The 144179-nt window shown below is 43.4% G+C and overlaps 4 protein-coding genes across 6 annotated transcripts; 1 reads left to right on the top strand and 3 right to left on the bottom strand.

Moving 5' to 3' along the window:
• Window positions 1-11242: 11242 nt before the first annotated feature.
• Window positions 11243-49231, bottom strand: LOC110494522 (MAP kinase-activated protein kinase 3). The gene is made up of 10 exons (XM_021569658.2): window positions 48401-49231; window positions 30357-30496; window positions 27787-27851; window positions 21444-21523; window positions 21183-21306; window positions 20954-21029; window positions 19039-19163; window positions 16151-16236; window positions 15971-16051; window positions 11243-13198 (listed from the first exon to the last, which is right to left on the bottom strand). The coding sequence occupies exons 1-10, from the start codon at window positions 48695-48697 to the stop codon at window positions 13043-13045; spliced, it is 1230 nt and encodes a 409-aa protein (XP_021425333.1). The 5' UTR covers window positions 48698-49231; the 3' UTR covers window positions 11243-13042.
• A 2123-nt stretch (window positions 49232-51354) lies between these two features.
• Window positions 51355-114222, bottom strand: dnah1 (dynein, axonemal, heavy chain 1). The gene is made up of 77 exons (XM_021569659.2): window positions 114143-114222; window positions 113481-113708; window positions 113277-113349; window positions 112952-113126; window positions 112710-112866; window positions 112466-112598; window positions 112121-112279; window positions 111763-112018; window positions 111385-111542; window positions 109399-109610; window positions 108953-109251; window positions 103888-104038; window positions 103573-103766; window positions 103271-103496; window positions 102994-103113; window positions 102805-102887; window positions 102311-102452; window positions 102076-102231; window positions 101744-101942; window positions 100827-101080; window positions 100481-100693; window positions 100096-100260; window positions 99845-99966; window positions 99578-99683; window positions 99303-99482; window positions 97143-97283; window positions 95103-95266; window positions 94840-94953; window positions 92699-92887; window positions 90773-90878; window positions 90517-90630; window positions 90251-90400; window positions 88283-88369; window positions 88007-88193; window positions 87751-87842; window positions 87480-87634; window positions 87103-87280; window positions 86805-86999; window positions 86540-86659; window positions 86135-86398; window positions 85911-86051; window positions 85614-85774; window positions 85343-85500; window positions 85079-85252; window positions 83155-83333; window positions 82830-83060; window positions 82137-82333; window positions 81915-82050; window positions 81626-81834; window positions 74424-74595; window positions 74155-74346; window positions 73879-73989; window positions 73577-73762; window positions 73255-73446; window positions 72978-73145; window positions 72660-72851; window positions 63143-63274; window positions 62851-62976; window positions 62601-62720; window positions 62149-62298; window positions 61894-62054; window positions 61559-61784; window positions 61167-61362; window positions 60782-60933; window positions 60493-60689; window positions 59753-59897; window positions 59283-59441; window positions 58771-58902; window positions 58479-58649; window positions 58184-58363; window positions 57539-57715; window positions 57268-57438; window positions 55238-55368; window positions 54894-55038; window positions 52630-52836; window positions 52172-52406; window positions 51355-51801 (listed from the first exon to the last, which is right to left on the bottom strand). Exons 2-77 carry the CDS (start codon window positions 113682-113684, stop codon window positions 51680-51682), a joined length of 12627 nt encoding a protein of 4208 aa, XP_021425334.2. The 5' UTR covers window positions 113685-113708; window positions 114143-114222; the 3' UTR covers window positions 51355-51679.
• An 11866-nt stretch (window positions 114223-126088) lies between these two features.
• LOC110494525 (netrin-4) lies at window positions 126089-131701 on the top strand. Of its 3 annotated transcripts, none has more exons than XM_021569660.2 (10): window positions 126089-126674; window positions 127136-127605; window positions 127715-128053; window positions 128193-128319; window positions 128612-128800; window positions 128999-129215; window positions 129337-129464; window positions 129580-129648; window positions 129754-129924; window positions 130093-131701. In XM_021569660.2, exons 1-10 carry the CDS (start codon window positions 126590-126592, stop codon window positions 130260-130262), a joined length of 1965 nt encoding a protein of 654 aa, XP_021425335.2. In that variant the 5' UTR covers window positions 126089-126589; the 3' UTR covers window positions 130263-131701. The 3 variants fall into 3 exon arrangements, with proteins under 3 accessions (XP_021425335.2, XP_021425337.2, XP_021425336.2); XM_021569662.2 differs by having other exon boundaries at window positions 127922-128053; XM_021569661.2 differs by having other exon boundaries at window positions 130055-130234.
• A 1226-nt stretch (window positions 131702-132927) lies between these two features.
• Window positions 132928-134887, bottom strand: chchd4a (coiled-coil-helix-coiled-coil-helix domain containing 4a). The gene is made up of 3 exons (XM_021569663.2): window positions 134718-134887; window positions 134001-134099; window positions 132928-133831 (listed from the first exon to the last, which is right to left on the bottom strand). Exons 1-3 carry the CDS (start codon window positions 134737-134739, stop codon window positions 133446-133448), a joined length of 507 nt encoding a protein of 168 aa, XP_021425338.1. The 5' UTR covers window positions 134740-134887; the 3' UTR covers window positions 132928-133445.
• Between the last annotated feature and the right edge of the window lie 9292 nt (window positions 134888-144179).

Here is a 144179-nt window from a genome sequence, read left to right on the forward strand (position 1 = left end):
CACTGGAACTAAGAGGCCAAGCCCGAAAAACAGCCCCATTAATCCTTCTCCACCAAACATTACAGTTGGCACTATGCATTGGGGCAGGTAGCGTTCTCCTCGTATCTGCCAAACCAAGATTTGTCCACCGAACTGCCAGATGGTGAAACATGATTCATCACTCCAGAGAACGCGTTTCCACTGCTCCAGAGTCCAATGGTTGCGAGCTATACACCACTCCAACCGACGCTTGGCATTGCGCATAGGGATCTTAGGCGATGAACAGTTCTTGTGCTGACGTTGTTTCCAGAGGCAGTTTGGAACTTGGTAGTGAGGGTTGCAACCGAGGACAGAGGAATTTTACCCACTTCAGCACTCGATGGTTCCGTTTTGTGAGCTTGTGTGGCCTACCACTTCGTGGCTAAGCCGTTATTGCTACTAGATGTTTCCACTTCACAATAACAGCACTTACAGTAGACTGGGCTACGTTAAAAGTCACTGAGCGCTTCAATAAGGTCATTCTACTTTTGCCTATGGAGATGGCATGGATGTGTGCTCGATTTATATACCTGTCAGTAACCGGTGTGGCTGAAATAGCCGAATCCACTATTTTGAAGGTGTGTCCACATACATTTGTATATATAGTGTAAATCTGCTTGTAAATCAGAGACAATGTTTGAATATTGCTGTCCATTAATGACTCCCAGCCAAATTTACTGAGCTTGAGCAATTTTTACAATGGATATGCAGGTAACTGCCAAAATAAATGAATCACCAACATAAAGCATCTTAATAGAGCATTGGGCAACCACGAGCCGCCAGAACAGCTTCAACGCGTCTTAGTAGTGTCTTAGTATCTGGAACTCTATTAGAGGGATGTGACACCATTCTTCAACAATAAATAATGATAATACATTTTTGACTTAATGTAATATCTTATGTTGTTCTTGTCTATAACTGTTCTGTACTTTGCCATGTACTTGTATGTCTTATGTGGATCCCAGGAAGAGTAGCTGCTGCATGTGCAGAAGCTAATGGGATCCTAATAAACTAAACTCTCAGGTGAGACCATGTCCAGTATATTACTTACCTCCTCTCTCAGGTGAGACCATGCACAATATATTGCCTACCTCCTCTCTCAGGTGAGACCATGTCCAGTATATTACCTATCTCCTCGCTCTCACCTGAGACCATGTCCAGTATATTACCTACCTCCTCTCTCAGGTGAGACCATGTCCAGTATATTACCTACCTCCTCTCTCTCAGGTGAGACCATGGCCAGTATATTACCTACCTCCTCTCTCAGGTGAGACCATGTCCAGTATATTACCTACCTCCTCTCTCTCAGGTGAGACCATGGCCAGTATATTACCTACCTCCTCTCTCAGGTGAGACCATGTCCAGTATATTACCTACCTCCTCTCTCAGGTGAGACCATGTCCAGTATATTACCTACCTCCTCTCTCTCAGGTGAGACCATGGCCAGTATATTACCTACCTCCTCTCTCAGGTGAGACCATGTCCAGTATATTACCTACCTCCTCTCTCTCAGGTGAGACCATGGCCAGTATATTACCTACCTCCTCTCTCAGGTGAGACCATGTCCAGTATATTACCTATCTCCTCTCTCAGGTGAGACCATGTCCAGTATATTACCTACCTCCTCTCTCAGGTGAGACCATGTCCAGTATATTACCTACCTCCTCTCTCTCAGGTGAGACCATGGCCAGTATATTACCTACCTCCTCTCTCAGGTGAGACCATGTCCGGTATATTACCTATCTCCTCTCTCTCAGGTGAGACCATGGCCAGTATATTACCTATCTCCTCTCTCTCAGGTGAGACCATGGCCAGTATATTACCTACCTCCTCTCTCAGGTGAGACCATGTCCGGTATATTACCTATCTCCTCTCTCTCAGGTGAGACCATGGCCAGTATATTACCTACCTCCTCTCTCAGGTGAGACCATGTCCAGTATATTACCTATCTCCTCTCTCTCAGGTGAGACCATGTCCAGTATATTACCTACCTCCTCTCTCTCAGGTGAGACCATGGCCAGTATATTACCTACCTCCTCTCTCAGGTGAGACCATGTCCGGTATATTACCTACCTCCTCTCTCAGGTGAGACCATGGCCAGTATATTACCTACCTACTCTCTCAGGTGAGACCATGTCCAGTATATTACCTACCTCCTCTCTCTCACCTGAGACCATGTCCAGTATATTGCCTACCTCCTCTCTCAGGTGAGACCATGTCCAGTATATTACCTATCTCCTCTCTCAGGTGAGACCATGTCCAGTATATTACTTACCTCCTCTCTCAGGTGAGACCATGTCCAGTATATTACCTATCTCCTCTCTCTCAGGTGAGACCATGGACAGTATATTACCTACCTCCTCTCTCAGGTGAGACCATGCACAATATATTGCCTACCTCCTCTCTCAGGTGAGACCATGTCCAGTATATTACCTACCTCCTCTCTCTCACCTGAGACCATGTCCAGTATATTACCTACCGCCTCTCTCAGGTGAGACCATGTCCAGTATATTACCTACCTCCTCTCTCAGGTGAGACCATGGCCAGTATATTACCTACCTCCTCTCTCAGGTGAGACCATGTCCAGTATATTACTTACCTCCTCTCTCAGGTGAGACCATGCACAATATATTGCCTACCTCATCTCTCAGGTGAGACCATGTCCAGTATATTACCTATCTCCTCGCTCTCACCTGAGACCATGTCCAGTATATTACCTACCTCCTCTCTCAGGTGAGACCATGGTCAGTATATTACCTACCTCCTCTCTCAGGTGAGACCATGGACAGTATATTACCTACCTCCTCTCTCAGGTGAGACCATGTCCAGTATATTACCTATCTCCTCTCTCTCAGGTGAGACCATGGACAGTATATTACCTACCTCCTCTCTCAGGTGAGACCATGCACAATATATTACCTACCTCCTCTCTCAGGTGAGACCATGGCCAGTATATTACCTATCTCCTCTCTCTCACCTGAGACCATGTCCAGTATATTGCCTACCTCCTCTCTCAGGTGAGACCATGTCCAGTATATTACCTACCTCCTCTCTCAGGTGAGACCATGGCCAGTATATTACCTATCTCCTCTCTCAGTTGAGACCATGTCCAGTATATTACCTATCTCCTCTCTCTCACCTGAGACCATGTCCAGTATATTACCTACCTCCTCTCTCAGGTGAGACCATGGCCAGTATATTACCTATCTCCTCTCTCTCACCTGAGACCATGTCCAGTATATTACCTACCTCCTCTCTCAGGTGAGACCATGTCCAGTATATTACCTATCTCCTCTCTCAGGTGAGACCATGGCCAGTATATCACCTACCTCCTCTCTCTCAGGTGAGACCATGCCCAGTATTGTTACCAACCATCAATTCATTGATGGTGAAGTGATGGTTAAATTCATAAATGATGGGTAAGTTCTCACTATAATTCTCTCATACTCCATCAAAATTATATGATCAAATCAACATCAATGTTTATTTGGCATATGCACAGGATACAGTGGGGTGTATACAGGAATATATCATTGCATTGTACCGTGCACTTTTAAAGTAACAATTAGTTTTATGTTTTACCACACAGTGCCAACAAGCCGCACAGACTCTCTCATCCCTCCTGTCCCACTACCAACCAAGCAAGAGTTTCTCCAGGAACATCAGTGCAAAGGTTTGGTAGGAAACTTTTATTCATACAGAACGGCAGACATTATGCTTGTTACAAGTATATGACCCTTTCCTGATTAAACTTCAACAATTAGTATACAATTACATTGAGTTACAATCAATGAAAACTTGGTTTGGAAAGGCCATTGATACTAATAGGTGATTTCAATACATTTCAGTGATATTATTCTTTAATTGGTTGAATGAATGTTGAAGAAACATGGACAACTGCAGAGTTTATAAAAGAGAGAGACAAATAAGCAGTGGCGACCCGTCATTCAGCCTGTTTTGCATGATATCCTGGCATTAATATGTGTCACATATCAGTTCCTAAACAATGTAAATCCATTTTTTATTGAGTTAATAGAGTTGCATACCAACCTGGTCTCTTTTTTGCTTTCTTGTTAAAGGCAGCTCCAAAATGCAGGTGTTTCAGCCTAGCTCAGTGCTTTCTGTGGTGGAGGGACAGCCAGCGGAAAATACAGAGCGTAGGAGTTAGTAATCGTCTCTAGTTGCGCCGTGATTGGCTCAGTGTTGGGGACACTACGTCACCGCAAAATCTACAGGGGGATCTAGAAATTTCAAACCCGCTTGGGTGCTGCCATAGATTTACATTATAAATGCCCATTGAAGAAGGCTCAAGGTCATTGGCCACAGATAAAATTATGTTTAATCACGTTATATCTACAGTAGCTTTGATTGGACTGATCATGTCAACGTCATACTTTCAAAATCTTAGCTAGCAAGCTAGACAACCAGTCATCATCATGAATCACGTCGACAATCTACTGGCAAATCCTTTTCTATCCTTGTCATATGAAGAGAAATTATAGATAAACGTATCGGTTCTCATCGGCCATTGGACATAAACATTACACAACAAGTTAGAAATTGCAAATTCAACAATGAGTGGTTTGAAAGGATTCAGTGGCTACCTGCAAGCGTTGCAAAGTAATCACTATTTTTCATCCCCTGCCTGCTATTCGGTGGAGAGGGTGTGTGGTCCAAGTCTGTGCTTAAGGGTCTCTTTTCGAAGCTTAAAAGGATAAACATTTCCATGCAACACCATGGGCCAGAATATATTGGCCATGCTGTCAATGAAAACAACTGGAAACTCGGAAATGGGAAATTTCAGACTTCAGTGAGTTCAAGACAACTGGACACTCGGAAAAAAACATCCCCCGACTGGAAAATAAGATTTGAACGGTCACCCAACTCAGAATTCCAAGTCGGGAACTCGGGCCTCTTTCTGGATCTCCGACTTGAAGGTCACTGACATCATGATCCAACCTAGTTTTTTTTTCTGAGTATCCAGTGGTCTTGAAAGCACCATAAATCCGGTGAATGCCAGACTTTCATGACAAAGTTTCATGACAAACTTTGCCCACAAGAAGAATCACAGCGCCACCTTCCTGTTCAAGTGAGCACAGCACAACATCGGTTCCACGAGTCCAAAAATGTCTTGTATGCTGCTGCATATATTATGTAATATGCCAGGGAGATATTTATACTGTAGCTAAGAAAGTAATACTAAGTGTATGTTGTGTAGTAAGCTGTTAGTAACCCATGTGCCTCACCCTAATAATTTGGTCCCTTTCTCCCTCATAACTTAACCTACTGTTCTAACTTGATGGTGCACATGCAGCCTATAGCCTGTTTTAAAGCAATGGCATCAACTAATATTGTAAGAGCTTTCATTGTCTTCTCATATGCCCCCTTGATTTACCCTATTGTTCTGACTTGGTCTACAGGGAGAATACTGTAAGAACGGCCCATGTTCTGAATTCTGTCCCTGTACATTTCAAAAGTGCTGAACAAATAGCTATATTGACTACATCCGTCTTATCTTGCTCATTAATGTCTTAATCAAAATTACGGATTGCCTCTTATCCGCTCATCGTTCACTTATGCCATAGTTTGTACATCTCAATTGTCAGTAGCAACCATATTTGTTTAAGCAAGTCAGCCATATCAGCTATTTTTTCTTAAAAGACAGCAAATGAGGCTGACTTAAATGTTTCGCTGTCATACAAGGCTCTGGTGATAGCCAGGTGGTAAGGATTCACTCCATGGTGCTGAAAAGAAAGCTCTGCTGTTGGGATTGATTTATGTAGGACCTATCAGTTTGTGGGCACCGTTTGTCACCGTTCTAGTGCAATTAATGTATTGTTTAGAGTTGTGCAGTGGTTTTGCTGGTGTGCATCTGTGCATTCTGGGAAAATCAGTATGAATATGCAAATTAGATCAGGTTTTTGGTTACTGTGTGTTAACAACATTGAAATGTATCTACAGTCGTGGCCAAAAGTTTTGAGAATGACACAAATATTAATTTCCACAAAGTCTGCTGCCTCAGTTTGTATGATTTGCATATACTCCAGAATGTTATGAAGTGTGATCAGATGATCGGGGGGGGGGGGGGGGGGGTCAAAGACTTTTATTGACAATTACATGAAGTTGATGCAAAGAGTCAATATTTGCAATATTTGCAGTGTTTTCAAGACCAAATCTGCCCTGGAATGCTGTCAATTATCTTAAGGGCCACATCCTGACTGATGGCTACCCATTCTTGCATAATCAATGCTTGGAATGTGTCAGATTTTGTGGGGTTTTGTTTGTAATTATACTTCAGTATTCTATAGTAACATCTGACAAAAATATCTAAAGACACTGAAACAGAAAATTATTATTTGTGTCATTCTCAAAACTTTTGGTCACGACTGTAGGGGAAGGGGAAAAGGGATACCTAGTCAGTTGCACAACTGAAAGCATTCAACAGAAATGTGTCTTCCGCATTTAACCCAACCTCTCTGAATCAGAGACACTCATGGTTCATCCATCCATTGATATATTCATTCACAGGAACACTTCTCACACGACACACAAGAGCAGATCCTTCTCCACTATTATTCAGTGGAAAAAAGACATGCTTGCAACAGTCTTACTGCGGGGGATTATGTTCCTGGCAGCTCATACACTGTGGTCTGTGAGAAAATGTACAGTACTGTGCTAAAGTTTTAGGCAGGTGTGAAAAAATGCTGTAATGTAAAAATGATTTCAAAAAATAGACATGTTAATAGATTATATTTATCAATTAACAAAATGCAAAGTGTGTGAACAAAAGAAAAATCTACATCAACATTTTTTTTTGTGACCACCATTTGCCTTGAAAACAGCATAAATTCTTATAGGTAACAAACCAGAGCCATACAGGATGTTATTTATCCTGTGTGGCTATGCAGGAACCTTGATAGCACACAGGGCTGCAGGGTGGAAGGTTGAGGGTTCGCAAACTCACCGTGGACAAGAGTAGGGGTGGAAAGGAGTGGCCCGTGGGTCAGCTGCTTGTTCACCTTCACCATAAATGCTAATAACCCATCTGTAACCACCCGACTAAATGTGATAAGGTCTGAGGCCCCGCACCTAACACTGAATCACAAATATAGAAAACGTGCTACGTCCAAACACAGCAGACATTTCTTTTGACAAGGGGTGCAGGATTTTTTTTGTTGTTGCCCGATTTAGATGTGTCTGATTATAATTTCCGACAATTTGGTAGGCTATTTGTTAGTTAACTTGTCTATATTTATAGACACATGTAGCTTCTCTTCTGTTAATATATGATGCCCTAGAAGACTAAATAAACACTTGCTCAACATAATAATATAATAGATAGATAGAATGAATTAATGCTTCAATCTAGTTGACATATGTAAAGTTTTTTCTGTCATCTTTCGCGAAGGAAAGACATTTAGGGACTGGGGAGAAAAGACAATAAAGCAAAAAAGAAACACAGATTTTCTGTGCAAAATCTCCAAATGTCATCAATTTAACCGGTTGGAAGGAAAAATAAAGCTGTGAAAACGACCCAACATGTTTCTGATAAGATTTCAGATCGGCTTTGATGCATATTTTACATGGTTGAAATTGGCACCTCTGCAGATGGTATCTAATTGCGTTCTCACAAGATGCAGAAATACATAAAACATATTTCTCCACTCCTGTTCCCAAATCAAAACGTTGCCAACCATTTTACTGCAAGAAATGCTTAATTCTGCAAGAGTTATTATTAAGGCTATATGAGAGGTTATAGACCTACATACAGTGTCTTACGGATTGCGGAGTGCCTCTTATCAGCTTGTCGTCCCCTTATGCTATAGTTTGTAAATCTCAAATGTCAGTAGAATCCACATTTGTTTAAGCAAGTCAGCCATATCAGCTATGTTTTTTAAGGCAGTAAATGAGGCTGAATGAACTGTTTCGTTGCCAGACTAGGCTCCGCTGTTAGCCAGGTGTAACAGTGCTAAGGTGTTGGGACTGCTATTGGGACATGCTAAAATCGCCACTGCCACTGCTATAGAAGGTTGTAGCTTAGCCTCGGAAGGTCATAGAAACGATAATGAAATGATATCCCTATATGCATCGGAGTCATGTCTTTCCCAACTATTTTAAAGCTTGTTTCTAGCATAAAGCATAGTGGACCAAAGCACTGTTAATGATCACTTTATATAATCTGATCCGTTTCATTTTCTTCAAAATCTTAGGCCTGTGCTTTTTGTAATTTTCTTTCATAAAAGTAGGCCGATAGCGTACCTTCTCATATACAGTTGATGTCGGGAAGTTTACATGCACTTAGGTTGGAATCATTAAAACTCGTTTTTCAACCACTCCACAAATTTCTTGTTAACAAACTATAGTTTTGGCAAGTGTGAGAGCAAATTTGCAAGATTATGTTCTAATAATTTTATTGCATCAAATGGTTGTTTATGCAACAGATTAGAGTATTTTCTTAACTATTGTGTGTGTGTTCTACTGAGGATGGGCCTCTGGGAGATAACACTGACAGGAGATTTACGATGTCTTTTGGGTGATAAAACCTAAAGAGCATTCCAGAGCTTGAGTTAATGTTTCTGTTCTACACCGTAGCAGGGAGAGATGGTTCCACTTTGGAGTTGGAGGGCCAGACACTGGTCTCTATACAATGAATACTGTTGACACAGTCCTATAGAAAATGTGTGGGCCGAACTGAAAAAGAGTGTGCGAGCAAAGAGGCCTACAAATCCGACTTAGTTACACCAGCTCTGTCAGGAGGAAACTTATTGTGGGAAGCTTGTGGAAGGCTACCCGAAATGTTTGACCCAAGTTAAACAATTTAAAGGCAATGCTACCAAATACACTCAATTAGTATGTAAACCTCTGACCCACTGGGAATGTGATGAAAGAAATAAAAGCTGAAATAAATCATTCTGTCTACTATCATTCTGACATTTCATATTCTTAAAATAAAGTGGTGATCCTAACTGACCTAGACAGGGAATTTTTACTCAGATTAAATGTCAGGAATTGTGAAAAACTGGGTTTAAATATATTTGGCTAAGGTGTATGTAAACTTGCGACTTCAACTGTACCCTCAATTCGAGCCTTTGTCACATCTGCTCCTGCAACGCCCTCTACTGCTCATCCTGTGTCTCCTTGAGCTGCCGCCACTCCCCCAGTACACTCTCCCTCTCCCTCTGTGTGTGTGATTGTGTGGGCGGAGACATGTGTGCTGGAGTCAGAGCAGATCCCCACCAGCTGCAACTTGTTCCATAATCAAGACCTCTACAAATACTCAGCCCTGCCACTTCCACACGGCCAGATTGTAATCTCTGCTCAGCCAGTCAACGGCTCTAGCCGTTTGTTACTATTCAGATCCTGTTGGGCCAGTTTTCCTTGCCTGACGCTGGTTTCCTCTCCGCTACAGTTCTCTCCGCTCAAGACTCTGGTCACTGTCTCCAGTCCCACGTCTCATCATCCTGCTACTCTGTCCTGGATTCCCCACTCTACTACTCCCTTGGATTCCCCTCCGGACCTGCTTACCCTGTCTCAAACCTTACCACTCCAGGCTCAGCCTTCGCATCTGGTGTCCAGTAACTTGTCCAAGCTTCCCCTGACCTGCACTCCATCTTCCCCCTGTGTTTCAATAAATACCTTGGTTACTTCATCCCAGTCTCCTCATCTGAGTCTTCTCTTGGGTTCCCCTGTTCCACTCCGTGTAACAGTCTTGGTTTTAACTTAACAGCCCTTCACTGGCAAGGAGGTTGGCTATTTAAAGAGTGCATGGTGGGTGGAGGAATTGACTGTTAAATCTATGGATATATTAGCCTAATTTCTTCCATCAAACAGTTAGGCCAAACTCTTCTTCAATAGGAATAAATAGGCTCCAACACAAAGACCTCTTGATGTTAGTAAAGTCTAATTAAAATGAAGACTTTTGAAATGAATTATGCCTATTTGAATTTGCCTACTTTCAGCAACAAGAGCTGTCCATTTCCGATTGTACTACTGCTGCTCCTTCAAGTTTCAGCACCACAATGTAAATTACTTCAATCTAGCTATTTGTGCGGTCAATAACTCTGATAAATAGGCCAACATCATGGGCAAGAAACGTATTGTTTTTAATAAAATCAATTATAGTGGTATTACACTATCAAAGTTGACCTCCGGTCCTCATCTACACGCTCTCCTTCTCAAAATGAACAGTACATAAGCTGTAGGCTAGTCCACCCGTTAAACAGGGCATTTAGACTAGGCCTAATCCAAAAAAATATTGGAAGAAGCCTTTGACTCTCCTCCTGAACTGCCACTGTAGGCCTACACAGCACAGCCATTGGTTAGGCAGCACACAAAAACGTTTAATGAGGTTAGGTTAGAATATCCATTGCATTGTGTCATTCAGTTTACGTAGTTTAATTTACACCATCCCAGACAGTGGCGGTCAGTGCCTTTTAAGATGTGGGAGGACGTTAAATTTTTCTAGGTGCATGGCCTTACTTCTATTACAGAATATTGGATGACTGTCATTCATATTCCATTCACCCAGCTCAATGTAACATCGATAGGTTTAGGCTACTACATGATACTCTAATTTTCCCTATAACCTTCATGAGGTTGGGTACATTACCCATTATACCCATCATGAGGTTGGGTACAATTGGGTAAATTACAGGCCTCTCTCATCTTTTTAAGTGGGAGAACTGTCACAATTGGTGGCTGACTAAATACTTTTTTGCCCCACTGTACATTTAAGACCCTCTCCTGGACTAGATTTAAAAAATAGTAAACCCTCCCTTTGACTGAAATTGAAAAACCAATGACCGTCCCCCATTTTCCTCCAGGTACCCATTCTGTACTGTACATTTTGATCCATCTCTAAGGCTGCCCTGATCTCACAACCATGACAGTGACTGCTGTGCTACAGTACCTATCAGGGTTTTATTACCCAGAGACTACCCTGGACTGCATGAAGGACCTTATTAAAAACAGTTTGTTATTGTAGTGTGTACAAGCAAGCCTACAAAGGTACCTGTTTTAAGCCTGTTTTAGACTATAATTACCAGCCAGCATCTAACTTTTAAGTAATGACATCCAGTTAGTTGTGAAGAAGACCCTTTTGAGGAAACTTGTCAGATGATGTGAGTTGCCTGTGTTGGCTTTGATGCCTGTGAGCCAATTCTGTGTGTGAGTGAGACTGCCATGACTCTATTTTAGGCCATAAGCAACTGACAGGACAAAAATGTTCCAAAGTTTGTTTTAATCGCTGAAAAAAGGACCAAAAAACAGACATCGTAACAAAACAGCACAGATAATCTAGACTAGAGTGTGATGGTCAATGGTTGGTCTGTCTCGTTACCTCATCGTCATTTCCACCATGCACCCATGTTTTCAGGTGTATGATCTGTGATGATCTATTGTGCATTGGAAAGAGAAAGAACCTGAAATGGATAGGCAATCCAGCACAGCTCATCATCATTAGGGGAGACCGGGATTGGTCGTCACACCTTTTACTCGTGTGTATTTCTCAGCACCAGTAGATCTTATAAACTCTTTTCAATATTAGGAGAAAGACCAAGGTATTGGCTTCAAGTGGAGACTGTTTTCTATCCACATGAATTATTTCAACATGGAGTTATAATCCATCAAACACACTCGTGGGATTGGATGTCACACCCCACTGGGCACAGACATCAATTCAGAGTCTATTCAACATTTCATTGAATGGATTTTGTTTTATTTTACCTTTATTTAACTAGGCAAGTCAGTTAAGAACAAATTCTTATTTTCAATGACAGCCTAGTGGCTCCTTGTTCAGGAGCAGAACGACAACTTTTTACCTTGTCAGCTCAGGGATTTGATCCAGCAACCTTTCGGTTACAGGCCCTGAATGATGTGGAAACAATGTTGATTCAACCAGTGTGTGCCCAGTGGGACAGTGCCTGTTTGCTGGTAGCTTATGGCTTTTGTAACAGGAAATTAAGCAATATAGTATTGTCTTAGAAATAGCCTTTTTTTTGATCAAACGATATTCTGAATAAAATTCAGCATTTTATGCCGTGAGAATCAAATATGGCATTTTGAGTAAATTTGTGTGTTTGAAAAAAATGTGTGTGTGAGGGAGAGGAAACTACATGAGCTCTTTATAGCACAAGCACAAAAGAGCTTGGGATTTATTATAATGGAGTTGATAGTGACAACCAACCCCACATTCCAAGTAACAACCATCCCCAACCAGCTCCCCAAAGCTAACTAAGAAGCTGGCTACCACATGGCTTGACCTTGGAACTCAAGAAATATGTTTGAAATATAGTTCTCCCTTTCCTCTTTTCAACAAACATAATTGTTCATGGATACTCCCACAAACATTTACAAAGAAAATACCAATATATATATATATATATATATATATATATTTTACTTCCACCTATGAAAAACATAAATTCCCCTCATCTCAATGTTTTGTCATGCTGACATGTATTGATCAGCTGGATGAATTCCTTCAAATAATTCACACATTTTTACCTTACAAATTACACATTGCCATTTAGATTGGGAGTAATTAGCACTGTGACAACCAACCCGTGAGACAACCAACCCCGTTCTCCCTTACCAACACACACAAAAAAGATACATGAACTTATATAGAGCAGATCCTGAACAACCTTTCAAATTAACACGCACATACACAAAAACACAATCAAGTTAAAATTATGGAAGGCCTACAGTAAGAAGGCCTGCTGATAAGAGATGCAGACTTTGTCATCACTTCATGTGTCCTTCAGTTCAACTGATTGCTGAGAAGCTTCAAATCACATTTCCCTGCTGTTCCCTAGCAGTACCCCCTCCCTCCTCTAGGCATGACCCTTCCCCCTCTGCTGTATGAACACACTCTGCATGCTAAGTCTCTTCTACACATTCCTGCCCAGACCTCCCACAACCTTTTCCCTCTCAGCTGTTCCAGTTGTATCTACCCTCCTTCCTCTGGGCTTCCCTTCCACTTTTTCTGCTGTTCCGGGTGTGTTTTCCCTCCCATGTCAGTCTCTCACTGGCTGTTGCAGACGGTGCCTCCCAATTTGCCCCCGGCAGCGGCCTTCTTGCGCCTCTTGTTGAGCAGAGGGTTGCTGGAAGTGTCCAGGTCTTTGATCTTCACCTGGTCGTAATCCACACGCATGGTGGCCAGAGCACTGGTCATCTCATCCTATAGTACACAGAGCGTAAGGAGTTAGGAGAGAGGGAAATGGAGAAGAAAGAGAAATAGCAAGATTCAGAGTGAGGGAGGTTGAATTTCATGATAGATAAATAGGAGATGGTAGATAGACAGAAGATAAAGCTCTGCTCTGAATATACAGCATAATAAAGAGGAGGGAATAAGCCCTGTGTTAATAAACATGTTCTCAAACGAGACTGTGATGTCTGCCTCCACTTGTGGAAGGTCAACCACTCCAGGGTCAACTCCAAAGTTTGGGAGCAATTCCATTTCACATGAATTCCACAAAAGGAATGAAATTCCACTCATATTTTGAGATATCTACATGGGAAAACCATGTGTAATGTTCATAATATCAACCGTATTTCAAATGTTGTCTGGATGTAAACTCAATGGCGCCGGAGGGGATGGCTGCCATTTTATGGGCTCCTAACCAACTGTGCTATTTTGTGTTTTTTCGCATTGTTTGTAACTTCTTTTGTACTTAATGTTGCCTCTACCGTCTCTTATGACCAAAGAGAGCTTCTGGATATCAGAACAGTGATTACTCACCTCGAACTGGACTAATATTTTTTTCTTTAATGAGTCTGACGCAAAGGATATACTGCTTCTCTGAGACTAGGTCCAATCCCCGCCATTCATGTGAAGAAAAGACAGAAATACAGGGGGTGGCAATCGGGGTGCCTTGAGAGAATTAGTCTGCGAGTGGGTAACCCGCCTCTACCATTCGTTCTACAGCCAATCACTGGAGAGTAAACTGGATGATCTCCGTTTTGAGACTATCGTACCAACAGGACATTAAAAACTGTAATATCTTGTGTTTCACAGATTCTTGGCTGAACGACGACATAGATAATATACAGCTGGCTGGGTTTTCTGTGCATCGGCAGGACAGAACAGCTACGTCTGGTAAGGTGAGGGGTGGGGGTGTGTGTCTATTTGTCAATACCCATGAACCTTTTGTGACTAGGGGGCAGTATTTTCATTTTTGGATAAAAAACGTTCCCGTTTTAAACGGGATATTTTGTCACGACAAGATGCTCGACTATGCATATAATTGACAGCTTTGGATAGAGAACACTCTGACGTTTCCAAAAAAGGAAAAATATTGTCTGTGAGTGCAACAGAACTGATGTTACAGGCGAAACCCAGATAAAAATCCAATCAGGAAGTGCCGCATTTTTTGAAAGCACTTCATGCCAATGACTCCTTATATGGCTGTGAATGGGCTACGAATGAGCTTACGCTTTCTACGTATTCCCCAAGGTGTCTACAGCATTGTGGCGTCTTTTTACGCATTTATGTTGAAGAATAGCCGTAAGGGACCACATTGAGCAAGTGGTCACATGATGGCTCCCGCAAAAAAATCTTGCGTAAAGTACTGAGGTAGCCATTATTCCAATCGCTTCTAATGAGAAACCAATTGTCCCGACGGATATATTATCGAATAGATATGTGAAAAACACCTTGAGGATTGATTCTAAACAACGTTTGCCATGTTTCTGTCGATATTATGGAGTTCATTTGGAAAAAAGTTTGGCGTTGTAGTGACCGTTTTCCGGTCGATTTCTCAGCCAAACGTGAAGAACAAAAGGGAGCTATTTCGCCTACAAAAATAATATTTTTGGAAAAAAGGAACATTTGCTATCTAACTGGGAGTCTCCTGAGTGAAAACATCCAAAATTCTTCAAAGGTAAATTATTTCATTTGATTGCTTTTCTTATTTTTGTGAAAATGTTGCCTGCTGCTAGCAGAGGCTAGCATAGCATTATGCCATGATAAACTTACACAAATGCTTGTCTAGCATTGGGTGTAAAGCATATTATGAAAATCTGAGATGACAGGGTGATTAACAAAAGGCTAAGCTGTGTCAATATATTTCATTTGTGATTTTCATGAATAGGAAGATTTTATGTCCGCTGCGTTATGCTAATTAGTTTGAGGCGATGATTACGCTCCCGGATCCGGGTTTGAGAGTCGCAAGTCATGATAAGCTGTAGACAACACTATCTACCGAGAGTTTTCATTTATACTTTTCGTAGCAGTCTATTTACCACCACAAACCGATACTGGCACTAAGACCGCACTCAATGAGCTGTATAAGGCCATAAGCAAACAAGAAAATGTGTCGATGCAACAACCTCTACCTCAACGTGAACAAGACAAAGGACCTGATTGTGGACTATAGAAAAGGAGGGCCGAACACGCCTCCATTCACATTGACGGGGCTTTAGTGTCGTGGCACCACAGCCATGACACTACAGACTCCAGTCACCCAACTCTCTGCTAACGCACGGCAAGCAGTACCGGAGCACCAAGTCTAGGTCCAAAAGGTTCCTTAACAGCTTCTACCCCAAGACATAAGACTCCGGCCACCCGGACTATTTACATTGACACCCCCCCCCCTTTTGTTTTTACACTGCTGCTACTCGCTGTTTATTATCTATGCATAGTCACTTTACCCCCACTTTACCCCTACCTACACATTGACTAGGTACCAGAAGCCCTGTATATAGCCTCGTTATTGTTATTTTATTTTTAACATTTTATTTTTTACTTTAGTTTAGTAAATATTTTCTTAACTCTATTTCTTGAACTGCATAGCTGGTTAACGGCTTGTAAGCATTTCACGGTAAGGCCCTACACCTGTTGTTATTTCGGCACGTGACAAATACAATTGGATTTGATTTGATTCTGCTGATCCTGGGAAGAGATGAAAGTCCCTGGATGGCCAGAAGGTGTCAGTGCTGGTCTGATTCTGACCTTCACGTCATCCCACATCTCTCTGTCCTCAGTCAGGACCCGTGTGGTGTGGAGCGGTGTGGAGGGAACAACCATGGACTGCTGCAATGACAGAACACAGACACACCATCAGGCATGATGTTACAGACTGACATACATGAACTGATGCACGCTTTCACACACAAGCGTGCACACACTCACATTGATCCAGGGGTGGTTCGTAAACTGTGTGATGGTCATTCTCTCGTTGGGGTCTGTCTTCAGCAGCTGATTGATCAACTGTTTGGCTGAAAGAGGAAAAGCAATAAGAGGAAAGGGGTCAACATTCAATGAAAGACACATTTGTGCATGCTTACCTATGCGTCAACAATCAACTCCTTTGTTTTGCTGACATTGTGGGAGAGGCTGTGGTCCTGGCACCACAATGCCAGTTCATTTACCTTATCCCTATAGGCTGACTAGTCGTTGTTGGTTATCAGGCAAACAACCGTGGTGTCGTCAGCAAACCTGTTGATGGAGTTGGTGTCATGCAAAGCCACGCAGTCATGGCTGAACAGGCAGTACAGCAGAGAGCTGAGGACACACCCCTGGGGGGGCCCTGCGTTAACAGTCAGTGTGGAGGAGGTGTTGTTGTCAATCCTCACAGCCTGTGGTCTGCTCGTCAGGAAGTGCAGGATCCAGTTGCAGAGGGCGGTGTCCAGACCCAGGGCTCTGAGTTTGGAAGGAACAATAGTGTTGAATGCTTAACTGTAGTCAATGAACAGCGTTCCCACATAGGTGTTTGTCTTGTCCAGATGTGTTACGGATGTGTCAATAGCGATGGAAATGGCATCTTCTGTGGATCTATTGGAGCGTTAGGCAAATTGGACTGAGTCCAGTGTTTCTGGCATGCTGGCCTTGATGTGGGCCATGACCAGCCTCTCAAAGCCCTTCATGATGACCGGGGTGAGTGCGATGGGGCGATAGTCATTTGGTCATGTCACCTTGTTTGGGGACTACAGCTTGGGACAGGGACAGGTTGAAAATGTCAGAGAAGATGCCTGCCAGCTGGTCAGCACACACTCTGAGGCCAGGGATCGCATATGGCCTGGCGGATTTGTGAGTATTCACTCTTTTGAGAGTTCTCATGTCAGCCTCGTAGAGCGAAAGCACCTGGTCTTCCAGAGCAGTAAGAGTCTTCCTGGGCAGCTCTGGATTGTCTGCTCGAAGCGAGCATAGAATGTGTTAAGCTCATCTGGGAGGGTGGGCACCACACAGTTGGATTTGCCTTTGTAGTTCGTGATTGTCATCAATTTAAGTTCGAGTCTGTATTGTCTTTTGCATCCCTAATGGATTCGCGGAGCTCGTACCTGCTTGCCTTGTAAGCGTCGCGCGCCACCGAGTCATTGAGGTTCATCCAGGGTTTTTGGTTGTGGTATGTCCGGATTGCTATTATGGGTACAACATCATCAACACATTTTCTAATGAAGTCTGTGACTGACAATGTATATTCCTCAGTGTGGACGGATGAGTCCTGGGTGGATGAATATACATATAGTATCAGTATTCTCAAAACAGTCCTGCAGCATTGAGTCTGCCTCCTCGAGTGGTCGGTACTAGTTATCACAGCCACAAAGTCAGAAGACCCGCCTACTTGACCAATCAGATGAGGGAGTGTGATAACATTTATACACACCATATACACACACTCACACAATACATTTACACTCCCACACAAAAACCACACACATTCACATACATTACATGTGTACACACGCAAGCACGCACACACCCATACACACTTTTACACAAATAATTTCCTGCTGCTTCTCTGTTCCTTATTTTACTCTTATTATTGTCTATCCTGATGCCTAGATACTTTACCCTGCCTTCATGTACATATCTACCTAAAATTCCTCGTATCTCTGTACATTGATATGGTACTGGTACTCCCTGTATATAGCGCCACATTGATCTGGTACTGGTATTCCCTGTATATAGCTCCACATTGATATGGTACTGGTACTCCCTGTATATAGCTCCACATTGATCTGGTACTGGTAAACCCTGTATATAGCTCCACATTGATATGGTACTGGTACTCCCTGTATATAGCTCCACATTGATCTGGTACTGGTACTCCCTGTAATAGCTCCACATTGATCTGGTACTGGTACTCCCTGTATATAGCTCCACATTGATCTGGTACTGGTACTCCCTGTATATAGCTCCACATTGATCTGGTACTGGTACTCCCTGTATATAGCTCCACATTGATCTGGTACTAGTAGAACCTGTATATAGCTCCACATTGATCTGGTACTGGTACAACCTGTATATAGCTCCACATTGATCTGGTACTGGTACTGTATATAGCTCCACACTGATCTGGTACTGGTACTCCCTGTATATAGCTCCACACTGATCTGGTACTCCCTGTAGATAGCTCCACACTGATCTGGTACTGGTACTCCCTGTATATAGCTCCACATTGATCTGGTACAATCTGTATATAGCTCCACATTGATCTGGTACCAAACATAACGATGGCCAAACATTATGGCCAAACAGTTCTATTTTTGTTTCATCAGACCAGAGGACATTTCTCCAAAAAGTACGATCTTTGTCCCCTTGTGCAGTTGCAAACCGTAGTCCTTGCTGAGCGGCCTTTCAGGTTATGTCGATATAGGACTCATTTTAGTGTGGATATAGATACTTTTGTACCTGTTTCCTCTAGCATCTTCACAAGGTCCTTTGCTGTTGTTCTGGGATTGATTTGCACTTCTCGCACCAAAGTATGTTCATCTCTAGGAGACAGAACGCGTCATACCTGAGCGGTTTGACGCGAGTAGGATGCCCTACCAGTGTGACTTCTGAGATTCAGTCAAATTATTCCTGGAATTTAAGAGCTGCTATTCTGTGTTTTTGTGCCTTGTGTATGTCTGTGTGTGCTTTTGCATGAGTGTTGTGCTGTGAAACTGACTTTATTTAGTTTATTTAGAAGTTTGCTTATGTTTTCTAGAGTAAAAGGTCCCTGGGACTGAAGTCATTGGAGGAATGCAAAGCTATACTAACTAAACAAAAGCCAGGGTAACCCGACCCAGTCTCACCTTCCTCTGACACTTCAGCCCACTCAGGTTTTGGGAACTCGTACTGGCCCAGCCTGATTCTCCGCTTCATCCCTGGAGAGATGGCTTGGCCTGTGTTAGAATAGAATGGAGGGAACCCACACAGCCTGCAGAGGAGACAATTGCGTAGAGGTTGATAGTTATTAAGTTGCACTGACTTAACCCTAACCCTTGATTATATACTATGTACAGTGGGGAGAACAAGTATTTGATACACTGCTGATTTTGCAGGTTTTCCTACTTACAAAGCATGTAGAGGTCTGTCATTTTTATCATAGGTACACTTCAACTGTGAGAGACGGAATCTAAAACCAAAATCCAGAAAATCACATTGTATGATTAAGTAATTCATTTGCATTTTATTGCATGACATAAGTATTTGATCACCTACCAACCAGTAAGAATTCCGGCTCTCACAGACCTGTTAGTTTTTCTTTAAGAAGCCCTCCTGTTCTCCACTCATTACCTGTATTAACTGCACTTGTTTGAACTCGTGGAAGAAGTGGAAGAAGTTCAAGATGACGGTCAATCACCCTAGGTCTGGGGCTCCATGCAAGATCTCACCTCGTGGGGCATCAATGATCATGGGGAAGGTGAGGGATCAGCCCAGAACTACACGGCAGGACCTGGTCAATGACTTGAAGAGAGCTGGGACCACAGTCTCAAAGAAAACCATTAGTAACACACTACGTCGTCATGGATTAAAATCCTGCAGCGCACGCAAGGTCCCCCTGCTCAAGCCAGTGCATGTCCAGGCCTGTCTGAAGTTTGCCAATGACCATCTGGATGATCCAGAGGAGGAATGGGAGAAGGTCATGTGGTCTGATGAGACAAAAATAGAGCTTTTTGGTCTAAACTCCACTCGCCGTGTTTGGAGGAAGAAGAAGGATGAGTACAACCCCAAGAACACCATCCCAACCGTGAAGCATGGAGGTGGAAACATCATTCTTTGGGGATGCCTTTCTGCAAAGGGGACAGGACGACTGCACCGTATTGAGGGGAGGATGGATGGGGCCATGTATCGCGAGATCTTGGCCAACAATCCCTTCCCTCAGTAAGAGCATTGAAGATGGGTTGTGGCTGGGTCTTCCAGCATGACAACGACCCGAAACACACAGCCAGGGCAACTAAGGAGTGGCTCCGTAAGAAGCATCTCAAGGTCCTGGAGTGGCCTAGCCAGTCTCCAGACCTGAACCCAATAGAAAATCTTTGGAGGGAGCTGAAAGTCCGTATTGCCCAGCGACAGCCCCAAAACCTGAAGGATCTGGAGAAGGTCTGTATGGGGGAGTGGGCCAAAATCCCTGCTGCAGTGTGTGCAAACCTGGTCAAGAACTACAGAAAATCTCTGTAATTGCAAACAAAGGTTTCTGTACCAAGTATTAAGTTCTGCTTTTCTGATGTATCAAATACTTATGTCATGCAATAAAATGCTAATTAATTACTTAAATATCATACAATGTGATTATCTGGATTTTGGTTTTAGATTCCATCTCTCACAGTTGAAGTGTACCTATGACCTCTACATGCTTTGTAAGTAGGAAAACCTGCAAAATCGGCAGTGTACCAAATACTTGTTCTCCCCACTGTATGCACTGTATATGCACACACAGGAAATCTAACACACACAAGTTATGCTCTTCTATCATCGTAGGGACCTAACCCTACCCTTACCCCAACCTTAACCCAAACCTTAAACCTAAATCCTAACCCCTTACCCTAATTGTAACCCTAACCCTAACCCCTAAGCTTAAAATAGCCTTTGTCCTCATGTGGACGTGGGAAATGTCCCCACGAGGGAGAATTTTCCTTGTTTTACTATTCGTGTGGGGACTTTAGGTCCCCACCAGGATGAAGAACCAACCAACCAACCACACACACACACGCACACAGTACTCACAGGATGTACATGATGACACCCAGAGACCACATGTCACACGACTTGTCATATTTCTCCGGGCCCAAAACCTCAGGGGCTTATCAACATGGAAACACACACAAATTGAGACAGACAGACAGAAAATACAATTACATGATGGAAACCACTTAAGTCCAAAGTATGCATAATATAGTGTAATAAATCTGATTGTCACACATATTCCTATTCCTACAGTAGTATAGTAACTTACCCACGTAGTAAGGGGTGTAGCAGGGGGTCTGCAGGAGGTTGTGCGTGGTCTCCTTAGCGAAGCCAAAGTCTGTCAGTTTGAGAGTACCATTGCGCTCCTGATGGGTGTACAGCAGGTTCTCAGGCTAAGCGAGAGGAAGTGAAATGTATCCATCATTAAACATGTCACTGTTTTTTACATAGTATTAATAAATGCATGCCAACTCTGTTTGTCACTATCTGTTGCTCTTATCTTGATCTGTGTGTGAGTGACATTGCTCACCTTGATGTCTCTGTGTGCGATGTTCATGTTGTGGAGGAACTCGATGGCCGTGCCAATATCCCGCATGATCTCTGAGCCCTCTAGAAGAGGAGAGCAGAGAGACACAGTCTCAGGACAACACTGTATGTAACATTAAACATACAGTGTGTAACCCCCTGTAAAGACTGTTCAGTTTATTATGTGTGCCATGCTCACGTCCGTACTTTGGACCTGCCTGTGCCCACGTACAGAACTGTCTGCGTCCACGTACGGTGTGGCCGGGTACACGCAGATTGGGCTGAGGCAGGTCCAAAGTATATTGGCCGGGTACACGCAGATTGGGCTGAGGTGATCTTGGGAAACAATGACAGAGTTCGCTAAGAGTGTTGAGACACCAACGTTTATTGTTCAATTAACTTTTTGTTTAATAGTCTGGAACAATATGAGTGTAGCCAGCTACTTTTCACTCGCTATTCTCTTAACATTTTGTGGTTCATCAGATTCGCCATCATGCTCGAGGGACAGACAAACGAACTGCTGGATAGCCAAGCTAGTCAATACAGCAAAGATTTTTATAACCAACCCAAGATAGACCACAGCCTGTCATTTCCAATGGGTGAAAATCATAGTTGGCAAAACAAGCAAGGAGGTGGGCAGAGCCAAGCACCAGCAAGATCCTATTGGCCCGTTCTAGCATGTATTTGTACATTTCCGTTAGGGAACGCCTACTCTGTGAAGTGCGCTTGCGCAGTAACTCAATTTGCCCTTGCACTCCTTAACGCAATTTTTTGAAACCTTGGCAAAGGGTAAAGTCTACAAAACTTAGTCCACTCTTTACGTGACAGATTCTAGTTTTGGGAACAGAAAACTTTATTGAGATCAAGTGTTTAATCGATGACAAATTTAGCAGAATGTCGGCCAAAATTAATCTTCCTTCTTCCAATGCTGGTCACTGGGTTTCCTCTCATCATCTTATTTGGTGGTGAGTGGAAATGCCAACCGGATGAACAGATTATTTCAAAATCGCACACAGAAGAAGTTATAAGGAAAATGTATTTGCTAATGGCAGCCTTCAGTACCCCGGTCTGCCTTTAACTTGAGTTACTCAATGAGCGGGGGCAACACCGAGCCGACCTGCAATGTCACTTCCTGGAGTAGCACAAACTGTTCATGTTATGTCTCCATAAGATACCATCTTAACCGACTTAAATTTTGCTTCAATGCGCTATTGAATCTTCACATAGGAATGAATGGTGTCACGTGATCGATGGCTTTAGTCATTGGGATGGTAACATTTGTGTTTTAACGCCTCCGTGTCCAAGGACAAGGACCAAACTTTTTAATATTATTTTCGGGGCGTCCCAAGCTTTTTATTGTTTGTAAAACTCTAGCTTAGAGCTCTCAAGTGTTTTAACTTTACTATCTGCTGGCTATTAGGTACAGTATCTATACAGGTACCAGTTTCAAACTAGCTTCAGCTTTCTAGGGTTCAAGGTTGGGAAAGTAGTTAGCTACTGTACGTTTCCCCCGGCTTTACTTGTCTACAGGGTTTGATTCATATTTGATATACGGATGTACAATTGCAATACTGTAGATTTTTTATTATTCGAATCCTTTTCTCATTTTGAGGTTTTAATATTATTCCTGTTTAAAATTAGTATCAGGGTTTTATAGGTCCAGTATTAGTCTGTGGTCATCTGGTAGTTCATTGTGTCCTTTGTGGTAATTTCTATGTCCTTACATTTGTACCTTTTTACATTCTAATCCATTTTTGACAAATATCTTTAGATTTAATCAATTCTACTAACGTCATTGTGTTGCCATTGTGTGGGTGTATCATATACACTACCGGTCAAAAGTTGTGGAACACCTACTCGACGAGACAGCCTATAGTGTCAGTGTCTCCTGACCCCTCCTGTCTCAGCCTCCAGTATTTATGCTGCAGTAGTTTGTGTCGGGGGGCTAGGGTCAGTTTGTTATATCTGGAGTACTTCTCCTGTCTTATTTGGTGTCCTGTGTGAATCTAAGTGTGCGTTCTCTAATTTTCTCTCTTTCTTTCTCTCTCTCGGAGGACCTGAGCCCTAGGACCATGCCCCAGGACTACCTGACATGATGACTCCTTGCTGTCCCCAGTCCACCTGGCCGTGCTGCTGCTCCAGTTTCAACTGACCTGAGCCCTAGGACCATGCCCCAGGACTACCTGACATGATGACTCCTTGCTGTCCCCAGTCCACCTGACCGTGCTGCTGCTCCAGTTTCAACTGTTATGCCTTATTATTATTCGACCATGCTGGTCATTTATGAACATTTGAACATCTTGGCCATGTTCTGTTATAATCTCCACCCGGCACAGCCAGAAGAGGACTGGTCACCCCACATAGCCTGGTTCCTCTCTAAGTTTCTTCCTAGGTTTTGGCCTTTCTAGGGAGTTTTTCCTAGCCACCATGCTTCTACACCTGCATTGCTTGCTGTTTGGGGTTTTAGGCTGGGTTTCTGTACAGCACTTTGAGATATCAGCTGATGTACGAAGGGCTATATAAATAAATTTGATTTGATTTGATATAGGGAGGAGGTCAGAGACCTGGCCCGGGTGGTGCCACAATAACAACCTATCCCTCAACATAACCAAGACTAAGGAGATGAATGTGGTCTACAGAAAAAGGAGGACCGAGCACGTCCCCAATCTCATCGACGGGGCTGTAGTGGAGCAGGTTGAGAGCTTCAAGTTCCTTGGTGTCCACATTAACAACAAACTAGAATGGTTCAAACACACCAAGACAGTCATGAAGAGGGCACGACAAAGCCTATTCCCCCTCAGGAAACGAAAAAGATTTGGCATGGGTCCTGAGATCCTCAAAAGGTTCTACAGCTGCAACATCGAGAGCACTGCCTGGTACGGCAATTGCTCGGCCTCTGACCGCAAGGCACTATATAGGGTAGTGCGTACGGCCCAGTACTTCACTGGGGCTAAGCTTCCTGCCATCCAGGACCTCTACACCAGGCGGTGTCAGAGGAAGGCCCTAAAAATTGTCAAAGACCCCAGTCACCCCTGTCACCCCTCTTTTACGCTGCTTAAGAAGACACACCTGTTGATTGAAATGCATTCCAGGTGACTACCTCATGAAGCTGGTTGAGAGAATGCCAAGAGTGTGCAAAGCTGTCATCAAGGCAAAGGGTGGCTATTTAAAGAATCTCAAATATAAAATATATTTTGATTTGTTTAACACTTTTTTGGTTACTACATGATTCCATATGTGTTATTTCAAAGTTTTGAAAGTTTTCCAACATTTGTTTACAGACAGATTATTTCACTTATAATTCACTGTACCACAAATCCAGTGGGTCAGAAGTTTACATAAACTAAGTTGACTGTGCCTTTAAATAGCTTGGAAAATTCCAGAAAATGATGTCATGGCTTTACAAGCTTTTGGAATGCTAATTGGCATCATTTGAGTCAATTGGAGGTGTACCTGTGGTTGTATTTCAAGGCCTACCTTCAAATTCAGTGCCTCATGGGAAAATCAAAATAAATCAGCCAAGACCTCAGAAAAAAATTGTACACCTCCACAAGTCTGATTCATCCTTGGGAGCAATTTCCAAAACGCCTGAAGGTACCACGTTCATCTGTACAAACAATAGTACGCAAGTATAAACACCGTGGGACCACGCAGCCGTCATACCGCTCAGGAAGGAGATGCGTTCTGTCTCCTAGAGATGAACGTACTTTGGTGCGAAAAGTGCAAATCAATCCCAAAACAACAGCAACGGACCTTGTGAAGATGCCGGAGGAAACAGTTACAAAAGTATCTATTTCCACAGTAAAACAAGTCCTATATCGACATAACCTGAAAGGCCACTCAGCAAGGTAGAAGCCACTGCTCCAAAACCGCCATAAAAAATCTACGGTTTGCAACTGCACATGTGGACAAAGTTCGTACTTTTTGGAGAAATGTCCTCTGGTCTGATGAAACAAATGTAGAACTGTTTGGCCATAATGACCATCGTTATGTTTGGAGGAAAAAGGGGGAAGCTTGCAAGTTGAAGAACACCCTCCCAACCGTGAAGCACGAGGGTGGCAACATCATGCTGTGGGAGTTCTTTGCTGCAGGAGGGACTGGTGCACTTCACAAAATAGATGGCATCATGAGGAAAGAAAATTATGTGGATATATTGAAGCAACATCTCAAGACATCAGTCAGGAAGTCAAAGCTTGGTCGCAAATGGGTCTTCCAAATGGACAATGACCCCAAGCATACTTCCAAAGTCACAAACCCCTGACCTCGATCCTATAGAACATTTGTGGGCAGAACTGAAAAAGCGTGTGCGAGCAAGGAGATCTACAAACCAGACTCAGTTACACCAGCTCTGTCAGGCGGAATGGGCCAAAATTCACCCAACTTATTGTGGGAAGCTTGTGGAAGGCTACCTGAAACGTTTGACCCAAGTTAAACTATTTAAAGGCAATGCTACCAAATACTAATTGAGTGTATGTAAACTTCTGACCCACTGGGAATGTGATGAAATAAAAGCTGAAATAAATCATTCTCTACTATTATTCTGACATTTCACATCCTTAAAATTGTGAAAAACTGAATTTAAATGTATTTGGCTAAGGTGTATGTAAACTTCCGACTTCAACTGTGTGTGTGTGTGTGTGTGTGTGTGTGTGTGTGTGTGTGTGTGTGTCAGAACAAAGCTGCCTGAAGAAAGAGGGGTCACACATACAGTATATACAGTAGCTTGCAAAAGTATTCATCCAATTGGCATTTTTCCTATTTTGTTGCTTTACAACCTGGAATTAAAATAGATTTTTGGGGGGGTTGTATCATTTGATTTACACAACATTCCTACCACGTTGAAGAAACAAACAAGAAATAAGACAACAAAAAAACTGAAAACTTGAACGTGCATAACTACTCACCCCCCAAAGTCAATACTTTGTAGAGTCACCTTTTGCAGCAATTACAGCTGCAAGTATCTTGGGTTATGTAGGCTTGGCTCATCTAGCCACTGGGATTTTTGCCCATTCTTCAAGGTAAAACTGCCCCTAGCTCCTTCAAGTTGGATGGGTTCCGCTGGTGTACAGCAACCTTTAAGTCATACCACAGATACTCAATTGGTTGAGGTCTGGGCTTTGACTAGGCTATTCCAAGACATTTAAATGTTTCCCCTTAAACCACTCGAGTGTTGCTTTAGCAGTATGCTTAGGGCCATTGTCCTGCTAGAAAGTGAACCTCCATCCCAGTCTCAAATCTCTGGAAGACTGAAACAGGTTTCCCTCAAGAATTTCCCTGTATTTAGCGTCATCCATCATTCCTTCCATTCTGACCAATTTCTAAGTCCCTGCCGATGAATAACATCCCCACAGCATGATGTTACCCCACCATGCTTCACTGTGGGGATGTTGTTCTCGGGGTGATCAGAGGTGATGGGTTTGCGCCATACATAGCATTTCCTTGATGGCCAAAAAGCTCAATTTTAGTCTCATCTGACCAGAGTACTTTCTTCCACATGTTTGGGGAGTCTCCCACAACGTGTTTGCTTATTTTTTCTTTAAGCAATGGCTTTTTCTGACCACTCTTCTCCCAGCTCTGTGGAATATACAGCTTAATGTAGTCCTACGGACAGATACTCCAATCTCCACTGTGGAGCTTTGCAGCTCCTTCAGGTTTATCTTTGGTCTCTTTGTTGCCTCGCTGATTAATGCCCTCCTTGCCTGGTCCGTGAGTTTTGGTGGGCGGCCCTCTCTTGGCAGATTTGTTATGGTGCCATATTCTTTCCATTTTTTAATAATGGATTTAATGGTGCTCCGTGGGATGTTCAAAGTTTCTGATATTTTTTATAACCCAACACTGATCTGTACTTCTCCACAACTTTGTCCCTGAGCTGTTTGGAGAGCTCCTTGGTCTTCATGGTGCTGTTTGCTTAGTGGTGTTACAGACTCTGGGGCCTTTCAGAACAGGTGTATATATCATGAGACAGATCATGTGACACTTAGATTACACACAGGTGGACTTTATTTAACTAATTATGTGACTTCTGAAGGTAATTGGTTGCACCAGATCTTATTTGGGGTCTTCATAGCAAAGGGGGTGAATACATATGTACGCACCACTTTCCTGTTTTTTATGTTTTGAAACAAGTAATTTTTTAAATTTCACTTCACCAATTTGGACTATTTTGTGTATGTCCATTATATGAAATCCAAATAAAAATCTATTTAAATTACAGGTTGTAATGCAACAAAATGGGGAAAAACGCCAAGGGGCATGAATACTTTTGGAAGGCACTGTAGTACATCCATTCCCAGAAACTTGTAGCCCAGTCCTCCTTCCCTGGCTCCCTCCCTTCTGAGCCCCCTCACCTCTCTCCGTGAAAGCCTGGTCCCCTCTGGCCTGGATCCGGCTGAACAGTTCTCCACCTTGCATACTGGAACCAGAGAAACACACACATTGAGATAATATTGAGATGCTGTCATGTAGTTCTAAAAACAACACTGCTTATCACTCTCCCACATTATAAATGTTTCTACAAGATAATCTCTGCTACGTCAATAAAAGGCCCTAAAATATTACATTGAATAGGGGAACCATTTACAGTGCCTTGCGAAAGTATTTGGCCCCCTTGAACTTTGCGACCTTTTGCCACATTTCAGGCTTCAAACATAAAGATATAAAACTGTATTTTTTTGTGAAGAATCAACAACAAGTGGGACACAATCATGAAATGCAACGACATTTATTGGATATTTCAAACTTTTTTTTAAAATCAAAAACTGAAAAATTGGGCGTGCAAAATTATTCAGCCCCTTTACTTTCAGTGCAGCAAACTCTCTCCAGAAGTTCAGTGAGGATCTCTGAATGATCCAATGTTGACCTAAATGACTAATGATGATAAATACAATCCACCTGTGTGTAATCAAGTCTCCGTATAAATGCACCTGCACTGTGATAGTCTCAGAGGTCCGTTAAAAGCGCAGAGAGCATCATGAAGAACAAGGAACACACCAGGCAGGTCCGAGATACTGTTGTGAAGAAGTTTAAAGCCGGATTTGGATACAAAAATATTTCCCAAGCTTTAAACATCCCAAGGAGTACTGTGCAAGCGATAATATTGAAATGGAAGGAGTATCAGACCACTGCAAATCTACCAAGACCTGGTCGTCCCTCTAAACTTTCAGCTCATACAAGGAGAAGACTGATCAGAGATGCAGCCAAGAGGCCCATGATCACTCTGGATGAACTGCAGAGATCTACAGCTGAGGTGGGAGACTCTGTCCATAGGACAACAATCAGTCGTATATTGCACAAATCTGGCCTTTATGGAAGAGTGGCAAGAAGAAAGCCATTTCTTAAAGATATCCATAAAAAGTGTTGTTTAAAGTTTGCCACAAGCCACCTGGGAGACACACCAAACATGTAGAAGAAGGTGCTCTGGTCAGATGAAACCAAAATTGAACTTTTTGGCAACAATGCAAAACGTTATGTTTGGCGTAAAAGCAACACAGCTGAACACACCATCCCCACTGTCAAACATGGTGGTGGCAGCATCATGGTTTGGGCCTGCTTTTCTTCAGCAGGGACAGGGAAGATGGTTAAAATTGATGGGAAGATGGATGGAGCCAAATACAGGACCATTCTGGAAGAAAACCTGATGGAGTCTGCAAAAGACCTGAGACTGGGACGGAGATTTGTCTTCCAACAAGACAATGATCCAAAACATAAAGCAAAATCTACAATGGAATGGTTCAAAAATAAACATATCCAGGTGTTAGAATGGCCAAGTCAAAGTCCAGACCTGAATCCAATCGAGAATCTGTGGAAAGAACTGAAAACTGCTGTTCACAAATGCTCTCCATCCAACCTCACTGAGCTCGAGCTGTTTTGCAAGGAGGAATGGGAAAAAATGTCAGTCTCTCGATGTGCAAAACTGATAGAGACATACCCCAAGCGACTTACAGCTGTAATCGCAGCAAAAGGTGGCGCTACAAAGTATTAACTTAAGGGGGCTGAATAATTTTGCACGCCCAATTTTTCAGTTTTTGATTTGTTAAAAAAGTTTGAAATATCCAATAAATGTTGTTCCACTTCATGATTGTGTCTCACTTGTTGTTGATTCTTCACAAAAAAATACAGTTTTATATCTTTATGTTTGAAGCCTGAAATGTGGCAAAAGGTCGCAAAGTTCAAGGGGGCCGAATACTTCCGCAAGGCACTGTAGAAGCAGTCTTGATGAGCACGATGTTAGTGGGACAACGTTTGACTGGGAACAGAACAATATGCAATGCACTTCATCTCCCCCTCTGTCTTCCCATTTTGTCATTATACACAAACACACACTGACATTCAAAATTCCATATACAGTGTAACTCCTCTACTGTCCTCTGACCCTCTCTGAGACAGGAAAGAGCTGACCACAAAGAGAAATGACTTTACAGAGAACACACCCGTAACTCAGCACTGAACCGTCAGGCTCCCTGTCTACGACTGGTCAGTGCACTATACTCCCATGTCTCTGAAAATGCACCTCAAGGGAAATAATTGTCAGCATCTAAACATGAGGTTTATGTTGCTTATGTCATGTTTAAACTTCCACATACCATATGTACTTTATTTCCTTGGCACTTGACTGGTTTATTGACCAGAGGATGAGAGAATACTACAGTATATCAAGAGAGTCGGGTGTAATTTTTTTGTGAGGCACAGGTGGAGCCCCAGCCATGGCCCAGGCCTGCCACATACTTGGCCTGCATAGGCACACCAAGGCCAAGTGAGTGAGCTTTCAATCAAGCCTAATGGTGTCAAAGAGAAGCTATGAGGGATTGGCACTATGTCAATAGTTTATGGCTAGTGGCTGAGAACAGAGCAATACAACTTGTATTCCCACAGAGAACAGAGGATTCTGGGTAAAAGAGCTGACAGTGCAGGATCCTACCATTCCATGATGATGAGCAGGCACTTCTTCCCATGATGCATGTTCTCGTACAGACTGAGAATGCGAACGATGTATGGCCCCCCCGACACCCGCCAGTGTAGCTCAACCTCCCGCCTCGCCTTGGGACTGTCATAGAGGATCTGAGAGAGAGAAACAGGAAGAGGTGGGGTAGGAATTGTATTTTTCCCTCTTTCAGTTCCCTACCATACATGTTAGGGGGCCTGTGTGTGCAATGACTTAAACACAAACCTTGACTTGAAATAGACATAACACATGCACAGACACACACATACGCACAAATACGCATGCACACACACACAGCAGGCCTTGACATAGCACCTGTCTTCCATCAGAGGATATTTTTGGGTGCTGACAGTGACAGAGTGGGCTCCAGCTGGATACAAGACTAGCCAGCTGAGAACAGAACACAACACAGCCAGTCTGGCTACCACTCATCCTATACCACAACCTTACACAATCTCTAACACACTTTTTACAGATTCAATGATATGATAACGTGGATGGTGAGAAATGTGGAAGCTACTGTACGGATGCGGATGGAGACGGAGTTTCATCTAAGCTGTGGTTTTAGAATGACTGGCTATAAACGGACTTAAAGGAGTCATTCGATAACAGAAGTCATAATCGGCAACCTGTCTCCCTCAATGAACAACTAATGCATTTTTTTTAACACAGGTAAAGTGGACAAAAGTTAGGATTTGGTCCTAAGAGACAAGGTCAGATCAGATAATAAAATAGACTGTTAAAACTTCAACCAAAACAGTCATCAACCCTTTTTGAAGATGTACAATGTTACTAGAGGAAGCAGGAACTAGGTTTTTATATACATTTCACACAAAATAATAAAAATGATCCTTCGTTTTAGGGTAGATGCATATTTATATTGTGAATTAGTGTGTTTTTATGTGTGTGTTTAGAGCAGAAGTACTCAACTACTATTTGAAAAGGTCCAGTGACACAAAAGTGGTTGCATAATTGTCTATGCAAAAAGTGCACTGTGAACCATTGGGCCTTGAATAAAAACGAATGTATTTATTTAAAATAAAGTGCACGTTTTCTGGAGAACAAAGGATAATTCAACAAAAAGAATCATCTGAATGCACAGAAGGTCACTGTGGACCATGCAATGTTCATGTATAAGTCACTCTGGGCCTTGCCCTGCATTAATGAGAGAAATTACACTTTCTGTCTCCTGCCAATGCTTTGAACTTTGGCACAAAAGTGTGAGAGCAACTCTGAGACACTGGAGCAGGTGTTCATTGGTGAGCCTGGTGCGGTATTTGTTTGTAATCAAGTTAATTGTGGAGAAGGCTGATTCCCAGCTGTATGTGGAGCCAAACATGGTCAGGATGTATAGTGCCAGTTTCTTGAGAACAGGGACATCACCTGCAGGCACCATCTTTCCCCAGAAAGTTACAGGGTCACAATCACCAGCCTGCTCTTTCAAAGACACATTTTCTTGCAGCTCAATCAACTCCATCTGCAGTGATGCAACATCTACCCATCTGAAGATCTGTTTTGCTTCTTCTGACAACTTTGCCACAAATGTGACCATGAAGGGGTTCTGGATGAGCACCAGCAGTTCTCTTCCAACAGTGAAGTCATCAAAGTGAGCCTTGAAGTTATCCATCAGCTTCTGGATGGAAACAAAATGGCTGGGAACACCTTTGTCTCCCTGCATTTGCACCAGAAGATTGGGGAAGTGGACAAGTTCTCCCTGGGGATCATTCTTGAAAAGCTCCAAATTCTTCTGGAAAGCCCGGACTGCTGTTATCATATCACACACTGTGTTGAACCGTCCCTGCAGATTAACATTCAGTTGATTAAGGTGTGATGTAATGTCTGTCAAAAATGCTACTGTTTCCATCTTCTCCTCATCTTCCAAAAACAGAGAAAACTGAGTTGTCTTGTCACTCTTTTGCTGTGATAAGAAGGCTTTGATTTCCTCCTGAATGGCCCAAAAGCATTCCCAAACCCTGCCTTTGCTGAGCCATCTGACATTGTCGTGCAGTAGGGGAGAGAGCTGGCATTGGCCTCTGTCAGGATGCCCCGTAGCAGGCGGTGTTGTAGGGATGATGTGGCACTCAAAACGTTCATCAGTTTCATCAATGTTGTCATGACCTCAGAGTACTATTTTCACAGACTAGCACACAGGACAGATTGATGGATGATGCCGTGATATGATGTCACGTTCACTGTCTTCAAACTCCCTGTCATGGATGAGTCAAGGCGCAGCGTGCATGTAATTCCACATTTCTTTTAATCGTAGTGAAACTTTCACAAAAATAACAGGTAAACAGAAACAAACGTGATGCAACCGTGGCGCACACAAACACACACAGAAAATACATAATTACCCACAACATTAGGTGGGAAAAAGGCTGCCTAAGTATGATTCCCAATCAGAGACAACGATAGACAGCTGCCTCTGATTGGGAACCACACGCGGCCAAAAACAAAGAAATAGAAAACATAGAATGCCCACCCAAATCACACCCTGACCTAACCAAATAGAGAAATAAAACGGCTCTCTAAGTTCAGAGCTTGACAGTGGTCCTCTTTCAAATGTGCAACCAGTCCCCTCCCTCTTCCTATCATGGCAGGAGCTCCATCTGTGCTGATGGAGACCTCTGACTTCAGATCTATCCCCCTTTTTGTCAGCATCCCTTTGATGGCCTCATGGATATCCTCTCCCCGTGTGTGTGCTTCTGTATTGTAATATTTTTTTCCCACCTTTGTTTAACCAGGTATGCCAGTTGAGAACAAGTTCTCATTTACAACTGCGACCTGGCCAAGATAAAGCAAAGCAGTGCGACACAAACAACAACACAGAGTTACACATGGAATAAACAAAAAAATAACACAATAGGAAAGAAAATCTATATACAGTGTGTGCAAATGAGGTAAGATTAGAGAGGTAAGGCAATAAATAGGCCGTAGTGGCAAAGTAATTACAATTTAGCAATTAAACACTGGAGAAGATGTGCAGAATATGAATGTGCAAGTAGAGATACTGGGGTGCAAAGGAGCAAAAAAATTAAATAATAACAATATGGGGATGAGGTAGTTGGATGGATTATGACAGATGGGCTATGTACAGGTGCAGTGATCTGTGAGCTGCTCTGACAGCTGGTGCTTAAAGTTAGTGAGGGAGATATGAGTCTCCAGCTTCAGTGATTTTTGGAATTCGTTCCAGTCATTGGCAGCAGCCCAACAGCTTCTTTGTTTCGTTATAAAATCTGCCGAACGCCAGAAGCTAGGCATTATCAGTGTTATCTGTTGATTCATCCACAGATAATGAAATGCATGCTGCATTCTGAATGGCCTCATCAAGTAGTGGAGTTAAATCTTCACCTAATATTTCAGTTCTCCTCATTGCTGTGGAATCTGACCGTGGGATCTGTTTGAGATTTTCCCTGAGCTCATCTTTTTGTTTACCTTCAAGCAAGGTGTCAGCAACTTCAAACATGCATCCTTTCATCATCTCAGCGTCTGAAAAAGTATTTTTGTGTTTTCACAAAACCTAAGCTATCCAACATTGCATGTTGTTGGGCTGTAAGGAAATAGACAAGGACTTTGGTGGACCTTTCATATTGGGATTTGAGTTGGGCTAGAATTTCTAAGCAAACAGCTGGAGGCAGGGCTTTCTCCTATAGAGCTCAATTTTTATGGAATGGTCTGCCTACCCATGTAAGAGACGCAAACTCGGTCTCAACCTTTAAGTCTTTACTGAAGACTCATCTCTTCAGTGGGTCATATGATTGAGTGTAGTCTGGCCCAGGAGTGGGAAGGTGAACGGAAAGGCTCTGGAGCAACAAACCGCCCTTGCTGTCTCTGCCTGGCCGGTTCCCCTCTTTCCATTGGGATTCTCTGCCTCTAACCCTACTACAGGGGCTGAGTCACTGGCTTACTGGTGCTCTTTCATGCCGTCCCTAGTAGGGGTGCGTCACTTGAGTGGGTTGAGTCACTGATGTGATCTTCCTGTCTGGGTTGGCGCCCCCCCTTGGGTTGTGCCGTGGCGGAGATCTTTGTGGGCTATACTCGGCCTTGTCTCAGGATGGTAAGTTGGTGGTTGAAGATATCCCTCTAGTGGTGTGGGGGCTGTGCTTTGGCAAAGTGGGTGGGGTTATTTCCTTCCTATTTGGCCCTGTCCGGGGGTGTCCTCGGATGGGGCCACAGTGTCCGCTGACCCCTCCTGTCTCAGCATCCAGTATTTATGCTGCAGTAGTTTGTGTGTCGTGGGGCTAGGGTAAGTTTGTTATATCTGGAGTACTTCTCCTGTCCTATTCGGTGTCCTGTGTGAATTTAAGTGTGCTCTCTCTAATTCTCTCTTTCTTTCTCTCTCTCGGAGGACCTGAGCCCTAGGACCATGCCTCAGGACTACCTGACATGATGACTCCTTGCTGTCCCCAGTCCACCTGGCCGTGCTGCTGCTCCAGTTTCAACTGTTCTGCCTTATTATTATTGGACCATGCTGGTCATTTATGAACATTTGAACATCTTGGCCATGTTCTGTTATAATCTCCACCCGGCACAGCCAGAAGAGGACTGGCCACCCCTCATAGACTGGTTCCTCTCTAGGTTTCTTCCTAGGTTTTGGCCTTTCTAGGTAGTTTTTCCTAGCCACCGTGCTTCTACACCTGCATTGCTTGCTGTTTGGGGTTTTAGGCTGGGTTTCTGTACAGCACTTTGAGATATCAGCTGATGTACGAAGGGCTATATAAATACATTTGATTTGAAACTTGTTTGTTCTCATCTCTGTGTTTAGGGGATACGTCTGATCGAATTTACTATGCCTGGTGTCATAATAGTGCTTAACATTGGCACACTTCACGAGAGCCACGGACTCACTGCATATCAGGCACATTGGTTTTGTGCAAAAAACATTTTTACAAGCCATATTAGCAAAGATACTCGTGACTAAGCTCCTTCTAGCTGTGATATTTACAGTTGAACCGCTGTCTTAATCTTTCTGTTTCATTCTGCCTGCTTGTCCCAAGGTTCCGCAGAGGATATTTGGATGAATGTGATTGGGTAAGACGTGGCCCTTTTGTATTTGCATATAACCATGGGATTGGATTAGACGGGGCACTAGTATAGGCGGGTGTTGCTTTGAGAGAGACAGTGATAAAGAGGTCGCTGCGCCCGGTTGATTTTAAAGCTTTCTAAAAATAATGTATTGACTTTTATATAACATAATGAAATGATGTCCGGTCTGGATTGATCCTTCTCTGGGTCCAGACCCGGACCACAATCCGGCAGTTGAGTTTGGCTAGTTTAGAGTATACATGTGCTTAGGCGTGTCTTCTTTATCATTAATGAGTGTGTAAGTGTATTTTTATACCCATGCCTATAGTGATAGTCTCCATAAAGAGGAAGTCCTTCCCTTTTTGTTGCAGGGTATGTTGAAAGTGGAAGCGAAGGACTTCCGTTGGCCTCTTTAACTGATGTCTGTTATTCTTCACAACCCACAGTATCTCTAAAAGAGTGGTCCGTACTCCTGTTCAGTATCTGGAGAGCATGTGAGAGTGAATCTTGAATACCTTATTGCTAGGTCAAAAATACACAGGTTAGGACAAGAGGATTCTGATATCCCATAAGTCTTTGCATAAATGCGGAAGAATTCTAAACAATGGGACTAGCAATATGAGGAAAAATGACAAGAAGTGAATGTTAGCAGTACACAAAGTTTGCCATAAAAACTTGGAAAATAAACACAAACGTAGTGAAATTCAGCTAACTACTCAGCAAACACATAGCATAACTATTTTACTGTTATTGTTTTAATTTAAATGTTTTTCATTATCTATATCTACAGGCACTCTACTACCTGATCTCTGGTCACGTTTTCAATGCTATCCTGTAGAATAAAATCAGCAATGGCGCTGGTGTTACACCCTGACCTTAGAGATCCCTGTTTATTCTCTATATTTTGGTTAGGTCAGGGTGTGACTAGGGTGGGTACTCTAGTTTTTGTATATCTATGTTTTCTTTTGCTTTGTTGGCCTAGTATGGTTCCCAATCAGAGGCAGCTGTCTATCGTTGTCTCTGATTGGGGATCATATTTAGGCAGCCTGTCTTTGTTTGGTTGCATGTATTTTGGCACAATGAAGCTTTTCGTTCGTTGTATTGTTTATTTTGCTGGTTCACATTTTAATAAAATATGATGAACTCAAATCACGCTGCGCCTTGGTCTACCCTTAACGACAACCGTTGTTTATTTTCGAACGCTGCCACATGAAATTATTACATTACCCTAACCTGTACATTTTCGACCTCGCCTTATTGTGTTCTATGGGTCCTCATGCCCTTAACTTCCTGTATAGTGAAGAAATTCCCTGTGACTAATTCCTAATTTGAGTAAATGTAAGTCGCTCTGGATAAGTGTCTGCTAAATGACTAAAATATAAATGTAATGTAGGCAAGACTGGCAAAGTTGGAAAACTTTAGTACATTTTCAACCTCTCCTTGACCCAGTCTGTAATACATAATCCCTGTGGGCACAGTCCCTGTGCCCAAGAATGCCAAGGTAACCTGTCTAAATTACTATCGCCCTGTAGCACTCACATCTGTAGTCATGAAACGCTTTGAAAGGCTGGTCATGGCTCACATCAACACCATCATCCCACACCCGGGACCCACTCCAATTTGCAAACCGTCACAACAGATCCACAGATGACACAATCTTTATTGCACTCCAGACGTATCAGTGACATCATCAAACAGGTGTGTTGCCTGGTAAAATATGCCAGTAGGCCTAAAACTAGTGTTATTAAGCTAACTGGTAAGTGTATTTTGTTTGGGAGCAAACGTGGAGCTAGTGTTAAACTCTATAGGTGATTTGTTTGCATCTTTTTTATTTTTATTTTTTAGGTGTGCTGTTTGGTCCTTAGTTTTGGTTGCTGTTTGTTTGGTAAACTTGCCACTGCGGTGGATAGTTGGTTGTGTGCTGCGTTGGAGAGAGTAACATGAGTTATTTTCCAGGCCCTTTCCCAGGCTGGAAACTCTTGCTCTACTTGCTGTTGGGACATCGGTCCGAGGAGGTGAGTACAATCTGCTGTTTACCTCAGTGGGAGATTTGGGTAGGTTAGTAGGTTAGTGCTATTTGCTACCCGGCGCTATAGCCTTTATTTTCCCCTGTTAGGCGTAGCGACATGTTCTACTTTGGAATACGTTGGGCATGGTTATTTTGTTTTGTTATTTTTGTGTGGTGTCATTGGATTGAGCAGTTGTCTCGGGGGCACATCCGTGGCTTGGGGGAATCTGCCAGCGTGCTGGGGGGGTTTTCCATGGCAGCGGGATACAATGCGTAATTACCGAGGGTAGTGGTGGTTTCCTCACTCACTGACAAATTCTCGCAAGGCACCCAGACCTCTACCCCCTGTATTTCTGTCTTTTCTTCATGCGAATGACGGGATGAGGGCCTGGTCTCCGGGAAGCAGTATATCCTTCATGTCAGACTCATTAAAGATAATCTTCGTCCAGTTCGAGGTGATTAATCGCTGTTCTGATGTCCAGAAGCTCTTTTCGGTCATAAGAGATGGTAGCAACGACATTAGATACAAAATGAGTTAAAAAAATATAAAAAAAATAGCAAAGTTGGTTAGGGGCCATTGAAACGGCAGCCATCCTCTCCGGAGCCATTATGTCATATTGTACCAGTCAAGTTTTGTGAGTTGATGTTGACAACTTCCCACAATGATGTTGCTGGACATCTGATCCTCCAGGAAAACCTACAATTGCATACTGAAACATTTATTTTGGCCTAGTTTAAAGAGGGATGTTTCTGTGTTCCTCAAAACCTGTAATTTAAAATCAAATAAAATGTTATTTGTCACATGTCAATGCGAGTGTAGCAAAATGCTTGTGCTTCTAGTTCCGACAGTGCAGTAATATCTAACATGTAATCTAAAAATTCCCCAACAACTACCTAATACACACAAATCTGAAGGGGTGAATGAGAATATGTACATATAAATATATGGATGAGCGATGGCCGAGCGGCATAGGCAAGGTGCAATAGTCGGTATAAAATACAGTATATACATGTGATATGAGTAATGTAAGATATGTAAACATTATTAAAGTGGCATTATTTAGAGTGATCCATTTATTAAAGTGGCCATTGATTGGGTCTCAATGTAGGCAACAGCCTCTCTGAGTTAGTGATTGCTATTTAGCAGCCTGATGGCCTTGAGATAGAAGCTGTTTTTCAGTCTCTCAGTCCCAGCTTTGATGCACCTGTACTGACCTCGCCTTCTGGATGGTAGCGGTCTGAACAGGCAGTGGCTCGGGTGGTTGTTGTCCTTGATGATCTTTTTGGCCTTGGTGTCATGGAGGGCAGGTAGTTTGCCCCCAGTGTTGCGTTGTGCAGACCGGTTGTTGCAGTAATACAGCCTGACAGGATGCTTTCGATTGTGCATCTGTAAAAGTTTGTCAGGGTTTTGGGTGACAAGCCAAACTTCTTCAGCCTCCTGAGGTTGAAGAGGCACTGTTGAGTGGATCATTTCAGCTTGTCTGTGATGTGTACACCGAGGAACTTAAAACTTTACACCTCCTCCACTGCTGTCCCTTTGATGTGGATAGAGGGGGTGCTTCATCTGCTGTTTCCTGAAGTCCACAATCATCTACTTTGTTTTGTTGGCGTTGAGTGAGAGGTTGTTTTCCTGACAACACACACCCTCACCTTCTCCCTGTAGGCCGTCTCGTCATTGTTGGTAATCGAGCCCACTACTGTTGTCGTCTGCAAACTTGATAATTGAGTTGGAGGCGTGCATGGCCACGCATTCGTGGGTGAACAGGGAGTACAGGAGAGGCTGAGCACGCACCCTTGTGGGGCCCCAGTGTTGAGGGTCAGCGAAATGGAGATGTTGTTTCCTACCTTCACCACCTGGGGGCGGCCTGTCAGAAAGTCCAGGACCCAGTTGCACAGGGAGGGGTTAAGACCCAGGGCCTCCAGCTTGATGATGAGCTTGGAGGGTACTATGGTGTTGAATACTGAGCTGTAGTCAATGAACAGCATTCTTACATAGGTATTCCTTTTGTCCAGATGGGATAGGGCAGTGTGGAGTATGATGGCGATTGCGTCATCTGTGGACCTGCTGGGGCGGTATGCAAATTTAAGTGGGTCTAGGTTGGCCGGTAAGGTGGAGGTGATATGATCCTTGACTAGTCTCTCAAAGCACTCCATGATGACAGAAGTGGGTGCTACGAGGTGGTAGTCATTTAGTTCATCTTTGCCTTCTTGGGTACAGGAACAATGGTAGCTATCTTAAAGCATGTGGGAATAACAGACTGGGATAGGGAGAGATTGAATATGTCCGTAAACACACTAGCCAGCTGGTCTGCACATGCTTTGAGGATCCCAGCTAGGGATGCTGTCTGGGCCAATAGCCTTGCGAGGGTTAACACGTTTACGTCAGCCACGGAGAAGGAGAGAGAGGGCGGCGCAGTCCTTGTTAGCGGGCCAAGACGGTGGCACTGTATTATCCTCGAAGCGGGCAAAGAAGGTGTTTAGTTTGTCTGGAAGCGTGATGTCGGTGTCCGTGACGTGGCTGGATTTCTTTTTGTAGTCCGTGATTTTCTGTAGACCCTGCCACATACGTCTCGTGTCTGAGCCGTTGAATTGCGACTCAACCTTGTCCATGTACTGGCATTTCGCTTGTTTGATTGCCTTGCGGAGGGAATAGCTACACTGTTTATATGGTTTCCATGGTTAAATGCGGTGGATCGCGCTTTCAGTTTTGCGCGAATTCTGCCACACATCCACAGTTTCTGGATAGGGTAGGTTTTAATAGTCACAGTGGGTACAACATCTCCAATGCACTTCTTTATAAACGCACTCACCAAATCAAGCTATTAAGCCGGTACCACTATTTCCTATTCCCGTACTCAGCCAGCCTTTTGACTGTCTGACTATTGACTGTTGGCCCTCTGTCTTGATCTAAGAATGGTAGTAGTTACCTGTTCACTGTGATGTGTCAGACCACTAAGTTTCCTGCTGCCTATCCTCTCTGGTCTATCACAACTAAGTCTGTGCTAAAAGCTTTGACTCAGTTTCTCGCTGTTTGAAATCGCTAAGGTTATTCAGTGACCAAGGTTCTAATTTCACCTCTCATCTGTTTGGTCAGGTTCTCCAACAGTTCCATATTAAATACAATTTGGCGAGCAACTATCACTTGCCGAGTCAAGGAGCGCTGGAACGTTTCCATCAAACACTTAAGTCTTTGCTGAGAGCTTATTGTACGGAGATGGAGGTGTTGCCATGGTTACTGGTAGACGTCAGGGAGGTTTCACAGGAGAGCACAGGTTTCAGTCCAAATTACTTAGTGTTCGGACATAATGTGCGCGGGATTCTAGCGGTGCTCTTGTGATTACCGGTGACGCCTGTATGCCGCTGGTGAGATGGCTAAAGAGAAGCTATCATCTTCACAGGTGAGGATGAAATGAATATTTGATCTGCGAGCTGAGCCGTGTCACTTTAGTCCAGGTGACCAGGTTATTGCTCTGCTGCCAATTGTTGCTTCACCTTTTCAAGGCAAGTTCCAAGGTTCATATACGGTTGTGCACCAGTGCACTGAGCAAAACGATCTAGTTGCCACTCCGGAAGGAAGGAAAGCGCACCAACTGTGCCACATAAATCTGCTAAAACCCTATTACGCACGTTCCTCTGGGGCCTAACAGTGGGAGTCTGCAGAGGACGGTAACCTGTTATCTTGGCCGGTACCGTTACATCGTCAGGGAATTTTGGATGAAAAGCATGCCCAAATTAAACTACCTGCTACTCGGGTATGCATATAACTGGTAGATTTGGATAAAAAACACTCTAAAGTTTCCAAAACTGTTAAAATAGTGTCTGTGAGTATAACAGAACTGATTTGGCAGGCGAAACCCTGAGAAAAATCCATTCAGGAAGTCGTTTTTTTTGTTTTTTGTTGTAGTTTTCTATTCAATGCCATTACAGTATCCATTGACTTAGGACTCAAATTGCAGTTCTTATGCCTTCCACTAGATGTCAACAGTCTTTAGAAATTGTTTTCTGTTATTGTCCGGTTGAAATATTATCGATTATTTAGGCTAAAAACAACTTGTGGATTGAATATAAACATCGTTTGACATGTTTCTATGAACTTTACGGACACAATTTGGATTTTTTTGTCTGCCTGTTTTGACTGCGTTTGAGCCTGTGGATTACTGAAGAAAACACGCAAACAAAACTGAGGTTTTTTGATATAAAGACACTTTATCGAACAAAAGGAACATTTATTGAGTAAATTCATGTCTTCTGAGTGCAAACATATGAAGATCATCAAAGGTAAGGGATTCATTTTATCACTATTTCTGACTTGTGTAACTCTTCTACTTGGCTGGTTACTGTTTGTAATGATTTGTCTGCTGGGCTATGTTCTCAAATAATCGTAAGGTATGTTTTCGCCGTAAAGCATTTTTCAAATCTGACACCGTGGTTGGATTCACATGAAGTTAATCTTTAAACCTATGTAAAATGTGCTTTGTTTTCTGAATTTTTATAATTAGTATTTCTGTATTTGAATTTGGCGCTCTGCAATCTCACTGGATGTTGGCCAGGTGGGACGCTAGCATCCCACATACCCTAGAGAGGTTAATAGGATGTCGGTGGGCGGAGCAGGGAGCGTTGTCAGCAAAATTGGACACGCCTATGCTCGGGTGTGTCCCGGGGATACATACACCTTTCTCCCATAGATTGAGGAGACTCTCTCCATGCAGACACACTTGAATTTTGGTTGTGGCATCTTTTTGTTAGTTTTGGCACCTCTCAAAACCCCTCATTATTAACATCTATTCACACATCCACTTACTCACACTACTGACTACACACACCATTGTTACATGGATATAGTTTATTTAATAAATATGCTTGTTTAATCTCCGCATTGTCTTCCTCTTTGTTATGGGCTACGAGCCGGTTCATAACAATAGCCTTTGTCACACCCTGATCTGGTTCACCTGTTCTTGTGATTTTCTCCACCCACTCCAGGTGTTGCATGTTATCCCCAATGTATATATCCTTGTGTTTCCTGTCTCTCTGTGCGAGTTCGTCTTGTTTGCCAAGTCAACCAGCGAATTTCCTTGCTCCTATTTTTCCTAGTCTCTGTTTGTTTCTAGTCCTCCTGGTTTCGACCCTTGCCTGTCCTGACTCCGAACCCGCCTGCCTGTAATGGTTTTCTTCCGTCGAAGGAGAGGAGGACCAAAATGCAGCGTGGTTAGAGTTCATGGTTTTTAATAAGAGAAACTAAACATGAACACAATTACAAAAACAACAAACGTGGAAAAACCCGAAACAGTCCTATCTGGTGCAGAGAACACAAAGACAGGAAACAACCACCCACAAACCCCAACACAAAACAAGCTACCTAAATCTACCATATCAGGCCATACATAGAAACGGACAAACTAGACACACAACATAGAATGCCCACCCAGCTCACGTCCTGACCAACACTAAAACAAGGAAAACACAAAATAACTATGGTCAGAACGTGACACTGCCTGACCACTCTGCCTGTTCTGACTACCAGCCTGCCTATCCCCTTGTACTGTTGTGGACTTGGATCTGGTTTCTGACCCCTGCCTGGCCTGACCTCGAGACTGCCTATCTTCTGGTACTGTTTGGACTTTGACCTGTTTTATGAACTCTCGCCTGTCCCCGACCTGCCTTTGCCTACTCCCTTTGTTATAATAAATATCGGAGCTCTACCATCTGCCTCCTGTGTCTACATTTGTGTCTCGTCTTGTGCCCTTAGCCTTGTTATTGTTATTTTATTGTGTTGCCATTTCCTTTTTTTCCAGCAAATTGTTCATACTTTTTTATCTCTGCATTGTTGGGAAAGGGCTCATAAGTAAGCATTTCACTGTAAAGTCTAAACCTGATGTAATGAATTTGATTTAAGACACACAAAGTTGAGTGAGTTAATCCTCAAATGGACTCATTTCTAATGTGAGGTGACATCATCTGGGCCCTATGCAGACACTATGGGCCCTAAGAGCACACCTGTCCCTGATTCCCCTCTCAACCAATCAGCCCCTTCTCTGCTGAGGCCCCGGCAGTGAGACAGGCTTAATCTGGTTTAATCTACCCAGCCCCTTCCTAACAGAGCATTGTGTCCTGATATCCATTTAAGAATCTCATATTTTCAATTCATAGACCTTTTCACACACACTGGTACAACATCAAAGCTTTACACGTTGATGTAAATGATGAAGTTTAGAAACTGTTCAAGGTTGAGGGCAGTCTGGATATCGATCTGTGTATCTCAGTAACAGTTTGTCTAACATACCTTTCGCTTTATAAGTGCTCTATTCAAGACAGCGTGATAAATGTAAAGTTAATTTCTGACATATGCAGCGTTTACCGTGAATACAGTCTCCACAAACGCGGGAACATTGCCTTTACATGGATATCACTCTGTAACATTGAACTACCACAGTATGGATTGAATAGAGCCCTAAGTCTCTATTCAACCAATAAAGTGAAGAAAATAGAGTAAACGAGTAAGTAGCTAGGGAGTGTAAAGAACCACTAACTCCAAGAATTTAAAAACGAATAACCTAACACGTACACTAAGTGTACAAAACATTAGGAACACCTTCCTACTGTTGCGTTGCACCCCCTTTCCCCCTCAGAACATCCTCAATTCATTCAATAGACTTTACAATGTGTTGAAAGCATTCTACAGGGATGTGGGCCCATATTGACTCCAATTGTTCCCACAGTTGTTTCAAGTTGGCTGGATGTCCATTGGGTGGGGGACCATTCTTGATACACACAGAACACTGTTGAGCGTGAAACCCAGCAGTGTTGCAGTTCTTGACACACTCAAACCAGTGCGCCTGGCACCTACTACCATACCCCGTTCAAAAACACTTAAATCTTTTGTCTTGCCCATTCACCCTCTGAATGGCACACATACATAATCCATGTCTCAATTGTCTCAAGGCTTACAAATCCTTCTTCAACCTGTCTCCTCACCTTCCTCTACACTGACTGAAGTGGATTTAACAACTGACAATAGGGGATCATAGCTTTTACTTGGATTCACCTGGTCAGTCTGTCATGGAATGAGTAGTGTTCCTAATGTTTTGTACACTCAGTGTATACTGAAGGCCTTATGAATGTTAAAATGAAGAGATACTGCTGATATTAGATTAGTAACATATGATACTGACGAGAAAATAAGATCCCACTTGGAACAAAATGTAGCTAAATCTTTGCAAATATATTGTAATAACATATATTGTAGGCTACACAGGTAGACATTGTTACATTGTACTAATATATTACTTCATAGTAATACCTCTGAGGTATGTAGTCAGATATAATCCTGAAATATACATTCACATGAACAGTGCGTTTAATCTATAATACATATCATCCCGCCATCCCTCTCTGACTGATTAACTGTTTTTATTGGCATGGACGACTTTCCTGGGGCTGGGGGCACTGTTCCGGTTAGTAGGTTCACTCTGCTACTACACACTACAGATTCTCAGATCACTTTCATGTGAACCGAAAGCATAGTAATTTAAGTGGGACACAGATGGACCACAACCCTGCTAACCCTGCCAAGAAGGAAAAGCCCTGCCAATGGCTTATAATATAAGAAGAACAACCACAAAGATGAACAGAAGCTGAAGAAACTGAACAGTGAGCTAAAACCAGATAGATGCAAAACATTACAATGAAATGAATCTAAAAACTATTTGAAAGAAGAAGAGCTTGGCTATGAAGAGAGTGCAGTAAAAGTTTGGTTGGAAGAAATGGGAGTTCCAGAATGGAACATTCACCTGCCAAATAGAGGTTCTAATGGAACATACAGCAAATTGAATCTCAGGAGTTCCTTCATGGAACAACACAGGGTATTTTCATGCTAGACACTGATTCTTAGAGCTGGCAGCCAGGCAAGTCCAAGACGAGAGAACCCTGATCGCTTTAATTGAATTAGATTAAAAGGATGGCTTCACTCCAGGTCTAGTAGAGTGGATTAAATCCATCCATTACACTTAGCACTCAGGAGTGGACTTAATTCAAAAGTGACTGAGCTTGACAGCCCTTCACCCCCATGCCTCGTTCTCTCAATGCCTGTTTGTCATGTATTAAAAACAAAGGGGAAATCGAGTTGTAAATTACCAGCAGTGTCAATGTGATTCTTTATGCACAAGGTTCACCCAGGCAACTGAAGGTTTAATAACTACTGTATAAACAGAGGCTGGTTTCTGTACAATCACAAACACCACCACACACCTGCCAGAATATTTTCCAATCCACGTCACACTTTGTGTTTTATTTGGCATACAGTGGGTGGTGGTGTTCCTGCTATCAATATTTTAATTATTTCAATTCCTCTCGCTCTCCAGCCTTAAACAAGCTTGTAAATGAGGTCTGAGTGAGGGCCCATGTAGGGCAGCTTTTCCCTGTGACTCCATGGGTAGTTCCTGGTTACTGTGACCTGGTCGTCACTAGTTACCACAAAGTCACAAAGCCACAAAGTCATAAACTCTGCCTATTTCTACAATTTATCATCTTAAAATCTGATTTTAAACCTAAACCTAACCATATCCCTAACCTTAACTACACTGCTGTGATCAGGCACCTGGTCAGACACCCAGCTGTGACTGTAATGAAACGGCTAAACAACACTAGACTGGATGATGCGACTCACATGGTACACAGCAGAGGGGGAGCAGTGACACACTGGTCTGGACAGGAGTCCGTTGTGAATGCAGTATTCACACAGAAATGGGCTGAGTTTGGATTCGTTCTCTATAAAAATAAATCATCCTGGGAGGTTAATACTTTATGTTGTTTGGATTTGAAAATCCAACCGTTGTATTGGAAGGGGACGGGGCTTAGGGGGCTGTGTGTGCTTGTCCATGTGGGTGTGAGTGAGAGACACAGAAAAAAACAATCAGTAAAAGGGACATCCCATTAATTATCAACACATCGTGCCGACAACATCACAATAGCCTTTCCAGACTCTGAAGTCAGGAGGACTTTGAGTTAGGTGTCAGCCAGACTATAACAACACAACTTCTTACCTGCAGTAGGCAACTATAGCAGACAATGTTAGGCAGTAGGCCAATATAAAGTAATCCAATTTAACATGCTCAGTACTAATTATCCACAGCATCCACTTGACAAATGGTGTTTTCCCAACTAATTGTACTCTGCAGTATTTTGTCTCAAACTCTGAAAACTCTAAAAACTGAATGTGATTGACAAGATTGACTTGAATTCAGGACAATTTCAGACACATAAGACTCTGCTCCCCTGTAAAATGACTTTCTCTCTTCTGTTCTCCTCTCTCTCTCTGTTCTCTGATTCTGTACTCTATCCAATCATTTTGTCCTGACCCGCCCCCCTCTTGTCCTGTGTGTGTGTGACTCTGTGTCCCTGGTTTGGGGATTCTGATCCGGCTGAACCGCTGTAGACAGTACATCGTTCCCTCTGAAGCCCTGTACTGGCGGTGACAGCTTTCCATTGCTTGACCAGAACAACGTCTGTGTGTGTCACGTGTGTATGTGTTCCTAATATTCCTAGGACTCTACATTGCATTTTCAGTACACTGTTTATAAACACCACATATTTATTTATATAGCTCACGCTACCTACCACAGTACATATCATTCTTAGTATATCTTGTGTAAATTCATGTGGTGTATCTACGTATAGATTCAGTAGTGGAAAAATTGTCATACGTGAGTAAAAGTAAAGATACCTTAATAGAAAATGACTCAAGTAAAAGTGAAAGTCATCCAGTAAAATCCTACTTAATTAAGTAAAAGTCTAAAAGTATTTGGTTTTAAATATACTTAAGTATCAAAAGTAAATGTAATTGCTAAAATATACTTAAGTTTCAAAAGCATTTAGCAAACTAGGCACCATTGTATTTTTATTTATGGATAGCCAGGGGCATGCTCCAACCCTCATACTCAGTCTGCCAGATCAGAGGCTGTAGGGATGACCAGGGATGTTCTCTTGATAAGTGTGTGAATTTGACACATTTCTTGTCCTTCTAAGCATTTAAAATGGAACAAGTACTTTTGCGTGTCAGAAAAAGTATATTATTTTCTTTAGGAATGTAGTAAAGTATAAAGATGTAAAAAATATTGTAAGTTCAAGTATTGTTACTTAAGTACTTTACATCACTGTATAGATTGTATTTGAATTACTGCTACAGTGCTACTTGGCTTGTTAATTGAATTAGTTTAATTTTTTTGTTTTTTATATTATTTGTGTACTTTACTGCATTGTTAGGAGCTAGTAAGATAAGCTTTCCATTGCACCCGCTATAACATCTGCTAAACTGTGTACATGACCAATAAACTTTGATTTGAGGTATGAGATGAGAAAACTTTAATTCCACCAGCTCTGGGGCAAAACCTAGGCGTTTAGCTCAGCAGGATAACAGTATCTTGCATCATGCCAATGATGTTGGTTCTATTTGGTCAGATCACAAGTTTGTTGCCTCTCAACCAGAATAGTGTATGTAACAATGTAACATGCAAAGCACACATGTGCAAATCAAAACCAGAGTACCACATTTGTTCTGAGCCTCAGCACATTGCATTTTCCCCCATGCCCATCTTCCAGGTGCATAGTCAGCACCGGAACGGATACCCTACGCAAGGGTCATATGCCATTGCCAGCACACGCACACCGTAAAAAAATATAGATATGTAGAAGATGCATTACACGCACATATGGATACTGGTACACCACACTCAAACACACGTTAATTGCTGTGCTATTACACCATCATGGCCTTTCCTTGCTTTTCCTCAATAGAAGATGTATGTAGAATGTCATTAGTTTGAAGAGGCAGAGAGAAATCTGATAAAAATATACTCAAAAGGTCAAAGTTCTTAGTTTTTCTAGATGATTTGATCAAGACTAGGGATATATTATGCAAGATCCCAATATCACCAAATGGCATCAGGACTCAAACTCTGAGCAACAGGCTATTTCCACAGGTAGGTGGTATTACCTTCAGTGCGCACTTCTCCCCAGTCTTCTTATTGGTGCATTCCAGAACCTTCCCATTGATCCCCAACCCAAGGACCTGACTGGAGATCTTATACTCGTCTGTCACCGCGTTACGCTTTATCTCCAATTTTGGGTAAACGGGCATAGGGAATTGCGTGGAATTGGTGTCTTCCTGTGCAGCCGGCGCCGCGTTGTCAGTGGAGTCTGGTTCGGTTTGAGGTTCTGATGTGGTGTCAAGTTTTGGCTCAGCCTTCGGCGATACAGAAGGTTGCTCCTTACCGTTACCATTTTGTAGCATGGTCACACAGATGTGTCTGTGAGTGGTCACCTAGGATTTTTTTTAAACTGACCTCAAAAAGCTAATATGACTTTGAAAGTGAAATGACGCGAATGTCCCGTAATTTACCCTAAGCAGAAATGACTCCTTGACACCGCTAAGGGCGCGCATTCGGTGTTCACTTTCTCCTGGCCAGTTCCTGTGTGCCTCGGGATGTTTAAAACATTGAAAAGACAATAGCCTACGAGTTAATAGTCCCACGATTAAAAAGGTTTTGTACTAAAACTTTTCTAAAATAAAATGGAAAATACTTTACGGTATATACACAACAGCAGCCTATTGATCTTCTTCAACCAATTATTAAATTCAAGTTCAATACAATAATCCTGCATATCCGCAGGGTAAAAAAACAAACAATAAACATGTCCACATTTGAATAGGCTAGAGTAGAAAATTTGTAATTCTGGTCAGATGCCTTCGGTTTAACTGGCCTCGTAACTTTCCAACGTCCTTTTGTCACATGGGCTAATGACTGAGGGGAGTTTGCGTAAGCATTACCCTCTACTCAAGTCATTTCTCAACAGGCTTCCTCTTAAAGGAGCAGTACATTTTGTCGGCAAATAACTAGTAGTCTGTAATAGGACAGCTAGGCCCGACAGGGTAGAATTGAATGGAATTAAATAAAAAATATATATACCCTAGACTAACTGCAATCTGTCAGAGTAGATGGTAATTTGTGTTTTTAAATGTATCTGCTTTTAAACAAACTCTCCTTCAAGCATGCACAAGTGTGTCAACATTTTGTAGGACATCCCAGGTGAGTGATTTGAATACAAAGTGCTTAATATAACCCAGGCTTAAACCCTCCCCAAATGCAACAATTAATGAGTGGCAAGGAAAAAACTGATGATCAAGAGAGAGGGAGAGAGAAACAGATATATAGAGAGAAGGGTTGGGGTAAAGAAATAGGGGTGGACATCCTTGAAAACTGAAGCAGGCCACATCACCTGCTTAGCTAAACTGTCATTCATTCTGGCAGTAATTTTAAACACGTAATCCAACATAAATAGTATGACGGTATAGCTTAATCTGACATCGTGAGAGTATATCATTTATTGCAGAGACTAAATATAGACTGAACTAAACTTTGCATACAGTCTTAAAGTGCATTGAATAAACGGTGTGCCTTACTGGTTCATCAGTTTAAATATTATCGGATTATAATGGAGGAAACTGCTTTATTGCTCTCCTCTTCCAAAATAGCACAACTAAAATAAACTTCACTGCGGTTGGCAATGTACAATGCCTTCAGAAAGTATTCACACCTGCTGACTTTTTCCACATTTGTGTTACAGCCTGAATTTCAAATTAATTCAATGTAGATTTTTTTGTGTCATTGGCTTACACAAAATAACCCATAATGTCATAGTGTAATTATGTTTTTTGACATATTTACTAATTCATTTAAAATGAAAAGCTTAAATGTCTTGAGTCAATAAATATTCAACCAGTTTGTTATGGTAAGCCTAAATTAATTCAGGAATAAAAAGGTGCTTAAAAAGTCACATAATAAGTTGCATGGACTCACTCTGTGTGCAATAATAGTGTTTAAAATGATTTATGAATGACTACCTCATCTCTGAACCCCACACATACAATTATCTGTAAGGTCCTTAAGTCGAGCAGTGAATTTAAAACACAGATTCAACCACAAAGACCAGGGAGGTTTTCCAATGCCTCGCGAAGAAGGGCACCTATTGATAGATGGGTAAAAAAAAAATGCAGCCATTGAATATCCCTTTGAGCCTAGTAAAGTTATGAATTACACTTTGGAAGGCGTATCAATACACCCAGTCACTACAAAGATACAGGCTTCCTTCCTTACTCAGTTGCTAGAGAGGAAGGAAACCGCTCAGGGATTTCACCATGAGGCCAATGGTGCCTTTAAAACAGTTACAGAGTTTAATGGCTGTGAAAGGAGAAAACTGAGGATGGATCAACAACATTGTAGGTCCTCCACAATACTAACCTAATTGAAAGAGAGCAAAGAAGGAAGCCTGTACAGAATAAAAATATTCCAAAACATGCATCCGGTTTGCAACAAGGCATTAATAATGCAAAAAATGTGTCAAAGCAATTAACTTTGGGGAAAATCCAATACAACACATTATTGAGTAACACTATATTTTCAAGCATAATGGTAGCTGCATCATGTTAAGGGTATGCTTGTAATCATTAAGGACTGGGGAGTTTTACAGGATAAAAAAGAAATGGAATGGCTAAGCACAGGCAAAATCCTAGAGGAAAACCAGCCTCAGTCTGCTTTCCACCAGACAATGGGAGATTAATTCACCATTCAGCAGATCAATAACCTAAAACACAAGGACAAATCTACACTAGAGTTGCTTACTCAGAAGACAGTGAATGTTCCTGAGTGGCTGACTTAGTTTTGATTTAAATCTACTTCAAAATCTATGAAAAGACCTGAAAATGGTTGTTTAGCAATGATCAACAACAATTTGACAGAGCTTGAAGAAAATTGAAAAAAATAATGGGCAAATGTTGCACTATCCCAGTGTGAAAGGCTCTTAAGAGACTTACCCAGAAAGACTCATAGCTGTAATCGCTGCCAAAAATGCTTCTACAAAGTATTGACTCAGGGGTGTGAATACTTATGTAACTGAGATATCTGTATTTATTTTTCAATACATTTTCAAAAATGTCTAAAAACATGTTTTCACTTTGTCGTTATGGGGTATTGTGTGTAGATGGGTGAGACAAAATGTAAATTTAATACATTTTGAATTCAGGCAGTAACACAACAAAATGTGGAATAAGTCAAGGAGTATGAATACTTTCTGAAGGCACTGTAGAAACATACAAACATTCCCCCTCAGTAAAAATGTGCATCCTGCCAGGAAAGTCCAGTTTGTTTGATTTTGATGTTTTTGTTGTGTATGTAGTAAGCGAAAGGGAAACTGTGTGTGTGTGTGTTGATTGTGTTTAGTAGTCCAGTGCACAGATGAGGGCCACTCCCTGTTTGATCCAGTATCTCTGGGTGGTGTGTGTGGGCAGCTCCACAGCGATCACGTAGTTAGTAGAGTGACCTGTCGTAGACAGAGTTCCTATAGAGAAAACACGGAGCTGCAGTCAGGACCAGACTCAAACTACTGTACTCCCTTTTATGCTGATTAAGGTAAATCATGGTGATCTCATCTGTCAACAATCTGTAATAGTCCCTGGAAGCTGACGATGGAAAATACATAGCTACAGTATGAAGCATTTCGTTATTAGACACCGGGTCTATTTTGGGCATGTAATAAACCACCTAAAAGAAGCACACGGGCTAATACACTATTACACAGACAGACACACTAATATAAGGATATGCAATCAAACACCAGCACACACACAAACACTGTTGGAGCCAGATCCTTGTACATGAGTGTATATAGTAGGTGCAGTATTGGCCTGTTGTATTGCTCAGGCACTGACCGGCACGTGTGAGGGTCTTGTAGATGGGGCAGATGTAAACTCCTGAAGTGGGTGGTTTGCGGTTGGGCTCAGGAACCATCCAGATGACAGCCATCTCAGTGTAGAGCTCTTTGGGCCGGGACTCAGTGAGCAGGCCTACCTTGGCGTCCCAGCGCGCCCCCTCCAGGAACAAGCCGTGGATGTAGCAACCCATCTCAGGCCTCTCCTTCAGCGCAGAGGCAGACTCCCTCATCACCTGGGATGGGGGATAAAGGAGAAGGCACAGATGTCATTAAGTTCAAGGATGTCATCAAAAACTTCCAACGTAGAAATCAGCCAAGTAATACCCAATCAAAACAAGTAATCCATATTCCAACAGGGTTAATTGCTCACTATAAATGTAACCTCCAATATGAAATACATTCACATTTGGGGAGGAGGGAAGAGAGGAAGGGAATGAGAGTGTGCTGCTATCTCACCCTGAAGTCAAAGCCAATGGTATCTATGGAGACCACGGAGCGGCGGGCAAAGTTCTGCAGTGTTCCTGTGAGGAAAGCCTGGGGGAAGAAGAAGCCACTGATCCAGAAAACAGGTGGGACACCGTCAGAGATCCAGCCATGTAAGAACTTGATCCTCTGGAGCAGGTCAGACACCCAGGAGGCCAGGGGTTTCAAAGAGGGGTAGGCCTGGTGGAAGACAGGGAGAGACAGAGGGAATACTTAATGAGTGGTCCCGTGGGGGTTTTCACAAAAGGAAAAGTGTAGAGTGATTTCAGTGTGTTTCATAGATGCGGTAAAGAGGTCAATCGAACTTGACCAAAACAATGGAATTACCATGGAAAGGGCTGGAGGAAACAGCCATGGGGGAAAGATTCTGAATCTCCTCAGAGTACCACAGTATGAGTCATAATACCCATTAAATCTAGCGGTCAAACAAGGAAATGGTTCCAATCATTTTTCCACCATAAGTTTTTCCCATAGGGTTTTTTAGAAACACTTAAAATAAGGGCTGTGTTTCATGTAGGCTTACCCTGGCATGACATTTTGATAACCATGTAAGCCTTTCTAGGACAAGGTGACTTTTATCAATATATTCGCTTGTATTTACCCCTTAAAAATGAAATGCTAATTAGCTACTAATGTGGCTATCAAAGAACTACAAATGTCACGATGATCTGGACAAGACTGCAAAATCGAGGCAAAGGTAAGAATCTCTGGATGAACTACCTAATGTTAGCTACATTTAGGAATGAATAAATTGCCTACATTTCTTTAAATTGATAATTCTGTGAACTGTCTTGTGCAAGTTTTAAATTGACACAATAACTGTTAGCAAAGGTGTCTGCTAGATATGATGTGCAGGAGCTTGCAGGGATTTGTAGTCTTGCATGATGTCTACTTTGATGCTAATTAGCATTTTTGAATCTGAGAGTTAATAGAGCTGAATATATTTATAAAAGTCACCTTGTCCGAGAGATTTACATGGTTATTAAAAAACGTCACGCCAGGGAAGGTGTACACGAAACACAGCCCTTATTTTAAGTGTTTATAAAATTCCCTATGGGAAAACTGAATGGTGGAAAAAGGATTGTAACCATTTCCTTATTTGACTGCTAGGTTTTATGGGTATTATGACACCTGCACTGTGGGGCTCTATTGCCCCCCAGCAAAGTTTGTCTATATTTAGGCTATTGTTTATATGTGTATTTCACACTATGTTGAGGTAAAAATCTGAGTATAATGCTTGTATAGATGCCATCCCTAACACATGTTCATGTCATGGTTACCAATCAACTGCATTACAGTTAAACACGACTTTGACTACCATCAACGATTTCTGTAAGATAGATATGCTAACCAGCTTATACAATCGGGAGTTAGCATTTACCAGTCACTACTTTTAAATCTGAAAAGGGACAACTTCTACATGTCATACAGCGAAAACAGCCAAATCGGACTTGAGTAAGCACATTGTAGGCCTGTTACAATACATAAATCATGATGGATTTGACGATTATTCACTTTTTTAGATCAGATTTGTGGAATGTGCGCCAATCTTCCATTGACTCCTTGATCGCATCTATTTGGGATAGCCACAGGTCCGTTGACTAGTGGTTTCCATTTGCGCGCTGTGCCTCGGTCTCGCGCCAGTAAAGACTAGAAAGATTTGTGAGTCTATTTGTGACTTTGCATTTTTTCATGTTTCTTTTATTGTTTTGAAGGGGATCCCCATTTAAAGTATCTATGAGCGCTCTGAGGTGTTAAACTAAACCCTGGTACCAGGTCTGTGCTAATTAGATGAGTGTGTATATACAGTAGCTGTGATTGATTTAATGATTCAAAAGGGGTTGATAACTGTTGGTGAATACCATGTTTTCAACTTGCGTTGTTTATTGAAACTGAATTGACATGTTTTCCTTTTAATAATAATTCATAACCATCGGTTGTTTGTGATTATTCTTTTGCATAGTTCAAGGGATATCTAATTGTTGTGTATTTCAATACTGTGTGTGCATATTATATTTCCTAGTGGGTAAACTATATATTCTTTAGGGATATATTACCTACTAGGTTAGGCCCAACCCAGTCCACACACTAATTTTCACATGCTGCCTGCTTACATAGTTTATTATTGCCACATACCTAGATACTAGGTTCAAACTTATATTAACTCAGGTCCCTCAGCATAGAGGACTACAATAATGTAACTCTAAATATGTTCATGTATATGTTCCTGTAAATACCTTGGCCTGCCACATGTCAGGGACTTTGTTGATGAATAGGCTGTTGGCCATAAGCTCCAGTTCTGATGACATCACCACTAAGCCCTTCAGAGCCTTCACAATATCACTGAGGCTCTGGGATATGACCACTAACAACCGGTTATACCTGAGAGAGAAGGGTGGGTGGAGAGGGATAGGAGAAAGAAAGAGATACTCAGGAGAATGTTGACTATAGAAGAGCTCTCTGAAATGGAATATTGTGATGGTAACTGGAACGGTCTTGAAGTTAATGGTGGGAGAAACAGATATGGCACTAGATAGAATGTTAGGGACTTCAGCAGTGGTTTTTGACAGGACTAGGTTACCTGATGACCTCCTGGATCAGGACTGTGTTCATGGACTCCTCATACTGGACTGGGTACTTAGTCATCACCTCCTGAACACTGATAGGCAGGGGGACCTTCTCAACAATGCCTGCCACTATCTCCTCTACGATCTACAGGGAAAAAAACAAGATCCATTACCAGCCCAGCCTGAATTCCTTCAAACATACAACACACAATCACTCAACAACCCCACCACACTTTCTGAAGGTACAGGTTCATACCCCTTGACTTATTCCACATTTTGTTGCGTTAAAGCCTGAATTCAAAATGGATGAAATGTATTGTTTTTCCTCACCCATCTACACACAATACCCCATAATGACAAAGTGAAAACAAGTTTTTATACATTTTTGCAAATGTATTGAAAATAAAGTACAGACAAATTGCATTTACATACAGTATTCACACCCTGGGTCAATACATTTTAGAATCACCTTTGGCAGCAATTTCTGGGTAAGTCTCTATGGGCTTTGCACACCTAGATTGTACAATATTTGTATATTATTATTATTATTGAAAAAATTCTTCAAGCTCTCTTAAGTTGGTTGTTGATCATTGCTAGACAGCCATTTTCAAGTCTTGCCATAGATTTTCAAGACAATTTAAGTCAAAACTGTAACTAGGACACTCAGGAACATTCAATGTCATCTTGGTAAGCAACTTCAGTGTATAGTTGTGTTTTAGGTTACTGTCCTGCTGAAAGGTGAATTTGTCTCCCTGTGTCCGTTGGAAAGCAGACTGGACCAGGTTTCCCTCTAGGATTTTGCCGGTGCTTAGCTCTATTCAGTTTATTTTTAAAAAAATAAATAATTCCCTAGTCCTTGCCGATGGGACAAGCATACCCGTAACATGATGCAGCCACCACCATGCTTGAAAATATGAAAACTGGTACTGTGATGTGTTGTGTTGGATTTGCCCCATACAAAACGCTTTGTATTCAGGACATAAAGTTTATTTCTTTGCCATTTGTTTTGCAGTTTTAATTTACTGCCTTATTGCAAACAGAATGATGTTTTGGAATATTTGTATTATGTACAGGCTTACTTCTTTTCACTCTGTCATTTAGGTTAGTATTGTGGAATAACTCAAATGTTGTTGATCCATCCTCAGTTTTCTCCTATCACAACCATTAAACGCTGTAACTGCTTTAACGTCATCATTGGCCTTATGGTGAAATCCCTGAGCGGTTTCCTTCCTCTCCGACAACTGAGTTAGGAAGGAAGCCTGCATCTTTGTAGTGACTGGGTGTATTGATACCCCATCCAAAGTATAATTAATAACTTCACCATGCTCAAAGGGATATTTAATGTCTGTTGTTTTTTTAACCAATCTACCAATAGGTGCCCTTCTTTGCGAGGCATTGGAAAACTTACCTGGTCATTGTGGTTGAATCTGTGTTTTAAATTCACAGCTCGACTAAGGGACCTTACAGATAAATTGTATGTGTGGGTAACAGAGATCAGGGAATCATTCAAACATGCTAAACACTAATATTGCACACAGAGTGAGTTCATGTAACTTATTATGTGACTTGTTAAGCACATTTTTACTCCTGAAGTTATTTAGGCTTGCCATAAAAAGGGGGTTGAATACTTATCGACTCAAGACATTTCAGATGTATTTTTTTATACATGTCTAAAAACATAATTCCAGCTTGACATTATGGGTGTGTAGAACAGTGACACAACATCTCAATGTAATCTATTTTAAGCTCAGGCTGTAACACAACAACATTTGGAAAAAGTCAAGGGGTGTGAATACTTTCTGAAGGCATTGTATGTTAGCATGTCAACAGAATGGTACCCTGAGTATTACCTATGAGCTTTCCTTAACAAGTCTAACAGCCAAGGAGGCTAGAGTAAGAGTTGTATAAGCAACAAATATAAGTAAGACTAGCTGCTGACATGACCCCAGATAGGACAAAACAAAAGTTCAAAACCTGTTTCTTGCTGGGGTAGAGTTTCAGCAAGAGTAGACACAGGAGAGGACACACACAGTACACACAGTACCTCTTCTCTGGCCTTGCCCCCGCTGGCTGCTGCTTTAGGCTGGAGCTGCACCACGGCTCCCAGCAGGGCAAACGCCTCGTTCTGGGCAAAGCTGATGTTAGCATTGTCATGGAGACCAAAGATCTCAGGTGTGTCATTGATGGGCAGGCCACGAATGTACGCCAGGTAGCCCTGAGAGAAAAGCAAAACGGATATTAGTGGTTGATGGTTGGTAATTAACCAGTGTTTATTAATGCTTAATCAGACCAAACTAACCGTCTCCTTCTCTGACCTTGATGTCGAGCTCAGTGTCGATCTGCCTGTAGACTCCGGAGGCGGAGTAGGCGTAGTCGGCACCGAGCACAGCAGGACAGTAGAAGTCCTCCAACACGTTGAGGATGCAGCGGCGGTCCCAGTCATCGGTCACACGACCACCATAGTTGATCTCCCCCGCAGTGTACTTCAGAACCTGGACAGATCGATCGAGTAGAGAACAACGGCATAATCAATCACTTACAGAACGCAGGCACATACACGCACCAGAAAAAAAGGACACATGAAACATAAAAAATGCATAATCTTGCTAGAAGCATTTGTTTCAGCTGATAGTTAAAATATCTGTAACAAGAATTACATTTCAATGACAATAGAAATCAATTTGGAATATTTGCAGTGCGTCAGACAGTGGACAAGGACGTGTGAAGCTTTACAGGGAGAGAAGAGAGATACGTTTTAGGACTGTAGACAGGAATAGTGGACAATGGAGAATAGCTAAAAGAATGGGACCAGAGATAAAAGGGTAAGAAATGAGAGGAGATAAAAGATAAAGGAGAGGGGAGATGAAACGAGAAATACTAAAGGAAAAGCTAGAAGAGAAGGAAGCTAGGAGAGAGAGAGAGAGAAAGAGAGAGAGAGAGAGAGAGAGAGTCTTCCCCACCTTGTAGGGGATGTCCTGGTACTCATCCAGGAACATCTTGAGCTGGCTGATACAGATGCGGAGGTCACCGTCAGTGAACTCATATGGGATGTTGAACCCCAGTGGGCCAAACTTTCTGCGCTCAATGGCATTACCGTGGAACAGACACAGAGACAGGAGCAGGGACTTAAGCTCTGCAGCCTGGAGGAGAGGAGGAACAGGGGACAACGTTAGACGAGGGGTCTGGGTATGTAGTTTTCCAGTTGAATTACACAATACAGTACACAGTATAGTATGGGAGTGAGAGAAGCCAGACCCTGGTGCAGGTAGTGATGAAGTCATCATTCAGGCTTAGGTAGGTCTTCAACAGGTTGGCCTTGATGCCTCTGGGAGGCTCGATGGTCATCTTAGAGCCATTCTGCAGAATAGACACGGGGAACTTGTTGCTGGGCAGGCTGGTGAGCCACAGACGGAAATCCCGGTGTACCTAAAGAGGAGTGAATAGGGTGTTGGCAGGTTTAAGAGTGACAAAGGTTTCTACATCTCGCTTTACTGTATAGCTTAAGTTGTGTGTTTGTGTGGATATGTATTCTTCTAGGTGAGCCCACCTTATCTGGGTCAATGTTCTCAATGAGTCTCTCCATGGAGGGCATCCAGCTGGGTGCCAGGTGACAATTCTGGAAGAAGACCCACTTGCCCCTCTCCATGGCACTGTGCATCATTGCCTCAGCCCAGGGACCCTGACACACAACCACAACACACAGGACCAGTTGCACAGAGGTCTCAAGATGATACCAATACTGTAGATATCACAAGGCTTAGGTTCAAACATCATGACTTTGAGCCTGGGCTTAATTCTGTTTGTCTCAGTTATTTCTCAGACTGCCTTGCACTCATGGTGATGGTGAATGTAGCACGTCTTTAGAAGGGGATACATACAGGACACAGAGTCCTAGTCCTCTGGATAGAAATAGACTGGTAATTATCACTGAGGTGGGGAGACTAAGCTTTTCTTAGCATGACAAATGAGAGTGACCTCATTGGGAGGACTAATTTCCAGTGGGATGTCCCGTGGGTGGGAGGAGTGAGTTTTCCCAGGCATTCCCCAGGCCCTACTGACCTGCCCCTGGCCCAGGGAGATGGCACTCATCTTCTTGGAGAACTTCATGACATCAGCAAACTTGTAGAGGTCAGCGGCAGGGTCGGTTCCGGGAGATAGGACGAAGATGAGCGGCGTGGAGGGGGACGACTCCTTAAATACAACAGACAGATCTGATGCCTGGGGGAGAAATGGAAGGAAGGATGGAGGGATGGAAGGGGGAGGTAGGGTGGAAGGAGAGAGAGATACAGTACAGAACAAGGTATGAGAAACATAAAATAAACAATGAGGTGACCTACATTGGGAAAAACTCTGAGTTTATATTGTAAATATTTAAGCCAAATGGCTTTAGAATAAACCTGGTGGTAAAGAGTTTATACTGAGTTGGATACAAGGCAAAACAACATATACCAAAGATGGCATTGACAGTGGCACTGAGGTAAATGCAACTTAGGATGTCTTCACTACCCAGAAAGGCAAAAGTGCAGCACCTGTGGCTCTATAAAGCGCTGGCCCAGATGAGCAGCAACAAAGTCCTGCAGGCCGTGAGTCATGCGGTCAGCTCTCAGGCAGCGCAATATCAACAGCTTCTGGAAAGAGTCCAGTTGGGTATTCCATTCCCCTGGGACTGGCTCCCTAGACACACACGCACACATCCACAGACACCAGTCAGCAGTCAGAGTAGGCGTAATTTGCAGTATCTATTGACACACTGCAAACTAGCATGTGTTGTGTCTACAAGGTGCTATCTAGAACCTAAAAGTGTTCTTAAGCTGCCCCCATAGGATGACCCTTTGAAGAACCCTTTATGGTTCCAGGTAGAACCCTTTTGGGTTCAATCTAGAACTCCTTTCAAAAGATGGTTCTACATGGAACCAAAAAGGGTTCTCCTATGGGGACAGCCAAACGAAGAACCCTTTTGGAACCCTTTTTCTAAGAGTGAAGAGTTGGCAGGCACAATATCAGTGGCACGATAATCAGAAGTATCATGGCAAGTGAACAAAACATGAAGCGGACTACATTTCTTGGCTATAGTACACAATAGTTTACATAGGACGATAAAGTTCAGTCTGCTTGATGTTTTCTTTTTTGACATGGAAAATTAAGAATTGTGGTATTGCGATACGGGTATCAGGACAACCCTAGCTGTGCTTATAAAAAATGTATCTTCTGTGTTTGTGTGTGTATACAGCACCTCTCTGTGAATCTGGAAGAAAGTATTTGTGAAGACCTGTTTGGCTCGCTGCTGTCAAATATCCTCTTGAAGGCCTTCATGTGTTTGGGGAAGCTGTCTGCCAGGCTGTTGAAGGTGGGCAAAGCGCTGAGGCCCAAGATGTCCTGCCAGGCACGCTCAGACAGCCACCTCACTGCAGGGTTGGACAGCTGCTGCTGGGGCATGCCCCCCGCCAGCAGGTACCGCCACTCGGACTGGCAGGTGGAACACAAACAGAGTATGAGCACAGATACACTTTAAAAACAACAATACAGACCAAACACTAAACACCACCAGTTCCTCCTACCATATCGATCTTGTTCTCATTCATCATGATGCGAGCGCACAGCAGGAAGGCAAACATGAGCTTGTGCTTCTCAAACAGAGAGCGGCACACGTTGCTGTACAGGCTGAAGGTGAAGAACTCATTGATGCTGATGATCCTCTGTTCCACCGTGTCTGGGAGGGACACACAGGGACAACACAATGGGAAAAGAGTTTGTTAAGGGGGTTGCATATATTCATGCTACCTTTGGTGCTTAATGATACATGCTACAGAAAAGTGTTTAGCCACGATTTTTACATTGCTGTGATAGCAGTTAAGCATTCAGTTGTGAAAGGGTTGTCCTAAAATGCGTACAAATACAGTATGTGTGTGTCTACATTTATGTGGGTGTGTGAGTTCTCTTTACCTGCCCTCTCGGAGTTGGCAATGCCCGACATGAAGATGCTCAAAAACCACTCCAGGGAGTACTGGTACATGGGGTCCACGTTGGAAAGGTCCGATACGCAGAAGAAGAGGATCTGAGTACGCACAGCCACAGGGACATACTCCAGACGAGTGGCATCAATGTCCCGCTCTGTCTCCTCAGCCACCATCACTTTGGCCTGACAATGACATCAGCTTTTGTATGGTCATAGTGGCACATCAACGACTCAACAGTTGATTGAACAGTAACAGTATGTTCTTCGCAAAGTGGCAGAGTTAAAAATACACTTGGAAATAACATGTAAAAGCCTTATTTTGGGAAATCCAAAGGGGTCAAGTTGAAGTGTGGTGGTTACACTGCTCCCCATGTCTGACCTGGATCTCTCCGGCCTTGATCTTGGAGGCTCCCAGCACCCGTATGAGTTCCTCATCGTCCACAGGGTTTCCCTCTGAGGAGCTGAGGCGGAAAAGGATCTGGTCTTCTATCTCCTTCAGCTCCTGCTTCATACGAGCGTTACTCACTATCAGCTGGTTCTTAGCCTCCTCCAGGTCAGGCCTCTCTTCAGCCACCACCCGACCCAGCAGCTGGTCCTCCAGACCACTACACACACACACACACACACACACACACACACACACACACAGGGTCAGAGGTCAACCGGCCAGGGAGTAGGGGCCAGTGTCTAAGTGAAGGTGGGTGAGCACAATACCTGGGGGACAGGGTGAAGTTGATGAGGGTAACCTTCGTGGAGATCTCAGGGGAGTAGTGTGGGTTGGGTAGCTTGGTGGTGATATACATTTTGAAGTCATCGTGGTAGGGAATGACAGCGTCTCCCAGCTTCAGAACTGTGCTGCCCTGCTGCTTGAACGTCTGAGGGCGACAACAAGCAACAACTGCAATGAGTTTACTTTATTGTGTGTTGACTGAGTGTCGTATCGACGTGCTATGTGCCCTAGGTAAGGACCTGTCGCAGTAGGACGGGTTCTAGAGCAGGGTCTAGTTCCTCTCCGATGTTCTCCAGTAAGCAAGGCTTCCCAAAGCGAATGGCATTTTCCAGACTACGCAGGAAGTCCCGGTCACTCAGCTTCATCACGTCCAATCCATTGTCACGCTCCTGAGAGGAAGAAGGAAGTAGGGTTCAACCATCATGTCTAACCAACAACTTCTGCATATACATAGGAAATATGACCATATCCCCTATTAAATACAGGTGTCTCATTACATACAGATGCCGAAAAAAAAACCATTTACTTACACAATGTAAAGCAGGACATTTTGGTTCTCTCGATTTTCTAAAGATGCTATCTAAAGCTGTGCAGTAATGGTTGTGGATAATGAGATTATTAGCTCTATGGCTCCCTCTGTGGACTATGTTTGGAATCAGACCAGTACACAGGAATCAGTGAACATTCTCACCATGTTTTTGACCCACTTGTTGGCCTGTCCCTGTGGGTCAATGAAAAGAGCCCAGCGCTGAGAGTACTGTGTTATCACACCATTTTCCACCGACAGGGTATCCTTAGGCAGCCCTGTGATCTATACACACACACGCACACAATGGGATATTGGGATTATTTTACATTGCTATATTATTTGATACTCCAGGTCAGTCTGATATAGGATATTATGTTGTATCTGTGCTAGTAGTGTTGTGAGGGATTCTGACCTGCCAGGAGCGGATCTTGACCTTGTCCCCTAGAGTGCTGATGAGGTTGGGCTCCTCTGTGTGGGGCACCCCCTGCTCTTTAAATCCATGCAGCCACTCATCTGCCATGGAGGCCCGGTACTCTCCCTGGCAAGGTCATATACAGACAGCACACCAAATCAACACAATGGTCATCCATGGGTCATTCTCTCCACAAAATACCTAAAAGCACTACTTACTGTACAAAACTCTCACTAATACGTCAGCATAACACATACATGTAACAATAGCACAACAACAGAGCAGCACCCACAGTAAAGGGTCCCAGGTAGGCCACATATCCTGCTGCTAGCAGCACGTCTCCAGACACGTTATTAACCATGTACTCCAGGTGCTGCACGGTCTCCCTCCAACGCACCTTCTCATCCGCTAGTCCTCCAATCAGCTGGAGAGACACACACAACACACTCATATCATCAGCACCCACAGACACAGCAGACAACACTGAGTTATATCTGATGTAAATAAATAGGGCATTGCAGAAATTACATTGGAAGGGGGAAAAAAACGTGTGTAAAATGAAAAGAACAAAGTGACAGTGTAACAATCAACAGTAGGGTTGCAAAGTGGGGAATATTACTGGTAAACTTTTTTTACTTCCAAGGATTTTAGGTCATTTTAATAACATATAAATATATAAAATATGAGATTTTTAATGTGGAAAATATAATCACAAAGCTGTGAAACATTATACTACAAATTTTATTTGACCTTTATTTAACTAAGAACAAATTCTTATTTTCAATGACGGCCTAGGAACAGTGGGTTAACTGCCTGTTCAGGGGTAGAACGACAGATTTGTACCTTGTCAGCTCAGGGATTTGAACTTGCAACCTTCCGGTTACTAGTCCAACACTCTAACCACTAGGCTACGCTGCCACCCAATTGAATACGTTGCTGTTTCTACATGGAATATCCTTCATATTTTTACAAATTATTATTTTACTTAAAGAGTGACTTCCCCTAAAAAAACAACTTCTCGTTTTGAAAATGGCCTATGTGGCATCGCTATGAGTCAGAAACATTTACTACAAAGTGTAAATAAGAAAATTCAGTCTCGTCCAAAATGGAGATTTGCAAAATGATAGGAAAATAATTGTATGTCACGGAATGAAGGGTACCGTAACAGTATTCCATGGGTTGGGTTTATTTTAATGGCCATGGTCAATTTGGTTTGACATTCGATATTCCTATGGGGCAAGTTATGGACCATTAGTAAATTACACAATGTACATTGTACAATATTTTAAAAATGTCAATAGCTCCAAATTTCAATGAATTAAAAACCCTAATCAACTTAAATTGTAGAAATGAATATACAAATATTGAAAGCATTTAATGAGACACCTACAAGATGTGCAATAGGACTATATTGTTCAATTTACATTGTGTAATTTATTGACGGTTCCTAACTATCCCCAGAGATAGGCTATCCAAAGTCAAACCAATTTTGCCACAGTCGCACACCAGCCGAATGAATCTAATTGGCAAAAATAATTTAGCTAACTCTTCCCACCTGCGAACACACACAACAGACACCCACATCAAACCACACCTCGAAACCAACTCACGTTTGAATTCAGTCATGGCTGCTAGCATTTCTTAACAAACCAAACGAGGCCAAATCAGGAAGTGGAGTCGCCCATGGAGTACTGTTTGTCAACATATCTTTGTTGCAAATGTTGCAGGGCCAAACTGGCGGCAGTTGTGAAATAAGTCAATAGTTGGAAGAGTTAATTGCAATTACATTAGAAGTAATTTAATGTTTTTTCATTAATTAGGCTATTTTGCAGTGCTTTGAGCCGGATCATGTCAGAAAAGGAACAGTCAACTCTCCGTTTTGGACTGTTTCGTTACGTAACCTATATGCCCGGATCCAGTACTTTTCGAGGCATGAACAAAAAAATTCACTGTTTGAAATGTAAAGATTCAATTAAATGTGGTCAGAGTTCATTTGAGATGGCTCCTCTGTAATTCTGCTGCCCCCTAAAAAAAAGTACATGTGAAAATGTTTTTTTTTAGCCCGTGCCTGATATTGTAGAATTTATTCTAGTTTGGCCGGCCCGGGTTTATGGTTTGCGCAACATTGTAACCTAGAGATCAATAGGTTATTTTTCTTTAAATAGCCTAGCTGTGGATTGTGTGTAGCCCAATCACAAGGCATCGCCTTCAGTCGGTAAAGTGTGGCAAATCTGTCAGTGAACAGCATACAGCCAAAACAGGCCTTTCGCAATATTTCAAATACAATCGCGGAAAAACACAGGTTTTTAATGCAAATGGCTCCTGCTGAAAAGAGAAGGATCTAATGTGTCGGTAGGCTACCAACATATTATATCAACTTCCAAATTGGCCTATTGCATAAACAGTATTTTTTATAAAAGTAAACCGAGCGAGATAGGCTTTTGGCACGAGCGCATCGCCGGTGAGTGAGCTTGTGCATCATTGGGTGAGTCAGTGAAAGTGGAAAGCTTTTTTAGGACTATAATTTCCTCATATTGTACACACCTAGGCCTAGGATATTCATGGATTCAAGACAAGGTTGTTTTTAATTGATCTCATATTCTCAGTTAGTCCATGTAAAAGGCATCTGTCATTTCAATCATTTTTGCACTATTAAAAAAAGATTCTGCTTAAGTCGGCAGCCATGTAAAATGGCATAGAATTGCATGAAATGTGTTTATAATAGGCCAATTTTTTCCCATGTATGCAACCTCTGCAAGTGCCTCTACCTACTATACTGCTCTATGCCACTACACAAATATGATGATATGCATGCAATGTTTTATTATAAAGGCTATTCTTTTAATGTGTTCCGGTACCTCAGAGCTCCTCAGGTCACCCTCCTCTTGTGCTAACTTTTTGTTTCCGGCACCTCCCAATTTACAAATTAAGTACTGCTACTTTCTCTTGAACCATATGTTCTATTTACAAGAAAATCATGAACACAGATATAAAGGGGAAAATATATATATATACAGTTGAAGTCGGAAGTTTAGATACACTTAGGTTGGAGTCATTAAAACTAGTTTTTCAACCACTCCACAAGTTTATTGTTAAACTATAGTTTGGCAAGTCGGCTAGGAGATCTACTTTGTGCATGACACAAGTCATTTTTCCAACAATTGTTTAAAAACAGATTATTTCACATATAATTCACTGTATCACAATTCCAGTGGGTCAGAAGTTAACATACACTAAGTTGAATTCCAGAAAATGATGTCATGGCTTTAGAATAGAGGTCGACCGATTATGATTTTTCAACGCCGATACCAATATCGATTATTGGGGGACCAAAAAAGCTGATACCGATTAATCGCCCGATATTTATTTATTTATTTGTAATAATGACAATAACAACAATACTGAATGAACACTTATTTTAACTTAATATAATAAATCAATAAAATCAATGTAGCCTCAAATAAATAATGAAACCTTTTCAATTTGGTTTAAATAATGCAAAAACAAAGTGTTGGAGGAGAAAGTAAAAGTGCAATATGTGCTATGTAAGAAAGCTAACGTTTCAGTTCCTTGCTCAGAACATGAGAACATATGAAAGCTGGTGGTTCCTTTTAACATGAGTCTTCAATATTCCCAGGTAAGAAGTTTTAGGTTGTAGTTATTATAGGAATTATAGGACTATTTCCCTCTATACCATTTGTATTTCATTAACCTTTGACTATTAGATGTTCTTATAGGCACTTTAGTATTGCCAGTATAACAGTATAGCTTCCGTCCCTCTTCTCGCTCCTCCCTGGGCTCGAACCAACAACACAGCGACAACAGCCACCATCGAAGCAGCGTTACCCATGCAGAGCAAGGGGAACAACTACTAGAAGGCTCAGAGCGAGTGACGTTTGAAATGCTATTAGAGCGCGCTAACTAGCTAGCCATTTCACTTCGGTTACACCAGCCTCATCTCGGGAGTTGATAGGCTTGAAGTCATATACAGCGCAATGCTTGACGCACAACAAAGAGCTGCTGGCAAAACGCACAATAGTGCTGTTTGAATGAATGTTTACGCGCCTGCTTCTGCCTACCACCGCTCAGTCAGATACTTAGATACTTGTATGCTCAGTCAGATTATATGCAACGCAGGACACGCTAGATAATATCTAGTAATATCATCAACCATGTGTAGTTAACTAGTGATTATGATTGATTGTTTTTTATAAGATAAGTTTAATGCTAGCTAGCAACTTACCTTGGCTTACTGCATTCGCGTAACAGGCAGTCAGTCTCCTTGTGGAGTGCAACGAGACAGAGGCAGGTCGTTATTGCGTTGGACTAGTTAACTGTAAGGTTGCAAAATTGGATTCCCCGAGCTGACAAGGTGAAAATCTGTCGTCCTCCCCCTGAACGAGGCAGTTAACCCACCGTTCCTAGGCCGTCATTGAAAATAAGAATGTGTTCTTAACTGACTTGCCTAGTTAAATAAAGGTATATAAAAAAATAATTTGCAAATAAATTCATAAAAAATCCTACAATTGTGATTTTCTGGATTTTTTTTCTCATTTTGTCTGTCATAGTTGAAGTGAACCTAAGATGAAAATTACAGGCCTCTCTCATCTTTTTAAGTGGGAGAACTTGCACAATTGGTGGCTGACTAAATAGTTTTTGCCCCACTGTATATATATAAAAAAATCATCAAATCGGCGCCCAAAAATACTTGAAATCGGCCCTAATTAATCGGCCATTCCCGATTAATCGGTCGACCTCTACTTTAGAAGCTTCGGAAAGGCTTATTGACATCATTTGAGTCAATTGGAGGTGTAACTGTGGATGTATTTCAAGGCCTACCTTCAAGCTCAGTGCCTCTTAGCTTGACATCATGGGAAAATCTAAATAAATTGTAGACCTCCACAAGTCTGATTCATCCTTGGGAGCAATTTCAAACACCTGATGGTACCATGTTCATCTGTACAAACAATGGTACGCAAGTATAAACACCATGGGACCACGCAGTCGTCATACCGCTCAGGAAGGAGACGCGTTCTGTCTCCTAGAGATGAACGAAAAGTGCAAATCAATCCCAGAACAACAGCAAAAGACCTTGTGAAGATGCTGGAGGAAACAGGTACAAAAGTATCTATATCCACAATAAAACGAGTCCTATATCGACATAACCTGAAAGGCCACTCAGCAAGGAAGAGGCCACTGCTGAAAAACAGCCATAAAAAAGCCAGACTACGGTTTGCAACTGCACATGGCGACAAAGATCTACTTTTTGGAGAAATGTCCTCTGGTCTGATGAAACAAATGTAGAACTGTTTGGCCATCCTCACTCAATACCTAGGTTTACTTCCACTGTATTCACATCCTACCATACCTTTGTCTGTACATTATACCTTAAAACTATTTTATCGCCCCCAGAAACCTCCTTTTACTCTCTGTTCCAGACGTTCTAGACGACCAATTCTCATAGCTTTTAGCCGTACCCTTATCCTACTCCTCCCCTGTTCCTCTGGTGATGTAGAGGTGAATCCAGGCCCTGCAGTGCCTAGCTCCACTCCTATTCCCCAGGCACTCTCTTTTGATGACTTCTGTAACCGTAATAGCCTTGGTTTCATGCATGTTAACATTAGAAGCCTCCTCCCTAAGTTTGTTTTATTCACTGGTTTAGCACAATCTGCCAACCCGGATGTTCTATCCGTGTCTGGATCCCGGCTTAGGAAGACCACCAAAAATTCGGAAATTTTCATCCCTAACTACAACATTTTCAGACAAGATAGAACAGCCAAAGGGGGAGGTGTTGCAATGTACTGCAAAGATAGCCTGCAGAGTTCTGTCCTACTATCCAGGTCTGTACCCAAACAATTTGAACTTCTACTTTTAAAAATCCACCTCTCTAAAAACAAGTCTCTCACCGTTGCCGCCTGCTATAGACCACCCTCTGCCCCCAGTTGTGCTCTGGACACCATATGTGAACTGATTGCCCCCCCATCTATCTTTAGAGCTCGTGCTGCTAGGCGACCTAAACTGGAACATGCTTAACACCCCAGCCATCCTACAATCTAAACTTGATGCCCTCAATCTCACACAAATTATCAATGAACCTACCAGGTACCACCCAAAAGCCATAAACACGGGCACCCTCATAGATATCATCCTAACCAACTTGCCCTCTAAATACACCTCTGCTGTTTTCAACCAAGATCTCAGCGATCACTGCCTCATTGCCTGCATCCGTAATGGGTCAGCGGTCAAACGACCTCCACTCATCACTGTCAAACGCTCCCTGAAACACCTCAGCGAGCAGTCCTTTCTAATCGACCTGGCCGGGGTATCCTGGAAGGATATTGATCTCATCCCGTCAGTAGAGGATGCCTGGTTATTTTTAATTTTTTTAAATAAGCATGCCCCATTCAAGAAATTTAGAACCAGGAACAGATATAGCCCTTGGTTCTCTCCAGACCTGACTGCCCTTAACCAACACAAAAACATGGCGTTCTGCATTAGCATCGAACAGCCCCCGTGATATGTAACTTTTCAGGGAAGCAAGAAACCAATATACACAGGCAGTTAGAAAAGCCAAGGCTAGCTTTTTCAAGCAGAAATTTGCTTCCTGCAACACAAACTCAAAAAAGTTCTGGGACACTGTAAAGTCCATGGAGAATAAGAACACCTCCTCCCAGCTGCCCACTGCACTGAAGATAGGAAACACTTTCACCACCGATAAATCCACTATAATTGAGAATTTCAATAAGCATTTTTCTACGGCTGGCCATGCTTTCCACCCGGCTACCCCTACCCCGGTCAACAGCACTGCAGTCAGCTGATGTTCTGAAAGAGCTGCAAAATCTGGACCCCTACAAATCAGCCGGGCTAGACAATCTGGACCCTTTCTTTCTAAAATTATCTGCCGAAATTGTTGCCACCCCTATTACTAGCCTGTTCAACCTCTCTTTCGTGTCGTCTGAGATCCCCAAAGATTGGAAAGCAGCTACGGTCATCCCCCTCTTCAAAGGGGGGGGGGGACACTCTTGACCCAAACTGCTACAGACCTATATCTATCCTACCCTGCCTTTTCTACGGTCTTCGAAAGCCAAGTCAACAAACAGTTTACCGACCATTTCGAATCCCACCATACCTTCTCCGCTATACAATCTGGTTTCAGAGCTGGTCATGGGTGCACCTCAGCCACGCTCAAGGTCCTAAACGATATCTTAACCGCCATCGATAAGAAACAATACTAAGCAGCTGTATTCATTGACCTGGCCAAGGCTTTCGACTCTGTCAATCACCACATCCTCATCGGCAGACTCGACAGCCTTGGTTTCTCAAATGATTGCCTCGCCTGGTTCACTAACTACTTCTCTGATAGAGTTCAGTGTGTCAAATCGGAGGGTCTGCTGTCCGGGCCTCTGGCAGTCTCTATGGTGGTAAATTCTTGGACCGACTCTCTTCTCTGTATACATCCATGATGTCGCTCTTGCTGCTGGTGAGTCTCTGATCCACCTCTACGCAGACGACACCATTCTGTATACTTCTGGCCCTTCTTTGGACACTGTGTTAACAACTCTCCAGGTGAGCTTCAATGCCATACAACTCTCATTCCGTGGCCTCCAATTGCTCTTAAATACAAGTAAAACTAAATGCATGCTCTTCAACCGATCACTGCCTGCACCTGCCTGCCTGTCCAACATCACTAATGCATCACTAATCACTACAAATACATAGGTGTCTGGTTAGACTGTAAACTCTCCTTCCAGACTCACATCAAACATCTCCAATCCAAAGTTAAATCTAGAATTGGCTTCCTATTTCGCAACAAAGCATCCTTCACTCATGCTGCCAAACATACCTTTGTAAAACTGACCATCCTACCAATCCTTGACTTCGGCAATGTTATTTACAAAATAGCCTCCAATACCCTACTCAATAAATTGGATGCAGTCTATTACAGTGCCATCCGTTTTGTCACCAAAGCCCCATATACTACCCACCACTGCGACCTGTACGTTCTCGTTGGCTGGCCCTCGCTTCATACTTCACGCCAAACCTACCGGCTCCAGGTCATCTACAAGACTCTGCGAGGTAAAGTCCCCCCTTATCTCATCTCACTGGTCACCATAGCAGCACCCACCTGTAGCACGCGCTCCAGCAGGTATATCTCTCTGGTCACCCCCAAAACCAATTCTTCCTTTGACCGCCTCTCCTTCCAGTTCTCTGCTGCCAATGACTGGAACGAACTACAAAAATCTCTGAAACTGGAAACACTTATCTCCCTCACTAGCTTTAAGCACCAGCTGTCAGAGCAGCTCACAGATTACTGCACCTGTACATAGCCCATCTATAATTTAGCCCAAACAACTACCTCTTTCCCTACTGTATTTATTTATTTTGCTCCTTTGCACCCCATTATTTCTATGTCTACTTTTCACATTCTTCCACTGCAAATCAACCATTCCAGTGTTTTACTTGCTACATTGTATTTACTTCAATACCATAGCCTTTTTTTGCCTTTACCTCCCTTATCTCACCTTACTTGCTCACATTGTATATAGACGTATTTTTCTACTGTATTATTGACTGTATGTTTGTTTTACTCCATGTGTAACTTTGTGTTGTTGTATGTGTCGAACTGCTTTGCTTTATCTTGGCCAGGTCGCAATTGTAAATGAGAACTTGTTCTCAACTTGCCTAACTGGTGAAATAAATAAATACAAATAATGACCTGTTATGTTTGGAGGAAAAAGGGGGAAGCTTGCAAGTCGAAGAACACCATCCCAACCGTGAAGAACGGGAGTGGCAGCATCATGTTGTGGGAGTGCTTTGCTGCAGGAGGGACTGGTGCACTTCACAAAATAGATGGCATCATGAGGTAGGAAAATTATGTGGACATATTGAAGCAACATCTCAAGACATCAGCCAGGAAGTTAAAGCTTGGTTGCAAATGAGTCTTCCAAATGGACAATGACCCCAAGCACGCTTCCAAAGTTGTGGCAAAATGGCTTAAGGACAACAAAGTCAAGGTATTGGAGTGGCCATCACAAAGCCCTGACCTCAATCCTATAGAAAATGTGTGGGCAGAACTGAAAAAGCGTGTGCGAGCAAGCAGACCTACAAACATGACTCAGTTACACCAGCTCTGTCAGGAGGAATGGGCCAAAATTCACCCAATTTATTGTGGGAAACTTGTGGAAGGCTACCTGAAATGTTTGACCCAAGTTAAACAATTTAAAGGCAATGCTACCAAATACTATTTGAGTGTATGTAAACTTCTGACCCACTGGGAATGTGATGAAAGAAATAAAAGCTGAAATAAATTATTCTCTCTACTATTATTCTGACATTTCACATTCTTAAAATAAAGTGGTGAACCTAACTGACCTAAAACAGGGAATTTTTACTCGGATTAAATGTCAGGAATTGTGAAAAACTGAGTTTAGATGTATTTGGCTAAGATGTATGTAAACTTCCAACTTCAACTGTATATTAATCAAGTTTAAATTACCCAAACTTACACAGATTACCAAAATGACCCGTTAATAACCCAGATTTTTTTTAAATCTGGTAATTTTTATAAATTCTTTGCAACCCTGTGTATGGTCTGGCCTCTATATCCTTTTAGATTTGTCCTGCACCTACCAAGCCAGCACAAATATGTGTGTTGTTATCAGGGAGCTTTCAATCAATCAATCAATTAAATGTATTTATAAAACCGTTTTTACATCAGCAGATGTCACAAAGTGCTATACAGAAACCCAGTCTAAAACCGCAAACAGCAAGCCATGCAGAAGTTTTGTCCCCATCGCTCTCTCTCTGACCTTGTCTGCGCGGACCAGGCGGTTCTCACACAGCTGGCACTTGTTGTCCAGCTCGTCTCTCTTGGCCAGACAGTCATGGTACTTGGCCTGCAGCGTTGCGATGCCCTCTTCCACCTGTGCCAGCTTCTCATTGGCATCGTCCAGGATGAGCTGGGTCACAGCCAGGTCCTCCTGGGCCTCCTGCAGAGCTTTCTGCATGAGCACGCACACACAGGAATGAAAGATACACACATCAACACTCACACAAATAGTGCATATGCAGATGCAATAGTCTTGTTGTACAAGAGAGGGGAGCATTTAAAGCAAATATATTCATACTCTTTTAGGCTCCACACCCTTGGCCACAAAGTGGTACACGTGCATGGCTCGCACCCACTGGCAGATGGAGGTGCAGGCCTTGGACACCTTGGCAATGTTGGCTGGCTGGAACTCTTCATTATCAATGTAGGGTTGTACTAATTTGATCACGGAGTCTGGGATATTTTCCTACAGAGGAGATCGGTGCCAAAATGATTCCAGTCAAAAAGCTCCTTTTAAACTGAAAGAAAGTAAAAAGCTTTGTTTGGGATAACGTGTCCTCAGGACATTGACATACTTTGTCAAATTTGAAGAGGCCCTCTAGGAACTTCCCGGGGTCCTGCAGAAGGCTCTTGCCAGGCTCCCAGTAGTCGTCCACCTTGGTGCCTGGCTTCTCTCCGGCCACCTTCTTAGGCTTGATGGACCTCATGATGCAAACAGCCTCTATCACCAGTTTCACCCCATGGGGCGGGCGCTGCATGGCCCTCACCTGGAGAGACCCAGCCCCAGTCATACAGTACAACAGCCCTCATACAGTACAGAGCAATCTAGGAAAACAACAAGCCAAAAGTATAAGTACAACCATAAACCAACCACCATACAGGGCAAAATAATGTCACCTCAACAACGTCGTTCTTGTTGAGAGACTTGAGGCTGGTGAGGGCGGCATCTAGAGCTGGCAGCGCTTCATCCAGGTCTTTCTGGGCGTCTTCAGCGATGGCACCGGCCACACATGCTTTCTGTGAGGCTTTGGCTTCCTCTGCCTGCACCGCCGTACGGGTCTCCTCTGCAACCACAGTGTCTACCTGTCAACACACACACACACACACAAAGATTAACATGCATAACACATGTGCTATATAAAGGATACAGCATATACAGGCATTTAAAGAGCCTGATGAGGCTCCCTGGTCTAATTTACCTTGATCTTCTCCATGGTGATCACTGTGTCCTTGGCAGCTTCCTCCAGCAGAGGCCTCATCATCTCCAGCTCCTCCTGCATCTTACTCACATCCTCTGCTGTCCTCAATAGCTATAGACACACACAGGCACACAGTAAAATCACACGGTTAAACGCAGACCCATATGAACACAGACACACATTTAAAGCATACAAAATACATTTGAAGCAAAAGACACAGAAGAGAAGATGACCTCTTAGATACAAAATTGTGGCATTGAGGGTCCCTCCTCTCACCTTGTCCAGGCCAGTCTTCATGCGCTGCCGGGCACTGTGCAGCTCCTGTTTCTTGCGGCCGATGAGAGAGGAGAAGATTGCGAGTAGCTCCAGATAGCTCTTGGGCGTGACATAGTTATATCTGGACAGCTCAGCCAGGTACTGCGCACATTTCCTGGCTACCATCTGGTGGATCTCCACACACATCATAATCTAGACAGGGACACAACAGTGGTGAGGGGAGGCTGGCAGGAGACAAGAACACAAACAAACACTCTGTTTCTCCTCACCAGGCCTTTCATTGCGGTGGGGCTGGCTTCCAGCTCTGGCAGCTCGTAGAGGAAGGAGGCAGCCACAGACTGGAGGGCCTCCTCTGGCCAGGCACTGAACCAGTCTATAGTGCAGCAGGTCACCAGAGACGGGAACTGTCTAAGCCGCGCACGGAACACCTCCCCTATAGGACTAGACATGGGGAGAGGAGGAAAAGAGGCAGGGAGGAGGGGCGTGGTGAGGAACGGAGAGGTGGAGAGAAGATAGGTGAGGACAGGAGAGTGAGGGAAGAGATGGAGGTGAGGTAAAAAAAAAAAGAAGGTGGAGAGAGGTAAAGAGAAATTAGTAGAGGTTCAAGTCATTAGCTGATCTCTTTACTGTACCTTTCAGATGCTGTGAGTGAGCAGTTCAGTTCAAGTTTTATTGTCACATGCACAAGAACAGTGAAATGCTTACCTTGCAAGCTCTTCCCAACAGTGCAGTAGTATAACTAATACAAATATAACTATAAATAATAAAGAAAACATGACAAATATCAAATAAGAGAGGAAGCTATTGTCACGACTTCCACCGAAGGTGGCTCCCCTGTCTGTTCGGGCGGCGCTACTAGCTGCCACAGATCCCCTTTTCATTTTCTGTTTGTTATGTCTTATTGGTTGCACCTGTTTCTTGTTTGAGTTTTGGTTCAGAACTATTTAAGCCTGTTAGGCCCGCCTGCTTTTGTGCGGGCTTGTTCTCTGTTAGTCTAGGTTGGTTGCGTGTTATGTTCACTGACTGTTTGGTGCCCAAGTTCGGTTTCCCCCATTATCCTCTGCTCTCGACTCCGCACCCACCACTCCTGGCTGTGTGACAGAAGCCCGCAACATATCCATGGAGTCAGCAGGAGCAGCTGCACCCCTTCTCCCATCCATGGAGGAGCGTGTCCTCCGTCATACGGCCATTCTCCACCGAATCGAGTCAGCAATCAAATGATGGAGAGACTGGACCAATTGGAGAGGAGTGGTCTCCCTACCTCACCCCCAGCCCCTCCTCCACCTACTCCTCCGGCGGTGTCCGGATCCAGTGCTCTTCGTCTGGCGCTCCCCAGGGAGTACGATGGAGCGGCGGCTCCACTCACCCAGAGCTCCCTGTTGGTCACATTTCTTTCTCTGAGTTTTCTCCCTCTCTCCAGCATAAGGCGATAGTCGATTCAGGCGCAGCTGGGAACTTTATGGATCGTGGACTCGCGTTGAGGCTAGGGATTCCGCTGGTGCCGCTAGATCAACCCTTCCCCGTGCACTCCTTAGATAGCCGGCCATTTGGGTCAGGGCTGGTCAGGGAGGCCATGGTTCCACTGGACATGGTAACGCAGGGGGATCATAAGGAGCGGATTAGTCTCTTCCTTATTGATTCACCTGCGTTTCCAGTGGTGCTGGGGATTCCCTGGCTGGCTAATCTCAATCCTGAGATTTCATGGAAACAGGGGGCTCTCCAAGGGTGGTCAGAGGAGTGTTCTAGTAGGTGCAGAGGAGTTTCCATCGGTGCGACGACGGTGGAGAGTCCAGACCAGGTTTCCATTGTGCGCATTCCCTCTGAATATGCCGATTTGGCTATCATTTTCTGTAAAAAGAATTACCACCTCATCAACGAGTGGATTGCGCGATAAACCTCCTGGTAAACGCTGCACTTCCCAGGAGTCACGTGTACCCGTTGTCCCAGGAGGAGACAGTGGCTATGGAGACATATGTCACTGAATCTCTGGGACAGGGGTACATTCGGCCCTTCATGTCACCTGTCTCCTCAAGTTACTTTTTTGTGAAGAAAAAGGAGGGAGGTTTGCGTCCGTGCATTGATTATAGATGTCTAAATTCCATCACAGTGGAGTTTAGTTACCCGCTACCTCTCATCGCCACGGCGGTGGAATCATTTCAAGGAGCGCGTTTTTTCACAAAACTGGACCTTAGGAGTGCGTATAATTAGGTTCGTATCCGGGAGGGAGATGAGTGGAAAACTGCATTTAGTACCACATCTGGCCATTATGTGTACCTCTTCACGATGTATGGGTTGAAAAAATGCTCCAGCCTTCTTTCAATCTTTCGTAGACGAGATTCTCAGAGACCTGCACGGGCAGGGTGTGGTGGTGTATATCGATGATATACTAATCTATTCTGCCACACGCGCCGCGCATGTGTCTCTGGTGCGTAAAGTACTTGGGCGACTGCTGGAGCATGACCTGTACGTCAAGGCTGAGAAATGTGTGTTCTCCAAACAAGTCGTTTCCTTCCTGGGTTATCACATTTCCATCTCTGGAGTGGTGATGGAGTGTGACCGCGTTGCAGCCGTGCGTAATTGGCTGACTCCGACCACAGTAAAGGAGGTGCAGCTGTTTTTAGGGTTTGCCAATTACTACTGGAGGTTTATCCGGGGTTTTGGTCAGGTGGCTGCTCCCATTACCTCACTGCTGAAGGGGGGGGCCGGCGCGTTTGCGGTGGACAGCGGAGTCGGACAGAGCCTTCAGTCGTCTGAAGGAGCTGTTCACCGACGCTCCCGTGCTAGCTCATCCGGACCCCTCTTTGGCGTTCATAGTGGAGGTGGACGCGTCCGAGGCTGGGGTTAGAGCCGTGCTGTCCCAGCGCTAGGGCACGCCACCGAAGCATGACGTGGGGGACCGGGAGTTGTTAGCTGTGGTAAAAGCTCTGAAGGTGTGGAGACATTGGCTTGAGGGGGCCAAGCACCCTTTCCTCATCTGGACTGACCATCGTAATCTGGAGTATATCCGGGCAGCGAGGAGATTGAATCCGCGTCAAGCAAGGTAGCCAATGTTTTTTTTTATACCAGATTTCGGTTCACGATCTCCTATAGGCCAGGCTCCCTTAATACTAAGGCCGACGCACTGTCCCGTCTCTATGACACCGAGGAGCGGACCATCGATCGTACTCCCATCCTTCCAGATTCATGTCTGGTAGCACCGGTGGTATGGGAGGTGGACGCGGAAATCGAGCGGGCGTTACGGTTGGAACCTGCAACTCCTCAGTGTCCAGCGGGTGTTCAGAATGTGCCGCTTGGTGTTCGTAATCGTTTGATTCGATGGGCCCATACGCTACCCTCTTCGGGTCATCCTGGTATTGAGAGGACAGTGCGGGGTCTTAGGGGGAGGTACTGGTGGCCCACTTTAGCCAAGGACATTTTATGTCTCCTCCTGCTCGGTGTGCGCTCAGAGCAAGGCTCCTAGACACCTACAGCCCCTCCCCGTTCCACAACGGCCGTGGTCGCATTTGTCGGTGGATTTTCTCACCGACCTTCCCCCGTCTCAGGGGAACACCACAATCCTGGTTGTTGTGGATCGGTTTTCTAAGTCCTGCCGTCTCATCCCGTTGCCCGGTCTCCATACGGCCCTACAGACTGTTTACCCACGTCTTCCGTGGGGTCTCCTGGGGGTCTCGATCAGCCTGACCTCGGGTTTTCACCCCGAGAGTAATGGGCAGGTGGAGAGAGTGAACCAGGATGTGGGTAGGTTTCTGTGGTCGTATTGCCAGGACCGGCCAGGTGAATGGGCGAGGTACGTCCCATGGGTGGAGGTGGCTCAGAATTCACTCCGCACTCCTCCACTAACATGTCACCTTTCCAGTGCATGTTGGGCTACCAACCGGTCCTGGCACCATGGCATCAGAGCCAGAACGAAGCTCCTGCGGTGGAGGAGTGAGTGCAGCGCTCGAAGGAGACTTGGAGAGCAGTCCAGGAATCACTTAAACAAGCTGGTGGACGGCAGAAGAGGAGCGCTGACATTTACCGCAGTGAAGGTGAGGTGCCGGAGGTCCCTCCGCCCCCTCTGGACATCGAGGGGTCCCCGGCGTACACTGTACGTTCCATAATGGACTCTAGACTCTTCAAAGTAGCCACCCTTTGCCTTGATGACAGCTTTGCACTCTCTTGGCAGTCTCTCAACCAGCCTCACCTGGAATTATTTTTCAACAGTCTTGAAGGAGTTCCCACATATGCTGCTTGTTGGCTGCTTTTCCTTCACTCTGCGGTCCAACTCATCCCAAACCATTTCAATTGGTTTGATGTTGGGTGATTGTTGGGTGACTGTAGAGGCCAGGTCATCTGATGCAGCACTCCGTCACTCTTCTTCTTGGTCAAATATCCCTTACACAGCCTGGAGGTGTGTTGGGTCATTGTCCTGTTGAAAAACAAATGATAGTCCCACTAAGCTCAAACCAGCTGGAATGGCGTATCGCTGCAGAATGCTGTGGTAGCCATGCTGATTAAGTGTGCCTTGAATTGCCTCCCGGGTGGCGCAGTGGTTAAGGGCGCTGTACTGCAGCGCCAGCTGTGCCATCAGAGACTCTGGGTTCGCGCCCAGGCTCTGTTGTAACCAAGCCGCGACCGGGAGGTCCATGGGGTGACGCACAATTGGCCTAGCGTCGTCCAGTTTAGGGAGGGCTTGGTCGGTAGGGATGTCCTTGTCTCATCGCGCACCAGTGACTCCTGTGGCGGGCCGGGGCGCAGTGCGTGCTAACCACGGTTGCCAGGTGCACAGTGTTTCCTCCAACACATTGGTGCGGCTGGCTCCCGGGTTGGATGTGTTAAGAAGCAGGTTGGGTTGTGTATCGGAGGACGCATGACACACCATCACACCTCCTCCTCCATGCTTCACGGTGGGAACCACACATGCAGAGATTATGCGTTCACCTACCAAAAATCTCAAATTTAGACTCATCAGACCAAAGGACAGATTTCCACCGGTCTAATGTCCATTGCTTGTCCATTGGCCAATAAAGTGTTGTGTTCTTATTGGTGTCCTTTAGTAGTGGTTTCTTTGCAGCAATTCGACCATGAAGGCCTGTTTCACACAGTCTCCTCTGAACTTGATGCTGAGATGTGTCTGTTACTTAAACTCTGTGAAGCATTTATTTGGGCTACAATTTCTGAGGCTGGTAACTCTAATGAACTTATCCTTTGCAGCAGAGGTAACTCTGGGTCTTTATTTCATGTGTCGGTCCTCATGAGAGCTAGTTTCATAATTTTATGGCTGCACTTGAAGAAACTTTCAAAGTTCTTGGAATTTTCCGTATTGACTGACCTTCATGTCTTAAAGTAATAATGGACTGTCGTTTCTCTTTGCATATTTGAGCAGTTCTTGTGTACCACCCTTACCCTGTCACAACACAACTGATTGGCTCAAACGCATAAAGTGACTACCTCATGAACCTGGTTGAGAGAATGCCAAGAGTGTGCAAAGCTTTCATCAAGGTAAAGGGTGGCTACTTTGAAGAATCTCAAATATAAAATATATTTTTATTTGTTTAACACTTTTTTGGTTACTACATGATTCCATATGTGTTATTTCATAGTTTTTAATGTCTTCACTAATACTGTACAAAGTAGAAAAGACTAAAAATAAAGAAAAACCCTGGACTGAGTAGGTGTGTCCAAACTTTTGACTGGTACTGTGCATGAAGGCAGGGATTAGGAGAAAGTGACCGGTAGAAGGATTAATAATAGTAAACAGTATGGCAGCAGCAAAAGCAGTGGGTGGGTGTGTGCATGGTGGTGTGTGTGACGGAGTGTGTGTGCAACAGTGACAGTGTAGGCGTGATAGGCAGATATACAGTGCATTCGGAAAGTATTCAGACCCTTTGACTTTTTCCACATTTTGTTACGTTACAGCCTTATTCTAAAATTGATAAAATAAAATACAATTCCACATCAATCTACACACAATACCCCATAATGACAAAGCATAAACAGGTTTTTAGACATTTTTGCAAATGTTTTAAAAATAAAAAACGTAAATACCTTATTTACATAAATATTTAGACCCTTTGCTATGAGACTCAAAATTGAGCTCAGGTGCATCCTGTTTCCATTAATCATTCTTGAGATGTTTCTACAACTTAATTGGAGTCCACCTGTGGTAAATTCAATTGATTGGACATGATTTGGAAAGGCACATACTTGTCTATATAAGGTCCCACAGTTGACAGAGCATGTCAGAGCAAAAACCAAGCCATGAGGTTGAAGGAATTGTCAGTAGAACTCCGAGACAGGATTGTGTCGAGGAACAGATCTGGGGAAGGGTACCAAAGCATTACTGCAGCATTGATGGTCCCCAAGAACACAGTGGTCTCCATCATTCTTAAACGGAAGAAGTTTGGAACCACCAAGACTGAGCAATCGGTGGAGAAGGGCCTTGGTCAGGGAGGTGACCAAGAACCCGATGGTCACTCTGACAGAGCTCCAGAGTTCCTCTGTGGAGATGGGATAACCTTCCAGAAAGATAACCATCTCTGCAGCACTCCATCAATCAGGCCTCATGGTAAAGTGGCCAGATGGATGCCACTCCTCAGTAGTAGGCACGACAGCCCGCTTGCAGTTTGCCAAGAGACACCTAAAGGACGCTGACCATGCGAAACAATATTCTCTGATCTGATGAAACCAAGATGGAAATCTTTGGCCTGAATGCCAAACGTCACGTCTGGAAGAAACCTGGCCACATCCGTACGGTGAAGCACGGTGGTGGCAACATCATGCTGTGGGGATGTTTTTCAGCGGCAGGGACTGGGAGACTGGTCAGGATCAAGGGAAAGATGAACGAAGCAAAGAACAGAGAGATCCTCGATAGAAATCTGCTCCAGAGCGCACAGGACCTCAGACTGGGGCAAAGGTTCACCTTCCCACAGGACAATAACCCTAAGCACACAGCCACGACAACGCAGGAGTAGCTTCAGGACAAGTCTATGAATGTCCTCGAGTGGCCAGTGTCCGTACTTGAACCCAATCGAACATCTCTGGAGAAACATGAAAATAGCTGTGCAGCGGCACTCCCCATCCAACCTGACAGAGCTTGAGAGGATCTGCAGACAAGAATGGGAAAAACTCCCCAAATACAGGTGTGCCTAGCTTGTAGCGTTATTCCTAAGAAGACTCCTAAGACTCCTTCCTAAGAAGGCTGTAATCGCTGCCAAAGGTGCTTCAACAATGTACTGAGTAAAGGGTTTGAATACTTATGTAAATGTGATATTTTGTTTTTCTATTTGTAAGAAATGAGAAAAATGTCAATTTTTGGGGGGGGGGGGGGGTTTGTCATTACATGGTATTGTGTGTAGATTGATGAGGAAAAAATGAAATCTAATTCATTTTAGAATAAGGCTGTAATGTAACAAAATGTGGAAAAAATCAACGGCTCTGAACACTTTCCGAATGCACTGTACATGTATGGATACAGTGCCATGAGTCTGACCTCATGCAGAGCACGGTGTGGATGTTACTGCGGACTCTTTTTATGTAGGCAGTCATGAGGTTGGCTTTGGTGGGCTGCTGGCCTAGGTCCTGCACCACAGGCTTCATAGCGGTCAGGATGCGCTCCTGCTCGTCCACCGCATAGAGGTTGGGCACGTCACCAGAGTTCAGGATGTTATTCACATCCTCCAAGAACGACTCGCTCTTGATCTGAGGTAAAACACACAGGGTTAGAGGGCATGTCGATAAGTGGGTATGTGTAAGTGCTGACACTGTGAAAAAGTACTCACCTGTGTGTCTACAAACAGAAAGGTGATCTGTACATTCTGCAGGCCAGCCTTCAGCATGATGCTCTTGAGGTCTTCCCTCCACTCTGTGTGGCCGTAGTTCTTAGCGAGCTCAATCTGGAAACACTCATAGTCTGACCTGAGGTATAAATCAACATATTAACACCATATTATCACAGTAACATTCTTTCAGATGTTTAATAAAATAGAAGGTATGAGCCTCACATGTGCGTGGCCAGCTTGGTGAGTGACTGGCGCCCGCTGCCCCCGACCCCCAGGAGGAGGGCGTTTCCCAGGGGCTGGCGCAGGATGCGGCTGATGCGGCACACATGCTGGATGGCATCCATGAAGAGAACCAGCTTCATCTTGGTGGTGCTGATCTGGTTGTAGTCATCCATGTACTCCTCCATGACTCTGGCCAGCTGTGGGAGTCACAATACAGTATTGGGATGAAAAACACCCATAAATCTCATCACTACCCTAGTAGTGTCACCAAACGTTTTTATGGAAGTCTTTTAAAGGGTAATACCGCCACTTTTCAACCTCATATTCATCATCTCCCATACCAAACCAGTGTCTACATATGTGAAAACAGCGTGATTCTATGATCTGTGGTTAAAAAGATAAGAAAGGTCCTAAAAAAAAGTGATTTTCAAAAAGTGCAACGAGTTTCTAGTCCAAGGGAGGGTATTTTCTTGCTCCCCACGTCACAGCAAATCTCATAGTGTTGACAAACACTGTTTTTAAAATTCTTTAACTTTTGATGAAGCCATCGGGTAGAACTTTGTAACTTTATATTTTTGTAGAAATGTGCTGTTTTCACATACTGTATGTTTGCACTGGCATTGTTCTGAAGATGATGAAAACAAGGTTGAAAAGTGGTGGAGTTGCCCTTTAAGTTTAGCAGTGAAGTCTCACCTTCTCCCTGTCCTCAATGAGCTGGTAGGCTTTGTTGTCAGCTCCGGGGATCATGAAGTCTCCAAACAGGACCGGCTGGCAGGGCACAGCATCCTCAAAGCTGCAGCCAAACTCCTCAATGCGGGCCTGTAGGAGCTTATCAAACCAGTCCCGGTCCTCTGCACTCACCAGCCGGTCCTGGAACACCCGGCAGCTTTCATGGTACCACAACTGCAGCAAGTGCATCTTGTCCTGAGAATCAAAACAAGCAGCACATCCTCCGTTTGAAGAGCCTTTCAGGGTTTCTATACTGTATGATCTCCTGTTTGAGCCGTCAGTCATTTACCTCTATCTTGGTAGCCTCTGCCATCAGGATGCCCTGGAAGACCTTGGAAAGGTCCCTAAGGTTGAATGTGTAGTGGGATTTGGCTGGTGTGGGAAGGAGCTGGGAAGTGATGGTGGCGTAGACACGGATAGTGGCGTCCACCAGAGGCCCGTTCAGAGGCTGGATCTCTGGAACAGGTCCTGAGGGAAAAGAGGGGTAAGGGAGACGGGTTGGATATAAAATTAGCAAAGACATATGGAGAACTTTACCTTTGTGTGAGTAAAAGACCAGTAACAATTTAATAGTTTAGAATTTCATCAACATCTACTCGTATTAATAATCTACATAAATTACTAAACTCAGCAAAAAAAGAAACGTCCTCTCACTGTCAACTGAGTTTATTTCCAGTAAACTTAACGTGTAAATATTTGTATGAACATAACATGATTCATCAACTGAGACATAAACTGAAACAGTTCCACAGACTAGTGACTAACAGAAATTGAATAATGTGTCCATGAGCACCTGCAAGTTCCCGGACATATCTGGAGGGAATGGCCCTAGCCCTCACCCTCGATTCTAACAGGTCTCAGACGTGATCAATGGGATTGAGAGCCGGGCTCTTTGCTGGCCATGGCAGAACACTGACATTCCTGTCTTGCAGGAAATCACGCACAGAACGAGCAGTATGGCTGGTGGCATTGTCATGCTGGAGGATCATGTCAGGATGAGCCTGCAGGAAGGGTACCACATGAGGGAGTAGGATGTCTTTCCTGTAACGCACAACATTGAGATTGCCTGCAATGACAACATGCTCAGTCCGATGATGCTGTGATACACCGCCCCAGACCATGACGGACCCTCCACCTCCAAATCGACCCCGCTCCAGAGTACAGGCCTCGGTGTAAAGCTCATTCCTACGACAATAAAGGCGAATCCAACCATCACCCCTGGTGAGACAAAACTGCGACTCGTCAGTGAAGAGCACTTTTTGCCAGTCCTGTCTGGTCCAGAGACGGTGGGTTTGTGCCCATAGGCGACGTTTACCGCCTATTGCGGACAGTCTGAGCACTGATGGAGGGATTGTGCGTTCCTGGTGTAACTCGGGCAATTGTCATCCTGTACCTGCCATCCTGTACCTGTCCCGCAGGTGTGATGTTCAGATGTACCGATCCTGTGCAGGTGTTGTTACACGTGGTCTGCCACTGCGAGGACGATCAGCTGTCCGTCCTGTCTCCATGTAGTGCTGTCTTAGGCGTCTCACAGACATTGTGACATTGCCCTGGCCACAGACATTGCTATTTATTGACCTGGCCACATCTGCATTTCTCATGCCTCCTTGCAGCATGTCTAAGACACGTTCATGCAGATGAGCAGGGACCTTGGTCATCTTTCTTTTGGTGTTTTTCAGAGTCAGTAGGAAGGTCTCTTTAGAGTCATATGTTTTCATAACTGTGAACTTAATTGCCTACTGTCTGTAAGCTGTTAGTGTCTTAACGACCGTTCCACAGGTGCATGTTTATTCATTGTTTATGGTTCTTTGAATAAGCATGGGAAACAGTGTTTAAAGTCTTTACAATGAAGATCTGTGAAGTTATTTGGATTTTTACTAATTATCTTTGAAAGACAGGGTCCTGAAAAGGGGACGTTTCTTTTTTGCTGAGTTTAAAATAATGATGCATGGTAACATATTTCTAGAGTGTCAGTCTTCTCTTTCTCTCTCTCCTTCTTCTGTCTCTCTGTCTCCCTCTCTGACTTACTCCCTGGTTCCTTTTTACTTATATTTCCATCTGTAAGAAAGCAACAAATATATTAGAAAGGATTGCAGCAACTTAACAAACCACCTCCTCAATGTGACTGGTGCCTCAACCATACCTAGCCACCCTCAACCCTTCACCAAAATGAACATCAGTTGGATACATTTTCGGCAGTCAGGCCGTCTCACCCATCCAGTTGCCCAGGATAGTAGAGAAGATCTTCTTCTTGCTGGCATCCTCCATCTCAGTGAAGGAGAGGAAGTTAAAGTGGCGTGTGAAACGCTGGGTTATGGGGTTCCTGCCCCCTCCTGGGGGTCCCATAGCGCACGCAAAGTTGATGTCTACCAGGTGTTTAAAAGTGCCTGCAGGACAAAGCAGAGTTCAATGTGGTGGCCTTCACAGAGCCATGGGAGCCAGATGTGCAGACTCAGCTTTGGAGGAAGGGTCTTCACCTATCTGCTTCCTGTCATACCAGCCTCCATGGTCCATCCACTGGCGGAGAAGCTCAATGGGGGGCTGGGCCCCGTAAGTCTCCAGAATGGGCATGTTCAGGTCATCAATGAAGAAGATAAAATACTTCCCCAGGGGAGGCCCAAACACACCCTTACGCCTGACAAATACATGCTTTGGTTAGAGAGGTCAGTATATAAAGGAATGAGAATGCCTTTAGACATTACAGCACAGATCATACAGTACAAAGAGAGATGTTGGTAAAAGGCTTACCTCTTGTCCAGTTTGCTATCAATATAATCCTGTGTCTGGTTGGCTGAAGTGCGAGCAGAGAACATAAGGAAGTGTGTAATGTACTCAGCAGGCATGTTCTTCAGCAGCTTGTCAGACATGGTCAGGGTCTTTCCTGTGCCGGTCGGTCCAATGCACAGCACCTGGTCAACACAGAGCCTCTGACTAAGAACAACTCTACTCACAGAAAGACTCCTCCATTACACTCACAAAAGCTTTCACCAGGAATGATACACTGATAATACACTATTTATGGGTGCCTTATTGGGCGGCACTTACAGGCTTCTTGTTAGACAGCAGCATATCCATCAGGAAGGAAATGCGGACTGTGTCTGGTGTGGGTACGATGATGTCAGAGTAGCTGGTCTCTGGCGTGATGACCACATTCTGGGCAGATTTCATCCAACTGACCCAGTGCACCTACACAATAGGATGTATGTCACTTGTATGGCCCTTTATGTTTCTAAAGGTATTTCCAGAATGTTTGCTTTTCAAATGCTCACCTTCCTCACTCTGTCCTCCTCCTCTTCGTCTCCCATGTTGCTGATTCCTGCATCATCAAGCTGGTAGTCATACACCAGGCCTTCCTCTGGAAAACACAACTCAACCTTCTCCTCTGCCATCTTGGTCCTGAGCCAAGCACTGAAGCGCTGGCAGCTGGGGGCGTCCCCTGTGGCTCCCACACTCCACACCAGAGAGAAGATGAACCAGGGCTCAATCAGCTCCTTTAACCGGTCAAGCTTCTCCTGCAGAAGAGGCCTCTCCCCCTGGCCAAACACACAGTACATGACAGACTAGTCATCAAGAGATGAACATCTCCATCACCTCAGCTGATGACTCATCCCTTTTGTCTCCTGATGGTGGGTATATTGTGTGGGTGTTTGTGGCATGGAGTGGTGTTCACTGACCTCTCGATGGATGAAGGGTTGGAAGAAACAGTCCAGCAGTTTGAGCAGACTGCATGTGAGGTTGCTGTCCATGGAGAAGATTACCTCTTTCACAGACTTCCTTACAAACGTGATGGAATCCTAGAGACACACAGACTCAATTTCCCCTGAGGCCCAACAGAACAAGGCCTGACACAGCCAGACACTCACAACAACTAACTTATGATACAGTTGTAAAGTGGAATAAACATTAGTAAAATGCCTGTTGAGCGGCCCTCTGTGTTACCTGGAGAAACCTGATGAAGAGGGAATTGAGCTGGTCTGTGTAGGGCCTCAGGGGTTCGGGGACCGTCCTCAGCCAGCACTCAGTGAAGGGCATGAGGCCCAGGATGCTAGGCTCCAGGTACACCATCCCACAACGAGACACTGTGGCCGGGGACGCCACAGCCAGGTCCTGCACCTCAAACATCATCGTCTGCACCTGGAGGAGGATACACACATGTATTCTGAATGTGCATAACTGGTATGAGGTGTGGAACAAAATGAGAGGGAAAACTGACAGAAGAGATGTAAAGGTTTCTCACGTCTGTGAGCTTGATGATCTCTCCAGAGCTCAGGCAGAGTTTTTTATTGTCATCCAGCACAGTGTTCATGTTCTCGATCCACACAGCGTCCACTGGCCCATCAAACATATACCACTTCTTCTCCTCGTCCATGGAGGACGACCCCCCACGGATCAGAGAGGACAGGATACCATCCGACCTGAAGGGAGACACACAGAGGGAGAAGAGGCATGAGTGTGTGTGCATGGATGTGTGAGAGTGTTCAGGATATTCAATATGCTATCTACTGTATGTGTGTTTGTAATGTACCAGGTGTTTAAGTGTTTATGTACTGTATGTGCCCAAATCTACATATGGTATGCGATGGTCTGTTATGTGCACATGGAGCAATTACTCACCATTCATGTGTCAACAGGTCAAACTCCCCGTAGAGCTGTCCCATGGTAATGGACTTGGGGTTGAGGACATAGGTCTGTACAGCCTCATAAACACCACCACTCACAGAGACCTGGCCCTGCAGAGCCGTCATCGCTTTCCCTAGGATCTCATAACACTGACACACAATCCAAGCCAATGGCAATATATTACATTAATTTGTAATACCAGAATCATCTTCAAATACATATATCATGTGCTGCTGGTAAAGAGAGGTTTTTGGGGAATGCAGACCTTGGTTTTTCCGGAGCCGGACGGTCCCACCAACATCAGTCCATGCCTCACAACAGTAGTCTCATACAGCTGAATACACTTGGTGATGTATCCTGCATTTACACATGGGAAATTAAACCATGTTAAAAAAAATATATTATTTCCCTCCCAATTTATACCTATATTCTAATCTCAATAGCACAGTATCACTAATAAGCAGATATAATGTAGGTTAGACAGTACAAAAACAAGCTGTGTGTCCCCATAGAGTACGAACCATCCACATCCTTGAGGTTCTTCTTGGCACACACATTGCGAATTGACTTCTCCAGGGTGCCATAGTCGATGGGCTCCTCCCGTATCTTGGGGAAGAGATCGGACACAATGCCGTTGAAAAGCTTGAGGTCATCTTGGAGGAACTTGGGGACGTTGACGTCTCGTATGGCCCGTAGACAGATCAGTTCCTGGAAGTTAGAGATGGGAGACAGGCCGATTACATCAGGTTATTGATAACCTGGTCAGTGTATTTAGGCATATAAAGTGTTGTTCTAACCTCATTCATATCTTGATTCTCCCTCTTCAAGTTTCCAGCAGCAGAGATCACGGTCTTCACAGCTCTCATACCAAAGTCATAGTGATCCTGCACAAATATACATCAGTCAAACTTTATTGTGGAGAAATTACAAGATTATGTTAATAATACTGTTATTGCAGCAAATGGTTGTTTTATGCAACAAAATAGGGTTCTTAAAACTGACGGTTTTAACTTTGAGTGAAGCAACTCATGTATTATGGATTGATTGGTGAATGGAGGGTGAAACTGATCCTAATCTATTTGACTTATATCCATTACCAAATTACATTTTTGATGACAATGATAATACTCTGGAACTATAGCAGGTATGGTGCTAATGGCACATAGAGACTATAGGAGTTGCCTTATAAGTAGTGGATTCATGATGCTTGCCCTGGGTCATGTTCATTAGGCACTAATGGAATCCATTTCCCTTAAACCAGGAGTCACTACCTGGATTTATCCAACAAGATATGCAAGTTCTTTGTTTTTGGGGATGGAAATAGTTATTTCCCCTATGCTGACCAATGGGAGCATGCTCAGTATCAACAAGATGATTTGTTTCATACTGATGAAAAATGTACTCTGATTAGATTCTTAACAATATTTTAATGTTTATATCATTCCCAATGAAGGATCATTTTATGTTAAGTTAAAAGGCTCAATGAACCAACAGATGGTAATTTACGGTGGGTGTAGCTGGTGCATGGAAGTCAGGCGCAGGAGAGCAGAGATGAGTGAACACGAAGTACTTTACTGAGGCAAATAGTAAGACCAGAACGCAACAGCGTCACCATCACCAAATGCCCAAAACAAGTAAGACAGCACACAGTACCACAAACAAAGTACAAAGTACCAGCTGCCACAAAACACAGGTATACATAAAACCTGGCGCTAACCAGCTGGAAACGTGCCTCGACAATAAACAATACCCCACACAGACATGGAGGGAACAGAGGGCTAAATACACAGTAATTATGAGGAGACGTAAACCAGGTGTGCAGGTAAACAAGACAAAACAAATGGAAATGAAAGGTGGCGTGGCGATGGCTAGAAGACCGGTGACGTCGACCGCCGAACGCTGCCCGAACAAGGAGAGGGACCGACAGTAGTATACTAGTGCAAGGACGTTTTTTTCCCCTATAAGTTTGGGTTGGGCCTTCTTTGTTTTCTACATGTGAATTAATGTTTTAAACCTTGTAATTTTCTATTAGGTTGAGAAAAATCTCAAAATGGGGGATTATTGTGGAGAAATTACATGATTATGTTAATAATATTGTTATTGCATCAAATGGTTGTTTTATGCAACAAAATAGGGTTCTTAGAACTCTATTGTGTCTGTGTGAACTGAGAGGAGCTTCTGAGATTTAACTCTAACAACTGATTTATGATGGTCTTGTCCTCTCTCGGAGCCCGCATTCCATAGAATGTGTTGGTGTTTATGTGCTGGGAGGTACCAGGGTGGAGATGGCTCCGGTATGGATAATGATGAGAGGAACTTTGTTTTGGGGGTCAGACCCTGGTTTCTACACAATGAGAACAGTCTTTATAGCAGATATAGTCTGCTGTAAATTATTAGTATCTTTCATACAAATCCTAACCTTGTGACCCATTCCATACATCTGTTGTTTGTCATGAACATTCAGGGCATGTACTTTGCTATAAAATGCTGTGGCTCAAATCCGCTCGTTGGGCTGTCAACGAATCACCTACGGGTGGGTCGTTGACCAGCTTCATTATTGCAATAATTTATTGATGTTATTAATACATTTTGAATAAAGTAATACCCTGATTGATGACTGACCTTGTCTCTACTCATTATTGATTATAATTTCCACGACAACTTTCACAAAGAAATACAGCACTGTATATAAAGCTTGACCCTCAATAAGGCATGATGCGGATATGGGTACTGGGGCAAAGATTCTATGTAGACTAGGGTACCACCTGGGAGCTGAGCTGCTCGGAGGACAGTTTGAAGGTGGTGGTGATCTTCTTGGAGAGGACTTTAGCATCGCTGAAGCCAAAGGAGTAGAGAGAGATCTCAGCGATCATAGCATAATCAGGGACCATCATAGCAACAGGACGGAACAGAGCCTTAAGACAAACAGATAGAAAAATAATGTGTTAGTCACACCTCAGTGCTTTGTTTTTACAATACCCTGCCAGGGATGTGAACTTTGAAATGTTTTTGGGCAATTTTATGTAGCTACCTTTAGGTTATCTGGTAGTTCAGTGCGGCCGGCGTAACCAGGGTTCATGGTGATGAAAACAGCACAAGACGCAACAAGAGGGATCTCTTGCCCCTCAAACACAAATCGCTCCGCCTGAGAGACACAAACACACACACAAACAAACGCACGCACAGACATACAAATCTGTAATATTTTCATGTGTGTATGCACTTTTGACTGTGTACATGTTGTCTATGACTGTGTTTGTGTATGGTTTGTGTATGTTTTTGTTCACCCTCTGATGCTGGGCCTTATTGATGGTGGCGATTTGTTGGGCCACCACTGACAGCACCTCCACATCAATGCGGTTAAACTCATCAAAACATGCCCAGGCTCCAGAACTACAGGAGATACAGTAGATCACAGTAGCCCCACAAAACAATTTAAATACATTCAACAGGATATACAATGCATTTGGAAATTATTCAGACCCCTTCCTTTTTCCCACATTTTGTTCCGTTAGTCTTATTCTAAAATGGATTGTATTTATTGTATTTTTTCTTCACCATTCTACACACAATAACCCATAATGACAAAGCATAAACAGGTTTTTAGACATTTTTGCAAATGTATTAAAAATAAAAAACAGAAACCTTATTTATATAAGTATTCAGACCCTTTGCTATGAGACTCGAAAGTGAGCTCAGCTGCATCCTGTGTCCATTGATCCATCCTTGAGATGTTTCTACAAATTGTTTGCAGTCCACCTGCGGTAAATTCAATTGATTGGACATGATTTGGAAAGGCACACACCTGCCTATATAAGGTCCCACAGTTGACAGTGCATGTCAGAGCAAAAACCAAGCCATGAGGTCGAAGGAACTGTCCGTAGAGCTCAAAGACAGGATTGTGACGAGTCACAGATCTGGGGAAGGGTACCAAAACATTTCTACAGCATTGAAGGTTCCCAATAACACAGTGGCCTCCATCATTCAATTTGTTTTCTAAATTATAGTTTTTTTCTATTTTGTTATTTTTCATTTATTATTATTATTTTACCCCTTTTTCTCCCCAATTTGTAGTTAAAGTCTTGTCCCATCGCTGCATCTCCCGTACAGACTTGGGAGAACACGGATCTGTAGCGATGCCTCTAGCACTGCGATGCAGTGCCTTTGACCGCTGCGCCACTCGGCCTCCATCATTCTTAAATGAAAGAAGTTTGGAATCACCAAGACTCTTCCTAGAGCTGGCCGCCCAGCCAAACTGTGCAATCAGGGGCCTTGGTCGGAGAGGTGAACAAGAACCCGATGGTCACTAACAGAGCTCCAGAGTTCCTCTGTGGAGATGGGATAACCTTCCAGAAAGATAACCATCTCTGCAGCACTCCATCAATCAGGCCTTCATGGTAGAGTGGCCAGATGGATTCCACTCCTCAGTAGTAGGCACGACAGTCCGCTTGCAGTTTGCCAAGAGGCACCTAAAGGACTCTGACCATGAGAAACAAGATTCTCTGATCTGATGAAACCAAGATGGAAATCTTTGGCCTGAATGCCAAACGTCACGTCTGGAAGAAACATGTCCACATCCGTACGGTGAAGTACGGTGGTGGCAGCATCATGCTGTGGGGATGGTTTTCAGCGGCAGGGACTGGGAGACTGGTCAGGATCCAGGGAAAGATGAATGAAGCAAAGAACAGAGAGATCCTCGATAGAAATCTGCTCCAGAGTGCACAGGACCTAATAACCCTAAGCACACAGTGCATGAGTGGCTTCGGGACAAGTCTATGATTGTCCTTGAGTGGCCCAGACAGGGCCCGGACTTGAACCCAATCGAACATCTCTGGAGAAACGTGAAAATAGCTGTGAAGCTGCACTCCCCATCCAACCTGACAGAGCTTGAGAGGATATGCAGACAAGAATGGGAAAAAACTCCCCAAATACAGGTGCCAAGACGGTAGCGTTATACCCAAGAAGACTCAAGGCTGTAATCGCTGCCAAAGGTGCTTCAACAATGTAAAGGGTCTGAATATTTATGGAAATGTAATATTTCAGTGTTTTATTTTTAATAAATGTGCTAAAAATTGCTTTGTCATTATGGGGTCTTGTGTGTAGATTGATGAGGAAAAAATACAATTTAATTAATTTTAGAATAAGGCTTGTGTTCTTTTGTAGCACATACAATTTATATTTATACCAGTTTGGTGTTTTATTTAAGGACTAACCTGGCCAGTCCCTTGAGGAACTTGCCCATGGCGATGAAGTCCAGCTGATCCGAGCAGTTGAAGACTACAGTCTGGATAGCCAGGGCTTTCCCCAAGTCTTTAGTGGTCTCTGTCTTCCCTGTTCCTGCTGGACCCGCAGGGGCCCCTCCGAACTTCAGGTGCAGTGCCCCTGTCAGGGTCAGGTAGCACCTGAGAGGGGGAGGGAGCAAGGGGTGAGACCATAGACTCACAAACCCTAAATCCTTTATTCAACAGCCATGTGCAAGTATATCAGTCCCCAATGTTTTCATCAACTGGTTTTAGCTTGTTGTAGCCTGCCTGCTGCTAGCTTCACTGACAAACACTGGGATGGAATTTTATCTCCTGCTAGCTATAGATTTTGGGCACTGCACTTATAAACAGTGTGTAGCTTGTCACTTATTTACGATAGTTTAACAGCTTGCTGATAAGTTGTAGACATGTTGCCAGCAGCCAGTCTGTATTTCAGCATGTTTCCAAAGCACCAATTGCTATGTTGTAACATTGGGGGGGCAGATAAATGCACAGCTCAGCCTCAGACTCGATATTGTACAGACTCACGGCAGAGCACGTTCCTTGCTGCTTCATTAAAAATAATTCATTGAGATAAAATAATATTACTAAAATAGCAAGGTAACTAGCTAGTGTAACAGTATAACTTTAGACCGTCCCCTCGCCCATACCCGGGCGCGAACCAGAGAGCCTCTGCACACATCAACAGTCACCCACGAAGCATCGCTACCCATCGCTCCACAAAAGCCACGGCCCTTGCAGAGCAAGGGGAACCACTACTTCAAGGTCTCAGAGCAAGTGACGTCACCAATTGAAACGCTATTTAGCGCGCACAACCGCTGACTAGCTAGCCGTTTCACCTCCATTACACTCACCCCCTATTTGACCTCCTTTTCCGCAGCAACCAGTGATCCGGGTCAACAGCATCAATGTAACAGTATAACTTTAGACCGTCCCCTCGCCCATACCCGGGTACGAACCAGGGACCCTCTGCACACATCAACAACAGTCACCCACGAAGCATCGCTACCCATTGCTCCACAAAAGCCACGGCCCTTGCAGAGCAAGGGGAACCACTATTTCAAGGTCCTCAGAGCTAGTGACGTCACCGATTGAAACGCTATTTAGCGCGCACCCCCGCTGACTAGCTAGCCATTTCACATCCGTTACACTAGCTTGTGTATAGAAGCATCAGTGCATTTTACAGTAACTAGCTAGCTTGCTTATAGAAGGAGAATTGCATTTAGTGTTGCACTAGCTGGTTGGTTAGCATCCCTTTCGTTCATATAAGTCAGTGACTGGCTCAGGCTCAGCTAGCAAGGTAATAATGGACAAGTTTTCATGTACATGATCAAACTTCAGAAATACACTGGACTACTTTGCTAGGTGTAAACCGCTAGACTAAGACATCCTCAAAATTAAACTTGAAAATTAATTAATTACAGATTTCTTGACGCAGTAGTGGGCGACGCAGTAGTGACTGTTGATGCTAGGTAACATGCTAAGATTCGTGGGAAGAAGTTGCTACCAAGGGCACAGTCGGCATAGGATGCCCACTAAATAAAGAGGCTTCCAAAAGGCGCTGTGGAGCCCTTGTTGACTCGATTGACTCGTGAACACATATATCGAGTGATCGAGTGCTTGAAGTGCTCAAAGTGGTCGGTTTGAGTGACATTCAGCTTTAGATAAACATCATTGTATCTATCCCATTACGGCGTCTGTGAGAGCATCACCAGCGCCATTGAGGCCGTCTCCATTTTGAAGTAGTCCATTTTCTACTTCAACTACTTCTATGAGTTGGCAAACAAACTGAAAAGGTGCACACTGCCACCTAGTGTGTGTTGTTTGAACACGTTTAAAGCCAAGGATGGCGATTTACTGCCAACTGCAGTTATGGAATGTTTCATCACAAGTATAATTCATTGGCTGATCCTTCCTGGTCATCTAAATGGAATTGACTACTTCAAAATGGGGAAAGTCCTCAATGGCGCTGCCTATGCTAAAACGGGCTTTTGGGCACTAGAGTCCTCAATCTATCTCTATGGGTGAGACATGCTTTCATAACAAGGGCGGGAGTCATTGAGACCCAATGGAGGGTAGCCAAAGTTTACCGGTCTGTGAGTGGGGTGATGACCAGGCGTCCTGAGTTGCCCAGGTACTCATATCCATAGAGGAACTCTGCGTTCACCGCCCGGATATACAGGTCATTTCGAGCCCAGTAATACCTAGAAACAAATATTAATTAAGGGGAATCTGGAATGTTCACAGATTTTTGCATGTCATCTGCACACAATGGTTCAACCCAAATCGTTAGCTCTCTAAGGCAGAAGTACATCATATGAGCAGCAGGTATATTTTGTTGGGCAGGTCAAACCTGAGCTGGCTGATCCACTCAAAGTCATTGATGCTGGAGACGCCCTCCTCTACCAGCTTGGCTGCCACGTCCTTGGCATGGACCTCTATGACGATGAGGGCAGACAGAACAGCTCTCTGCATCTTAGACAGGCGGCCCCTCACCAGCTGCACCAGGTCTCCCAGCTACACCATAACAAAGGGGAGGACACTGTCAGTCACATATTCTCTTTCACATTCTTCACAATGATATCATAGCCCATTGAAGCAATACTGATGGTCCCAGTTGGTTCAGTAGGTAGATCATGGCGCTTGCAACACCAGGGTTGTGGGTTTGATTCCCACAGAGAAAAAAGTATAAACATTTATGCACTCACTCTACTGTAAGTCCCTCTGGATAAGAGCGTCTACTAAATGACTAAAATGTCAAATGTTTTCCATGCACATCTGAACTTCAGCTACAAATTAGACAGGTTGGTTGTGTTACGGATACAAGTATCCTGTGTGTGTATCCAGTGTGTGTTTCTTTTCTCTCCTTCTCCCCAGAGAAGAGTTGTGTACAGGAGATGAGAATGTGTTGGACTACGTTAGTCGCTTTCGTGAGCGCCTACACCAAGCTTGTGCTCTCGCAAAGGAAGCTCTGTCTTCCTCACAGAGGAGCATGAAAAGACACTATGATAAAGAGGCTGTTTCTCGTCCACTACAGCCAGGTGACCAAGTACTGGTGTTATTACCTGTTCCAGGATCTTCACTGTCAGCTCCTTTCTCTGGTCCTTATTTAATTGAAAAGAAAATAAGTGAAACTGACTATGTGCTTCAAACTCCTGATAGACAACGCCAATCTCGTGTGTAAAAATGATTTTTGTATGTTTTGTAAGGTTGACTTTGTTGTTGTTCTTGTGGGTTATTCATTGAAATACTGTGGTCGCAATCCCTAAGGTTGCTCTTTTAAGGGTGGGAGTGTTACGGATACAAGTATCCTGTGTGTGTATCCAGTATGTGCTTCTTTTCTCTCCTTCTCCCCTCACAGGTGAAAATCATCACTCCCCAATCAGTCACCAATCATCAATCAGAAGACACACCTCCTCCTGTTTCCTACCCAATCACCGTTCCTTTCCCTTTGTTTAAAAACCCTGTCAGTTGTTTGCTGTGGAGCTCAATCTCTCTGTTTCACTCTCTCTTTGTGTATTGACCTCTCTTTTGTTTGAGCACCTCCATAGCACTTTCATCACCTGTGAGTATTGTTTTTGGTTATGGTGTTTGTTTGCTGGTGGGAAAAGGGGGAACCAAGACAAGTCGCCCATGGGCATACACTACCCGTAGGTACACTTTGTTAAATACACTAGTTAGAACTGGGCGGACCACCCACTGTATTTTTGGTTAGTTAGTTAGTTAGCTGTTGTTAAAGTAGGCTAGTCTAGCTTAGGGGTTAGGATTGTTTTTGAATAGTTATTGTTTCTTTCCTTGGGTCCAGCTCAGCCCCTTTTCCTGCTCCCCCCATTACTGTGTGTTTCACAAACCCTGAGTTTGACGGTATATTTCAGTTGTCGTGGTTATTTCGTTCTCACTTTTACTTTGTCACTATTATAAATTGCATGAGTTATGTTACGGGTCTCATTACCACCCCCCCCCCCCCCCCCCCCCCCCCCAGACTGTCGGGCCAAAAGGGATTCGTAACAGTTGTTTAGCAACAACTGACTTGTGTGCAACTATGGGCCAAATAGATGAGGTTAGCTTAGATTGACAACATGTAAGCTATATTTCCTCTCCAATGTTTATTGAAAACATAAATACATTTGCACAATAAGCAATTGTTGTCTCTCAAATACATTGTTAGTTGTTGGTTAGCTAGCTAGCACACTTTAGCAATAGTACTGACATGAAGTCAGACAAAACACTTAAACAAGACACTTACGATTCCCCACGTGGCAGTTTCTTGTCATTCTTGCTAGCAATCTGGCCATCCAAAATCACAAAAATACACATGGTTTTCGTAACGTTGTCAACTAACCCATCTATAGCCAAGGTCTAGCCAAGCTTTGGGAAAACTTAGGATACACACCTGTGTTTGTAGCTGGGGATAGAGTCGGTCAGTCAGGTCTCCCTGCTCCAGTGCATTTGACACCTCAGTGGTCCAGAAGGTCTGGCAGCCAGCGATCACCACCTGCCCAGGCCATGATAACACCCACTCTGTACGTGGTTGCTAAGGGGAAGGGACAGGAGGGCACACACACATCAGTTGTCAGTGCGTTTCACAAAGCTTGGGCACTATTTGGAAAATCCAAAAACCTTAGCCCAGTGTAACAGATGACAATACAGTAAGACAAAATCATGTTTGAACTGTGTAGTTTTCTGTCCACCGGTTGATATATTGGCAGTTGTGTGTGTTCATGGCTGCCAAGGGAAGTCAGGCTTCCCCCGAAAATGGACCAAGAAAAAAAACGATCATATCCATGGATATATATACAAAGAAATGTCAATTGAAAAACGGTAAAACAAAACGAAGTACAGCAAGTTTGCAGTCTTCAGCTTCAGTTTGAAGTGATTGTTTGATAGCTTCTCTGAACAAGTGTCCTGACGAGTGAGCACATTTTCTACGCCAGGCGAAATTGCGCCTCATTAGCTCAATGTTCTGGCTGTAGCATTATCCAAATAAATGTCATTAGAAAACAGCTTAAACAAATGCAAATAATTTGCTTTTATTCTGTCTGCACTTTAAGTTAGCCATAGTTGGCTAGATCGCAAGCAAGGGATAAGAACGCTGCTAGCCAGTATGGCAATGGAACATTTAGAAGGTATGACTGGGTCGCGTCCATAGATACAGAACAGAAAGACTGGTTCACGTCTAAGGCAACAGAACTAATACAACGAACGACCAGACAGCCTGGGTAGCAACCCTAGAAAGCCTAACACCCATGCCGATATATCCTCCAAACATCGCCTTTTTGGCCATTATCACTTAAGTATCTGACGCTGTCTGGCCTAAACATGTATGATATCATTGCCACCCACAGCATTGAATTCGATAGCAAGGGAAGCCAACAAGCATTTGGTCTCCCTTTATAAAAACATTTTAAAATAATAGCCAATCAGCATTGAGCTAAACTCAGTGAGCTCAACTGTGGTTGGTCCTGGCGAACCAAAAAAAAGTGTCAAGGGAAGTCAGTTCGGAATTATCTTAACACCAATCACATCAAAAGCATAACGTAATTGACAGAACTTGAATTGTTGCATCTCATTGTGTCGTTGTCTTCCAATGGCTGGCTAGCTGGCTAGCTAGCTAGTTAAAATCGTCCCTTTCCTAAATTAGCCATGGATGGAGATAAGGATTTGGACTTTTACTTAATTCTCCATACTGGCCAATGATTACAACGGTGAATCTGATCCAACTATAAATTCATACCTTGTGCCCCTGGCCTGAGAGGATGGGAGTTCAATATGTAGCTAGATGTAATATTAACTAGCTGGCTCATTGTTGCCCATTTAAAGGAAGTTAAGTTAGCGAGCAAGCATTTTAGCCAGGTAGCCTAGGACAACAAAAATGTAAAGTGTTTAATGTATGACAGTCATAGACCATTTGGGCAACATGAAAGACAGGAGAATGGGATTGGCATTTCTCTACAAGTACGGCCGGAGAGTCTACATGTTTTTCTACTTGCACACACACGCACAAATCAGTAACATGGACAGCCACACATATTTAGCTTACGTTGATTGGTCTAAATTGTTTTTGCTATCTTTAAGTTGTCACTGTATTAGAACAAGCGTAGGTGATTTGATGATATTGAAATGTTGAAATGGTGCTTGAATAGAGAAGGCATCTCCTGTTTTCTTTGTGACTTGCGGTAACTCTGTGGTTCTAAATCAGTAGTTGTACATTTTCGAACTTGTAAACAAAACATTATTAACTTGCTTGCCCATGCTGTAGGTCATGTAACTGTTACATTCAAATATCCTTTGGACTTCACCAGACAGATGTTGCTCTCCGGTTTTGTGATGAAACAACCATGTGGTTGAATTTATTCTGCCACTGTGTGACTGTTGTCTTCTTATTGTCTGGGCCTTAGGCCTATATATCACGGTGGCATATGAACTAACAGGTTATAGAGCAAACAACCCAATTATCACAACACAGATTGTAATATGGCTTTTTTCCCCCTGGCTTGGCTTCCCCAAAAATTTGACCCATGCACTGCTACTGTAGATTTGGTAAGGGGCTGACCTGTGGATAGACCTTCAGCGAGCGTTCAATGTTGTCCCTCAGACAGGCCTTCATAGACTTCTCCACCTCTCTCAGCCAGTCCTCCACATTCCCAGAGGGCCACACTGGCAGGCAGAGCTTGACCTCCTCCCCCTCCCCAGAGTACATATGAGTGATCTGCAGGTCTGACTGGAACTTAAGCTGTGGGACACAGAGAAGGAGAAGAGATAGACAGTTAACTTGAGAAAAGGAATATATGAAAAGGGGCGCAGGGGGATAGAGAAAGACAGACTAACCCGTGCAATGTTCTCAAAGCATTTGCGCAGATGAGGCTGTACTGCTGTGGGATCCTTGGTCTGGGAGAGAATCTCCAGGAGCTCGTCGTCAGACAGGAAATAGAACCTGCAAAGGCAAAAGTTCTCTGTTGCCATTTCTGAGAAAGATCAATTCAAAGCTGTTTCTAATGGTATTAATCAACAACTATCGAATTCATCTGTAATACTGATTTTAAATAAACAGTCATATTGGTTAGAGCTGAAACACAGTCAATAGTGACAGCATACCTGGGGAAGGAGCCACGCTTGGTCTCTAGGTAGTCGCTCAGACCCTTCTGCACCAGCTCCAACAGCTTATTACAATCCCTCAGACTGTCCAACAGACGGGGGTCCGGGCACAGGTCAATCACCTAGACACACACATGCACGTATGCACACACACAATACACATTTAGTTTACACTCAGTATCAACACTAAACCTTATTGAAGTCGATCTAAGCATGATGTGGGTTGTTGTGTTGTGATTACAGTATCTCACCTGTTTGTTGTCATAGGCGCTCTTCATCACTTTCCTCCAGGTGCGCTCCATGGTCTGGTACCTCTTTCCCTCTACAGGCAACTGGCGGTTGATGTCGTCAGAGCTGAAGATAGGCTCCAGGTAAAGCCAAGAGCGCTGGCAGGTCAGCCACTCTTCCAGCACATCCTGCAAGCACCAGCAGAGGGCAGTCACACAACATTAATGAGGCTTTGAAACATCTCATGAAGAATGAACAACATCTACTACAGGGATTTTAAAATGGTGAGAATGGGCCAATCAGCCTTTTAAGGCTCTCCATTCACCTAGCTGGACACTTTCAATGTTACTTTAGCCTCCTTCTCCTTCCAATGACACCCAGTCAGACTTATGTATCTTTCTGCTGTACCTGAGTCATCCTGAGCTTGCTCTCCCACGTGCTGATGCGTTCCTCAAAGGGTTTCTTGTAGGGGGAGAAAGACATGCTCTGGGTCATGACGATGTGGTCATCCAGCAGCTGTGACGCCTCATCTGGGCTCTTCAGGATGTAAGTGCCCGTCTCCTTGTAGGGCAACACCTCGAAGGCCACCGTCGACCACTCATGCTCCATCTTATCCAGAGCCTGAATGGGGAGAGGGAGGACAGGGACACATTCAGTTCAGCCCCAAATTATGATATTAGATAACTGTGTCCGTCAGCGCTATTGGCTGTAACAGATATTAGCCACTTTATTACTGCATGCAGTTATCCAGTACCTGTTCGATGGCGTACTCCTTCCCTGCCACCTCGGCCACCCGTGCTATCTCATCCACATGGTCCTGCAGGCCTAGCTCCAGGCAACGGGAGAAAGTGAGGTTGGCCTTGGGCTTGACATTCATGTGGATGCGGTCTGACAGCAGCTGCCAGTGTCTGCCCCTCATCCCAGGATTCCTCAGGCCCTGGATCAGAGGGATGTAGGGACGGAAGTCATCTATCTTCCCCCGGATGTCAGCAGCCACCTCCTGACATGCTGGTGTAGGTAAGTAGGGAGGGAGAGAGAAGGAAAGAGGTAGAGACAGATCTTTTCCCCCTTGCCACTCATTGATTCTTGGTTTTGGGAGGTTTAGGCCATGTTAAGCACTTTGTATACAAATCAGATTTGATTACTTGATAAAGCGTCACTCACCGGCAGTGGTGTAAAGTACTTAAGTAGTACTTTAAAGTATTTTTACTTAAGTAAAGTACAGATACCCCCAAAAATGACTTAACTATTTATGGCAACTTTTACTTTACTACATTCCTAAAGAAAATAATGTACTTTTTTTTTTTACTCCATACATTTTCCCTGACACCCAAAAGTGCTTGTTACATTTTGACAGGAAAATGGTCCAATTCACACACTTATCAAGAGATCACCCCTGGTCATCCCTACTGCCTAAATTATTTCTGAGTGTTGGAGTGTGCCCCTGGCTATCCGTCAATAAAAAATGGTGCCGTCTGGTTTGCTTAATATAAGGAACTTGAAATGATTTATACTTATACTATTGATACTTAAGTATATTTAAAACCAAATACTTTTAGACTTTTACTCAAGTAGTATTTTCACTTGACTTTCACTTGATTCATTTACGATTAAGGTATCTTTACTTTTACTCAAGTATGACAAATGAGTACTTTATCTACCACTGCTCACCGGGGATGTCCTTGAACATTTTGACACACTTGTGCATAGTCTTGAAGGCGTCTGTGACGTTGCGCTCCAGCTGCTCGGGGTCAATGATGGAAAGGGGATCATTGTGCCAGCTCTCGTGCCACCGCAGCCAGTCTGACGTGGTGGTCCACAGGTCTCTGAATGGCTGGAAGTCCCTGATCAGCTTCTGCAGACGGTCGTACTGCAACACAGACACAGCAGCCAGTCAGTCTTTGTTTTTACATGTTGGTTGATTGCTCAACAACAGCATAGTCTACATCAACTCAAGTAGAAGCCATTGGGGAGGCAGATCGAGTCAATAACGCCACACTCACGTTGGTGATAGGGATGCCAAACAGACGGTCCCGGTTGTTGTATGTCTGGGCCATGGTCTGGGACTCCTTTAGCTGCTTGCCCACACGTCGTACCTCGTTGGCCACCTCGTGGGCTCGGCTGATGTCCGTGTACCCAGAAAAGCCAGCCACCACCATCTGCACCAACATATGCAGAGGCAGGCAACAGAAAAGGGTAATTTTTTTCAAAGGCTGGGGATTTGAAAGCATGGCTCACCTGTAGAGAGTCCAGGCGCTCCTGGAAGTTGTTCTGGTCAGCCTGCTGGATCTTGTTGAAGCGTTCTTCATCCTCAACATGCTGGGACGACACCATCTCTATCTGGGTCACAATCTTATGTGGCCACCCAATGGCTGTCCACCTGCACAGCAAAAGGGACAGACACCCGCACTCTCACTAACAGCATTCACGCAAACCTATTATTTACTTCCTACACTCCTAGTTTGACCTCTCGTTCTCCCGGGGAGTCAGGGTAGCCTAGTGGTTAGAGCGTTGGACTAGTAACCGGAAGGTTGCAAGTTCAAACCCACGAGCTGACAAATCTGTCGTTCTGCCCCTGAACAGGCAGTTAACCCACTGTTCCTAGGATGTCATTGAAAATAAGAATTTGTTCTTAACTGACTTGCCTAGTTAAATAAAGGTACAATTAAAAAAAAACTCCAATACAAAATCAGTACGTCAATCTTTCAAAGTGTTGTAACAGTCAGCCTTACTTTCCATTGAAGTCCTCATTTGACAGGGTGTAGAAGAACTCATCGATCAACTCGTAGTCTGACATGGCTTTGGATAGGAGCTCCTGAGGAAAGTGACACACAGAACAGAACTCTCTAATCAAGAGGATGATCTTTACAGTACCAAAGATTATGTATTCTATTCTCTGCAAGTTTGTATCATGTTTGTACCTCATGGGCCTTGAGCTGATCTGAGATCTGCTTCATCCATTCACGTTGGTCGGTCAGCTCCTCAATGCTGTTCGGCTTCTCATGCAGCTTCCTGCTGACAGCCTTACACTCTTCACATGCCTGGAAACAAACAAAACACACACACTGGTATGAATACTAACAAACATATCTGCACTTAACGTCACATGCAATGCCTACTAAACAACATTGACACAACATCAAGTATGATATTCCTGTACTTTGCTACACAAATCTATTGAAAAGTCTTGAGACTTACGTCCTCCACTTGCTTGCAGAGCTTGAGGGCAAGCCGGTCGAGCACGGCGTTAGCCAGGGCTCTGCGTTTCTTGGACAGGCTCTGGCGGACACTCTCCACACTGACGGTAAAGGGGCCGATGACGATGGAGGATGGGAAAGAGTGGTCTAGACGCTCCTTCTCCTTTAGGTGCTGTACCACCTCCCTCTTCACCTCCTGGGGAGTCTGCTCCTCCTGGCTGTGGGCCCTGGGACACATACACACAAAGATTTAGTTACAGACACAAGTGCTACAACTACAAGTTATACTGAGACAGGTCTTACTTAAGGAAGGTCTCTATGTCTGAGTTGTGCAGCTCTAGGTATCTCTCATACTCGCGGGCGTAGGCCCGGAGTGGGATGGCAGCCTGACGCAGGGCGGCACGGACCCTCTCCCTCAGCTCTGCCACCGCAGGCTCCCACAGACCCACTGACTCCAACAGTGGAGTGCCACTGATGAACATCTTCTGCATCACAAACTGAGAGACACAGAAAGCCATCATCATATACGGCAGAAGTGTGAAACAAATAAATTCTAACTTCATTACTGTAATTTAAATAAATTGTCAAAATGATTGAATGCATGGTGTCTTGTCTTGCCTTATCCAGCTGAGGCACATTGTGGGTGGAAAGGATCCCCTTATCAAACAGGGTAATGATGGAAGTCTCAAAATTCTCCAGAGGAGTGCTGTAGTGGACCCCAGTCACATCCAGAACCAGATCTACCAAGAACAGCGGATTCTTCTTCGGCCTGTGGAGATACATAGGAGTGCATAACTAAAATGCTGATCACACCGCTCGCATTGTGTGCGCAAGCGTTGCAAAATAAATGTACACATACATGTTGTTCAATCATTTAATCTAAACTGCTCGCTCTCGTCAACGAGCGTCTGCGTAGCCAGGCGGTAAAATAGAACTTGGCTAAATGTCCATGAATGTTTTGTGTGTTTCGACCTGTCCCCAAATTAATATAATAATAAATATATAGCCACAATAGCTGCCATGTGAACCAAACAAACAGACTTTCTAGTTTAGCTAACCAAACCATCAGTCCTAGCTTGCTACTATGGAAATCAAATTCAACAATGACAATATTTTCAATTCGAATATTACAGTGGGGCAAAAAAGTATTTAGTCAGCCACCAATTGTGCAAGTTCTCCCACTTAAAAAGATGAGAGGGAGGCCTGTAATTTTCATCATAGGTACACTTCAACTATGACAGACAAAATGAGAAAAAAAATCCAGAAAATCACATTGTAGGATGTTTAATGAATTTATTTGCAAATTATGGTGGAAAATAAGTATTTGGTCACCTACAAACAAGCAAGATTTCTGGCTCTCACAGACCTGTAACTTCTTCTTTAAGAGGCTCCTCTGTCCTCCACTTGTTACCTGTATTAATGGCACCTGTTTGAACTTGTTAACAGTATAAAAGACACCTATCCACAACCTCAAACAGTCACACTCCAAACTCCACTATGGCCAAGACCAAAGAGCTGTCAAAGGACACCAGAAACAAAATTGTAGACCTGCACCAGGCTGGGAAGACAATCTACAATAGGTAAGCAGCTTGGTTTGAAGAAATCAACTGTGGGAGCAATTATTAGGAAATGGAAGACATACAAGACCACTGATAATCTCCCTCGATCTGGGGCTCCACGCAAGATCTCACCCCGTGGGGTCAAAATGATCACAAGAACGGTGAGCAAAATTCCCAGAACCACACGGGGGGACCTAGTGAATGACCTACAGAGAGCTGGGACCAAAGTAACAAAGCCTACCATCGGTAACACACTACGCCGCCAGGGACTCAAATCCTGCAGTGCCAGACGTGTCCCCCTGCTTAAGCCAGTACATGTCCAGGCCCGTCTGAAGTTTGCTAGAGAGCATTTGGATGATCCAGAAGAAGATTGGGAGAATGTCATATGGTCAGATGAAACCAAAATATAACTTTTTGGTAAAAACTCAACTCGTTGTGTTTGGAGGACAAAGAATGCTGAGTTATATCCAAAGAACACCATACCTACTGTGAAGCATGGGGGTGGAAACATCATGCTTTGGGGCTGTTTTTCTGCAAAGGGACCAGGACGACTGATCCGTGTAAAGGAAAGAATGAATGGGGCCATGTATCGTGAGATTTTGAGTGAAAACCTCCTTCCATCAGCAAGGACATTGAAGATGAAACGTGGCTGGGTTTTTCAGCATGACAATGATCCCAAACACACCGCCCGGGCAACGAAGGAGTGGCTTCGTAAGAAGCATTAAGGTCCTGGAGTGGCCTAGCCAGTCTCCAGATCTCAACCCCATAGACAATCTTTGGAGGGAGTTGAAAGTCCGTGTTGCCCAGCAACAGCCCCAAAACATCACTGCTCTAGAGGAGATCTGCATGGAGGAATGGGCCAAAATACCAGCAACAGTGTGTGAAAACCTTGTGAAGACTTACAGAAAACATTTGACCTCTGTCATTGCCAACAAAGGGTATATAACAAAGTATTGAGAAACCTTTGTTATTGACAAAATACTTATTTTCCACCATAATTTGCAAATAAATTCATTAAGAATCCTACAATGTGATTTTCTGGATTTTTTTTCTCGTTTTGTCTGTCATAGTTGAAGTGTACCTATGATGAAAATTACAGGCCTCTCTCATATTTTTAAGTGGGAGAACTTGCACAATTGCTGGCTGACTAAATACTTTTTTGCCCCACTGTATAAACGAGTCACCCAACAATGTTTGTCATTATACCCTGATGAAGACAGCTTGTCTGTCAAAACATTGGACATAAAATATTTTTGCATCTGAGCTCCTAGAGTGTGCGGCTCTCCTTTATTTTTTAAGTCTGAAGTAGCCAAAAAGGACACAAGATATCATGTGATAAAAACTAAACTCAGCAAAAAAAAGAAACGTCCCCTTTTCAGGACCCTGTCTTTCAAAGATAATTAGTAAAAATCCAAATAACTTCACAGATCTTCATTGCAAAGGGTTTAAATACTGTTTCCCATGTTTGTTCACTGAACCGTAAACGATTCATGAACATGCACCTGTGGGACGGTCGTTAAGACACTAACAGCTTACAGACGGTAAGCAATTAAGGTCACAGTTATGAAAACTTAGGACACTAAAGAGGCCTTTCTACTGACAGTGTTCTGCCATGGCCAGCGAAGAGCCCAGATCTCAATCCCATTGAGCACGTCTGGGACCTGTTGGATCGGTGGGTGAGGGCTAGGGCCATTCCCCCCAGAAATGCCCGGGAACTTTTTTTAAAACATTTATTTATTTTTATTTCACCTTTATTTAACCAGGTAGGCAAGTTGATAACAAGTTCTCATTTACAACTGCGACCTAGTCAAGATGAGGCAAAACAGTGTGACACAAACAACACAGAGTTACACATGGAATAAACAAACATACAGTCAATAACACAATAGAAAAGTCTATATACAGTGTGTGTAAATGTAGTAAGATTAGGGCGGTAAGGCAATAAATAGGCCACAGTGCGAAATAATTACATTTTAGGAATTAAACACTGGAGTGATAGATGTTCAAAATATGAATGTGCAAGTAGAGATACTGTGGTGGAAAGGAGCAGAAAATAAATAATAATATGGGGATGAGGTAATTGGGTGGGCTATTTACAGATGGGCTATGTACAGGTGCAATGATCGGTAAGCTGCTCTGACAGCTGATGCTTAAAGCTAGTGAGGGAGATATAAGACTCCAGATTCAGTGATTTTTGCAATTCGTTCCAGTCATTGGCAGCAGAGAACTGGAAGGAAAGGCAGTCAAAAAAGGAGTTGGCTTTGGGGATGACCAGTGAGATATACCTGCTGAAGCGCGTGCTACGAGGGTGTTTGGTAGCATGAGTGAAGGAGGCTTTGTTGCGAAATAGGAAGCCGATTCTAGATTGAATTTTTGGATTGGAGATGCTTAATGTGAGTCTGGAAGGAGAGTTTACAGTCTAACCAGACACCTAGGTATTTGTAGTTGTTGTCACGCCCTGACCATAGTTTACTTTGTATTTTCTATGTTTTGATTGGTCAGGGTGTGATCTGAGTGGGCATTCTATGTTACATGTCTAGTTTGTCTAGTTCTATGTTCGGCCTGATATGGTTCTCAATCAGAGGCAGGTGTTCGTCATTGTCTCTGATTGGGAACCATATTTAGGTAGCCTGGGTTTCACTGTGTGTTTGTGGGTGATTGTTCCTGTCTATGTGTTTTTCACCAGATAGGCTGTTTTAGGTTTTCGTTACGTTCATCACGTTCTTTATTTTGTAGTGTTTGCATTGATTTGTGTTTTACGTTTGTTCATTAAAACATGGATCGCAATCTACACGCTGCATTTTGGTCCGACTCTCCTTCTCATCAAGAAAACCGTTACAGTTGTCCACATATTCTAAGTCAGAACCGTCCAGAGTAGTGATGCTAGAAGTGCGGGCGGGTGTGGGCAGCGATCGGTTGAAGAGCATGAATTTAGTTTTACTTGCATGTAAGAGCAGTTGGAGGCCACGGAAGGAGTGTTGTATGGCATTGAAGCTCGCCTGGAGGTTTGTTAACACAGTGTCCAAAGAAGGGACAGAAGTATACAGAATGGTGTCGTCTGCGTAGATGTGGATCAGAGAATCACCAGCAGCAAGAGCGACATCATTGATGTATACAGAGAAAGGAGTCGGCCCGAGAACTGAACCCTGTGGCACCCCCATAGAGACTGTCAGAGGTCCGCACAACTGATTTGACACACTGAACTCTATCTGAGAAGTAGTTGGTGAACCAGGCGAGGCAGTCATTTGAGAAACCAGATTGACAGACTGATTGACAGAGTCGAAAGCCTTGGCAAGGTCGATGAAGACGGCTGCACAGTATTGTCTCTTATTGTGGTTATGATATCGTTTAGGACCTTGAGCGTGGCTGAGGTACAACCATGACTAGCTCTGAAATAGCATAGGGGAGTAGGTACGGTGGGATTCAAAATGGTCGGTGATCTGTTTGTTAACTTGGCTTTCGAAGACTTTAGAAAGGCAGGGTAGGATAGATATAGGTCTGTAACAGTTTGGGTCTAGAGTGTCTCCCCCTTTGAAGAGGGGGATGACCGCGGCAGCTTTCCAATCTTTAGGGATCTCAGACGATACGAAAGAGAGGTTGAACAGGCTAGTAATAGGGGTTGCAACAATTGCGGTGGATCATTTTAGATGAGGTGCCTTGGTGGAAGAGTGGGGTGACATCTCACAGCAAGAACGGGCAAATTTGGTGCAGTCCATGAGGAGGAGATGCACTGCAGTACTTAATGCAGCTGGTGGCCACACCAGATACTGACTGTTACTTTTGATTTTGATCCCCCCCCTTTGTTTAGGGACACATTATTCCATTTCTGTTAGTCACATGTCTGTGGAACTTGTTCAGTTTATGTCTCAGTTGATGAATTGATTACACATGTTAAGTTTGCTGAAAATAAACGCAGTTGACAGTGAAAGGACGTTTCTTTTTTTTGCTGAGTTTATAAAAAAAAATTGAAAGTTACCCGAATCTGGTAGTTTACTTGTAAACTTCTAAAGTTACCAGTAATATCCCCTCACTTCGCAACCCTATGAGGGAGACAAAGAAAGAGAATAGAGAGTATTTGGAAAGAAAGAGAGAGCAATAGAGACAGAGTGGTGATGTGATCTCACTTGTAGGGGCTGTTGATGAGGTTGGAGCCCCAGATCAGGTCCTGTGGGCAGTGGAGAACACTGTGGCAGGCATCCAGCAGCAGCTGAGCCAGGCTGACCAGGGAGTCCTGCACCAGGAAGCGCAGAGAGTCCTGCAGGCTGTAGCGCACCAGGGCCATGAGGCTGCACAGCTTGGACATCCTGTATACCTCCCAGCGGGACTCCGTCAGACTAAACCAGCCAGGGCCCACATCTCTCAGGCTGGTGTGGATGCCCTTGCACAGGGTGGTAACCCATGAGTCCCGCAGGAACAGCTGCACCTAAGGGGCCACGAGGGACCAGGGATGGGTTAGCTTTTGCTGCTAGTAACTGTCACAACAATTAGAATTCTTCAAAGATATTCTTCAGAGAGCAGGACTGATGCCAGCAGAGTATAATAATGTTTCTAGGGCTGTGTGTTACAATACCTGTGCATGTGTCTGAGACTGGGTGAGCTCAAACTCCTCTAGACGCAACGACTTGGTGAAGGTGATATGGAACAGACTCATAGCAGCCACCCTGTTGCACTCGCCCCGCACATTGGACAAGGCAGAGATCACCTCCGGCTTGGTGAGTAGGGAGTTGAAGGCAAACGCAGCACGGTTCTTCTCAAAGGGGTATGTAGGGACAGACACAAAGCCTGTGGACATGTCAGGTGTACAATGTTTAAGAGGTGTCATTACAGGTGTCATCGACTGCTCATCTCGTAAACCCATTTCTGTCAGGGTTCACAAAGAGACCCTGGCCCCCTGAACCCAATCTTATGTCTTACTAGTAGAGGGATGGGCTTTTTTTTACCCCCTTTTCCTCCCCAATTTCGCTTCTTAACACTTAACGTGGAAGCCAGCTACACCAATGTGTTGGAGGAAACACCGTTCAACTGACGACCGAGGTCAGTCTACAGGCGCCCGGCCCATCACAAGTAGTTGCTAGAGCGCGATGAGCCAAGTAAAGCCCCCCCTGGCCAAACCCTCCCCTAACCATGACGATGCTGGGCCAATTGTGCGCCGCCCAATGGGACTCCTGTTCACAGCCGGTTGTGACACAGCCTGGGATCGAATCGGGGTCTGTAGTGACGCCTCAAGCAGTGCGATGCAGTGCCTTAGACCGCTGTGCCACTCGGGAGGCCGGGGATGGTCATTTTAAATGTTTCACTATTCCAATAATATCATGATTTCTTTTCAGATCCCCCCTGCCTGCAGTTCTCCGGTAGTTATGGAAACAGTGGGTTGAGCCAGTGGGTTGAGCCACCCAAAAGGTACCGATTGGATGATTCCATCCGTAACATTTGTGAGCTTACGGAACGCTCTTAACGGCGTTACATCAGAGCTGCAGGTCGCCTAGCAGTTAAGAGCCAACTAGGTGAAAAATCTGCTAAATGACTCAAATGTTAAATGTACATCAGGTCTTGTGGAACCTCCTGTGTGCGCATGTAATTGCTATTTGAAGAGGAGAAAATAGCATATCGTTGTCAGGGCTGACTGGAGTGCTAAATGCGCTAGCTCATGGCACCGTCATAAAAACTACATTCAAAACTTTGTTGTTTAATTAAATAAAGGAAATTCAAATGGCATGGTATATCCCTGTATGTATCAATGTCACAAATATAATTGAATTTAGACAAAGCTTTTTCATTGTTATAATCCCACATGAAAAAATACCATAGTATTCTCTGTAACGTTTTTGCGGACTTTACTGTAGTATTCACTGCAGTATTGCAGACATAGCTTTAGTATACTGTAGTATTTACCATTTACTATTGTATAAATACTGGGGGAAAAACTGTAGTATATACTATAGTAATTACTTTAGTGTTTTTGCGGACTGTAGTATTTACTGTAGTGTTTTTGCAGACCTTACTGTAGTATTTACTATAGTGGTTTTGTTTTATTATCTTTGACATAGCAGTGGGGGCTTCCTTGAGGAAACCTATTGGACAAAATACTCAAAGAGCACATTTTCCATAACCTATACGTAAGTAGGACTGAGGTGTGAATGGATAGTTCAGATCTTCAAATTGGGATATGGGAGAGGAGAATGGGAATGGGCAGGTTATATACAAATTAAATACTGTAGTACATGCTTTAGTAATTACTGTAGTGTTTTTGCGGACTGTAGAGTTTTTGAGGTCATTACTGTAGTATTTACTGTCGTGTTTTTGCAGTCTATAGTATACTGTACTATTTATTATAGTATTCTAGTATATTACAAAACAATATATCGTAAATACTACACGATCGAGGGATACAACAGTGTGTAGAATATACTATATACTAGTTTACTACATAATTATATAGTAAGTACTGTACTATTCTATAGTAAACTGTAGTATAACACTCACACAAGTAATCGAACACTAACGTCCACTCCGTTTGGATATTCGAATAAACATGCCCTTCCTCCAGTGAACTCACCATTCTGGGGCACATGTTCTGGCTCTCTCTGGGGCAGGGTGATGTGGGAGAAATCCTCAGGGTTGGTGAGCACTACCCTGTCAAAGCTGATCCGGTTCATGGTGCGGTCATACTCCAGATTGATCTCCTTCTCCAGACGTACAATACACTCCTGCAGCCTGCCACCACAACACAACATTACACAGGGTAATGCTCCATTTACTGTACAGTATTATGCACAATTCAGTCTCCTGACATTCATATCCCGCTCTTATTCAATAAACACAGCCTGATGGTCAGTCTGCTTTAGAAAAAAGATAGCCTTTCATTCATGGTAGAGACTGTTTAGCTAACTGTAAAATATGAGTATTAGATTAGAAAATGAGGGATGTCTCTCACAGTTTGAGTCGAAGGCCAGGTGTAGAGAGGGCATGCTCTTTGACACGGGCAAGACTTTGTGCATTGAGAGACGAGGTGCCACTCCACACTGGCATACAGTCTACAGACAGGTGGTAGAGCAGCAGGGCCTCTGTGTTCTCTCTGCAGCGCTGGGCAAACTGCACCCGCTGGGAAAACAGACGAGGGTCCTCTGCACTGAACAGCAGCCTGATCCTGGAAATCCAGTACTGAGTGGCTGACAGCAGAAACACACCTACTAAAGTCAAGGAGATGGGACAGAGAATGAGACTTTGTGTATGCTGTATACAGGTGAAGAAAATACTGCATTGATACACTATAAGTGGTAATAAACTATTACTTGTTCTCTGTCCTTCATTTAGGACTGGTTTTCCATTGGCATCCCTCACTCTGCCATTCTTGTCGGCCTTCTGGACCAGATAAAGCCCTTTCTCCTGGCTGTAGTCAAGAACCCCAACAAACTGCCAGCTGTACTCCAGGTTGGGGCTTTTGGGGTCCTCTACAGAACCAGAGAAGACAAGAGAGAGGAAACTGTCTACCTATTTTCTGTTCTCATTATGAAGAATGATGATATGGTACACTGTTCACTACAACAGACAGAACCTGTAGGTTACAATCATTTCTATTTGGGACATCCCTATGTAAACAGCTAATTCAAATTAAGAGCTATTATCAAAGCACCAACCTGGTGGTATATTGTCAGTGGTGGGCAGCAGAGCTTTGGCAGGTATGGGTTTGTGATCAGTTGATCCGTTTTCATAACCCAGGGCAAGCCAGTCTTGAGGAGTGCGACAGTCAAACTCCTCATTGTCAAACACCTAGGGGAGAAAACCAAGAAAGACGAGTGAGTCAAACAAGGACCACAATGTGACAGTGTTTTATTAATGAAAAATGTATGTTTTATCTATAAAGATGTTTGAGGAGCTCACCTCCAGAGGTAGGTAGTTTGAGACAGGTGGGAGTGGATTCTCTGGTGTGGTCACATGTTCTTCAATGCTATGGTGTCGAGGCATCAGGAGGTTGGAGTCTATGCCTTGGTCTGTCAGGAGCTGGGCAATATCCAGCTTCAGGTACTCCCGTCTGCGCCTGAGAAGAGACACAACACATGTCAGAGCATTCACTTCCCCATACTGTGTGTGTATTTAGCTGTGACCCTCACAGATGCACACACCTCTCTATCTCTATCTTGCGGGGGTGCTGTCCAGGCAGGCTGTGGTAGGGCAGCTGGACTTTGGCTGTGTAACCTCCAGTAGAGAAGTCTGTGTGCTGCTGGTGCTGGGTGGTGGGTCCATGCTTGTCCCTCTCAACCAGACTGTGCAGGTCAGATGGAGTCCGGAATGTGGTTACTGAGGAACAGAATACATATGGGCCCAAATAAATCAATTGTTATTTACAGAATACATATTTACACATACACAAATGTAAAGTAGCTGATTTATTTTAGTGTGATTAGTGTATTTTAGTGTCATCCAACAGGCCCTGGGTAAAAGTTTCACCTTTAGGAGTATTGGACTCATAGCCCGCTTGACACAGTAAGCTCTGTTGGGTTTCTGGCCCATCTGTACAGGACTGATACATGAATAGGCAGTTAGTGTAAGCTCATAACTTCATAAAATATTTCTTAGAGCAAACATATCACAGGGTAGTGTTTTTAGCTGCCCTCTGACTGACTACAGTTGAATGTGTATGCTAATTATTACCTGTAGGTGGGGTTTTGCTGCTGTAGTGATGAGCTCGGAGTAGTACCCTTTCTGCTCAGTCACAGGGTACTTTCTGACAGGGGGAAGTTTGCTCCTGTGACTTTGCAGTGGGGGTAACTTGAGTTCTGCAGGTTTGCTAGGGGTGTGTGACACAAATACACCAACCCCATGGGGATGGTTTTGGGGCACCTGCTTTGATTCCATCTTCAGACACACATCTGTAGATGTCTGCCTCAAGAAATAAGCGTTAGTAAGCATTCCAGCACGCGCTTCGTTGTAGCTACCAGTATTTATTATTTTCAATGCGCAACTCATTCTTTTATCATGACAGACAGACCTGGACAATCGCAAATGCCTAATTTGTTATTACATAACTAGCTAGATAACTTAGACATTATGCTAATTTAGGACAAAAGCACTTGAAATGAATGCATTTCATGGACTAGCATCTAAATTGACGTTAGCTGATGACCTTGCTGGCTCGCTAGCTAGCTAACGTTAGTTAGAAAACACAGAACCTAGGCTAAATGATGGAGTAAATAATATCGTTAGAAACTTTATAACATGCTGTATATATTAAAGAACATTAAACCTTAAATAGCCCTCGGAGATGCTATGAGTTTTAATAGACAAAACTTGCCACTTGTTAACTTCAAATTCACCTTCAACTTCCTTCACTCTGTGCTGAAATCTCGGTTTCCAAGCGCGCCTAGTTGAGGACGCGGCAACGGTTGTCAGGGAGGTCTATCAAACAGCTGGGGGTTAGAGCGGTCGTTGGACTTCTTCTAATGTCTCTTAAAGGGAAAGTAATCCAAAGTAACAAAGTAATTAGTAGGTCTACTACAGGGCTCTAGAGTCTAGACAGACCATACTATGTTAGCATTGGCTGTTGAGGGTTAATAAATATATGTATACATAAAGTTTATCAAATGAAGTGGAAAAGGCTAATAAAGTGACTATCATTATAATATAATATTTGGTGGGCAGTGCTATCTGTTCTGTAGCAAATCAATATCATTATCGAATATATTTTTCCAAAACTGCAATAGTTGTAGAAAATACATTCCAATCTGGGTGTTGGGCTTCTAAAAACTTTTAATTCGAAGGTAGGTCTCTCTTCCTAACGTGTTAACTCTTGAAAGCCCAAATCGATGATGCTGATAATGAAGGTAATGATAATGATAGTAATGAAAATTATGATAATGATGATTAGCTAGAACATTGGAATAGACATGTTAATGTACTCAAATGAGCAATTGGGGCGTCAGGGTAGCCTAGTGGTTAGACCGTTGGACTAGTAACCAAAAAGTTGCAAGTTCAAATCCCCCAGCTGACTGTTCCTAGGCCGTCATTGAAAATAAGAATTTGTTCTTAACTGACTTGCCTAGTTAAATAAAGGTAAAATAAAAAATAAATAAATACATTCCTTCCTGTCCCACCCTGAATGTGTCTGGTGGGGGAGAAACCCTTCTGACCTGTACGATCCCCACACCACCACGTCACAGGCACTCCATATCCTGCTCTGTTTCTCATGGCAGATCACAGACACCACCCACCACCACAGCAGCCTTGGATTGTGTAAAAGAGCACAAATTACTTGTTCCATGTGTCTGAACATTCACATGTCACTTATAAACAACACTGTAGACTAGGACAGTCAGAATGAGATAGGGAGGAGGTGTAGGAGTGTAGAGGGGTGGGGTTCTGTTTAAAAAGTGAGGCCATGTGAGGGCCTCTGACTTGCCGTGACCATGGGGATCCACATCACCTCTAATGAACTGGACAGGACAGGGAGCAGTGAGATGATTAGGAGCCTATTCCCAAGAAAGACAATTGTGTGTAGGGAGGGAACATATGGGGCCGGTTATATTATCCCTTTGCTTTCATTTTCTCATAACTTAGGCTCAAACATCACTTTCATAGAACTAAAGGACCCTATTCCTATCGTTCTTCTCTTTCTCTTCCCTCTCTACATCCCCTGGATTCATCCCAGTTACAGTGATGATCATCATACTTTAACTTTGACTGCACAGACCCTTCTACAACGTGTCTGTATCTCCAAGTGATGACCTCACCCTTTGGGGGAGCCCAGTCCCCTTGATGATCTCAATGAGGGAATAACATACATCTGATGACATTATCAGAGCCCTCAACTGTTTGATGCTGACAACCTTTCCTGGCCTGGGTGGCTTATGAATCGTTAGCTGATGTCTGATCATGTTGAGGAGATCAGTGAGAAGAAAAGAAAACCATATTAGCCCCAGTCTCTAATGGGGTGGTGGTCCTCAAACATGTCTGCCTGCCAGGGATGGTGGGTGGCTCAAAGCTGCAGCTAGAATCGACCACTTTACTGGGCTTTGTTGGGCCGAGAGGTGTGGTTAGCAGCACTCGGTGTGTAGAGCTGATTAAAATCAAACAAGCTTGTCATAGCTTTGATCTACCCAGCAGCCCCTCTCCCAGTCCCTCTCCTCTCTCTTTTCAGTCCATCACCACGGCAGCCATCCTCATACTAACCAGCTGGCATACCATCAACCAAGAAACAACAGCATTAGCCCCAACACGCCCACCCACTTCTCTCATCCCTTTCTCTTGCCTCTCACACAGGATCTCGTCTTGGCTTCCACCCACCCTGCTTTATTCCCACTCTCTTTTCCTCCCTCTCTCCTGCTTTTACAGCACTGGGCTGTAGTGGGGGTCATGCCTTTATGAATGTGACTCCCATTTTACAGTAATGAGAGCAGCATGTGCTGCTGCTAACTTTAGCTCCTCCTTATGACCAGATGTTGGCTGGTATGATCAAACACTGCCGACTCCCCCCTCAGCAGTGTCATATTGTTGGGGGAACCATAAGAACTATGTGGCCGCCGTCACACACACACACCTTCATTTCCTTATAAAACCTACAGTGGGGTAAAAAAGTATTTAGTCAGCCACCAATTGTGCAAGTTCTCCCACTTAAAAATATGAGGCCTGTAATTTACATCATAGGTACACTTCAACTATGACAGACAAAATGAGAAAATCACATTGTAGGATGTTTAATGAATTTATTTGCAAATTATGGTGGAAAATAAGTATTTGGTCACCTACAAACAAGCAAGATTTCTGGCTCTCACAGACCTGTAACTTCTTCTTTAAGAGGCTCCTCTGTCCTCCACTCGTTACCTGTATTAATGGCACCTGTTTGAACTTGTTATCAGTATAAAAGACACCTGTCCACAACCTCAAACAGTCACACTCCAAACTCCACTATGGCCAAGACCAAAGAGCTGTCGAAGGACACCAGAAACAAAATTGTACCTGCACCAGGCTGGGAAGACTGAATCTACAATAGGTAAGCAGCTTGGTTTGAAGAAATCAACTGTGGGAGCAATTATTAGGAAATTGAAGACATACAAGACCACTGATAATCTCCCTCGATCTGGGGCTCCACGCAAGATCTCACCCCGTGGGGTCAAAATGATCACAAGAACGGTGAGCAAAAATCCCAGAACCACACGGGGGGACCTAGTGAATGACCTACAGAGAGCTGGGACCAAAGTAACAAAGCCTACCATCGGTAACACACTACGCCGCCAGGGACTCAAATCCTGCAGTGCCAGACGTGTCCCCCTGCTTAAGCCAGTACATGTCCAGGCCCGTCTGAAGTTTGCTAGAGAGCATTTGGATGATCCAGAAGAAGATTGGGAGAATGTCATATGGTCAGATGAAACCAAAATATACCAAATATAACCAAATTATATTTTGGTAAACACTCAACTCGTCGTGTTTGGAGGACAAAGAATGCTGAGTTGCATCCAAAGAACACCATACCTACTGTGAAGCATGGGGGTGGAAACATCATGCTTTGGGGCTGTTTTTCTGCAAAGGGACCAGGACGACTGATCCGTGTAAAGGAAAGAATGAATGGGGCCATGTATCGTGAGATTTTGAGTGAAAACCTCCTTCCATCAGCAAGGGCATTGAAGATTAAACGTGGCTGGGTCTTTCAGCATGACAATGATCCCAAACACACTGCCCGGGCAACGAAGGAGTGGCTTCATAAGAAGCATTTCAAGGTCCTGGAGTAGCCTAGCCAGTCTCCAGATCTCAACCCCAAAGAAAATCTTTGGAGGGAGTTGAAAGTCCGTGTTGCCCAGCAACAGCCCCAAAACATCACTGCTCTAGAGGAGATCTGCATGGAGGAATGGGCCAAAATACCAGCAACAGTGTGTGAAAACCTTGTGAAGACTAACAGAAAACATTTGACCTCTGTCATTGCCAACAAAGGGTATGTAACAAAGTATTGAGATAAACTTTTGTTATTGACCAAATACTTATTTTCCACCATAATTTGCAAATAAATTCATAAAAAATCCTACAATGTGATTTTCTGGATTTTTTTCCCACCTTGCAGGGGCTGTGGGGATGTGTTCCTCTTGTAATCTTATAACATAACATGATGTTGTTTTAAATTCTTCCACACGTACAGACTGATGCTGAGGTGTGCTTTACTACTATTCATAGAGATTGGAAGGGACTGAGGGGATTAGGTGACCAATTAAATCAAATGAAATAAAATGTTATTTGTCACGTGTCGAATACGAGTGTAGACTTTGGTGTGAAATGCTTACTTACAAGCCCTTTCGCAACAATGCAGTTAAAAGCTTTACAAATAGATACAAATAAAATAGTAACACAATACAATAACGAGGCTATATACAGGCTATATACAAGGAGTACCGGTACCGAGTAAACTAACTATTGCAACCAGGGCTGGGGTCAATTCGAATTGAAGGCAGTCAATTCAGGAAGTAAACTTAAATAACAATTCAATGTTTGAAAAAACGTTTTTTAAATGACTTCTCAATAAACTGAAGAGCAGAAGCTATTTATTTCCAAAGTTTAACATGTTTTTATTAAAATCACTTCCTGATTGTACTACCCTCAATTTGACTCCAGCCCTGATTGCAACACATCATTTTCAAAGTATTTCTCCTCTTTATGAGGTGGGCACTCACAACGACAACAACAATGCACTACATGAATGTCATATGTGCTATTTAATGGATGAAATAGATACAGCGTTAGGGCAGCACGTGTCTCATTAACACTGCAGTGTTTTGTGGCTGTGGGTTTTATGAGTGGAGGGGCTGTTCCTGTGGGATGTTGGTACTGAAGACCGGCAGGTTGGTTAGGGGGGGTGGTAACTTTGACCTCAGTGCCTCCTGGGGGCATTGAAGTGGCCGCTTTGGATTAGGGCAAGTCACAGGTGGACGCTTGGCATGCTCGTAATGAGAACATTTAATGTGTGGTGGGCTTAAGGCAAGGACGTGGTGAGTGAGAGACAGAATCTCCCAAACCCTGTACCTCCTAGACCCAAAACAGCTGCATCTGCATTTGCCCCATTTCTCACTGTGACTTTTAGGGGGGGAACAGTTCCCCAGCAACCAAAGTCACATTAAAGCTCAAAAATCAAAAACCAATGGTCGTAAAAGCATTCAACAGAGGGGAAAGCCCTCACTAATCCAAAGTGACTGAGAGCAGTGTGTGTGTGTGTGTGTGTGTGTGTGTGTGTGTGTGTGTGTGTGTGTGTGTGTGTCTTGACTGTGGACATTACAGAAAGGCCTGCTATATTTATTGCCATTTCAGTTTCTCAGTCCTCCCTTGCCTCTAAACCAGTACTCATGATGCTGGGAGACCTTGTTCCACTGTTGTCCACTACCCTTTAAATGACATAATTATTAATGGACCATACTGTGCACAATCATTCATATCCTGGGTATCCTGTAGAGTTATTGGAACAAAACCTCATGTAAACCAGGACTTCTTCATGGGGAAATACGTTTCTCTGAGAGGGCAGGATAAGAAAGAGTGAATCTAAATATATGACATGTGTGTGTACAAATGTATGCATGAGTCCGTTTGTGCACTGCAGGCATGTGTGTCTGTTAGCACGTGTGGGCAGGATAATAAAAACAAGAAACAATGCTCAGAATATAATGCGTGTGCAAGCATGGTTATGTGTGTGAGAGTCAATGCGTCTGTGTCGTAGGCATGTATGTTTGTTAACATGGGTGGGAAGATCAGCAGTGCTTCAGCTGTATTAGTAAAATAAGTCACTGCCAATAAACCCAAAACCTCTTCAATCAAATCCTCGCTTCTTAAAAGTGCCAGTCATTCTTTCTTGCTAAGAATTAATAAAGGATCAAATTAAAGGCATCTGAAGTCTCGACACATGCAAGTGTTTACGAACATAGATTCCCTGGTAGCATGTGCACACACACACACGCACACACAGAGTGCATTATTACTTTGGCATGTGCCCAAGCGTTCCACAGGGGCCCTGGTTTGTCATCCATCCTCATCTGGCCTCTATCACCGGCTGGCTTGACAGCTTAATCTGTGTCATTCATTCTCTCAGATCAAAGAACCTCAATTTCAACCCATTACACTCATACATAAAGACACAGAGACATGCATAGTATACACACATAAAGATACAAACACACGCACATGCGCGAGACAACATAAATGTGGAAATACACAGATATACACATTAGAGATACTGAGCAAACACTGAATTTAGATATGTGATGCAGCCCAGCCAGGACAGCAGGAATGATGAGATATTTATTCTCTGTCTGGTCATGAGCGTCACCATGGAAGAGCACTTCATTGAAAGAGTAACAGAGTAAACACTCACAAGAGGAGATCCTAAGGATAATGGACCACCATAAAACAGAACATGAGGATGAGAATTCCTTATTTTATTGTACCAGAACTAGACCTTTGGAAATTACCTCTAACTTTAAGAGACTGATACTATTTTAGTGTCAGGTATGCAGAGAAACCCCATCTTTTGTTGTTGGTATACTGTATAGCCCACCTTGGTGAACTACCTCACTGTCTGGCTTGATGTCCACGGGTTTAGGGTGTACAGTAGGGTTTCACTAAAGTACAGTGTTTAAAGTATCAAAGCATGATGATAATGAATGCACATGAACCTTTCTGACCGACCTTGGCTCTTGGTGACACCTCGAGCAGTTCCCATGTTACCCATAGCCACACAGAACCAAAACATTTCAGCAAGATGATTGAACTCTGACATCAGTGTTCACCCAAGCACAGTCGACAACAACCATGGTCTTAAACTGTCTCTGTTAGGCCAGGAGACATTATTATGTGACCACCCACCCGGGTTGCCCTCAACCCATAGGCCCTACTTTGAAATTTCAGACTTGATGTTCCCGTACAAAAAATGTATCAACACCTTACAAAAAATGTCCTTAATTATAATCCACATTTCCTGTTGCCGCAGGATTATTTTCCTGCTGTAGCAAACTGGCTCTAATTAAGATCCTACATCTGTAAACGAGCAGCCAAATATAGGGTGGACTTACATTAGTAAAATATGTCTAGTAAGAGCTCAAACTTCAACATCCGATTTGTAACTTTCTGCTTACAATAGCCTTGAATGTGGTGTGGCCAAAACCATATTCCTGCTTCATGTGTGAGTGCAGCTATTAGCATACTGTAAATACTATAATATATAGACAAACAAAATAAGGATATCAATTCAAGCAATGTAGGAGCTTCTCATCTAAACAATATTGTACATAGTGTTGCGTACTTGATTAATACAATGATTCACAAATGTGTGGATATTTTAAAAGCCTTTAAATTAAAAAAATTCTAACAGAGCAAAAATGTCTACTGGAATTAAGATAATTAAGGTAATTCTTGCAGGGACAAGTGTTGTCTTTACTCTGTACCACTCAGAGAGGGGGTATGTGGTGTAGATGTCTCCAACACTATCTCCGGAAGTAGAGTGGGAGACATCTCAAAGAGAAATTTGAATCTTGCTCCATCTCTTTACACTACACAAGAATGTCTCCTAGACCAAGTTTGTGTCTGTGAATGTAGTGTAAAGAGGCTCCATAGGTGGCTCTTATAGTTCAGCTTTCAACATGGTTTATAGCTCTCTCACCTATCTAGATCCAAACCATTATTAGATTTAAAACAAAACTAGCAGAATTCTGAACTAATTAATAAACAATCCACATTTCCCAAAACACATCCCAAAATATGTCTGGTGTCATATCGATGTTTGTTTACATTGCAGTAACACCAAAAAAAACACCCTAGTCTGATTAATTTGCATATTGCGTCCACTCTCCATTCTCATTCAATTTATTGATCTGAATGTGAGTTCTGTCCATATCATCCAATTTTGCACACAAAAACTGATTACAGATAGCACACACACACACACACACACACACACACACACACGTGCCTTCAGAAAGTATTCCCTTGACTTAATCAAGATTTTGTTTTGTTACAGCCTGAATTCAAAATGGATTAAATATTTTTTTCCCCCACTAGTATTGTGGAGTAACTACAATGTTGTTGATCCATCCTCAGTTTTCGCCTATCACTCCATTAAACTTGAACTGTTTTAAAGTCACAATTGGATATCACGAAATTGAAAATAAATTCTAATAAAAATACAAATGAAAACTTTGACGTTATGGGGTATTGTGTATGGGCAAGTGGCAAAACAATCTAAATTGAATCCATTTGAAATTCAGGCTTAACACAACAAAATCTGGAAAAAGTTGAGGGGTGTAATTACATTATGAAGGCACTGTACACACACACACACACACACACACACACACACACACTTTCTCACGCTCTGTGAGACAATCTGAATCTCTTTTTTTATTTTTACAACATAAGCCTTTCTAATAGGCTGTCTAAAAACGGACAGTCTCTAAATCATTCTTTAACAATGACACAATCATCCAGATCCTACATCTGTATGTCACTAATGTTAACAGCTAATCCCTCAATCAGGATGAATACAATCTCTCAAAGAGATATATATGATAAATACTGCAGCTTTGGAGAGGGACCAAAGGAGAAACAATGAGATGTTTGAAGATGAGAGAATTCAGCTGTTTACTGCCTGGAGGTCTGCCAGACCCTAGAGTGGGTGTTAGAGTGGAGAGGAGGATGAGGATGAAGTGTGAGATTGAAAGAGTTGGGTGGAGGAAGAGAACACAAATGGAGAACAGCTAAAGCTAACTAAAAAGCAGCATTCAACAAGAGAGGATGGCTTTCATTTCAGCAGTGATGAATTCATGAACTTCAATGAATAGATCATGATCATTAGAAAGCAAATTACAGACTCCTCTTTGAACCTGCGTATTTCTCGAAAGCTCAGTTGTCCTGAGTCTGCACAGAACTGCCAGGAACAATGGAGACACCCTTGAGCTGCATACTGCATACTGAAAGAGCTACTTCCTGTGCTTGGCCCTCCAATGTTGAACATAATAAATGGCTCCCTGTCCTCCGGATGAGTACCAAACTCACGAGAAATGGCAGTAATAAAGCCTCTCTTGAAAAAGCCAAACATTCACCCGTACAATGTAAAAAATCTCCCATTTCTCTCTTAAAAAATTTGAAAAAGTCACTGCCTTCCTGAAGACAAATAATGTATATGAAATATTTCAGTCTGGTTTTAGACCCCGTCAAAGTACTGAGACTGCACATGTGAAGGTGGTAAATTACCTTTTAATGGCATCAGCCCAAGTGCTCCTAGACCTTAGTCCTGCTTTTGACACCATCAATAACCACATTATAACCACATTATTTTGGAGAGATTAGAAACTCTGTCTCTCGACCTCTGATATTTACTCCTGAGGTACTGACTTGTTGCACCCTCTACAACCACTGTGATGACTATTTGACCCTGCTGGTCATCTATGAACATTTGAACATCTTGAAGAACAATCTGGCCTTTAATGGCCATGTACTCATATCCGGCTCAACCAGAAGAGGACTGGCCAACCCTCAGAGCGTGGTTCCTCTCTATGTTTCATCCTAGATTCCTGCCTTTCTAGGGAGTTTTTCCTAGCCACGTGCTTCTACTACTGCATTGCTTGCTGTTTAGTGTTTTTGGCTGGGTTTCTGTATAGTATTTTGTGACATCTGCAGATGTAAAGAGGGCCTTATGAATACATGTGATTGATTGATAAAGAAAAAGTGAAGCAGCAACTACTCTTCCTGGGATCCACAAAAAACATACAGCTACATGACAAACTACAGAACAGTTATAGACAAGAACAACATATATTACATTAAGTCAAATAAAAAAAAACAATTTGTCCGATGTGCCTCTTAAACTAACAGTCCGATGTGCTCTAGACAGCTATCCAGCCGCGGCTAGCAGGCTAGCGGGTGGGCATTCAAGGGGACTGTCGCGACGTCGGACTGTTAGTTTAAGAGGCCCATCGGACAAATTCTTTGGCCACTATACCTATTTTGCCAATTGGCCTGGTTACCACACGGAGCTCTGCTGATCCGTCTGCTGACGTAACAGCACGAGGGGGCCACAACAGACTTTCTTCCATCGCAACGTCCCTCAAAGGCCCTTCTGCTAGCTTGCTAGTCCCGGCCTGCTAGCTGCCTGAAGCCACTCACCGGACTCCTATGATCACTCGGCTACGCATGCCTCTCCTTAACGTCAATATGCCTTGTCCTTTGCTGTTTTGGTTAGTAATTATTGCCTTATTTCACTGTAGAGCCTCTAGCCCTGCTAAATATGCCTTAGTTAACACTTTAGTTCCACCTACCACACATGCGGTGACATCACCTGGTTTAAATTATATTTCTAGAGACAATATCTCTTTCATCGTGACTCTATGCACAGGTTTACCCCCATTGTATTCACATCCTACCATACCCTTGTCTGTACATTATGCCTTGAATCTATTCTACCATGCCCAGAAATCTGCTCCTTTTACTCTCTTTTCTGAAAGTACTAGACGACCAGTTCTTTTAGCCTTTAGCCGTACCCTTATCCTACTCCTCCTCTGTTCCTCTGGTGATGTGGAGGTTAATCCAGGCCCTGCAGTGCCTAGCTCCACTCCCATTCCCAGGCGCTCTCATTGGTTGACTTCTGTAACCGTAAAAGCCTTGGTTTTATGCATGTTAACATTAGAAGCCTCCTCCCTAAGTTTGTTTTTTTCACTGCCCAAGCACACCCTGCCAACCCGGATGTCCTAGCCGTGTCTGAATCCTGGCTTAGGAAGACCAAAAACCCTGAAATGTCCATCCCTAACAAACCCACTGGCTCCAGGTCATCTATAAGTCGTTGCTAGGTAAAGCCCCGCCTTATCTCAGCTCACTGGTCACCATAGTAGCACGCACTCCAGCAGGTATATTTCACTGGTCACCCCCAAAGCCAATTCCTCATTCGGCCGCCTTTCCTTCCAGTTCTCTGCTGCCAATGACTGGAACGAACTGCAAAAATCACTGAAGCTGGAGACTCATATCTCACTCACTAGCTTTAAGCACCAGTTGTCAGAGCAGCTCACAGATCACTGCACCTGTGCATAGCCCATCCAACTACCTCATCACCATATTGTTATTTATTTTTCTCCTTTGCACCCCAGTACCGCTACTTGCACACTCATCTTCTGCACATCTATCACCCCAGTGTTTAATTTGCCATATTGTAATAATTTCACCATTATGGCCTACTTCACCCTCCTTATCCTACCTCATTTGCACACACTGTATATAGACTTTCTCTATTGTATTATTGACTGTGTGTTTGTTTATTCCATGTGTAACTCTGTGTTGTTGTTTGTGTCACACTGCTTTGCTTTATCTTGGCCAGATCGCAGTTGTAAATGAGAACTTGTTCTCAACTAGCCTACCTGGTTAAATAATGATTAGATAAAAATAAATAAACAAAATTGGTTCCAATTTCTGTTCACTGCCTGGAAATGCCATCAGTATGGTCTGTACATTTGCATCTTATTAAAGTAATTTATGCAAATAAAATCTAATTTACACTGAGCCATAATACTAAAGAGACATGGTGTTTATTCCATCTACTGGGTCTGTGTGCCATATTGCCAGGGGTTAGGAATGCATCAACAAGTTCAACATGGACTGTTAATTTCCTGACATAGACCTTATGGTTGACACAGGGAATTTTGTAGAAGCACTGTGGTATACCAACACTTTGGAGGCCAAGTGTTTAATATCGAGCATCTTGTATTAGGCCTATAGAAGGGATTCTGAGGCCAATCGACTAAAACAGACAGGCATGTGGTGAAGTGGATTGAGTAGCCTGTGTATTCAACCATGCATACAGTCCAGAGAAGTTCTAGCCAACTAAACTCACCTCCACGATTTACGATGGAGTTGAGCAGTGACTATTGTGGATGGACTGGAGCTCCAACATTACATCAAAATATATATTTTTATAAAAACGACGGATTTCAGCACCAAAAGAATATCCCTCATTTACACATGAAATCGATCTGTGTAAATGTCAGCTATTAGTTGCCAGCATTAATGAGGGCTATTCTTTGGGTGTTGAAATCTGTAGTTTTTGATAAAAACTATTTTAATGCGATGTCGGAGCTCCAATCCGCCCTCACTAGTCTCCAAGCAACTTCATCATAACTCATGGAGTTGAGTTTAGTCAGCTAGAGCTGATTCCAATAACCAACTCATTATCAAGCTTTGATGATTTGAATCAACTGTGTAGTGCTAGGGCAAAAAAAAAACCCAAAAAAACCACCCAGGGGGGGGCAGGAGCAAGTTTGGGAAACCTTATGGGCTAGTATCCACCGTGTGACAATGTGCTATCAAGGCCGGACCTAAAAATTGAGTGCCCTGGGGCTATTTTCGTCAGATATTTGGTAATAGCTCAGTAGTCGGGACAGGGCATCGTCTGACTCTATCGTTGAGAGACATGGACCAGCCGCGAACGGGACACACTTCATTGACTAATTTTAATTGTTAATGCTGATGCTCTGAATGGGAAAACAATCATTTCCCTGTCGTCATTATTAAAGATGTCAGACAAAGCGTATAGCTGAATCAAACTGCGGCTCTATTGGACTTCAAGCGATAGATTGGGATGTAGGCTATGCGAAATTGTGCGGTTCGCATTGGAATGCGGTTATCTTTGGAATAAACAAACGCATGTGATGCTAAGGCGCATCTGCACTGCTGCCAAGAATAATAAGACTATTTGACTGTGGGGAGTTTTCTTGTCATTGGATTGCTAATAATCCATCCAGTTGGATTGTCAAAAACCTATGAAACGATTTGAAGGTCGCCTTCGATTTGAGATGTTGGCGATTAACTGCGCTTTAATTGTAGCGTTCATGCACAGCGGGACAGGTGAGTGGCCATCAATTAATTTGATATGATGGTTAGATTTAGGTTAGATTTTTGGCCATAATATTACTGCTTCTTTTGGCTTCGCCTTTTTGGCGCTATTGTAACGACGCAGTGGATTATAGGAATTTATCATAACAAATTCCATTGTGGGATGAATTGGGCACACAGTGCCACCAGCTGCGGTTCCGTTATCTGCCTTATCTTCACAGTTATGACTGGAAAAGATCGAAACTCGTTCTTGATAACTCTCAGTAGCCTATCGCCCGATTTACTCTGATATTATTGGGTTACCTTGGAAGATGCAACCTGAGATACACGTGCATGCTCACAATGCTCCCTTTCCTGCTGGACGCTCTGAGTGCATTGACACCCTCCCATGGGAAAGTAGCCAATATGCAGTTATGAGAGAGCTTATTTTATATTTCTTCTGCATTAACTATCTTCATCCACCCCATATTCAGCCTCCAGGTGTGTAGACCATGCCTGCAGTCCTCCCATGGGCAACCTGGCCAGTGGTAGGACCCTCACCACCCTCTCAGGCTGCTGTGGGAATGGGTCCCACCACTCCCCATGCCCCACTCCCCTCCACACCTGTCCAGATCATCTCCACCCTCCTGCCCACATGGTGGATGATCCCTTCCTGCACCCAGACACCTGGTGGGGCTCGGGCGTGGGCACTGACCAAGTGGAGGAGGTCCGTCTGGACCTGGAGACCCGTTTCTGTCTGACCCATGTGGTGCTGCTGTTCCACTCACCCAGGCCCGCTGCCATGGCCATGGAGCGCTCGCAGGACTTCGGCCGGACGTGGGAAACACTCAAGCTGTTTGCACAGAACTGCAGTCTGGCGTTTGGTCTTCCTGATGACACCAGTCAGCATGGCTCGCGGTGTACGTCCCGGTACTCCAGTGCCAAGCCGTGCAGCAGGGGAGAGGTAAGAGGACAGAGTGTCTCATGCACTTTGTGGGGTAAGACAAAAGCAGAGTTCTAGAAGCACAGTAGACATACAGTATATAGACAGTAGACCCTTATGTTTCTCACAGGTGATATTTCGGACTCTGGGTCCTGGTGGATTAGTTGACCCCTACAGTCCAGAGGGCCTTTCCCAGCTGACCCTCACCAACCTCCGCCTCAGACTTCTCAAGGCTCAGACCTGCCCATTATCTGTTGCGCCTTCCACCTCTTCTTCCTCCATCAGACTCTTCAAACCTCCTGCGGACCTGAATCTTCCCCTTCTCCCTTCCCCCCAGCCCAGCTCAGAGGCCCCTGCCTCAGCTCCATTTGCCATTTACACTCTCCTGGCTCGGGGGACCTGTCTCTGTCATGGCCATGCAGAACACTGCTTACCCCACAGAGGTGGACAGGACACACTGAAGGACATGGTGAGTGTGGTCTGCTCAGCCTGTGTGTATCTGTGTGCTTTAAAAACCCTTAAGTAGCTATGCTTGTCCTTTTATTGTGGATGTTTCAAATCTAATTGTATTTGTCACATGGGGCCAATAGACCTGATGTTTATTGCAGGTGGCTGGCAGGTGTGTGTGCACTCACCACACAGCAGGAGAACACTGTGAAAGGTGTGGCCCACTCTACAATGACCAGTCCTGGAAGCCAGCCAATGGCAGCAGTGGGGAGCCACACCCGTGTCATAGTGAGTGCCCTACTGAAAGGGATCAGGCCCTGTTGGGTTGCCAGCTCAAATCAAGCTCATGTTGAGAGATTATAGAAATACTTCAACATTGTTTACATTTCAGTTATTAGTTTAATTCAAACATGAACAAAAATCTCCTGTAAAAGTTGTAGAACATGCAGGGAGGTCAAGACTCCAAGCTAAACTGGGAGTGTTGGCAACCCTACTGTTGGGTGTCATTAAATCATGTTTTTCCTCCTTACTAACCGCTCCATCCTCTCCCCTGTCCCGTCGTTGTCTCCCTGTGCTCCAGAGTGTGAGTGTCACGGCCATGCAGAGAGCTGTCATTTCTCCAAGAGGGCGTGGCTGTCCTTGGAGGGCACCAGTGGGGGTGTCTGTGACGACTGCCAACACAATACAGCTGGGCGCAGGTGCCAGCGCTGTCGCCACGGTTACCACCGCCAACCAGCCATGCCCCTCAACTCCCCCCACATCTGCACACGTAAGTCAGGATAACCTACAGACAAGTCAAAGTTAAAGAACTCTACTTGAAACTGAAAACATGTGTATATTAAAACATTATCTCCCTCTAGTGGTATGGATTTGTAACAACGTGGGGATAGAGCGAGAGGAAACAAGGGAGAGGGTGTGTGTGTTCTTGCTAAGTCTGTGTGTCTCTGTTTCGCTCTTTCGCTAACAGGTTGTTGGTGTGACCCACTGGGCTCATTACCAGCCATCTCTGGGGAGGAGGGCCGATGGTGCCACCCCAGGAGTGGACAGTGCCATTGCAGACCTGGTGTGGGGGGAACAGGCTGCAACCATTGCCTCCCTGGATACTGGGGCTTTGGGGGAGAGGGGTGCAACCCCTGTGCTTGTCCCCAAAACTGTGACCCCCACACTGGGCTCTGCCTGGACAGGTAAACCCTAAGCCCATTTCTCACTATTAAATCTAACACTTCATATGTGACTTTCTTTCCTATTTCCAGTTTCACTCCGCAATAACATCTTACCTCTGTATTCTCATTGTCACTTCATCAGCTATGCAAATAACCAGGTTTTAAATATACCTATGGGAGGCAAGATTCTTGCCATGGACCATGCCTTGACCACTGAGGGTGAGCCAGTGTGGTCAAAGCAACTGGCAGTCTCTGCCCTGCACTACACAGGTGAATAATATTTCACACCAGCATTAGAGTCATGCACCACCCACTACTTATTGCTTGCCTTCATAGGTTTGAGTAAACATATTGTGCTGCTGACACTGTCTATGGCTCCTTCCAGGGAAATGCAGTTGTAAGGAGAGAAAGTTGAGGAGTGTCTCAGATCTCTGCAAGACCAAATATGCCTATGGTAAAATATTTCCCAAGGTTCTCACATACTGTACACATCCTACATTCTTTTAAATGTACCCTTCACCCTTTCAGTGATGTATGTCTCCATGTGTGTCTGTGGCAGTGATCAAAGCCAGTGTGTTGTCAGCTCATGACAAGGGGAGCCACGCAGAGGTACAGGTCAAAGTTCGCAAGGTCCTGCGTTCAGGACAGGTGCCTCTCTCCCAGGGCACCCACAGTATCTACCCCCTCTCCTGGACTAGCCGGGGGTGCACCTGCCCCATCCTTAATCCAGGTAGCCCAATTTATACATCACTGAACAGAATATTGTGCGACTATATTCAGTAATGTTCTAAATATCATCCTTATTTTTCCACAAGGTTGGTAGCTACTCTGTTCACTCTGATATATGTTCTTCTAAACAGGATGGAGGCTGAACCCTCTCCTCTCCCTCTTCTTCTAGGTGTGGAGTACCTACTGGCGGGTCCAGAGGAGGTAGAGACAGAGCGGCTGCTGGTCACCATGCAGAGTGTGGTGGTTCCCTGGACCCCTCAACTGGGGACCCACATATCGGAGGGCCTAAGGCAGGGCTGCCCAGAACACCCTCTCCAAACCATTAACAGAGCAATTTGAAAGGAAATTGAGGGTTGTATGACTGGTTCAATAGATAATTCAGGAAAGGGACTGAAAGTCAGTGGAAAAGGCTTGACCGAGTGTCTTGACCAATGACGGCTATGGAAAATCTTCCCCCTAAAAGACTACAACCCTGCCATATGATGCAAAGAGGACTGACTGGAATCTTTTGAGCCATTCTTGTGAAGATGATTAAACTTGGGGGAAATACCACACACAAACATTTAAAAAAAAGCATCCTTCTGGAATCCAATGAATGTTTGGGTAGTCATATTTGAGCCATTATTTTCTGCAAGCCAGTGTTAACTATCAGACACAACAAACCCTGGTATACAAGCTTTACAGACTTTGTGTATGTCAAAAGCCATGCCTTTAATGATAACATCAAAATGCCTACTAGGTTCTATAACAATATATTACATTCCAGTCTCTGCTTTTAGTGTACTATATATTTATCAGTATCCAATTCCAATCATTTAGTGTTCCAATTAAAATGCTAAAAATACACCTACTTACTTAAATATTGAGGCACACAAGAGAGTGCACTGCTCTAGTCTGCAGCCTTCTTGGTGGGGAGTTTCCCAGGTCAGGCCACACTCCATTTTCTTTTCTATTGTTCTTCTCCATGTCTCTCTTCAGCGTAGTGCAATCGCAGGGTGCAGGTCTGGTGGTAATCTAAGTCTACACATCGCCATCGCCTTTTCCAGCAACAAATAGGGCCTACAAAGTACATCAAAAGATAAACCTGAGAAACTTAAGTGTTACGAAAATGTAGCTAATATCTTAATCCAAGGCTGTGTGTGTGGTGCAGTTTTACCAAAGAATAAACTCAGGATCCCTGAGGAAGAATCACTTTCAAAGCATCATGGGCCAGTCGTATATATGAATAGGTAGCTTCATTTGTGTTTGAAGGATTTAAACATAAGATTAGAAAGGTGTGAAAGAGGAAATTAGACATGGTTCAGTATTAACTTTAATCAGGAGAGGTTAAATAGGAGTAGCAGTCCATTAAGGTTTAAATTATGTTTTAAAAGCAGGTGAAGGAAGCGCCTGTGGATGGATACTCAAGCTTTGCACAATTTCAACATTGACTAAATAGTTTTTGTACAATGATTGCCTAGCACCTGTCTAGATGCTACTGTATATATATACACTCACCAGCCTTTCTTCATAAGAACAGGAGTTGTTGATAAAAGCAGCCAGCACCAAACACATTTGGCCTTTCAGAACCCTCTAACTAGAAAAGACATACTTTTGTGTATAGTGTATGCGTACACCCATTCAAATTAGCAAATTAGGCTATTTCAGTCATACCCTTTGCTGACAGGTGTATAAAATTGAGCACACAGCCATGTAGTCTCCATAGACAAATATTTGAATTAGAATGGCCTTACTGAAGAGCTTAGTGACTTCCAATGTGGCACCTTCATAGGATGCCATCTTTCCAACAAGTCAGCTCGTCAAGTTTCTACCCTGCTAGAGCTGTCCCGGTCAACTGTAAGTGTTGTTATTGTGAAGTGGAAACATCTAGGAGCAACGGCGGCTCAGCCGTGAAGTGGTAGGCCACACAAGCTCACAGAACGGGACCGCCAAGTAATCCATCCTTGAGTGGTGTATAGCTCGCCGCCATTGGACACTAGGAGCAGTGGAAACTCATTCTCTGTAGTGATAATCACACTACACCTTTTGGCAGTCCGACAGACAAATCTGGGTTTGGCAGGTGCCAGGAGATCGCTACCTGCCCCAATGCATAGCACCAACTGTTTTTCACAGTTCAGGCTAGGCCCCTTAGTTCCAGTGAAGGGAAATCTTAACGCGACACTACGTAATGACATTCTGGACAATTCTGTGTTTCCAACATTGTGGCAACAGTTTGGGGAAGCCCTTTCCTGTTTCAGCATGACAATGCCCCCATGCACTATTTTGTTTTCTTTTACCTTTATTTAACTAGGCAAGTCAGTTAAGAACAAATTATTATGTTCAATGACGGCCTAGGAACAGTGGGTTAAGTGCCTTGTTCAGGGGCAGAACGACATATTTTTACCTTGTCAGCTCAGGGATTTGATATTGAAACCTTTCAGTTACTAGTCCAACGCTCTAACCACTAGGCTACCTGCCGCCCTACAAAGCGAGTTCCATGCAGAAATGGTTTGTTTAGCTTGGTGTGGAAAAACTTGACTGGCCTGCACAGAGCCCTGACCTCAACCCTATTGAACATCTTTGCCCATGATTTTGGAAGATGTTTTACGAGGTGTCCACATACACTACTAATAGAATCTCAAAAGACCCGATTCCTGAGATTTACACACTCACTGCATCTCAGATTTTCACATAAATCAAGTATTGATGTCATTGTGATTTGTGTAAATGTATGCATTAAATCTCCATTATGCACCTCATAACAAAACCCGTTGTCTCGCAGTGTTTCATTCTCTCCTTAGAGGAAATTATTGCATAGACACAATGGATTTCCACTTTCTTAGGGTGGTCATTTGATGGAAAAATCTATTATATAATAGTGAGGCAATGTAGGCTGTGCTAAAACTCAGATTTAACTGAAAAATACAGGTTGGTGGAAAAACTTCCTGCCACCAGCGACGTTCAGGCCTTTTGACAAAACTTAAGTGGGAAAAACAGACATGTCACATGATCTTTGACCAGCAACTGAGAACAAGAGTAATCAAGCTTTAATACTAGCTCAATTGCTTACTATGATCTGTCAAGCACAAACATGAAGTCAAGTAATTACAAACTAGCAGTAACAGTAACATTGACAGAAGGTTACACACCTCCATTGTAGCATTAACGTAGAATGGCACAACACATCTGATTTGAAGCTTGATAAGCAGAAAAATGTGTTGGTTGCGAGTCTTAACTAAAGTCCCCTGCAGAAAACGACCCCCCCCCCCCCCCTCCCTTACAAACTTGGCACTGTAGGAACCTCAGGAGCTCAAACAACCACTACAATAAAGCCTCCTCCTCTCACAGAATGAACTGATATTCCCTGGAAGAGATAGAACTCCTCTGCAGTACTAGCTCCCCTTTAAAGTCATTATCCTTTGTGATGAACGTTGAACCAAGAGATAAAGTCTGAGGCACCAGTGAACACACAGCTGATCTCCCATGAAAGTGGCCTGTGCTCAGCAGTGGTTTAAGAGAGAGACTGGGGGGTGCTGGGTGATTTTAGCTGGCAGCCTGGCTGTCTGTTGGTGGTGTTTTGTCGGATGACGGGGCAGATTCAGGTGTTGGTGGGGACGGGGTAGAGTTACTAGAGGGTACTGAGGCTGGGGAAGAGTCCTCGGTGGGCACAGGGGCAGTAGAATCAACGAGGGGAGGGGCAGCAGCGTCAGCTCCCTCATTCTCGTCCTCCTGGGGGTAGAGCTCGGGGTACTTCTGCATACACTCCTGCATAGCACGGAAGTTGTCGATACACTCTGAACCCTTCACCTCTTCATTGCTGTAGTGGAAGCAGGAGAAGGCCTCCTTGAACTGTGTCCCACAGGGCCCGCTAGCCATCCCTCCCAGGCATGGACAGTTCCAGTTGATCTCCCCACTGGGCAGGATCAGGCCTAGAGGAATAGGGATATAATAATGTACTGACATGGTTGTAATTGCGACCCTTCATCATTCTTCAGTATACACCTCTTTGGTATCTTTGTAATGACTACACTACTGATGAGTGTTTCATAATCCTTCCACATCCCCAACATGAATTCAGAGAATCTACAGCCCACTGACCCTGATCTTCGTAGGGGTCATTGGGGTCATCTGCAATGAGCTCAGCGTTGCTGGGCGCTTCATGGTCTTCCTTGGTAACAAAAATAATGCGATCTTTACCTGGCAAGGAGAAAACATAGGTGAGGTCAGCATGACAGATGGCAACTAAATGCACTTCCCTCCCCGGTTTCCAGGCTGGTTTTAAATCAAAGTGGGAGTCCATAAAATGTAATGGTTAATATTGTGTATATTGTCTGACCGACCCCCCAAAAACAACAGTGCATTTATCTATTGGATCATTGCACGCTGTAGACTATTAATGTTGGCCATAATAGCTGTTAAGTTAACAATTCAACAGCTGTTTTTCAACAGAGTTCTGCACACAGTGTTAAGTCAACAGGGTCCTAATATAAAACAAACTGAACTGTCACCTGACATGACCTGCTCTTTGACAGCTCTGAAAGAAAGTCCTCAAGCCTCGTTAGGCTATTAGTAGAACGAGCCAGATAGCTATCTAGCTACCTCTACAAATTGGATTAATACTGACATAATCTGATTGCCCTAGTTATAGACCTCGTTGAACCTATAACGATCAATCTACATGGAATTAGTGCACCAATAACGCCGGAATAAGCAACACTGACATGCTACTAGCAGCTAGCCAACATGCTAGGCCAGTCAATGACATTGCACGAGCGAAATGAATGAAAATGTGTGGATGTGCGCCATTAACCTTACCCTCTTGCTTGCAGTACGACATGACTGCCGGTGGTAATATCTATCATTCCTCTACTTGTTTTACAAGTAACGACGGTTTTTGTCCAACAATTAGCTACTGTGCAGACGTTTAATAACCACCCGGCTATCAGTGTCTTGTCAGCAACACTAAAAAAGTACTACCGGGTCACGGAATTTCAAAATTATTCTAAATAAAAGTCCCCTACGTAAAAAGCGTCAACGTGGGTTTTAAAACATGTTCCAATGTCAAATAAATGTCCCCAATGTGAATCACTGGATACGAAATATACACTACCGTTCAAAAGATTGTGGTCACTTAAAAATGTCCTTGTTAATGAAAGAAAAACTTTTTTGCCCATTAAAATAACATTAAATATACAGTGTTGACATTGTAATGTTTTATTTATTTAATGAGGCAAGTCAGAACAAAATCTTATTTTCAATGACAGCCTAGGAACAGTGGGTTAACTGCCTGTTCAGGGGCAGAACGACAGATTTGAACTTGAAACCTTTCAGTTACTAGTCCAACACTCTAACCCCTAGGCTACCCTGCCACCCCAGCAAATGACTATTGTAGCTGGAAACCGCTGATTTTTAATGGAATATCTACATAGGTGTACAGAGGCACATTATCAGCAACCACCACTCCTGTGTTCCAATGGCATGTTGTGTTAGCTAATCCAAGTTGATCATTTTAAAAGGCTAAATGATCATTAGAAAACACTTTTTCAATTATGTTAGTACAGCCGTTAAAGAAGCAATAAAACTGGCCTCCTTTAGATTAATTGAGTATCTGGAGCATCAGCATTTGTGGGTTTGATTACAGGCTCAAAATGGCCAGAAACAAAGACTTTCTTCTGAAACTCGTCAGTCCATTCTTGTTCTGAGAAATGAAGGGTATTCCATGCGAGAAATTGCCAAGAAACTGAAGATCTAGTACAACGCGTACTACTCCCTTCACAGAACAGCGCAAACTGGCTCTATCCAGAATAGAAAAAGGAGTGGGAGGCCCTGGTGCGCAACTGAGCAAGAGGACAAGTACATTAGTGTCTAGTTTGAGAAACAGACGCCTCACAAGTCTCAATTGGCAGCTTCATTAAGTAGTAACCGCAAAACACCAGTCTCAACGTCAACAGTGAAGAGGCAACGCCGGGTTGCTGGCCTTCTAAGGCAGAGTTCCTCTGTCCAGTATCTGTGTTATTTTGCCTTAAGAAAAAAAAAATATATATATTGGCCAGTCTGAGATGGATATTTCTTTGCCTAGAAGGCCAGCATCCCGGAGTCGCCTATTCACTGTTGATGTTGAGATTGGTATTTTGCGGATACAGCAAAGGACCTTGTGAAGATGCTGGAGGAAACGGGTACAAAAGTATCTATATCCACAGTAAAACCAGTCCTATATCAACATAACCTGAAAGGCCGCTCAGCAAGGAAGAAGCCACTGCTCCAAAACCGCCATAAAAAAGCCAGACTACGGTTTGCAACTGCACATGGGGACAAAGATTGTACTTTTTGGAGAAATGTCCTCGTCTGATAAAATAGAACTGTTTGGCCATAATGACCATCGTTATGTTTGGAGGAAAAAGGGGGATGCTTGCAAGCCGAAGAACACCATCCCAACCATGAAGCACACCATCCCAACCGTGAAGCACACCATCCCAACCGTGAAGCACAGGGGTGACAGCATCATGTTGTGGGGATGCTTTGCTGCAGGAGGGACTGGTGCACTTCACAAAATAGATTGCATCATGAGGGAGGAAAATTGGGTGGATATATTGAAGCAACATCTCAAGACATCAGTCAGGAAGTTAAAGCTTGGTCGCAAATGGGTCTTCCAAATGGACAATGACCCCAAGCATACTTCCAAAGTTGTGGCAAAATGGCTTAAGGACAACAAAGTCAAGTTATTGGAGTGGCCGTCACAAAGCCCTGACCTCAATCCTATAGACAATTTGTGGGCAGAACTGAAAAAGCGTGTGCGAGCAAGGAGGCCTACAAACCTGACTCAGTTACACCAGCTCTGTCAGGAGGAACGGGTCAAAATCTACCCAACTTATTGTGGGAAGCTTGTGGAAGGCTCCCTGAAATCTTTGACCGAAGTTAAACAATTTAAAGGCAATGCTACATAATACTAATTGAGTGTATGTAAACTTCTGACCAACTGGGAATATGATGAAAGAAATAAAAGCTGAAATAAATAATTCTCTGTACTATTATTCTGACATTTCACATTATTAAAATAAAGTGGTGATCCTAACTGACCTAAGAGGGAGTTTGTACTCTGATTAAATGTCAGGAATTGTGAAAAACTGAGTTTAAATGTATTTGGCTAAGGTGTATGTAAACTTCCTGACTTCGACAGTATGGTGTCATTTCATGGGGCTCTGAATAATACGGAATGTTGCTTGCCTTTTACTCCACCCATTCCATTGGTCACAATGGTAATCACTGTATATGGAAAATATATAAATAACTTGCTTCTGATTTTCATCCTGATGTAGCCAAGATTTCGTACGAGGAAGTGTCAGTAGTGCAGCTCAATCAAATCTCATTCACCCAAAATATTGGAAATTAATACTACCGCTTAGAGACAGAAAGTTGTGGTAGAGGTTTATCAGATGAGGAAATCGCAAGCTCTATGAAAACCAGTAGGCTCTTATTATAAAATTTGATTTTATGTTTTGACATTTATTTATTTACGCTCCAACCATTTCTCAATGTGCTTCACCTTAATATTTTTAATAATTCTCTAGTTTAGATGTTCCCGTGTAGTTACAGTGCCTTGCGAAAGTATTCGGCCGCCTTGAACTTTGCGACCTTTTGCCACATTTCAGGCTTCAAACATAAAGATATAAAACTGTATTTTTTTGTGAAGAATCAACAACAAGTGGGACACAATCATGAAGTGGAACGACATTTATTGGATATTTCAAACTTTTTTAACAAATCAAAAACTGAAAAATTGGGCGTACAAAATTATTCAGCCCCTTTACTTTCAGTGCAGCAAACTCTCTTCAGAAGTTCAGTGAGGATCTCTGAATGATCCAATGTTGACCTAAATGACTAATGATGATAAATACAATCCACCTGTGTGTAATCAAGTCTCCGTATAAATGCACCTGCACTGTGATAGTCCCAGAGGTCAGTTAAAAGCGCAGAGAGCATCATGAAGAACAAGGAACACACCAGGCAGGTCCGAGATACTGTTGAAGAAGTTTAAAGCCGGATTTGGATACAAAAATATTTCCCAAGCTTTAAACATCCCAAGGAGCACTGTGCAAGCGATAATATTGAAATGGAAGGAGTATCAGACCACTGCAAATCTACCAAGACCTGGCCGTCCCTCTAAACTTTCAGCTCATACAAGGAGAAGACTGATCAGAGAAGCAGCCAAGAGGCCCATGATCACTCTGGATGAACTGCAGAGATCTACAGCTGAGGTAGGAGACTCTGTCCGTAGGACAACAATCAGTCGTATATTGCACAAATCTGGCCTTTATGGAAGAGTGGCAAGAAGAAAGCCATTTCTTAAAGATATCCATAAAAAGTGTCGTTTAAAGTTTGCCACAAGCCACCTGGGAGACACACCAAACATGTGGAAGAAGGTGCTCTGGTCAGATGAAACCAAAATTGAACTTTTTGGCAACAATGCAAAACGTTATGTTTGGCGTAAAAGCAACACAGCTCATCACCCTGAACACACCATCCCCACTGTCAAACATGGTGGTGGCAGCATCATGGTTTGGGCCTGCTTTTCTTCAGCAGGGACAGGGAAGATGGTTAAAATTGATGGGAAGATGGATGGAGCCAAATACAGGACCATTCTGAAAGAAAACCTGATGGAGTCTGCAAAAGACCTGAGACTGGGATGGAGATTTGTCTTCCAACAAGACAATGATCCAAAACATAAAGCAAAATCTACAATGGAATGGTTCAAAAATAAACATATCCAGGTGTTAGAATGTCCAAGTCAAAGTCCAGACCTGAATCCAATCGAGAATCTGTGGAAAGAACTGAAAACTGCTGTTCACAAATGCTCTCCATCCAACCTCACTGAGCTCGAGCTGTTTTGCAAGGAGAAATGGGAAAAAAATTCAGTCTCTCGATGTGCAAAACTGATAGAGACATACCCCAAGCGACTTACAGCTGTAATCGCAGCAAAAGGTGGCGCTACAAAGTATTAACTTAAGGGGGCTGAATAATTTTGCACACCCAATTCTTCAGTTTTTGATTTGTTAAAAAAGTTTGAAATATCCAATAAATGTCGTTCCACTTCATGATTGTGTCCCACTTGTTGTTGATTCTTCACAAAAAAATACAGTTTTATATCTTTATGTTTGAAGCCTGAAATGTGGCAAAAAGGTCGCAAAGTTCAAGGGGGCCGAATACTTTCGCAAGGCACTGTATATATGCAGCACCAGTCAAAGGTTTGGACAAACCTATTCATTCAAGGGGTTGTCTTTATTTTTACTATTTTCTACATTGTACAATAATTGGTAAGACATCCAAACTATGAAATAACACATATGGAATGATTTTAGTAACCAAAAAAGTGTTAAACAAATCAACATATATTTTAGATTCTTCGAAGTTGCCTTGATGACAATTTTGCACACTCTTGGTATTCTCTCAACCAGTTTCATGAGGAATGCATTACCAACAGTCTTGAAGGAGTTTCCACATATGCTGAGCACTTGCTGGCTGCTTTTCCTTCACTCTGCAGTCCAACTCATCCAAACCCATCTCAATTGGGTTGAGGTTGGGTGATTGTGAAGGCCAGGTCATCTGATGCAGCACTCCATCCCTCTCCTCTTGGTCAAATAGCCCTTACATAGCCTGTAGGTGTGTTGGGTCATTGTCCTGTTTAAAAACAAACTATAGTCCCACTAAGCGCAAACCAGATGGGATGGTGTATCGCTGCAGAATGCTGTGGTAGCAATGCTGGTACCTTGAAATAAATGTTTAAAAAAAACATTGCAGATATTGTCACCGGCAAAGCACCCCCACACCATCACGCCACCTCCTCCATGCTTCAAGGTGGGAATCACACATGCAGAGATCATCCGTTGACCTACTCTGTGTCTCACAAAGACTTGGCGGTTGTAAACAAAATCTCAAATTTGGACTCATCAAACCAAAGGGCAGATTTCCACCGGTCTAATGTCCATTGCTCGTGTTTCTTGGCCAAAGCAAGTCTCTTCTTATTATTGGTGTCCTTTAGTAGTGGTTTCTTTTCAGCAATTCGACCATGAAGGCCTGTTTCACGCAGTCTCCTCTGAACAGTTGATGTTGAGATGTGTCTGTTACTTGAACTCTGTGAGGTGCAGTTAATTGCCAATTCCGGAGGCTGGTAACTCTAATGGTAACTCTTATCTTCTGCAGCAGAGGTAACTCTGGGTCTTCCTTTCCTGTGGCGGTCCTCATATAAGCCAGTTTCATCACAGCGCTTGACGGTTTGTGCAGCTTTTAAATGATTTGTTTATTTATCCAGTCAAGTCAGTTAAGAACAAATAATTATTTACAATGACGACCTACCCCGTCCAAACCCTTACCCGGACGACGCTGGGCCAATTGTGAGCCGTGATGGGACTCCCAATCACAGCTGGTTGTGATACAGCCTGAAATCGAACCAGTGTATGTAGTGACACCTCTAGCACTGAGATGTAGTGCCTTAGACCACTGCGCCTCTTGGGAGCCCAAAGAAACTTAAAAAATCCTTGACATTTTCTGGATTGACTGACCTTCATGTCTTTAAGTAATGATGGACTGTCATTTCTCTTTGCTTATTTGAGCTGTTCCTGCCATAATATGGACTTGGATCCTTTACCAAATAGGGCTATCTTCTGTATACCACCCCTACCATGTCACAACACAACTGATTGGCTGAAATGCATTAAGAAGGAAAGAAATTACACAAATTAACTTTTAACAAGGCACATCTGTTAATTGAAATGCATTCCTGTGAAAAGCTGTCATCAAGGCAAAGGGTGGCTAATTTGAAGAATCTCAAATATAAATTATATTTGTTTAACTCTTTTTTTGGATACTACATAATTTCTTGTGTTATTTCATAGTTTTGATGTCTTCACTATTATTCTAGTGTAGATAATAGTAAAAATAAAGAAAAACCCTTGAATGACTAGGTGTCTAAACCTTTGACTGGTAATGTATATATATATTTATTATATCATGCACTACGCAAAGCTGCAAAAAAATGTAAATTTCGTATCATAGTGTTTTACACCGGACATTTATTTTGAAGACAAAAAACAAAAACAGGAAGTCTTCATGTAGATAGGATCCAGCGAGTGTTGCTATCATGACGCTAATCCCACCGGTTTCTGTTGCAGTTACCTTTGACCGCTCGGAGGTGCCAAGATGGCGGCTTGAACAGACTCCTTTTTTTTTATTTTAGTTTTTTTACCGAGCTCCGCACCAAACTTCAGAAAGATTGTGAGAAAAAAAATGAAAAAAAGTTTACAGTCGTTACTATTTTTATTTTTTCAAGATATAAGACCTTTCCTATGACTTGAATGATAATTGGATCATTTATTTCGGCATGTCCATGCAAAGTCGTGACAAAAAAAGAAAGGAAGCCGTTCCGTTCTTTTGCTAATCAACAAGAGAGAAACATGCTTATAGACAACTGCCATAACTACGCTTGGCCTATGGAAAATATCATGCTGTTGAAGATGACGAATTCCCCTCTTTACCGGCTACTCCGTGTGATTTATGTATTGATTTGTTGTTAATAAAAATACTCCGTGCAAACCTCCACCCTCCAAAAAACCCAACATGAACTCTGACATCGTGGCTACCCTCTCCTTACTCATCAACTCCAGGTGTGACGCCATTGGGAAAATGGTAGGCGCGAACACCACGGTTATCGAAGGCTTGAAAAAGACTGGAGTTTTGAGGTTTCTGTGTTATGCACTATAGCCCGTTACCATATATATATGATTGAATATTATCTGCTGTTGGCTTGTGTGGATGTATGTATGTGTTATGCAACATAGCTGACTTGAAACATTGTTATATCTTTGTCAGGAACAAGTCAGTTCTCTGTTTGCCCTGCGAGGTGGGACAGAGAGCCCGTATATACGAAAATTGCATTTACCACTTATTGCTTAGTTAATAAAAAATACATAGTATACAATCGGTGACTCATTGTCATTTATCTTGATACCAGATTCGAATTGACGCAACTCAAACAGTTTGCATGTGGTGAAATCAAGGATGTGAAAACGAGAGTGGCAAAAGTTGAAAAAAAAAATGTGGAAAAGAATAACAATGTCTACCATAGACGTCTCACTGATCTGGAACAATACACAAGAAAATGGAACCTTAGACTCTACGGCTTGCCAGAGGTGGAGAATGAAGATGTGCGAGGAGAGGCTATCCATATCTGCCAATAAGTTTTGCCTGCAGAGAAGAACAAAGTTGGTGATACCATCGACGTGCATCGCCTCGGCAAGAAGCAACAGCAAAACGATTCAAGACCTAGGGGTATCACCATCCTGTTCACTACCAGATTCTACAGGGATGCTGTCTGGAAAACTGCTAGGAAGAACGCCTTCCTTCAGAGCCATTGTATGCGTTTCGCCGAGCATCTCAGCCCGGAAGACATAGAAAGAAGGGACAAGTTGTGGCCAACGATCAAGATAGCACGAAATGAGGGGAAGGCTGCTTACTTCGTCGGAGGACGAGGCTTCATCAACGGTTCAGAAATCCATATTCCTCCCTAAAATCTCACCAGAAGGAACAGGTTGACGGTTTCAGCCATGGTATTCTCATTTTCCTTATGTTGTTTACCTAACAAGCATCAGGTGACTATTTTTCAGGAATACTCAGGTATTTCAATTTATTAGTTTGTTCTTGACCAGAAGACCTATTTTGTTTACAAACTTACGAAGAAGATTGAAAGCTGTATTTATTTTTTATATATACAGTAACTAAAATACTGTTTTAAAGGGCATACAGGTCTGCTCTGACTTTACACGGTTATTGTTCTATTTAGTTATTAATACTTATTTCCCAAAAAGGTCTTAGGAACATTTATATGTAAAACATTTTTTATTCAATTATTTTATGATCAGTTTTCATATGTACTTAAAATAGTAGGTACCCTTTTATTTAAATTATTATTTGTTGTTTTATTTCTCAGAATAGTTCCTGATTACACTAAAGAGGGTTTTTAGTCTCTCTTACTACAAGAACCCTTGGTTTGGTCTTGAACATAATTTCCAGTTGAGTTGAATTTCAAAGCCAGGTAACGTCTAGCTCAAAGGTTATGGAATAAGCTATTTTCACTTTAAATTGACTTAAATGGTGCAGATCTCGGTTCCTTATCGTTTACGTTCACTGCTCCTACGTCTTTGACTCATCCTACTACAGTTTATACTTTTATATAATCTTTGTTGTTTTGTCTTTGTCTATAGTTTCTCTTAATGCTAGGGGGTTATGAAACAATGTGAAGCGCAATGCCTTATTTTTATTTGCTAAACAATTTCGAACAGATTTTTGCTTTTTTCAAGAGTCACTCAATTTCGGCTGATGCCAACTTCTGGAGGTCACAGTGGGGCAACGATATTTGGCTCTCCCATGGATCTGAACGCTCCGCCGGTGTCACTACAATGAAAAATACCTTTGGTGGTAATATTCTACACTCGGAATGTGACCCCTTTGGTCACTTTATTTGTCTTGTGATCAGTTACAATGACATTACACTCATTACTGTAAACTTCTACGGGTACAACACCAAACATGAGAATGATCAGTTACAATGACATTACACTCACTACTGTAAACTTCTACGGGTACAACACCAAACATGAGAATGATGAGTTGCTTGAATCTATAGAGAAACATATACTTCATAGGTTATCTAAATTTCCCAATTCGTTATTATTGATAGGAGGGGACTTTAACATTACAATAGATAATTCAACTGATAGATGGTCCCCAGGTAGGCCAACCAATCAGAATTTGGGTTTAATACTTTTTATGGAAAAGTTTGATCTTATGGAGAGAGAGGTTTCTGGCCGAAAGATCATTCACTTGGAGTAACAAAACTGGTTCCAGACAATCCAGAATATATTTTGGGCTTATATCCAAATGTATTGATAGTGAGTGTGTTACTACAAATATTTGTACTACTCCCCTCACAGACCATAGGGCTATTTACATTGATATCAAAATATTTACCCCTGATACGAACCTTGGTAGAGCATCCTACTGGAAGCTAAATAGCTCATTATTAAATAATGATATAGTTAAATTTGAGGTTAAAGATCTGCTCTCACACTTTTGGGAAAGGGCTTGTGAAGAAAAATCTTATTGCAAGAACTGGGAGCTCTTTAAATTTGAGGTGTCCAAATACCTTAGAAAATACGGTAGTAATCTTGCTAAGACCAGAAGAGCTGAGGAGGAAAAGGTGCTCATTAAGATAACTTCCCTTTCTCA

This window comes from Oncorhynchus mykiss, chromosome 17, assembly GCF_013265735.2.
Source record: "Oncorhynchus mykiss isolate Arlee chromosome 17, USDA_OmykA_1.1, whole genome shotgun sequence".
Taxonomy (NCBI): Eukaryota; Metazoa; Chordata; class Actinopteri; order Salmoniformes; family Salmonidae; genus Oncorhynchus; species Oncorhynchus mykiss.

Excerpts from the sequence above, each read along its gene's own strand:
- LOC110494522 (XM_021569658.2), bottom strand. The coding sequence starts at position 48,697 with ATGCTACAAAATGGTAACGGTAAGGAGCAACCTTCTGTATCGCCGAAG. Across the intron at positions 21,524-27,786 it reads CCAGGCTTTCACGGAGAGAG|AGGGCTCAGAGATCATGCGG; the intron begins GTGAGGGGGCTC and ends CTCCTCTTCTAG. Across the intron at positions 21,307-21,443 it reads TCGCACACAGAGACATCAAG|CCTGAGAACCTGCTGTACAC; the intron begins GTGAGCAATGTC and ends CCTCTCGCTTAG.
- dnah1 (XM_021569659.2), bottom strand. The coding sequence starts at position 113,684 with ATGGAATCAAAGCAGGTGCCCCAAAACCATCCCCATGGGGTTGGTGTA. Across the intron at positions 88,194-88,282 it reads AGAATCAAGATATGAATGAG|GAACTGATCTGTCTACGGGC; the intron begins GTTAGAACAACA and ends TCTAACTTCCAG. Across the intron at positions 59,442-59,752 it reads AGCGCTTTATAGAGCCACAG|GCATCAGATCTGTCTGTTGT; the intron begins GTGCTGCACTTT and ends TTTCTCCCCCAG.
- LOC110494525 (XM_021569660.2), top strand. The coding sequence starts at position 126,590 with ATGAAACGATTTGAAGGTCGCCTTCGATTTGAGATGTTGGCGATTAAC. Across the intron at positions 129,216-129,336 it reads ACTGGGCTCTGCCTGGACAG|CTATGCAAATAACCAGGTTT; the intron begins GTAAACCCTAAG and ends TCACTTCATCAG. Across the intron at positions 129,925-130,092 it reads CTGCCCCATCCTTAATCCAG|GTGTGGAGTACCTACTGGCG; the intron begins GTAGCCCAATTT and ends CTCTTCTTCTAG.
- chchd4a (XM_021569663.2), bottom strand. The coding sequence starts at position 134,739 with ATGTCGTACTGCAAGCAAGAGG. Across the intron at positions 134,100-134,717 it reads GTCGTACTGCAAGCAAGAGG|GTAAAGATCGCATTATTTTT; the intron begins GTAAGGTTAATG and ends TCTCCTTGCCAG. Across the intron at positions 133,832-134,000 it reads TGACCCCTACGAAGATCAGG|GCCTGATCCTGCCCAGTGGG; the intron begins GTCAGTGGGCTG and ends CTATTCCTCTAG.